General features: G+C 34.7%; 3 protein-coding genes across 3 annotated transcripts; 1 reads left to right on the top strand and 2 right to left on the bottom strand.

The window, feature by feature from the left end:
- Window positions 1–384: 384 nt before the first annotated feature.
- LOC128998533 (uncharacterized) lies at window positions 385–2436 on the bottom strand. Its single transcript, XM_054424708.1, has 2 exons — window positions 2011–2436; window positions 385–1419 (listed from the first exon to the last, which is right to left on the bottom strand). The coding sequence occupies exons 1-2, from the start codon at window positions 2434–2436 to the stop codon at window positions 385–387; spliced, it is 1461 nt and encodes a 486-aa protein (XP_054280683.1).
- Window positions 2437–40099: 37663 nt separating this feature from the next.
- On the bottom strand, window positions 40100–126141 carry LOC128983696 (cardioactive peptide). Its single transcript, XM_054403097.1, has 5 exons — window positions 126128–126141; window positions 70674–70780; window positions 59108–59177; window positions 57946–58106; window positions 40100–41396 (listed from the first exon to the last, which is right to left on the bottom strand). Exons 2-5 carry the CDS (start codon window positions 70773–70775, stop codon window positions 41316–41318), a joined length of 414 nt encoding a protein of 137 aa, XP_054259072.1. The 5' UTR covers window positions 70776–70780; window positions 126128–126141; the 3' UTR covers window positions 40100–41315.
- On the top strand, window positions 84708–86405 carry LOC128998522 (histidine-rich glycoprotein-like). Its single transcript, XM_054424697.1, has 3 exons — window positions 84708–84744; window positions 85035–85615; window positions 86400–86405. The coding sequence occupies exons 1-3, from the start codon at window positions 84708–84710 to the stop codon at window positions 86403–86405; spliced, it is 624 nt and encodes a 207-aa protein (XP_054280672.1).
- Window positions 126142–144179: the final 18038 nt, after the last annotated feature.

Genomic DNA, 144179 nt, shown 5'->3' with positions numbered 1-144179 from the left:
ATTCTTGCAACACACGTTTTGATTTTTCACCAGTAGCTGTAGTTATTGTCGTATTAGACAAAGGAAGTTCTTCAAATGGTTGAATTATTTTTTGATTCTCTTTGAAACATTGTTCGGAAATACATGTTATTGTAGAACCAGTAGCGATTAATGCTTTTGTTGGGAGATTATTGATTCTAATATCTATTTCAGGGCATTTAACTGGTTTGGATACAGGAAATTTATTATTTTCAGTGGGTTCATTTAATAAAAAATCTTGATCACACATTATATTATTTATCGAAAAATTGTTAGGGTTATTTAAAGAATTATTTTCGAGGATATTTGCTGTTGATATCGCTGTAGTTGTTATGATGTTGGTAGTTGATGGTCCTCGGCTTACATCTACAGCGACGGGTCGTTTCCCTGGCTGGTGTATGAGGGGTTGAAATTTGTTGGAGATCTTTGTTGTGTTGCTGTGTCATGTGGACTGTCTTGACTTATCATGGCACATACTTGTTTTTGCTCATTTGTAGGATATGGTTTGCTGTTATTGTAATAGTATTGATTAGGCCTTTGGTGGTATCGGTTTTGATCAGTGAGCGTATTGGTATAAGGATGCTGTCTGTGGTTTTGATTGTAGTTTTTGCGAGGATCATGTCTGAAACGGTTGTATGGCTGATATTGGTGTTCTCTAGGTTCTTGATGTTCTTGGTGTGGTGTCCGTATAGCATAAGATGATGTTTTTGGTTGATAGGCTCGATGGTTAATATCAGAGCTATATGGTGGAGTCTTGTTACGATGTAAAGGACTATTTGGTCGGTGATCCATATTATGGTAGTTCGCAGGTTTGCTCCTTTTGGGTCCATCTCGGATATCTTCTTTTTGCAGAAGTCTTTCGAATGCTCGAATTGTTGTCACGTTCTGTACTTGAATGCTATCTTGGATGAGTTGATCAAATCGTTCGCTTAACAGGATCACTATTTCCTCTTCAGTCATTTGTGGTGTAATAGACTGTAGCAATAGGACTCTCTCAGTAAAATATTCAGTTCTGTTGAGCGTTCCATTAGGTTTGTAATGTTCGGCTTCAATCTTGCTACGTACTCCTCTTTGTACTTCACGGCTCCAGTATTTCATGGTGAATTCTTCGGAGAATCTTTCCCAACTGTTAATGTCTGCCTTAACCAGTTGAAGCCATCTGGACGCTGGTCCTTCAAAACTGACGTCGAGCAGATCTTTCAGAATTTCAACAGGGTCGTTATTAGGATTTCTTTCTATCCTTTTAGCGTAGAACCGTTTAAGTTTTTGTAGATATTCATTTGGATTTATAGTTCTTCCATTGAATTTAGGGATTTGTCTTTCCATTGGGTCAGATCCCGAACATATGATTTGAATAGGATTGTCGTTCCGGATTGGTGAATGATGTTTCAGTTTTAGTGACTGTACTTCACTTTCACATTTGTTTAGAGTTTCAGTAATAGTTTTAATTTCGTTTTGTTGTTCTTGGATAAGATTATTTTGTATGTGTAATTTAGGAACAATTTCATTGTGGATGGATTGTGCATAATATTTAGCAATATTTTCACTGTCGGTTTTTGTTTGTAGCACTAATGCTTTCATATTTTGTTCTAACTTTTGTTCTTGTTGTTCCAAGTTATTAGTTACAAATGTCTGGATATTTATTTTTGATTCGTCAATTTGATTTGTGATTTGAAATTGAAATTCTTTGTTTTCTTGATTTTGGGACTGTTGGTTAACTTTTAGGACATTTAATTCCTGGCGAAATTCACTTTGTGTTGTTCTAATGTCATTTATTTGTTCTGTTAGAATTTTTTGACATGATTTTATCTCACGGTTTAGCTCTATTCGGGTCTGATCTAATTTTTGGTTTAGTTGTGTGTTGGTTTGATCAAGTTTAGTGTTAAACTGTTCTAGAAAATTAAATATTTTGTTCAAATCCGGTTGTTCAGTAGTTTGCGTAGCTTTAGCTTCAGGTGTTTGAGAAGTTGCGTGCGGGAGTGTTGGGATTACGTCATTGGGACGGTTTTCAATGGTCGGAGACTCGGTCTCTAACAGCTGGAAACTTGCTTCGGGCGTCTTCGTTAACCCTCGGATGATTCCGTGTGTCGATGTGGTTCTAATATCAGCTGACTGTGAATGTGTGCTTTGATTGGCTGCGGGTCTTTGGTGTACTTCAATAATCTCGGCCCGGTCCGTTGATTCTGATTGGTCGCTCTCGTTCCGGTTCAAATCTTCGACACTGGGTCCACTGGGATTGAAACGTTCCGAACCCGAACCGGTGTTAGATTCATCTTGGCCTTCTACATAGGTTAGGTTTTCCATTTCTTCTGTTGACAGATTTGACGATTCGTCTGATTCATGTTGTTGAAATGATAATGCAGGATAACGTCTCGGTTGTCTCAAATTATAGTGATTATCGTTATCGTTGTTAGCCATTTTGTTTACGACGGTGTAAGGGAACAGGGATATTATAGGACAAGTTGGGTATCGTTATAACAATAATGAGCTAGGCCTAAGCTTTACGACATGAAATAAATCTGTTTTACCTTATAGTAGCCTATTTATTTTTAGAATTACAAGTCGTTTAGTTAGTACCTAATATTGGTGGGACATAAGTTGTGGGAAATCGGGATTCTTAATCCTACCTAACTTCTTAAGAGTAGGCCTAACATACGTAAGTAGCCTATTAGCCTATTGGTATTTATTAGCCTATTTTAGATTGTCTCAACATACGATTATGAAATCTTTTGATTCAAGCCTATTACGTTGGGCGCCATTGAAATAAACCCTTAATATGGTTTATATTCTAATCTTATCTTAAACAATAATAATTTGAGGACAGAGGTTTTAAAGCATGAACTTCTTCATTTAATGGTACATAAGTTAAATGATTAATATAGGGTTACAAAAAATTGTTCAGGGGTGGGGATTCGTGCTGGCCGAATCAAAAGATTTCCAATTTAAATTTTCAATGAGTATGGTAAATTATAAATTTAATAATCTTTCAAAAAACAATAAATTAAATAGAAAGGATTTTGATTTTAATTAATGGAGGTAAATAGGGTCCAAATGGATGCTTGAGGAGTCTATAAGTTAGTCTGAGTTAATAAATGGAATGTTCTCACCAATCTTCTGTAATAATAATTTTCTTCTTAGTTTAAAGGCTTAAATTCTTCTTTCTTCGGTTAACTTAATTTGGATATTTTGCCAATACTTTACTTTATATTTTCATAATTTATTTCACAACTAATATAGTTTCTATGTGCTCTTCTTGAATAGCTAAACTGCACTCTCCTTTTCATTGTTGTAAATCATATCAAGTTATGGGGTTCACATAAATAAAAACATGGTTGTATTTTATTAATAATCTTGAACCCAGATGGATGGTGTTCTGATTGGAGGATTTGTTTTTGAATAATAATTTTTGAATAAGCCAATGAATACATTTTTGATTTTAAATTATATATATGTTGAGACAATATGGTTTTAATAATATTAAAAATGGACATGGATAAATATTGAAAATATAACAAGATTGAGTTTGAAAATAAAATAAGGACTATAATTATAAACATTGAATTTTGAGTCATTACAATATATAAATATATATACAAATATATATATATAAATATATATATATATATATATATATATATATATATATATATGAATTCGAACGTATGGTGTTTTTGGCCTCTAGGGACCTCAAAACGAAAAAGTAAATTGGTCCCGGGTCCAGGTCTTACCATGAGTACTACGGTAATAGCTTATTCCCTATATGGGAAATTCGCTAAAGCTAAGCAGTACACAGTGTTTCTTTGTTTCTAAAAACAATGAAATATCTGTTACTATGTTTTTTTAATGGTAAGTGTGAAAATGGAAAGGCAATGGACGATGGAACTGATTAAAAGAACTGGTTTGTATATTAAGTTGTTTGTTGATATTTGTATATGGTAGAATCAGAGATGCAATGAAACATATACTGTATTTGCTATTTAATTTTTTAGTCCTTGATGCTTTGATAATCATATTAGTTTTGTCTGCTGTCTTTAATGATAAATTATTTGTTTGAAATTTTTATAGTACCTATAGATATAGTTTCTTTAATATTTCAAAAGACTTTATTGATAAGACACAGCAATATTTCTAAAGTTTATAACAGCTGACTTAGTTTTGCTAATGATTTATTGTGAGTGAAAAAAACTGAAGATGAAAGGATTTGTGATGTAATATAAAGAAGAATTTAATATAAAGATATTTAAATTTAATAATTAGTATTTTTGCAACTTCAAAATTGAAATTTAAAATGTCAATAATAAATTAAAAGATGTGTAATTAAGGGAGATGAAAGTAAATCTGGTAAATCATGTATGTCAAAGTTTTACTCGAAGATTTGGTCAGTTTTTCTCATATCAGCCTACACAAGATTTAATTAATCAAAACCAAAATGGTGGTAACCACTACTTACCAGATTTAAAAGTCATAACTTAAACGTTTCTATTAAGACCATAAAAGTTGAATTTTGTTTCTAAAAGCGTTGGCGGATGTGTAACTATTATATGCAAGAGATAAAGATTAACATGTTTCTATTTTGTGTCCTCTTCCCGTTGCAAAGCACGGGTACAACAGCTAGTAATTAATATTTATTATTCTTAGTCTATGAACGATTCACTGTATTCAATTTTATGAACTCATAGCATGTTCTCAATTTTTGTACAAACTAGAATAGTGCTGCAATGTAAATGGGATTTGTATTCTGTTTTGTAGCATGCAAAATAAAATCAAATAAAATAAAATAAAATAAAAATAAATACTCGGAGAGAGCTTTGCCTGTTAATTAGTAGGCAGCACCACCAGCATACAATGCAACCAGCATAGCAATACTGGTGGCACTGCCTATGAATTGACAGGCAAAGCTCTCTCCTAGTAGGGCCTACTTAATACTGTTTAACACGCGTTGATCAATCTGTGTAATAGTAGTATGTTTTCTGATGTGTTTGCGAATACAGTAACAACAGACCAGGGTTGAGTGAAAATTTTGAAACGTACGTTTTAATGTCCCTGGTCTTTTACTTAGTAAATACTGTATTTGTAGTATATTATTATGTGTTTTAAAAATGTTTGGGACGGGGCAACATGTTACAAACATTTATTTGGTTTTAAGTAGGTTCTAGGTATTTTGTTCGTATTTTTAAAGTATCAAAATTCACGACCATCACGTGTCCCTAAGGTACATTTTTCAACTTTCACGCTGTTTTTAGACTAATTATTCATGCCGAAATTTAACTTACAAAAAAGGAGCATATAATAATTTTGTTTTCATTGAAAACTGACTACCTACCATGACAAAATAGGTCTGTCCCTCGATTTGACGTCCCGACCATAATTGCAAAATTTGCAACTTTGGAACACGACAGTGGCAATCCTGGCAGCGATAACATCAGTTGGTTTTAGTTTTAGAGACTGGTTCGGGATGTGAGTTAGTTTTATTGTGCCGGTTGTTTTGCAGTAACAAAAATGAAGTACAAGATTAATATAGGTAACTTTGTGCTTTTTGTAATTTTGGTGTGTCTACGACCGTACGTAGTCATGTAATAAAGTAGACAGGTGTTAATTTTTGTTGATATTATATTTTAATTGCTACGTTAACCTAGAAATCCACTTTGCCCCCTCAAACATGAGTTGCAAGGCTGCCACCAGAACAGAGCCAAATAATACGTGATTTCACGACCATGGCATCACAACCATCACAGGGTTTTTCACGACCAGATAGCTTTATCAATTGTACTGTGTTATGGTCGTGGAAATGAATTTTTAATATCATTGTAAATTGCACAGTTTAGTTTAATTGCAACACAATTGTTTCTTATAATAATAAAATTAATTGAAGGATGTAAAAAATTTAGATTTTAACTATTTTTACATAGACAGGTATCTTTATTGCCTCATATAGGTCAAAGGTTATAGTGGATAGGAGTTATGTGTAAAACTATAACATTTTGAAAATTAATTATGGTTTATTAAGTCTTGTGGGATATTATAATAATATGATAAGAGAAGTGGAAGGAAAACCTAAAAAAACAATATAGTGATACACTCGTTAATCGTTAATCACCAATTCTAGACCGTAACGCTTGTCCCTGACCACAACAATGATGATTTGGATCATAAAAAATTTAAAAATTGATATATCATATTCCAATGTTTTATACACACAAGAAGGATGCCTCTTTAAAGACATAAAGGTTTTTCATACCTATATCGGGAAGGTTTGTTCGGAGCTCTACAAACTTAAAGAGATTTTTTAAATTTTTTTCTTTTTTTTCTTTTAGAAATACCAAATATACCAAAAGCTTAGTGAGCTGTTTATTGCAAAATGGCCCTAAAACTAAATCTATTTACAGCAAAACATATTTATAAAAATACCATAAATTATTTTTAGTATTCATTTTTACGTTAGCTATGGTCGTGACAGAATTTTGTGTTTTTCCGTCAAAGACGCTGTATTAATAAAAAAAAAACACCAAAGAAATTGCGTTACCATAGGCATTTTATGAAACTTCAATTGGCAATGAAATAAAAAAAATCAAAAACGTTCCGAAAAAGAAAAAAAATTATTATAAAGTGCTTTTCTTGAAAACGTACGTTTTTAAATTTTCACTCGTAAATAATTTGAATCTGCACTCTTTGCTGATGCTGAGTTGGGAAATTTGTGTGGACTTTCTAGATTAAGGACAAAAAGTTACCACCCAATGTGCAAATGGCAGGGTGGCAGTGGGGGGTCTAGCACAGTCACAAGGGGGGGGGGGCAAACGGTGGGTATGGGGGTTTCGGGGTACCCCCTAAAAAAATTGTGCAAACTAAGTCTCCTAAATGGCAGTTTTATACCATTTCTTTGTCCAAAGTTAGTGTGACAAATTATTTTACACAATGTTTATGTACTACTGTACAGTGTACATGCAGTAACAATAATATATGTATGTATGCCCAAGGGGCGACAACTCAAGGCGGCCATATTGTACCACACCGCCTCCACGTGGGTGGAATCCTTATCCACAGTGCTTCTTGGAATAAGAAATGCTTTCCGTGTGGATCTGAACACCTCGTCTGCAGAAATGGTGTAACGCCTCCCCTGTGAGTATTTTATGCCAACAACCAAGCCGGCACCACTAGAGGATGCTACTCATTTTGTGTCTCTGTCTCGATTACGAGTCAAGATTTCCTCAATAAAACCAACAATTATCAAGAGACTATCGGCATCAACCGAAGCTTCATTTTTCGTTATTTGGACACATGTTTGCACGTTTTTCTGAGGGTGGATGCTATGATAAAATCTTTACAACATCCATACACTGGATCTCATCCAGTGATCAAGAAAGATGGTAAAACCTTCACAATAAAACTGAATGGTTCTAATGTTAAATTTTAACATTATTGCCACCAGGACTGATGTACGAATTATATGATAGGTTACGTATCTTTTTATTCCGTCTCCAGTCCTTAATATAGTCAAGGGTGACTAGTTTACACTGAAAACGTGCTTGGCTGACTATTGAAACACCGTTTATTATAATTTCTAACCTTATGTGTTACGTTTCTACAAGTTTGTGAGATATAATGTTTGTTGCTAAACTTGGTCACCACACGGCCGCTTCGCAAGGCACATTCTTTAGATGAAATCGGAGTATAGTAGTATAGAGGGTTGCTGAAAAGTAACTTGCACCCCCTTGAGCTTTTGAACCTTTTGAAATATTTGAAATCGGTTTTTCGGCAACATTCTTAGAAATGAGGGGCTAAAATAATTATGGTTAATTTTGAAAATTTTGCCCTTTGGGGTTAGTGGGGGTAGGGGGTAGCTCAACATTTTCAAACGGCAAGTAGTCGAGTTTGGTATCATTTTACAGGTCTTGACATAACTAAATCATTGACTTAAAGAAAACCAAAATCGGACCACTATAATCAAACACATATAACAAAATGGTGCCCTAAAACGTATATAATCCAAATAACCATGAGGGTGACTGAAAATTAACTTGCACCCCCTTAACTTTTTAACTATTTGAGATATTTGAAAGTGGTTTGCAGCAACCTATTTAGATATGAGGGGCAACAATAATGAATGGTAATTTTGAAAATTTTGCCCTCAGCAGTAGGGGGGGAGCTCAAAATTTTCAAATAGGAAGTATAGTCAAGTTACAGGTCTGGAAAAAACTAAACAATTTACATCAAGAAAATAGAAATCGGACCACTAATCACAAAATGACAGTTAAAAATTACTTTTAATAACCATTGTCTTCATCATTTTTAGCTGCCATTTTGTTACTAGTAGTCCGATTTCCATTTTCTTTATGTTAATTGTTTAGTTTTGTCAATACCTGTAAAAAGATACTATAATTGATCATACTTCCTATTAGAAAATGTTGAGCTACCCCCCACCCCTACTACCCCTAAGAGCCAAATTTTCAAAATTAACCATCATTATTGTAGCCCTTCATATCAAAACAGGTTGCCGCAAACCGATTTCAAATATCTCAAATAGCATGTTAAGGGGGGGTGCAAGTAAATTTTCAGCCACCCTCATGGTTATTTGAATTTGAAACGTTTTAGAGCGCCATTTTGTTATCTGTGGCCCAATTTTAGTTTTCTGTATGTCAATAGTTTAGTTTTGTCAAGACCTGTAAAATAATACCAAACTCTACTAACATTTTTTACCTTTTAAAATTTTACCTTTTATAATTTTTTTGCCTTTTAAAATTTTTGAGCTAACCCCTACCCAAGTAGCAAAAAATGAGAAAAAAATTGTTTTATATCAATTTTAAACTTATATTAAAACTGTTATTAATATGAGTATAGTTGAAAAACGGCAAATTTTTAAATAGTTCGAAAATAGTTTTTCAACAATATTGCAACAACTTTACAATTTTACAACAGTTTAAAAACTGTTATCACATAGGACCAACCATCCCATGGGGATATCCTATATAAAACAAGTAGTGGAGAACTACCGGTTTTACCTCACTTTAGGCGTTTTTTCCCATAAAAATAACATGGGGATCATTTTTTGGCCACCAAATCTAAAATCCTGATCTTTGCCTAAATATCCCTATAAAAATTGTCAAACCTTATTTCTTAGTTATTCCTCATAAATATATTCGATATTAAGCAAAAATAAAAAATTAACTAATCGTTTCATTTATTGACCCATGTATGTGTATATGTAGAGTAGTATAGGTTGTCGCCGCCGTTTTTTGTGGGTCGAGGTTTTTGGGCCAACTCCCCCCCCCTCCCCCCTCACCACTCCCCTCTGCCCCATGCACAATTGCTAGTACATCTACCATTCCCCTTTCCAGTTGATATATTATATTTCTATTTCAAAATCATGTATGTGCGTGGTTTGCACGCGAACTCGGCTCATGGCGCGGGCGTGCTCCCGGCTCATGGTTGTTTCTTGCCTCTAGTGGTGACGTGGTGAAAACGTCACTCACTTGGGCTTGCTCCTTGCTTTTTTTTTGTCTCTAGTGATCTAGTCTTGGATCTGTTGAAGTAATTTTTACAAATTTTTAATTTCTAGCTGAAAATTTTTAAAATTTCCAAAATTTTGAAATTTTCGAAAAGTCTATAAATAGAAATGACACAAATTTTTTTTGTTATATATAAAAATGAGGCCCACCTGTCAACACTGCTCCGTGTCGCTCTCCACCAAAAGTAATATGATTCGTCACTACAAGGTAATTCATCAAATGAAGGTGAAACTGTGCAAAGTTTGTAATTTAATCTGTGATAGTAACATTGCTCTAAAATCGCATATATTACAAAGTCACAAGAGTTGTAATTTCTGTAAAACGAATATTGTTGGACATTTCAAAAGACATGTTAATTCTTGCATGAAATGTCCATACACAATGATTAAATTTGTTGGTGAATCGATTAGAACTGACCTTGAAAATACTCTGAAGTCTTGTCCTCTACCGATAAAATGGACTTTAGTTAGGAGAATCAAATTTATAAAATATTCAATGGATCAAAATGGAAAATTAGTTAATGAGAAAGAATGTATTGCGGATTTTAGAAGCCTTACTACCTTAACTATTGAGAAGAGAGATTTAAAGCCTCAAATTGAAAATGCACTTTTAAAGATTGATGCTTCCATACACAAATATCAAGCCCAAGGCAGTGGATGGATATATGATCATACTAAATATTGGCAGTTGCATGTTTACAAGTATAAACCCCTAACTCCAAAGTCATATATCCCCACACCAAAAAGTATTCAATCAAAACATGCTGTTTTAAATTCTGACAATAGATGCTTTCTTTGGTCGATTTTAGCAGCTTTACATCCAAGGAATGCAAACAATGCTGAAAGGGTTTCTAATTATGTACCCTATGAAAGTCAGTTGAATATGACAAACATAAAGTATCCTGTGAAAATATCTGATATAGATAAATTTGAAACACAGAATGATATAAGTATTAATGTATTTGGGGTTGAATATGATAAATTTATATATCCATTAAGAACAACCAAACTAAATAGTAATATTCATGTAGATCTATTGTTATTACAAGAAGGTCGTAAATCACATTACTGTTTAATTCGTGATTTTGATAAGTTAATGTTCCACTCTACAAAAGATGACCATAAGAAGCATTTTTGTAAGTTGTGTTTGCAACATTTTTACACTAATGATATATTAGAACGTCATGCAACATATTGTAAAAACTTTGATGCCCAACGAGTGGAAATGTCTAAACAAGAAACATTACAATTTAAAAACTATAAATATCAACTTAAAGCCCCATTTGTGATTTATGCAGATTTTGAATGCTTTATGAACTCTAACAACCATACTCCATCTGGATTTGCATTTGTTGTAGTGAAAGAGTCTAAGATTATTTCTGAAGAGTTGTACAGTGGTGAACATGTTATGGATGTGTTTTTCAAAAGATTATTTGAGACTTATGATTATATTAAAAGTCAAATGACGATATATATTCCCCTGGTAATGACTCCAGAGCAAGAGGCGTCTTTCCAAAACTCAACACATTGTCATATTTGTGAAAAGCCCCTATATTTTGATAGGGTGAGAGATCATTGCCATTACTCTGGCCAATACCGCGGAGCTGCCCACAATGATTGTAATTTAAACTATAAAGTAACAAAGAAAATACCAGTATTCTTCCATAACTTGAAAAATTACGATGGACATTTAATAATGCAACACTTGGGAAAGTTTAATAAACGTAAATTAAATTGTATAGCTAAAGATATGGAAAAATATATATCATTCTCTGTTGATGATTTAGTATTTTTAGATTCATACAACTTTCTGTCCCTTCCATTATATAAATTGGCTTCCAATTTGAACACATTTAGATTCATACAAAATCCACTACTACAACGTAAAGGTGTATATCCCTATGAATATATGACGGGACCAAATAAGTTCGCAGAGTCTCTACCCCCAATTGAAACATTTTACAGTTCTATAACTAAAGAACATATCTCTCCCAATGAATAAGAACATGCTAAAAATGTATGGACCCATTTTAATATAAATAATTTACAAGAATATCATGATTTATATCTTAAAACAGATGTATTGCTACTGGCTGATGTGTTTGAGACATTTAGAGACCTGTGTTTAAAAGATTACAAACTTGACCCTGTACATATGTATTCACTTCCTGGACTTACATGGGAGGCCTGTCTTAGAATGACAGGAATAAAATTACAATTATTCAAAGATATTGACATGCATTTGTTCATAGAAAGTGCGATCAGAGGAGGAGTTAGTATGATTTCCACACGTTACGCTAAAGCCAATAATAAATATATGGGCGAACACTATGACCCCAATCAAGAGAGTGTCTATTTAATATATTTAGATTGTAACTCGCTATACTCCACAGCGATGTGCGAGCCGCTACCCATTGATGGATTTTGTTGGACGAATGAGATAGACTACAAATACAATCAAAATGACGAGTTTGGATACATTTTAGAAGTTGATTTAAAATATGATAAAAGCTTACATGATTTACATAATGACTATCCATTAGCACCAGAGAAAATGAATGGCAAATTAATACCTAATTTAAATGACAAAACTAAATATATTTTACATTACAAAGCATTACAAAAATATGAGGAATTGGGTTTGATTGTTACAAAATACCACAGAATTTTAAAATTTAGACAGTCTAAATGGCTTGCGCCCTATATTAATATTAATTATTAAATATTACATGCTATACATTTAAATAAATTAGTTGTAAAGTTTAATAAACCGATATATTTGGGAATGACCATTTTAGATATTAGTAAAGTAATAATGTATGATTTCCACTATAATTATATGTCAAAATTTAAGAATAAAAGATTTCTAATGACAGATACAGATTCATTAATGCATGCTATAGTTACAGAGGACTTTTACAAGGAAATAGAATGTGACTTACACTATTTTGATACCTCTGGATATAGTAAAGACCATTTCTTATACTCTGATAAAAATAAAAAAGTCACTGGAAAGTTTAAAGACGAATTAGATGGTCATATTATGTATGAATATTGTGGTTTAAGACCAAAGTTATATTCATACATTCCTCTAAAATGGTTATATGAAGAAGACAAGCAAGCTTCAGAGGTGAAGAAAGCTAAAGGAGCTGATGGTGCCACTGTTAAACATCTCCTCAGACATCAACATTATTTGAACTGTCTTGCAACTGGGCAAGATTACTATGAGAATGTGACAAGAATTAAATCTATAAATCATCATCTTCAAACCTTAACCATGAATAAAAAAGTACTATCCTTTGACGATGACAAGAGGTTTATTCTGGAAGATGAGATCAACACTCTTGCGTTTGGTCATTATAAAATTGATGTTCAAAATGTGTAGATATATAATAAATACAAATGTTAAAAAAAATCTTTCATTTATTTACCCTTACCATCCTCTTGATAGAATTGGTCAAACATAAATCTATATTTGCCATTATTCTTTGACCTTTCTTTGTCTATTACGAAAAAGCCGTATTTAGTTTTATCCCAACATTGATGGCAGAGATTTTTAAATTGGTCAAATGAAAAGTCATTACCAACATGATTGTGATATACATGTTTTAAATTTAAATCATCTTGTTTAAATAATATTAGGAAATTTACATTATCACGTAAATGTTTGTGTACTTTGCTGTAAGATTGACACAAGTAAAAACAGTTAATATTTTTATGTCGACCCATTGAGAAAAATTGTGTAATATTTGGACTATTTATGTCATCAAATACAACAACTGACTGTGATTTTACATCATTTGGTGTGATTTCACTGTCAGTAAACGTGTGTAATTTCACTTCATCACACAAACTAAATATTTCAATTATTTTTTTATATTTTTCTTGTTCTAAAGATTTAGATATTAAATATAAGTTTGTAAATTTTAATCATTCCTTTCTTACAATTAAGTTATAAATTACAACCGTCTTCCCACTTCCACTTGGACCACAAATAACACATCGAATATTGGTAGGAAATAGACCCAACTTCTTTCGTATATTTTCCTTAGTATGTACTATTTTTAATTTGTGTTTTTGTTGAATAAAAGACATTTTTTATATAATAAAAATGGTAAAATATGATAATAAGAAAACATGTAAAAAGGGCAAAGGTTTATTCCTAAAGCCTTACAGGGGTCGAGGGTTATTGAATACTCTTATAAATAACCTTCCATTTCCACTTCACATACCAACATATCAATACTGTGGACCTGGGACGAATGTACGTGAGAATTTAGCTAAAAATGTACCTCCAAAAAATAAACTAGACTCTTATTGTAAAGAGCGTGACATATTCTACATGAATAATCCCGATACTGCTGCTCGGAACAAAGCAGACATGAGATTAGCAGACTTAGCTTGGACTAGAGTTACAGCCAAGGACGCAAGTCTTGCTGAAAGAGCTGCTGCTTATGCCATGACAAATTTGATGAAGGCAAAAGCAAAGATGGGAATGGGATTAAAATTTAATAAAAAAGATGGACAACTACCAGCTGTTAGAGGCCGCAAAAGACGTGCCTCACTTCAGGGGGGTGTACCTAAAAAACGAGCTAAAAAATCTAACACCAAGAGTAAAAGAGTGCGGAATAGTTAATTTAGACAGTTCATCTGGCACACATTGGACAGCTTATCGTACAAATAAAGATATTGTAATTTATTTTTACCCATTTGGAATCCAACCTCCAAAAGAAGTAATTAAATATTTTGAGGGATATAAAATATTCTATACAACCGATCAAATACAAGATTTAAATAGTTCTATTTGTGGAATTTTATGTTTATCATTCATAAAAAATATTTCTTTATAAAAATGGATTCATTTACCATAACATTTTCGGGTACAGAGCCAGAGCTAAAGTCAGTGTTCTTTCCTCCCATTGAATTAAATGATGATTATGTAATTGGATTAGTAGATTTTCAAAGTTATAATTCTATATTTAATGTTAAAATACCTCTAAATACTTTAACATATTACAAAGTTGAGAAAATAACATTACCAAAAGGAGAGATCTAAGTTGCTGATTTAAACCAGTTATTAAATGGTAAACTTAAAGTTATAATAGATAAAAATGGAGAAGCCTTAATTAATACTAAATCCAAACTTTTATTCAAAGGGCTTATTCCAAAATTAAATCAACTTAAAGGCAAAAAATTAACCATAAGTGAAGGTGATGATGTTTTCTATTATGACCACAATGCTCCAGTTACAATAGAAATTTCTGAAGGAACATATGAGGTGCAATGAGGTGCAAATCAAATCAAACAACAAAACAGAATAGAAATAATGGGCGAACACTCCCATGTGCCCATGCGCCTAATGGATTATGGATTATGGCTAGCTAACATTGTAGAAATATTAGCTTGCAAAGGAAATTCAAAAGCAAGTCCCAGACTTTTTCCTTACAGCTAATAATAAAACTATGAAAGCTACACTACTTTCTAGCCACGTGTTTGATTTTACAAAACCATGTTTAGGGTCTGTTTTATTGGGATTTAAAGGTGTTTCTACTCCTGGTGTTCAGTTTGAATCTACAAATAAAATAAACATTAATAATGTAAATGTGATTAGAGTAAAATGTAATATTGCAAACGGGTCCTATTTAAATGGCAACAAATCACACACCATACATAGCTTTTATCCAGAAGCTCCTCCTGGCTACAAAATTATTGAAGTTCCAAGAAATATTATATATTTTCCTGTAAATAAGAGAAGTTTAGATGTTGTCAGTATTACATTTGCCGATCAGCACGACAAGGCAATTGACTTTAACGGAGAAGAAACTACAATTACTTGTCATATAAAAAAGATATGAGAATTTATAAGAATTTATCTATAAGTGTACAAAATGCTAGGTTCCTAAAATCAATAGGACTAAAGTTAAAATTTTCTATTAATAAAAATGGAAGATTTTCTAGACGTTACAGGGAAATCCCAATTCGACGATAGTGTGGTTAAAATTACAAATCACTCCTATGTTCCCCACAATACTTTAGCAATAAATAATTCTGATGAAATTCGAATATGTATTAATAATCAAGATTTGCTAACTCTCCCATGTAGGAGTTATCTGTATATTAAGGGAGAAATTGAAAATCATGATAAAGGTCATTTTATAAATAACGCATTTGCGTTCTTATTTGATGAAATTAGATACGAAGTCGCAGGTAAAGAAATAGACATTGTAAGAAACCCAGGAATTTCTAGTCTTATGAAAATATTGAGCTCTTACAATAAAACAACTAAATTGTCAAATGTAGCGTTTGATTCTGACACGAATTTAAAAGAGTTCCATAAAGGTGGCAAGTTTAGTACATGTTTACCATTAGAGCTGTTAATGGGTGTATTCGAGGATTTTAATAAGGTATTAGTAAATGTCAAACAAGAATTGGTGTTGAAAAGATCCAAAAATGATTTGAATTGTATATTAACAACCACTAGTGCTCCAGCCAGTGGCACTGCTGATTTGATTCCTAAAATTACACTTAACTCAATTCAATGGGTGATGCCACATGTGATACCATCAGATGGAGATAAGTTACAATTACAAAAGATGTTATTGCAAAATAAAAATTTGCAAATTGCATTTAGAAGCTTAGAGCTGCATGAACTTCCATCATATCCCAATACCACAAGACATACATGGTCAGTAAAGACGTCTTCAATATTGGAGAAGCCTAGGTATATTATATTTGGTTTCCAAACAGCTAGGGATAATAGTGCACGAAAAAGAACTGATAAATTTGATCACTGTAAATTAAAAAATCTCAAAGTATTTCTAAACTCTGAATATTATCCTTATAGTGATTTAAATCTCGACTTTGAAAATGGAGATGTCTCTAAAGCTTATGAGATGTTTATGAGGTTTAGAGAGACTTATTATAATACTATCCCAGATCCTATGATTAGTAGGGCTGAGTTTATGAAGAAATATCCACTAATTGTAATAGACTGTTCTAGACAGAATGAAACAGTAAAGGAAGGAATTGTTGATATTAAATTAGAGATTGAAACTGCAGAATCTGTACCAGCAAATACATCTGCATATTGTTTGATAATACATGATAAAGTGTTTGAGTACAATCCTTTGTCAAATGAGATAAATAAAATGTAAATAAAAGATGAAAAACATTCAACAAGAATTGATTGACTCTGCAAATCAAATACGAGAGAAATATAGAGCTTTAAAACGTGGCAAGTTTCTAGAGGCTGAAGAGAGGTTCCAAACATTCCAACCTTTAATAGAGCCATTACAAGAATTAAAGAAAATCACATCAGAGAGGCCTCGAATGGAGATACTCCCAATGACTCCATCTAGAATATCAATGATACCAAGAACCATTACAACCATTACAACCATCCACCCCACAGAAATTAGATTTTGGTCTTTTAGCATCAGACTATTTAGGAAATTACCTCAGTAAAAGTAGTATGACAGACACTACATATGGTATTAGACGAGAAGCAAATAAATTTTTTATTGGAAATAAGGAAGCTGATATTGCCAATGATAATGTTACAGTTGCAAATAAAACCTACAAGGGGACAAAAGGTTTATGGGAATTGTTAACGTTAAAAGAACCTGAGAACTATACTCAGGCTGATTTGCAAAATTATAAAGAGATTTTGGAAGCTACAAATGGACATTTAAAGAGTTACAAAGATGGTGCACCAATTTCAAGTAATAGACATACTAAATATCTTAATATAATTAAACCTCTATTTAAATCTGTTGGTGAAGGTTTGAGACAAGTGACTGGTAATAAAATAGACTATATTTATTGGGATGATCCTAATGAGCTTGTAGATAGGTTAAGACTTCTTTGGCTAAGTCGCCAAGCCGGTAACTCAGGAGTGGATAATGAAATAGATTCCATTATTGAGGAATTGAGAGAAAGTGGAATTATTTATTAAATAAAAATATGTTTATAGATAAATTTTATCGTTTATATAATCCATATAATAAGCCTGCAGAATTCAGGGCTAGTAGTGAACCTACTTTAAATTTACAAGATGATAGTTGGAATTGTTTAAACCGTAAAATTGGTAATGTTAAAGATGGGGAGTTTGTAGATGATGTATCAACTTTGGGACAGACATTAACTAGAAAAGGTGATGTCTTTTTACAAGGTAAAACTAAATATGAGTTTTTAGAATCTAAGAATAAAAAGTGGAATGCTAAAAAACAGAAAATTACTAATGTGGAAAAGGGTGAAAGTTTAGATGATGTGCCCACTTTACAACAGACTTTAATACGAACAGATGGTGGTACATTTGTACAAGACAATAAAAATTATGAATTTTTAGAATCAGAGAATGGTGTTTGGAATGCTAAGAAACGGAAAATTACTAATGTAGAAAAGGGTGAAAGTTTAAATGATGTGCCCACTTTACAACAGACTTTAATACGAAAAGAAGATGGTAAATTTGTACAAGATGATAATAATTATGAATTTTTAGAATCAGAGAATGGTGTTTGGAATGCTAAGAAACAGAAACTTAGCAATTTGATAGACGGTACAGATAGTAAAGATGCTGTGAATGTTTCACAAGTTCCAAAAATGGAAGTAGGCTATTGGAATTTTAATAATAAAAGGTTAGTACGTGTTAAACCAGCCATTGATGACACTGACTGTGTTACAAAAGAACAGACTATAACTTATAATAAAAAACTACATTGTTGGGATGCCAAAAATCAATTCATAAGAAATCTACCAGAAGGGGAACATTCGGATGATATTTGTCTAATGTCACAATCTATGCATTATGATGGATCAAAATTTGTAAATGGAGAAAAAAATTTTAATTTGATGGAATATAATCCTGATTTATTAGTTGCTGACCCCACATCTTTGAGCGGATTTAAGTATATAGATAATAGACCATATATACCAGAAAACTATGTATTTAAAAGAATGGAAGATAATCTATTGATTGGGGCTAATGGTGATGTATTTAGAGTTACAGGAAAGGATGATGTTATAAAAAATGAATAAAATTGCATACGAACTTCATAAGCCTGCAAGAAAGAATTTCATTAGAAGGTCTTTTAAAGTATTGGGTATAAATGAAACCATACAAATAGATTTAATTGATATGCAAAACTATGCTAGAGAAAATTCTGGCAATAAATATATTTTAACTTTAATAGATACATTTTCTAAAAAAGCTTATGCTGCTCCACTAAAGAATAAGACAGGGTTAGTGGTTACAGAAGCCATTAAAACCATTCTACCAAAGGGGGTTAAAAATATTCAATCTGACAATGGAAAAGAATTTTTTAATCAATATTTTAGCAAACTAATGAAAAACTTAAATATTAATCATTATCACACTTTTTCTACAACTAAGGCTGCAATTGTGGAGAGGTTTCAGAGAACTTTAAAGAATTGGTTATATAGGGAATTTAGTGCTCAGGGAAGTTATAAATGGTTGGATTTACTTCCAAAGTTAATTCGAAAATATAATAATAAAGTGCATATATCTATAGGAATGAAGCCTAACCAAGTGAGTATTAAGAATAGTAAATATGTGCATGAGAGGTTGCATGAAAGGACTTCTAAAGTAGTGCAAGTTAAAAAGCCAAGATATAAGGTAGGTGATAGTGTGAGGATTTCCAAGTATAAACATGTTTTTAGTAAAGGTTATACTCCGAATTGGACAGGGGAACTATTTACAATAGCAGAAGTTAAGAATACAAAGCCTGTGACTTATATCATGAAAGATGAAAATGGTAATATAATCAGAGGAGGATTCTATACAGAGGAGTTGTTAAAGACCAAGTATAAAGACATGTATTTAGTAGAAAAGGTAATTAGGAGGAAGGGTAATTTATTGTTTGTCAAATGGCTTGGGTTCCCAAGTAGCCAGAACTCATGGATTTCCACTAAGGATGTCCAAGGGAGCATGCCCGCGACCGGGAGCGCGCCCGCGCCATGAGCCGAGTTCGTGTGCAAACCACGCACATACATGATTTTGAAATAGAAATATAATATATCAACTGGAAAGGGGAATGGTAGATGTACTAGCAATTGTGCATGGGGCAGAGAGGAGTGGTGAGGGGGGGAGGGGGGGAGTTGGCCCAAAAACCTCGACCCACAAAAAACGGCGGCGACAAACTATACTACTAAAACACAAAATAATAAAGATTTTGCATGAAATTCATATTTATCAGTTGAGTATTTTGATTAAATAGTTAATAAAAACAAATTTTGATAAAAAAAAAACAAGAATAAAAATATATCTCCCCGACGGGTCTTGAACTGAGACCTTGCTTATGAACCCGATACCACCGATACCTTACCTCGCTGAGCTAACTGTGACTATTGTTATTAGATGTTTTTAATAGGTTATACAGGATCTGACTTGCACTGGTTGCAATACTTGAAATATTTGTGATGCTATGATTATGTTTAGGCATTAAGTTGTTGAATTGTTTTTCTGGGAATTGAAGAGGATACCGGTATTTGAATATAGATGAATTAATCTATATTTATAAAAGAGGAAGTTTGTATGTATCTATAAGTATAAAAGAGGATGTTTGTATATATATATATATATTTGGCAGTGATAAATTCAGACACCGCTGAACTGATCGCCACGAAACTTGGTACATATACGTGTAGAATTTCATGGAATAGGTTTATACACCATCAATTTCGTGATCCGTCTAATCGGCTCCGCCCCAGAATTATTATTCCCACACTCTACGATGCTAAACTTTACTACTTCCTACGTCGTGGACCTGTTTTAATCTCTTTCCATATCATTTTAGTATTTTAGATAAATTAATATAATTGCCACAAACATTCCCCAGACTCCGCACTGCTATCCTTTACTACTTCTTTCACCATTTCCTATGTCGTGGTCATGTTTCCTTCCCTTCTCATAGCATTTGAGGATTGCAGATACCGTAATCTAATCGTCATAAACAGTTCCCACACTCCGGACAGCTCGCCTTGACTACTTCCTTCACCACTTCCTACGTCACGGACCTGTTTTCCTCCCTTCCCATAACATTTTAGGATTGCAGATATCTTAATCTAATCGTCATAAACAGTTCCCACACTCCGAACTGCTCGCCTTTACTACTTCCTTCATCACTTTCTACGTCACGGACCTGTTTCCCTCCCTTCCCATAGCATTTTTGGATTGCAGATATCTTAATCTAATCGTCATAAACAGTTCCCACACTCCGGACTGCTCGCCTTTACTACTTCCGGGTGTATGCACTTGACCGAGGCTGTAATCCTCTTAATCACGGTCGGTTGACCTGTCATTTTTAGGGTGGTGTCGAACCGGCTGTACCGAAACTGCGGCTGTACCGAAACTGCCACGACGTTTTAAGATCATAATCCATACTGAAACTGCCACGGCAATTAGTGAGGATTATAAGGGTGTTTTTGAGAATGCTAGAAACACTGAAACTGCCACGACGGATTCCTCAGGAAGGGGAGGTTGGTTTGGCAACGTGCAGGGAGAAACGGGAATGAGAATATCCCTCACTCATCACAGTGACGATTTTGAAACACAACACTTTACTTTGCTCATAACTTAGTTAAATGCTTTTCATGTCGCTACTTAAAAGAGGCCATACTAACTTTGTACTTATTTAAAACAAGTATCAATAGAAAAAGACATTTAACTACCAATGAAGTCAGAAATAATTAAATAATATGTTCTAAAGGATTAAGATTGCAATGGAATGTAAAATGTTTCTTACTAAATGTATTATATTAATGCTCTTAACCCGTTATAGTGAATTACTGGCGTTAAAGAACTCGATAAACACATATTTTATCATTAGATTTGGAAGTTTTCAGTTTATAAATATACCAAGGTGTAGGTAGGGATCGTCAAAATTGCACAAGAAGAAACATAATCTAATGCAAATAATAGCACAACAGGATACGTGTCCTGAAGTATAAATAAAACACAATTGTGATAAATATGTTGATCATATTTGGCGAATTTATTGATTTCATCCTATAAGTTACTATTAATATTTTGCAAAAAAACACTTTTGACCTCGCCGTAGTAGTAAACCCTAGGTGTTTGTTAAATCTAATGTTATTTAAATGGGGAATAAATATGTCTTGTTTATGGACAATTTTAGTAAGAATCCAATAGAACAAATTGAAATTCACTTAGTGTGCAGGTTTGCTGCGGGCTGCGGTGGAGGTAATGTATTTAGAAATGAGCTGGGAATACCATGAAAACATGCTTTTCAGCAATGAGTTGGAAATACTGCGCGCACTGCGTTCCAATTGTCTTAGGAATTGGCGTCGAAGTATGAGATCCTTTGTGATGACTAGAATACACAGAATTGAGTTCGAGCCTGTGCAGATTTTGTTTAGTATGAAATACAAATAAAATACAAGACTAGGCCAAGAAATATACAGATACAATTATACTTGTATACATAAGGCGAATAATGTGCAGGTTTACATTAATAATACCAGATAAAAACTTCAAAATTGATAAGTATACATTTTAGATACGGTTGATAAAAAATAAATCCTAATTAGCCTAGGCTACTTGTAGTGATAATTCAGGGTCACCTAATTCTGCCAACCTAGAAACCGGGAATAGCACGTGAATTTTAAGTATCAGGAAAAAGTCCATGAGTTGTAATTGAATTTAGTAAGAAACCGGGAAATAAAAATGGTCAAATATTTGCCGTAAAATCCACCGAAAACACAGAGTTTACACGTTTTGCGTTATCGAAAAACGCCATTGCGAGAAACTACTGTAGAAATGACCACGAATATTGGCGCAATGTCGATAAATCATCACACACTAAGCCGCAAGTGCAAGATGATCATTAATTTTTCGTCGATCGCGAAAAATAGTTACGGGTGTTAAAATAATTGCCGGAGATGAATGCGAATGTTGCCGTAATTGTGAAATCATCACCGGTCATCATCATTGCTGTCGTAGTTTACCATCACAGTTATTTCTGCGTTTGATCGCTAGAAATTATCACGGATTTGGCCACGATCGTAACATACGATCACGGATGTTCGTTAAAGTTTCTTATGCCGATTTTTGATTTTTAGGCGTTTCCGTGATAGCAAGTAATATAGTCTAGTCAAGATATGAAAAAAAACCCTTAACCTTAAAAAAATTGCTCTAAAAGGTTTTTTGATGGTTTTCATTTCCAAAAAGTATGTTAAATTACATACTAAAAGTCTAATAAAATCGGAGTCTCGGAAATTGGGTTTTTTCAATATGGCGTCAAAAATTTGAAAAAATAATAAACCTTACTATTTTCCCTGTATATTTTCTTCTGAACCTCCAATTTAGAACGAATTTGGTATAAACCTTTGAAACTGTATTATCTATAAACTATTCATGATTTAAGATAAATAATGTACAGTAAACGTGTTGTATGGGGTTCAAAATAGGTAAAAATCTGTCTTAAGTTGTTAGTAGTAAATAACTTAATTCAATATTGGTCACTATAGGGAACAAAACTTTTTATCCCTAGTCTGTGCTATACCCCTGTTGTAAATCTTTAAAAATATATGCAATTTTGTATTTTTAATCATTAAATTATCTTAAGTGGTGGTGGGATAATTATAAAAAACTATGTAATTCTTATGGGAATTCTGAAAATTACCATATTTGAATTGTTTATTGGTATGCTTGGATAACAATTCATCAGCCTGTATCGTCTCCACAGATACAAACACACACATATTTGTCATAAGCGAATTCTGTGTTGAGTCAAGTAATAGAATTTATTTCAATACGTTTTTTACGCTCATTCAATTATTTTATTTTGTAATAGTTCACAAGTAGTTTCTAAAAAAAAATATATGTATAATGTTAACAGGTATATTTTAGTAATACTGTTGTTAATCAGCTGTTTTTAAACTCCACAGGATTCGCTTCCGCTCGTTCAATTGTAGTTGTAGTTTAGTAATAAAACACAAATAGTTAATTACAAAAATAATTACATGTATAATGTTTACAGGTTTATTTTGGCAATACTGCTGTTAATCAAATGTTTTTTTTTTACTTCGTATGATTCTAATCGTATTGTTGTTCATGTTTACAGTTATTTAGATCAAATTTAGTCTAGACAAGATATGAAATAAAACCCCTTAACCTTAAAAATTGCTTTAAAAGATTTTTTGATGGTTTACATTTCCAATAAGTATGTGAAATAATATACTAAAAGTCTAATAAAATCGGAGTCTCGGAAATCGGGTTTTTTTCAATATGGACAAAATTTCCAAATTTCTCTAAAATATTTCCATAGACAAGCAAGTTAACACTTTATTTAATCCCATAAGAATAACATGGTCATTTTAAATGTACACTTTTTATTTTCTCCGTAACCGTTAGGTATACAACAACGCTTCTGTAAACTAAATTATTTGTTTTTATGATCTCTTCAAAATGGTTTGGAAATAAATTGCTATTATACAATGAAAAATGTGAAAATCCCATTTTTACCCTGTAAAAAATAGGAGATCTCAATTTTTGCAATTTTTGCATACTCAATTTTTGGGCTTAACCTAGACACAAATCTTAAATATACACAAATCATAATACAAAAACTTTCTTCAGGGTTATATGTTTTTAGACCAGGGTCACTAATGTAACCTGGACATTCTAAAATAAAAATATTTTGTCTTATGGTCTGGCAATCTATGGAGGAACGCCCAAAAAATTTAGATACAGTTCTGAAACTCTAAAAATGCTATAAGAATCATACTATACTTAGACAAACGATAACTGTAAAAGACCAATTTTCAAAACTACACATTTTGACTATCTCATCAATAAATATGTACTATAACTAGTGGCCTGTAGGGGCCATAGCCCCTAATTTATACTACAATAAAAAAAACATATATAAAAAGACAAATATTCGAAATATGTTTTTAAAATTATCAATTTTATGTTACTTAAAATTTACAGTGTTTCTTTTTTAATATCTTGGTTTTCCTTCCGTTTGAGTCGTATAGTAGGTGCTTCTGATGTGTCAATGAAATACAATTGTAAAATAATGATTAAATCAATATCACAACATAACAAATCGAAACATGCACACGGTTTGGCCTGAGCCCGGAGAGTGACGAATTAGAGCTGAAATCATACTGCCAAACATTGCACATATTTTCTAGTTTAAAATTGAAAATTTGTTTTGTAATCTTACGAATTCTGTTACAGTTTCCATTTTGAGAACCAAATGTATGTAAAGGTTAAAATTATCATTAATTATTATGAAGGCAACTCCCCAGTTCGCGGTAGTAAGTCAGAAATATATCTATGAATTTGTCCCTGAATTTTAAAACAAAATTTGGAAATTAGAAAAAAGTCCATTCATATGAAACTAGAAATAAAATTTATATACATTTATCAATCTCAGCTTCTATGAAAAAACTAAAAAAAGGAAACCTTCATGGGATCAAAATTTTTGAATCATTTTCCTACCAAATTAAAAAGTAAAATAAACCATAATTATTTCATAAATCTAGTGAATTAACTGCTAAAAAAAGAGAAGAACTATTATTCATTAGAAGAGTTTTTTCCAATTAATGTAAAAAAATATTGTTGAGATGCTCTGCTGGAAAAAAATAAACAATAAAAACGACTCGATGACCCAAAGTGCCGCTCCAGAGATTCTTTCAAGATTTGTTCACTGCAACTACTCTACTGGCTGCAAGATTTTGCAATGCTCCTGCAACAAAGTATGGGTTACCTTGTACAACAGCTTGTGGACTTAACCAGCTTGGGGAACAATGTGACAGTTCGTAAAGTGATCATAACAGTGTACAACTTGATGAAAACTATGAATTATTATTTGTATAATGCTCTACTACTAACCACAAGAAAGTGTGACTATATTATACAATTCTAATATCATAAATGTGGCAGTTTGTTTGAAGTTCAATCACGCATTAACTACTGGTCAGATTGGGCTGAAATGTGGCTTTATGATAGCTCAGATTCCCGATTAATACAAGCCGATTCTTATCTAAAAAATCCTTTCGGGCTAAAAATGTATAGATATTTATTTAAGTAAATAAAATATGTATGTTGAATTTTAGCAAGCTTGTGATCTTTATTTTAAGACCTATTATTGGATTTTTAAGCAAAAATAGTCATAAATTAAAATACCCCCACTGCAGCAAACCTGCACCCTAAGCGAATTTTAATTTGCCTGATTGAATTTACACTAAAATATCACATTAAAAATATCACATTTTTATTCCCTATTTAAATAGCACTAGTTTAACTAGTACTTCAGTTTGCTGCGACAAGGAGGGTAAAAAAGTGTTTTTAGTAAAATTTTAAATAGTTAAGTATAAAACAAATGCATTTTCCAAATTTGATAAAAATATATTCATATACAGGCTAACTACAACCAGTTTTCTTATTCTCCGTAAGAATAACATAGGAATTTTAAATTTAAATTTTGTTGTAATTTTTTCCGTAACTAGGTATTAGGCCCATGACAACGCTTCAATGTACTAAATTGTTTTTTTTTTCTGAGCCCTAAAATGGTTTCGAAATAAATTGCAAAATTTTAGTTTTTTAGGGTCAAAAATGGGGAAAACCAATTTTTACCTTATAAAACCCCCCATAAACTCCTGTTCCCATGGTCCGATCATGCTAATTCGCGAACTCGTTCAAATAAATGTAGGTTTACATGTTTGTACCAAATTTAATCGAATTCGGATCATGTTTGCTTGAGTTATTGTGCTAACGGACACATTTGACCAAAATCTTGGACGCCATCTTGAATTTTGGACTTCCGAGACTCCGATTTTATTAGACTTTTTTTCCTGGAAAATACACATAATTCTAAGTCAAAATAACCAATAAAACAATTTAAAGCAATTTTTTTAGGGTTCTCGTATGGATTTACTCGACTAATAATCTTGGTCGTTTCTATGATCACAGAAAATTGTCACGGATGTTATGCCTGGTGGGAAATCAACACGAATTTGTTTCCCACTTTCTCATGTTTAATTAGAATGAAATGAGACTCGGTGTATGTTTTTGAATATTTATTTAGTAACATACCTCAATTATAAATTTTGTTTATTCACATATACAGGGCTGGGCAAAAGTATGGACATCACTAGTTAACTTTTTAATGGGTTACGCCAAGAAAACAAAACTCTGTACACGTCTCTATATCACGCAAGTGAACTTTTTGTTGTATTCAAATTTTGTTCTTAAACCAAAAATAGGTTATTTTGGTGGCCCCATCGAGTGACACCTCATATTAATAGGCCATTAGTCGAAGAAATATATATCGAAGAAAGAATATCGACAAAAGCTAGAGGACTCTACCTAAACTCAACCCACTACAGTGACTGAAGAATGGTACGCGTTAAAATCGTTTCAGTTACTGTTACTCGTTGTTATATATAATATGTGAAGCATTTTGCTCGACATCCTCCCCGATTTTTTTCTCTAGCAAAACCACTTATCAACACCACACTTTGTATAACAAAACGGTAGCCGTCTACTAACAACGCCGCGCCCTTTCTCTTCGTTTCAAATGTCTTATCCTCCATCGAAAGACTATCAACTAAGTATAACTAACAAACCAACACCCTTGTTACTAACTCTCTGAAGGATGGCACAAAACTGTTGAGAAATACCGAATTTGAAAAATATTACATGAGTCAAGCTAATAGGAGGGCATTCCACTGAGATTCCACGTGAACGCCCCTCTGCAGACCATGGTTGGGTACAGTATTTGTAGTTCTGCAACCTAGCGTCTTGGGCGAATAAAACTATTTATGAATATTACAGTTTTACAGTATTATATTAGTATTTGATCACCTCTCGTGTAATTAAAAGCGTCGAACAGATCATATAAAATGCAGTGTTATAAAAGTGGTAAATGAAACATAAAACTTGTTTCTCAGTGGTAAATAATTATTCATTAAAGCAAATATATTCTCAAGAGACGGAATAAATACTTATAAAGTAAATACTCTTAACAGTCGCAACACTAAAAACTTAAATTAACATAAAATAACTCTTAAAATATAAATACGAAAGGGCAAATCAATCACTTATTTTTCCAATCAACGTATTATTGTGAAAGAAAAGGTTAAGCCAGAAATGGGAATTTTGAGTCTCCCGTTTCTCCCCGTCTATCTGGGGAATCCGCCGTGGCAGTTTCAGTGTTTCTAGCCCTCTCAAAAACACCCTTATAATTCTCACTAATTGCCGTGGCAGTTTCAGTATGGAGCATGATCGTAAAACGTCGTGGCAGTTTCGGTGTCCCCGTCGAACCATGTCGAACTGATCATGCTGACCTGTTCGTGGCAAATTGTTAGCTCTATCACCGTCACTGTCAAAACTAAAAACGTATTGTTTGTAGGTTAAATTTTAATCTATATATTAATTTGAAACTGTTTTTCTTTGTCACAGCTATTTTGAGAGAACGGCTGGGCGTAGAAACTCGGTAGGGGTGTCTAAAGAAAGGTCTTGGTCTGTAGATGAGCCATCAAAAGAGAAACATGGTGAATTCTCTTGGGGCTCTGCCCCCGTGGCCTTTAAATTCCCATCCCATGTTATTCTTATGGAGGAAAACGGGGTGTTTGTCACAGATAATTTGAATGAACGGCTTGGCGTAGAAACTTGGTAGGGGTCTCTAAAGAAAGGTCTTGGTCTGTAGATGAGCCATCAAAAGAGGAAAGAGGTAAATACCTTTGGGGCTCTGCCCCAGAAGCCTTTAAAGTTGCCTCTTCAGATTTGTTTACATTACGACCATATGCATAGTTCTACACTACTTTCTAATGCAACAGCTGTTAATATTTAAATTGTGATTTACTGAATTTGTCAAAATGAAGTACAGTATTTGCAATGGATTTTTCTGATTTTAAAATTGATTTTCTTCTGCATCGTGTCATGTTTTGCAATATAATGTTCTATTACCAAATCAGTGGAAAATCCTAATATCACAGTAACTTTGGAAATTATTTCTTATGGAGTTAACTTAAATCTATTGTAAGTTATTGGTTGGTTTCTGCCGTTTTTACCACTTCTTGGAGATTGTACGTAGGTGATATTCTTTGGCATATTGCATCTGTAGACGAAACTTGGGTTGGTGTAATTATTACAATGGAAGAGTGAGAAATCCTGGACAATTTGATATAGGATAAAAAATAAAACTAAATTAACACTGTGCTACATTTCTTGAGCAATCATTGAAATAACCGATTTGCAAACAATGGAAACATAGAAAAAGTCATAGAACACAACCAAGTAGAAGAAATAGAAATAATGTTTTTTTTTTACACTAAAAACACAAAAAAAAACAAGATCAGCTTTTTGAAAAAGATAAGATATTTACAAAAGATTTTGAGTATATCTAATTGTTGTTGTATTTCCATAATCTTTGAGTCGCCTTTAATGGCAATTGCTCGAATTCGAGCAACAGGTACACTAGTTAAATTTAATTTAACTATCATAACCTAACCGAACTGACCAAACTTGCTGATGACGAAAAATCGAATGAAGATTTACTAATACAAAAATAGTTCTGTTCATAAAATAAAATTACAAATGCATAAAATTCAATTTTTAATTTTTTTAACTATAAAATTAAACTATCATAATCTAACCAAACCAACCAAACTTGCTGATAATAAAAAATCGAATAAAGGTTTCCTAATCGAAAATAGTTCTGATCATAAAATTATAAATTCTAACAAAAAATTTACAGTTAAGAAGTAATCGCATTCTAAGCGAAATCTTTGACAAAAAGTTAACGCCTCCGATGGGATTCCGAATTCTCGATTCCCCACCCCTCCTCCGGTGACCACTACCCTCGGACCATAAATCAGGGGATCAACCCAAACAAAGATTTGGTCCGTTGTCCGTCTCCCGCAGCTTATCACTCCCTACGTCGCGGACCTGTTTCCTTCCCTTCCCATAGCGTTTGAGGATTGTACCGTAATCTAATCGTCATAAACAGATCCCACACTCCACACTGCCACCCTTGACTACAATGTATCGAGTAATCTTCAGTATAATCTTTGCTCAATAGTAACAACTGATGTTTTTCCTTTTGTACTGTATTTTTGTTTTGCTAGTATACTGTGGATAGACAAGTTACAAGTCTTTTGTTTACGTTTTCCTTGTTATTTAATTCAGCCAAGATGGTTACTTAGCAACCCATAAGACTAATGTTAAAAAAATTTGACTTTCAGTTTCATTTTTCTACGTAATTATATTTTTGTTGGCAGTTCTAACTGCAGTAAACTCATTTTTAGGCCAGGAATAAACTATTTACAACATTTGAAGAAAATCGTCGGAGCCGTTTTCGAGATCTTGATGCAAGCATACATACATACATACATACATTAATAATTAAGCTAGCATAACCTAGCATTAATATAAGAGCAATAATAAAGAATCAGTTATCCTTTGTACTATATGTGTTTCATTGGTTGTCGTACGTATTTTAATTTAGTTTTAAGCACTTCATATACAATAAGACAATTAAACGTTACAGTACTTAAATTATAAATAGTCAAAGGCAAGACAACGTCTGCCGGGTTAAGCTAGTATATATATATTTGAACGTTATGGACTCCAAAACCGCTCGACAGGTTGTAATAAAACTTTCAGGCATTATTAAGCATTATTCAAGGATGGTTTGTGTGAAGTTTGGTGCAGATCCATGAAAAGGGCTCCGCCCCAGTGGCTCTTGAGTTTCCCATGTTAACCTTATGGAATTAAAGAATCTTAACAGCTGGTTCAACTAAACAATTTGATTCTGTGATGTTCAATAGCATTAAAAAGTTAATAGGTTTACCAACAGGGTGCAGCACTATTATTTTTTGAGCGGAGCGAGCGAAGCTCTTATACGTCGACTTTTGTGCATTTCGTAATACGCAAACTCCTCCTAAACGGCTGAATTAATCGTTTTCAAATTTTGCATGGTGATAAAGACCATATCGGTGAGTGCCAACATCTATATGGCGTTAAAAAAATCTCTCAGGAATCCGCCCCACTGGGTCTCAAAGTTTCAATGTAATCCTTATGGAAGCAGTATTTGACACATAAACAAAGACATATGATCAGCTGTTGACTTTTGAATGCAGTAAATACATAAATAGCTGATAGCATTATTCCACAGATATTAGAACATAAACGGTGGTATGGATCATAAATATAATCAAATGACGACACTAGCTTGATGTCCGTGACGTATGAAGTGGTGAAGGAAGTAGTAAAGGTGAGCTGTCTGGATCGTGGAAACTGTTTAAGACGATAAGATTTAGGTAGGTATCTGCATTCCTAAAATTCTATGGGAAGGGAGGAAAACGGGTCCGTGACGTAGGAAGTGGTGAAGGAAGTAGTCAAGGCGAGCTGCCCGGAGTGTGGGAGCTGTTTATGACGATTCGATTAAGGTATCTGCATTCCTAAAATTCTATGGGAAGGGAAGGAAACAGGTCCGCGAAGTAGGAAGTGGTGAAGGAAATAGTCAAGGCGAGCTGTCCGGAGTGTGGAAACTGTTTATGACTATTGTGGTTCGGATTCCACTATAAACTGTAGGTCCCTTAGTTGCCATTAGCTGTTTGGGCTATTAATTAACAGCTGTGTCTAAGGAATGTCGGCCTTAGTCACTAACAAGACTACAAGATCGCGCCACTCATCCTACACTCATCTCCATTCATACTTGGCTTAAAATACCTACATTGTATGGTCGCCATTTCATAAGAAAGTATTAAAGTAAAGTATTAAGGAATCTAAAATCCTAAAATGCTATGGGACGGGAGGAAAACAGGTCCGCGATGTTCGAAGTGGTGAAGGAAGTAGTCAAGGCGAGCTGTCCGGAGTGTGGGAACTGTTTATGATCAATAGATTAAGGTATTTGAATTCCAATAATGCTAAGAGAAGGGAGGTAAACAGGTCCGTGACGTAGGAAGTAATGAAGGAAGCAGTAAAGAAAAGTTTTTCGGAGTGTGGGAACTGTTTATGACGATTAGATTAAGGTATTTGCAATCCAATAATGCTAAGGAAAGTGAGGTAAACAGGTCCGTGACGTAGGAAGAGATGAAGGAAGTAGTAAAGGCGAGTTTTTCGGAGTGTGGGAACTGTTTACGACGATTAGATTATGGTATCTTGGTATCTACAATCTTAAAATTCTATGGGAAGAGAGGGAAACAGATCTGCGACGTAAGAAGAGGTGAAGGAAGTAGTAAGGTGAGCAATGTGGAGTTTGGGAACTGGAAACCGTTTGTAGCAGTTAGATTAATGTATCTGCACTGCTGAAATGCTATGAGAAGGGATAGAAGAATGCCCACGACATAGAAAATGGTGAAAGAAGTAGTAAAGGTTAGCAGTGCGGAGTGTGGGCAATGGTTGTGGCAATTAGATTAACGTATCTAAAATACTAAAATGCTATGGAAAGTGATGAAAAATAGGTCCACGATGTAGGAAGTGGCTTAGGAAGTAGTAAAGTATGAACATATTGTGAGAACCATCTGTGGCAGTTAGATTATGTATCTAATACTTCAATGCTATTTTAAGGGAAGGAAACAGGTCTATGACGTAGGAATTGGTGAAGGAAGTAGTAAGGCTTGCAGTGCAGAGTGTGGGAACTGTCTTTGGCAATAACATTAATGTATCTGCAATCCTAAAATGCTATGGGAAGAGAGGGAAACAGGTCCACGACGTAGGGGGTGGTGAAGGAAGTAGTCAAGGTGGGCAGTGTTGAGTGTGGGAATGGATTAATGTATTTGCAATGCTGAAATGCTATGGGAAGAGACTGTAGACTGCAGGTTAAAATGATATGAAGCACGAATCGTTACATATTTAGATACGTATTCAATCATTTACAATAGAAATTTACAACTGAGTTGACAACAGCTGAATTTTACTCCATAGAGGCTAAAAAACGAATTTTATCCCCTAAAGAGTAAAAATGCTACTTTAGACCCGCAACGCATGCATCAATGACGACTGTTTCTACTGCAGTATGACAAAGCAATATAATATAAACCCTTGATGACTCCGCTCAATTTTGTGGATGCATCTGTGAACGCCACCTAGTTTAAATTTATGACAACAGCTAATTTGCAACCAAAATGTGAGTGAGCATAGCGAACGAACTTCAACCTGGAGGCGAGTTAGCATAGCGATCGAGCTCCATAGTGACGAGAATATTTACCTTAATTCCAGGGAATACTTCTATTAAATGTCTAAGCCGTTTACCTTTGGTAGGTTGTAGCTTCACAACTATTCAAATTTGTTTTCGGAATAGTGTAAATTATATATGTCAAGTTTGGTGATGAAAGTAATCCCGTGAAAAGACTCGAATTGGCACAATCCCTGTCTAGCAGGCACTTCCGACGTTTTAGAGCCACAAAAAGAGCCCGTTTCTCCAAATTGTCATCCGATTCCGGAATCTCAACAAAATACATTAAGGCGTAAACGGCGTAGCAGGTGCACTGACAAACAAAGGAAAAGGCAAGCGAAGAACGCAAGCAAAAGGTATAAATAAACTCATCCTGAAAGAAATTTTCCAAAGATTCAATGGATGGTGAAACATCTATCAACAATGACATATAATCGGAAAATATACTATGAAGGAGATAGCTTGGTGGCGATAGCTACCATGACGTTCAAATAATGTAAGTACTGCGAAGCCTTAAAATGGAAAGAATATACACCGGGCATGTGCTGCAATGGTGGTAAGGTGTAGCTACTACCTTTAAAGCACCTACCTAAACCTTTATGCAGTCTAGTCATGGGCACCCCCCCTGAGCATACACACTTTATGGACCGGATGAAACATTATAATAGTTGCTTTAATATGACATCGATTGGAGCATAACAGTTTTTAGCTGAATTGTTCACTGAAGGCTGTTATTATAAATGTCAACCAATCTGAAAGTTTCCGTAGCGAAGCACGGGTATTCCGCTAGTTAACATTATAAATGTTATTATAATTACGAGGTGTTAGCCCGTCCTACGTACGGGAGTAGTCAGTTAAAACGGTGTAGGCCTATAAATCAGAACAGCTAGTTTACACGTATAAAGACAAATTTTATTGCAGCCTACAGTAGAAAGAGTAATTATCAATTGAGAAGTGTATAGACCTAGTCAATGAAATGATATCACCTTCCATCACATACCTACCTCTTCCATAATCAATATCACCACAATACAATTACTCATACTATACACAATTTCCAGTAGGTCTGAATTGAAACTCCCTAAAATAAAACGAAAACATCCAATAAAATTCACAGTTCAAGCATTCAAAAACATTGATTGTAAACAAAAAGCTGCCAAGATGAATTAAAACATGTAAAAATTGTGATTTTTCTACCCTTTCCAAAAAAAGTTGAGCAGTAAAATAATTTGCATATCTTTTTCCTTTAACTCGTGTACATAGCCTCGACTTGTACACATCGATGGTGTTACTTATCTCGGTGGTCTACTAATCTTACTTATTTTCTATAATCAATGACAAAATCAGAGTAAATAACCTCATAGTTCTTTAGGGCATTTTTATAACTAACCAGCTGTTAGTTAGAACAAATTATATTGCTCTAAAACAAATCGAAGATTACAAAGATTGCTTTAAAAAATAATTTGAACATCCTAGTATTTTACTATGTATATTAAATTAATCTGTCATCCTCTTACAGAAGAATTGAACGTATCAATGATAGCATTACACATAGTATAAATAAGTCAACCGTAAGTATGTCTTTAAAGTTTTATCCAAATGCTGACTGTTTACAGCTGTTATGTTAAGCAAATTATTTTATGCCAAAAGGTAGTTTAGAATCTTAGCGTCGGCTGCTAGACTTTTTAAAGATTAAAACTTGATTTTTAAAAAACTGGGACCCTAAACTAAAATTATGGCTTCGACATTCCCTAGTTCTCAAAATTATCTTTCTTTCAACACAAAAATCATGAAAATCCGTCGAGTGGTTGATTCAGAATCGTGAAATAAAAAAAACACTGTTTCGTTTTAATATTATAGATTGTTAATGATTAATTCATCTTCCCCCATTGTTCAACTACTAAAAATTTGCTCAAATAAGTTAAAGGAAATAATATAAAAAAATATTTGCATTATTATTGTTATTATATAAGCAGGTGTTCCACCACTGTATCTAGTATCGCAACTGTCACAATTAATTAACCTCATTGGTAACTTATGCATTATGAATTGACCCATTCAAGTAATTCATAATAACTAATACTAGTGTACCTGTTGCTCGAATTCGAGCAATTGCGAAGCATTACAGGCGACTCACGAAGATTATAGAAATACTCACGATCTACACAACAGTTAGATATTATTATTATTATTATTATTTCTTTGTCATGAGAGCCGAAGCCCCCTGACTACATACCCGGTACCTATCGTGAGACATACCTGGGCCCCATGATGTAGGCCGAAGCTTACGCATCAACCTTTAGCACATCATGGGCGGATGACTTAAGGTCATCAGGCTCGCCGGCTGCCGAAGCAGACCCTTCGGAAAGAGGGTTGCCCCTCAATCCTAACCAGGGATTCCGGCTACTTGTTTAAGCGTCACTCCACCTGGGTTCCACCAGGTACAAAGCCCTAGAGGACCATAATGGAGCGCCCCGACGCATTTAGTGCAAGCAACACTCGGGACCTATCTAATCCCTGACAGGCAGAACCCGCCATCATAGCCAGAAGGAAGGGGACCGTCAGCAACCCCAACCTCCCATTTACACAGTTAGATATAATCAAAATCTTTTGTAAATATCTTGTCTTTTCTCAAAAAGCTGATCTTGTTTTTTAGTGTTTCTACAAATTTTTACCTCTCATAGCCGCATTAGGTTGTCTATAACGATTTTAAATGAAAAAAAAACATTATTTCTTTTTTTCTACTTGGTTGTGTTCTATGACTTTTTCTATGTTTCCATTGTTTGCAAATCGGTTATTTCAATGATTGCTCAAGAAATGTAGCATATTGTTAATTTAGTTTTATTTTTAGCCCATATCAAATTGTCCAGGATTTTTCCATTGTAATAATTTCACCAACCCAAGTTTCGTCTACAGATGGAATACGCCAAAGAATATCACCTACGTACAATCTCCAAGAAGTGGTAAAAAAAGGCAGAAACCAAGCCATACAACAGATATAAGTTAACTACATAAGAAATAATTTTAAGAGTTACTGTGATATTAGAATTTTCCACTGATTTGGTAATAGAACATTATATTGCAAAACATGACACGATGCAGAATAAAATCGATTTTAAAATCAGAAAAACCCATTGCAAATACTGTACTTCATTTTGAAAAATTCAATAAATCACAATTTAAAAAAGCTGTTTCATTAAAAAGTAGTTTTGAATTATGCATATGGTAAAACAAATTTGAAGATGCAACTTTAAAGGCTTCTGGGGCAGAGCCCCAAGGGAATTTACATCGTTCCTCTTTTGATGGCTCATCTATAGACCAAGACCTTTCTTTAGAGACCCCTACCAAGTTTCTAGGCCCAGCCGTTCTCTCAAATTAGCTGGGACAAAAACCCAGTTTTTCCTCCATAAGAATAACATGGGATGGGAATTCAAAGGCCACTGGGGCAGAGCCCCAAGGGAATTTACCACGTTTCTCTTTTGATGGCTCATCAACAGACCAAGACCTTTCTTTAGACACCTCTACTGAGTTTCTACGCCAGGCCATTCTCTCAATTTTGCTATGACAAAGAAAAACAGTTTCAAATTAATATATAGATGAAATTATAAACAATTGTATTATATAAAAAAAAAACTTTATAAGAAGAATTAATAAACTACCATGCTTTACCTGTACAATAAACATAATTTTTTTCGTATTTTAATAGGTACTTTTCTGATTACTTCATTCCGTTTTCAATCAAACAATTTAAAACATTATAAGCTGTTATTTAAACATGATTGATAAAACCTATATTTATCTAGTATATATCCAAATTAAATGCAAGCGAGTTTAAAAAACGGCAAAACAGGGATACAACCCATTAATTTTAATCAAACATAAATAATCAAAGAAATTAAATTTATTTCAAAATTGTTCAAACTTGTATTTTAAGAACTACACTAACAATTGTTCAAAAGGGTTATAAGCAATTTAAATATTGTTAAGAAAATTTATTTAAAATTTGTTGAAACTTGTTTTTTAAGAACTGCACAAACATTTGTTAAATAGTATTGTAAACAATTTAAATATTGTTAGAAAATTGTTTTAAAATAGTTTATAACAAAACTAAGAATAAAACAGTTTTAAAATTGGTGTAAAATAGTTACAACTCATATTAAAACTTATTTTGTATACTGCAAAAACTGATTGTTAAACAATTTAAAGATTGTTAAGATTGTTGCAATCTTATATTAAAATTGTTGTAATATGAAATTTAAATCAACATGTTTTAAAATTGTTATACAACAATTGCAATACAGCTTTTAAAGATTTTTAGCAATTTTTTCGCTTATTCGGTAAGGGCAAAATTTTCAAAATTAGCTATCATTATTGTAGCCTTTTATAACTAAGAAGGTTGCCGCAAAATGATTTCAAATATTTTGAATAGTTGAAAACTTAAGAGGGGGTGCAAGTTACTTATCAGCCACCCTGTATAATATATGTGTCATAACATAACATTAGAGCATGTTTAAATTCTGAGTGCTTTTTTAGAACATGTTACTTCCCTCCTCTAATGCCCAAGTTGTGCACCTGCTCAGAGGACAACAATATTGGTTATGGTAATCTCCAAGATGGCTCCAACTATAATCAAAAAGTGTTACATTTTCAGTACATACTAAACCCCTAATAGTGCGGACTCCTATGAGCTAACTACTTATTAATGGGATATTCATAAAATAAATGGTGTACTTACCTGCCTTTATTTTATGTAATAGATAAAAGCAGAAGTTTGATTAAAGACACCTACCTAAAATAAACTTTTCAACTAATACAGCCACCAAATTACTAAAAGGTCAAGTTTATTTCTCTTTTCTCCCCCTATACATATATGGAGAAAGTATTGTTTTCGTCAAAATTTTCGAGATTGAGTTTTGAGTGGATATATTCGTTTTGAGTCCCCCTGCACCCAATAAGTGGGTTTCTAAGTTATGTCTGTGTGTTTCTGTATGGGTGGCAAGGACGGTCCCAGGGGGGGGGGGTCATGACCCCCCCCCCAAAATATTTGTTATATACATAAACTGTTTGTTATTGCAAATCGATCTACCAATTTGAAATTCATTGTAGTCTTTACACTTGTGGCGAATGAAAGGACTAATTACAAATTCTAACCTAAAACTCGGGATCGTTCGAGTCTGACTATTTTTCGTACGTTATGAAAAGTAGGGAAGATCGGCAGACGACAGACGAGTTCAGCGTTAGGAATTTATAATTACAGTAATGTAATTCAATGATTACTGTAGCAAATTTCAAAACTTTCAATATTAAATAGTATTTATATTTAGAGCACCTGATATCATATTTAAGAATACCACAACCCAATTTTCATATTGCTAGCCACAAAACAACAACAAAATGGTAGTATCTTAGACTTAGATGCGGAAGGGACGGATTTAATTACCCACACAACCACAAAAAGTTGCACAAAAACTGTATTCTCACATTGACCCCTTGTAAAATGCCACTGGCACTGGCGTAGAAAAAAATGAGAGCAATGAGAACCAATTCTTCAGGTGGTAGCAGTGACGGGACGCCGAGGGCAACGTTAGTTGGGTAGTGTACTTTGTGTAGGTTAACTGTTGCTTGCTGGGCAGGTATAATGCAGTCGTGTTGGGTGCAAGTTCTGAAACACATCTATATATATATGTAAAAGGCAAAGCCCTCACTGACTGACTGACTGACTGACTGACTCACTCACTCACTCATCACTAATTCTCCCACTTCCCACTTACCTAGGAGGCTGAAATTTGGTACACTGATTCTTTAGGCATTAAATAGGAAAACTAAGTGGTTTTTATTTTGATCGGACTCTCGGGCTCCACCCCAGTGGCTCTGGAGTTTCCCATGTTAACCTAATGAGTACCCATATTTAAATGGAATTAATGAATCATAACAGCTGTTTCAATTAAACAAGTTGGTTCTGTTCTATGATGTTCAATAGCATTTAAGTTACAAGGATTACCAACAGGGTGCAGCACTATTATTTTTTTTAAATATTTGACTACAGCTAATTTGAAACCAAAAGGTGAGTGAGCGTAGCGAACGAACTTCAACCCGGAGGCGAGGTAGCGTAGCGAACGAGCTAATCTGAAGGCAAGTGAGCGCAGCGAACGAGCTCCAACCATAAAGCTGAGTGAGCGTAGCGAACGAACTTCAACCAGGACGTGTGAGCGCAGCGAACGAGCTCCAATCTAAAGGTGAGTGAGCGTAGCGAACGAACTTCAACCAGGACGTGATTGAGCATGCGAACGAGCTAACATATGAAGTTAAACGGGGCAAAGCCCGCGGGTACAGCTAGTCTTAGATAAAATAAGTTCTCTGGTCCGAAATCTTGGTCTGATTTTGGACATTTTCTGTTTAGCATGCACATCGGCACCAGTTGAAAGGGTGTTTTCGTAAATCAATAATGCTTGAATGTGTTGTAATGTTGCGGTATTCCTTTGATATTAAACCACAAGTCTCAATAATGCAAAAACATAACATTATACAAGTTTATTTTTAGAAATTTCTTTGACCTTTAAATAAACTGAAAAGCTTGAAGACATTAAACTAGGTGCTCAAATTAGCTTAAAAACCACTCATTTTAGCACGTTATTTCCAAATTTTTTCCGGGGTCCCTTTGCTGGGGGGTATGGAATACCCCCCCGGCCCCCCGGTGACCCCCCCCCAAAATATATGTCTAGGACCGCCCTTGATGGGTGGATATGTACAGAGCTACAGCCCACACCTGTAGTCCCATTTTGATGAAATTTGGTATATAGGTACTACTATTCCATGGTATCTCTAAGTGTTTTTTTATTTATATTTGTAATGGTATTTTCCCCATAAAAAGCCATAAAATAACGGAAAAATCAAATTTTCTGAAAAAATTGCACGAACGATTTTGACAAAAATGTAGTATGTTAGTCAATGGTTATAGTCCTTTAAATTCAGAATAAAATGGTACAAATTCCATTTCCGTAAAAATTATGGTTCAAAAGTAATTGTAACTTATGTTATTTTCCCATAAAAAACCCATAAAATAATAAAAACTAATTTAAGGAAAAAAGTCGCTTTTGATTAAAATGAATGTGTTATGGTCCTTATAATTCTAAACTAAATAGTGCAACCACCCAATTGCTGTAACAATTTCGGTTCAAAAGTTATTGCAACTTTGGAAACTAAAGGTTGTTGACAAGCTAAGCTTATGGGAGAAAGTATATGTCAGATTTCTAATACCTTTTAAATTGATTTTAACAACAATATTTGCATTGAATTACTATTAGTTTAAACGTTTAATGTTACAAAATAGTAATTTTATGTGGAGGTATAGGTATAAGGAGGTGGGAAACACCTTTTTTTCTACATGAGATTTGTTGAATAATAAACATATTTCAAAATAATATATATTTTTCAGTTCATACATATGCTATACAGTTTTTAAGTTCACATAAATGAATCCTGGACAACATTTTGTAGTACCTTATGTTATTCTTGAAAATTTTATATGCTCTTACTTGTGTTAAAACTTATAGCAAAACAGTTTATACTTAGCAGCCTCAATCATTTAGCCCAGGCAAAATAGCCAAAAAAAGAGCTGTAGCTCCTAAAATTTGGGAGAGGGCTGGAAATCGTTTTAATCGGCTCTTGAGATCCTAAAAAGTTAAAAATGAGTTTGCGACGGATATTGAAGTGAGCTAAGTGTATGGGAGGCAAAAAACTAGGCCAATTTTGCTCATTTTTTTAGTTTTCGCTTATAACTCAAAACATTGCATCCCACAAAAAGTGTATCCATACTTTTCTAAAGAACATTAAATTCTGCGTCGAACGACGTTAAAATCATTAATACCGGTTCAGTTGTTCTGCTACAACAGGTCATCAAAGTTAAAGTAGTTCTAACATTCTCCTTGTCATCCTATTATTGATGATTACAGCGTGTTCCGCCAGATGGCAGAGTGTATGCTATATTTTGTTTGACAACCTGTTGTGGCAGAATGACTGAACCGATTTTAATGATTTTAACGTAATTCGACGCGGACTTTATTGTTCTTTAGACAAGTATCCGTACACTTTTTTGTGGGATGCATTGTTCTTCAGTTATAAGCGAAAAACTAAATATTTGAGCAAAATCGGCCTAGTTTTTTGCCTCCCATACACTTAGCTCACTTCAGAATCCTTCACAAACCCATTTTTAACTTATTTAGGATCTCCAGAGCAGATTAAAACGATTTCAAGTTTTTCCCCAATTTTTAGGAGCTACAAGTCTAGTTTGCCTGGGCTATAATTGCAACTGAATGAATAAATCTCTTTTTACCTACTAAATAATAATCCTTCACTTAGATACATCACAACATTTACCTGGTGAGTAAGTAAGTACCCTATTCACCCATATCCCAATTCCAGGAATAACATATTTATAGTGTAAACGTAATTCTTGAAACACAACTTTTCTCAAATTGGGATATGGTACATAATCATTTCTAATAGATTTTACATTATGGATTCAAAGTGGTACTACTTATGTATGGTTGATGGTAAGTTTTATTTACAGCTAAACACAACACTAAACAATAAACAAAAGTTTTTCATCTGATGGTGAAAACACCTTATGACTGGGTGTAGTCTATGGATCTTTTCTTGAGAGATGAGAGAGGGAAAGGCTTGACAGCGTATCTCTCTCGTTCAGCCTGTAATACAAACAAGAATAACAATCTGGGTTCACTTTTTTATAATTTTAGAGCATGATAAATTATTTATTTAATTTGTATCATACGCACAATTTATTTCAAACAGTTAGCTCCTCGAGCCTTATAAAATGACTTGAACATAGCATTTTTAATTTCACGATTGTCTTTTCCTTCCATTGTCTTGAGACAGTAGGTAGCAGAACTCTGTCTGAACGGTACAAATGTAGGCTAAGCTTCTTTTCAACTTCATGAACAATAACAAATTTAAGTATACAGGGTGTCCCGGAACTCTCTACCAATATTTTAGGGCATTGCTCCTGGGTAAGAAACATACCTAAATATCATATTTAAATTGTCCGGAAGTCCTTAGTTACTCACACAGCCGGCATTTTGTTTTTTTCAGTTATTAATTTTTTTCTAAAGAATGGTTTAACTTACGAAATTGAAACTTTGTACAAACATGTATGACAACTATACAAAGCTACCAAAAAATTATGACGATTTTTCCAATTCATAAAACAAAATGGCGGCCATTTAAAAAAATTTACAAAAATTTTACAAGAATGTTAATACAAATCTATTGACACTATTTTTAAGATTGGGCGAGTATTAACTGAGATATGGCAATTTTAGTGATACGTGACCTCTGAAGGTTAGTTGGAGCGCATGCTGAAAGCGTCGTCCAAACCTACCCTTTCAATTTCACTGCATTAATTGCTAAATAAAGTAAACAAAGAAAAGTATAAACAATAACAAAATATTTTGTTTTGAAACAACTGTTAAGTTAAAATAACATTCATTTGGAAAAAGAACTTGTCAACTGTCGAAGTAATTTACAAAAGTAAACACGCTAGTAACATAGTTTTAGCGAATTTCCCATATAGGGAATAAGCGATTACCGTAGTACTCATGGTAAGACCTGGATGCGGGACCGATTTTTTTTTTCGTTTTGAGGTCCCTAGAGGCCAAAAACACCATCCGTTCAAATTCATATATATATATATATATATTTATATATATATATATATGTGTCCGTCAGCACGATAACTCGAGCAAAAATGATCCGATTTGGATGAAATTTGGTACAAACGTGTAAACGTACGTTTATTCGAACGAGTTCGCGATCCAGCATGATCGGACCATGGGAACGGGGGTTTACAGGGGGTTTTATGGGGTAAAAATAGGTTTTTCCTATTTTTGACCCAAAAAACATAAAATTTAGCAATTTCTTTCCAAACCATTTTGTAGAGCTTAAAAAAACAAATAATTTAGTATATTGAAGCGTTATTATACGCCTAATAGTTACGGAGAAAATTCCAAAAAATTGTAAATTTAAATTCCCATGTTATTCTTATGGAGGGAGAATAAGTAAACTGTTGTAGTTTGCTTGTTTGTGAACATATTTTGATCAAATTTGGAAATTGTTTTTATTTCTCACTACCTATTCACATTTTACAAAAAAAAAAAGTTTTACCCTCCCTGATGCAGCAAACCTAAGTACTTGTTATACTAATTCTATTTAAATCAAGAATAAATGTTATATTTTTAAGTAGACATTTCAGTGTAAATCCAATCAGTCAAATGGAAATTCGCTTGGTCTGCAGGTTTGCTGCGGCGGGGGTATTTCTATGTTTTTTATGAATACCGGTATCCATTCTAATATCCGTGATAATTACCCACCCTCATTGAATATATGTACATCATCCTATATTCATTTATATAAACGATAAGATACAGTATTTAGTTGAAATAAAAGTGATATTTTACCTACATCAGCGCACCCAAACGTATCCACCCGTAAACACATGTCAAACCAATGTTTTAGATTTTACAAAAGGGTAGAAAGTGTATTTGCATTATCAACCTAGTTCAATGATAGCATTGTGTTTAATCTATCTGTTTCACTCTGGAAAAAACCCTCAGAGGTTGTGGTAGTAATTTAAAATTGTGATTCCTGATCATCCTTGATCTCCTTGCTTGATAACATCAATATTTTCAGGCCTAAACCAAACAAAGTTTAATTAGTCATCCATTTATTGAAAACAATTCTGCCGAGATGAATTAAAACGTGTAAAAACTGTTATTTTCCTAATCTTTCCTCAAAAGGTCAAACAGTAAAATAATTTGCATATGCTTTTCTTTGAAGGCTCATGGGCATAACTTCGATTTGTATACATAACATGGTCTTACTTATCTCCGTGGTCTACTTATCTCTACACTAATCTTACTTATTTCCTACAATCAATGACAAAATCATATATTAAAGATTCCAAAAAGTCATCCGAAGATTCCAATCTAAAGTTCTTAAGGCACATTCTCCAGGCACCATGGTTCGTTAATAACGAAGTGCTTCACAGGGACAGTCGATCCCCAACGGTCAAAGAAGAAATTTCAAGGTTAAGTGCCAAATACTTAATGAAATTAGGGTACCATACTAACTACCTTGCTTTAAATTTATTGGAAAACAGCAACTGCGTATATAGATTGGAAAAGATGCCATGTTTTGGACTTAAGTTATAGTTTACTCCTGTATTTAAATTTTATCATATTTGCTTAGTGTTCTATTTTTGTTGAACAGATTGTAAATTAAATAAAATGTAAAAAAGGGAGCAAGCACCTGTTCATCAACAAGTCTTGCCAAAAATTTGATCAATCATATAAAGATTTAAGAAATCTGTAGCTCATGTCCAACACATGAACAACACTTTTTAGTCTGGTAATACACTGACTATTGTCCAGCAGATTAACAGCAAGACTGTTCGGATGATATTCTAATTTTTCTTGGTACTTTTTGCTATGGTCTGTAATTTATTATTTCAATGATTTAATTTTGAAGTAATTCCTAATTGTAGTGTTGGATAGAAACCAAGGTGCGCCAATAATTCTTCTCGGCCTCTTAGCCTGAAATCGTTCAAGTATTTTGATGTTGGATTTGCTCGAGGCCCCCCTGTAGCGGGGGGCCGTTTGGTGAGGGGGTGCGGGGTTAAGGTATGGGATGGAGGAGGGAAATTCGGGTAATCAGGAGGGAATAAACAGGGTAATGCTAATAGGTTAGGAAAAGGTGTGTCTGGACCAAACTTAATTTCAGCGTGCTGAATCTGCTACCAATACAATTAGGAAGATTGCTGGGGACCAGAGGGACGGAGACCTTTTACCCAGATCAGAACAATTGCCTAGCCAGCTTTGATTTGAACTAATGGAACTAACTATTTAAATATAAACCTATCCTTCCACTATGAACTGAACTTGGGTAATTACTTACTAATTATTGATGAGCAAATGAGTGATATGCAATTGAATACTGAATGAGAAATAAGTATGAATTGATTTAAACTATTAAGTTACATTCTGGGAACATGTGGATTAGTATTCATGTTTCGAAAGGTTGGTGGCAGAGTGCCACCAACCGGCTAAGTTGTCAATTCCTACATTTCCATAGTCGGGTGAGCCAGAAGGGCTCCCCGCTAGTTACCTGACTTAGCCAGACATTTTCCCTACTTAATTTCTACATATTAACTAACTATGATAACTTATCCCAAACATCGAAGAGAAGTCCTGGATTTTACGGAGAGGTTTCCTGTGTAGAAGCCGGTTGTCCAAGAAGGAGGACAAGACTAGGAAAGGTGGGGATAGAGCATTGATGCAGTCGCGGCAGGCAACGAGATGAACATGCAGCCCGGCTTCGCGAACTGCACACACTATAAAAAATATAGCGTGCCGCTATGCGTCACAACCACCCCCCTTACGACGAAAGAAAAGAAAAGAACAGAACAGTTTTTTTTAAGGTTGGTGAAAGGGTTTGGTTTGGTGTGTGTTTTTTTTTTTTTGTGGGGAAGTTTGTCGTTCGGTTTGCTTCCAGATGTGGAAGGTTCTGACCAGCTTGGCTGTAATAGGCACCTCGGACCACCGGACTTTCCCGAACCAACCACGGCAGAGAGCGGGATCCACCCCCCCTGCGAAAAGAGGAAGGCATTGTGGGGACGACAGTTTGTTTCCCTAACCTAAAATTGGAATTGAATTGCTTTCTGTTGTGAAATAAAAAGGGACGGACAACTGCACGCACAAAAGATTTTTTTTTTTTTTTTTTTTTTTTTTTAATTAGGTTTTCTTCTTAAGGCATTGCTGGTGCACTGTGGGGGAATTTGAGATCAGCTGGTGTGTCTTCTGGTGATGCAGGTCTTGAGAGGTGCTGATGGTATGGGCTAAGTGTTGAGGCAGCAGGCTGAGTGTAGGCAAAGAGATGTTGTGTGCTGATGACTCATGCGGACAAGGCCGGAGCATCGCAGGCTGCGCCCAAGGTGTGTTGGCTGATGACTCATGCGGACAAGGCCGGAGCATCACTGGCTGCGCCCAAGGTGTGTTGGCTGATGACTCATGCGGACAAGGCCGGAGCATCGCTGACTGATGATGGGGGATGTCGAAGATAAATGTATCTTGTGGTCCAAAACAGATGTGCACGATATTTCATGATTGATTGGTATGCGGGAAAATTGTAGAGTTGTTAATTGAGTTTTGCTTTTTCATTTGATTTATTTATTATTTTTTGCTTGCTTTGATTGTGCAGTTGTCTGGTGTCTATTAAATAATGCTGGGGGAAATGAATATTTAATCAGATCGCAGATGATCGTAAAAAAATTATTTTCAAGGTGACTGTCGTTGTGGAAATGAAGAAGGGTTGGTCGCAAGGTGGAGGTCCGATCACTGACGGGTTGGCTCGGACTCAAAAGGTGAACCATGGGTTCGTTGGGGCCGAGCTACTCAAAACCAGACTGATGGAACTCGCGGGTACCGTTTTGGGGTCTGTGTGTTGAAGGAGTTTGGAAGGATAGTAACTGTTCTTTTTGAAACCTTTTTTTTTTTGTTGAAACTTTTTTTTTTTTTTTTTTTTTTTTTATAAAGAACGTTTCGCATGCAAATTATTACGTATGCAAATTATTACGCATGCAGAAAATTGCGCGTCGGAAAGCGCTAGAAAAAGGTGGGAATAGGTTTTCTTGGGATTCTGGAGATTGTTTCCTTATCAAGTATAAGTATTTCCTTAAGAGGCAAGATTTCCGGTTCGTTTGTTTTTTTGTAAAAAATAAAAGTACTGAGTTTCTTAACTAAACTGGTAACTATTTCTCCCCTAAATCTAACTAACTCTACCTTAGTGACTAATTAAGCTAAGAAGTATGAAAAGAAAATAAGGGAGGTAAAGGAAAGAATAGAAAGAGAGTTTGTCTCTAAACACTCGACTAGCTAGGTCGCCACAGAAGGTGCCATCACTGAGCCCTTTCCTACGGGGGTAAAATTAAGCAAAATAAAAAATAAAATTAAATCTCCCGTGGAAAGTAATCACAAAAAGGTGATTCAATCAAAAAAATTCTTTACTGAACTCAGTGAGGGTGCGAGAGACGAAGAGGGAGGGGTGAAAGATTTGGTCGACAACGCACGGAGGAAGACGTGTAGGGCAGCCCATCCTAAGGAAGGATACCCCGAGACTCACTTTCCCCCGGGCGTTGGCGGGGACAGCGACAGATTGAGAAGACTTAACCTAATATCACCTTAGCAGAGTGTTCTGATCTGGGTAAAGAGATTGATCTTGTTTTTTTTTCCTAAAATTGTGGCTGAAAAAATCGTTTTAGATGTGACACATGTGCGTTCCTAACAAATTTTCCGGTTGAGGGATTGATCAAACGTGCTGTGACGGGAGAAGAGAAAGCTTCAATTACACATGGCTTGGACCAGACAGGGAGTAATTTCTGATTGATGGCGTCGGAGGCCCTACTGAGGTGGTGTTCTCTGAACATTACCCAGTCGCCTATCTTGTAAGGGTTGGGTAATCTGTCCAGATCATATTTTTGTTGCCTGAGCTGCCTAGCCTTTGTGAGGTTCTCGACGGCTCTTCTCCACTCTTCATTGGAAGATTGTGGGGAAGCCTGATCGTCGATTAGCCTGTCCATATTCCAATGGAGTTCTAAGGGGTGTGAAATATTTCTTCCGAGGAACAAACGAGCTGGGGAAATTTTGGTGGAGTCATGCCGTGCGGAATTAAATGCCATCTGAAACCAATGTAGCTCCTGATCCCATCGTTTCTGGTGTTCGTGGTGAAAAATTCTGATCGCGATCTTTATCTGCTTGTTTACTCTTTCGGCGTGGGAAGGGTTGGGGTAATAGGGACTGGTGTAGATGTGTTGAATGCCTAGTCCCATGCAAAGGTTTTTGACTGTTACTGACTTGAAGGAGGAGACGTTGTCGGAAACTAGAAATTTTGGAGGACCAAAGATTGAGAAAACTTGCTTGGTTAGCACTGATGTGGTGGTTTCGGCCTTGGTATTCCTGACAGGGATCATGAGGCAAAACTTGGAAAAGGAATCAACTACGGTTAGGATGTACTGGTTTCGATTGAGAGAGAGTGGGAGAGGGCCAATATGGTCGATGAATATTTTCTCCCACGGTTGAGTTACTATTTCAGAAGAGAGTTTCCCCACCTTTGTGTTTGGTGCCTGTTTGCACCTTTGGCATTTGAACAAGCTCAAACTTTATCAGCGATGAAGGTTTTGAGGTCTGGTGCCCAGAAAAAGGGTTCGATGCGGGCAAGGGTCTTGCTGATGCCTAAATGGGCTGAAGTGGGAGACTCGTGGTAGTAGGCAAACAAAAGGTCGAAAAGTTTCCGGGGAACGACTACTCTGGCCTTGGTTTGATTTGGGAGCCGGTAAAGAAGGGTATGGTTTTCTACGGAGTAATTTGGGGGCTTGTTGGCTGACCTAATGATTTTCCTGAGGTCGGGATCATCGATTTGATGGCTGCTGATATCCTTGAAAACCTCAGGTAGGGAAAAAAGAGATAAAACAGGCGGTTGTTCAATGGGAGGAGTTGTTTCTGTTGGCTCGGTGTTCTCGAAAAGCCGGGAGAGACAATCTGCGATCACGTTGTCTTTTCCTCGAATGTGATAGATTTTGAATTTGAAGGAGTTGATGAAGGAGATCCAGCGTGCAATTTTGCCAATTTGACGAGGGTGGTTTAGAAGCCAAGTGAGGGCTGAGCAGTCCGAGTGAAGCTCGAACTCTCGGTGTTCCAGATACTGATGATACTTTTGCAAGGCGAAAACTATTGCAAGACATTCAAGTTGAAGCGTGGAGTAGTTGAGTTCATGTTTATTGAGAGCGCGGGATGCATAGGAAACTGGGAACAACTGATCACCATGAGGTTGGAGAAGGACAGCTCCAATTGAGGAACCGGAGGCATCGGTGTGCACGACGAATTGTTTACTGAAATCGGGCATACGGAGAATAGTGGAGGAGACCAAGGCCTTCTTTAAGGTTTCAAACGCTGTGACCTGGTCGGGACCGAAAATGAAGGGGACTCCCTTTTTCTTTAGGTGATTTAATGGTATGGTAATTGTGGCATAGTCCTTTATGAAACGGGCATAAAATGCTGTCATTCCAAGGAAGCGGGACAACTGCTTGATGTTTTTGGGGGTAGGGAATTCATCTATGGGACGTGTCCTATCGGGATGGATTGAAATGGTGTGATTTGAGAAGACATGACCAAGAAACTGAACTCTGTTTGACGCGACCGTAATTTTTTCCGGATTGACAGTGAGTCCTGAGTCGCGGAGACGTTGAATTACCGATTTGACCTTTTCGATGTGATCTTCAAAGGTTGTGTCGCTGTAAACGCACAAGTCATCAAAAAAATTGTAAATGTAATTGAATTTTATGTCGCCGAAAATTTTGTCGATCAAAGAGGTGAGAACCATACTACCTGACGCGAGTCCAAAAGGGAGGAAATTGAACTCATATTGAGCCCAAGGAACAACAAAAGACGTGAATTGCTTGGACTCCTCGGCCAGGGGAATTTGGTTGTATGCCGAGTTCAAATCAAGGAGTGTGAACCAACGAGCTTGGCCTAAATGCTGAAAGGCGCTTTCTATGGTGGGCATTGGCGTGGCGTCAAGTTCCAAAATGGAATTCAAATTTCTGTAGTCGACAACCATGCGAGTTTTCCCACCCTTTTTGGGAACTAGAAAGGCGGCGGAGGCGTATTGCGACGTGGAGGGTCTAATAACTCCTTTTTGTAGCAGTTCGTCGATGTGTTGCCGCATAAGTTGAAGCTTGGGAGGGGCGTACTGATACGGTTTGTTTCGCACAACTTTGGTTTCCTTGATGCGGATATGATACTTTAAGAGGTTTGTTCGCCCTAACTTGCTAGTGATGGTCTCAGGGAATTCTGAAAGCAACTGAGAGACAACTTGGCGTTGTTGGGGATTTAAATTTTCCCCCATATTGAAGGAAAGTTCTTTCTGCTCGGCGATTGGAGTGCAAATGAGTGAAAAGGCTGTCGGGGATCCAGGTGATCCATACGGAAAACTAAGAGAGTGAGTGCACATGTTGATTATTGCCTTGGTTTTTGTTAAGAAATCAGACCCTATCAAAATGGGAACTGGTAATTTATCAGTGACAAAAAATTGATACGTCCAAGAAAGGTGTTTTATTTTGAAATGAATCTTTGCTGCAAATCTGAAATTTATGGGTTCGCCGGCTGCGGATATTGCTGAAAACGTTGTCGGGTGTTTACTGACGACTGCGCTGGTATGTCGCTTTAGGAGCTGATAAGTTTCAGATGACAACAAACAAAACGAAGATCCGGTATCTATAAGGGCTTCCTTAACAATTCCCCTAAAATTTAGGGTGACGTAACAAAGCTTGTTTGGCGGAATGCTTGGGGAACCCTTAAGTTTGTTGACCAAATTTTGCCTTTGGGGCACCTGACATACAGACTGAACAAGGGGAAGCGCTGCGGTGCCTAACGGTGCTCCCCTTTGGAGTTTCCCTGAGTTTGAAATGTCGACGGCGACTCGCGGTTTGATACAAAACGTTGAGGTGGTTGATGTGACCTTGGAAATTGCTGATTGTTCTGGTGAAACGGGAAACGCGGAATGTGAGGTGGAAAAGTCTGTGGCTGAACATTTGAGAAACGTTGGGCGCTGTGGCCTGGAAAATTGTGGTTGCTTCGTCGATTTCGCCACTCCCCTGGTGGGTTTGATTGATAGCTCTGCCCGTGCTCAACACTGCGCTGTGGGAAACCCGGTCGCGAGACGGCCTGCCCCCGTTCCAGCGCGCGGACAGTCTGAACCCTGGGTACTAAGGCCCGGAGATCAGACAGACTACACGCAGCAGGAAAAGCAGCAAGAGCCGCCCGCGTCGGTGCATTCAAACCGTTCAGCACCGTATCGAGCACATCGCGTTCTGAGAAGTCAGAGACTAACAATGCTGAGGCGGCAGAAATGGCGTCGACAAATTCGGAAAGAGATTCTGAGGGTCGTTGAATCCTGTAGACCATGGAAGAAATTATCGCATGCCTGACTTGCGCAGGGAGAAAAAAATCCCTAACACGCGAGATGACCTGCTCCAGATTGATGTGATCGGCGATTCCCTTAAGCCAAAATGACCTTAACTGTTCCGCAGTGCGGGGAAGAATCGCTAGCAAAACATCTTCGTCGTCAAACAAATCCAATTTTGATATTTTGGAAGCTGCAATCAAAAACTCGGCCAATTCACGAGGCTCCGAACCAGTAGTGACTGGCAAGTCCCTTACGAGATCGTCTAAAACCCTGTTTTTGCTCTGAACTGGGCGAGGGGGGGAACGACTCTTGGTCATGGCAGAAAAAACCTGTTGACCGACTGCGATCGCAGTTTGCTGAACCAACTGGGTCCAATTCGCTTGAAGAGAATTTGCGCTGTCGGTGCTCTGGGTCGCGGCGCCGCTTGTGCCACTAGAGCCGGCGTCGTTTACCTCCTGATTCGTGCCGGGAGACTGAGTGGTGGTCAGGACCTGAGGAGATTTGTCGTCAGTTTGATTTGGAGCAATGGTCGTTGGACAGGTCAGGTCCGGCCTGGCATTGATGGGCAAGGGCTCGGTTCCGCCGTTCAATTGCAATGTTTTCAAAAATTCGCTTAACAAGGTCCTATTCACTGACAAGGTCGCTGAGGGTGCAATCCCCAAAACATGACACTGATTTGTCGCATCCTGCGCATTGAGAGTGCATACCCAGGAAGTGCCTGTTGGCAACTCCTCGGGAGAATATATTCTAGAAGGCATGTCGCCTAAACAACAAAGAAGCTTACAAAACAAATAAATATTTCTCTAAACACTAAACACCTACCGCCTACGGTTACCCCTTCACTTTCTCACTCGAAATTCAAAATTGAACAAGGGGGAACCCCAGGCAACGCTACCGACACAAGAAATGAGGAATCGCAAAAAAAAATAACTAAGCCAAAAAAAAAAATTAGCCTATGACTCAATCGCAGCTAGGTAATTCTCTGGAGCACACAAAAGTTTTTTTTTGTTTGTGACAAATTGCAAGTGCTTGCAATGAGGGATCAATCATTCTTGCGTGAGAGTTGGAGAAAGAGAGTTTTCTATTGATGGAATCAACGTCGCAAATGCGTCGCTATTTAAATGAATGTCATCACGACGCATTGACCTTCCATAATAGGCATGAAAATATTGCATGTGATTCAATTCGTCGGGGATGTCTATTACCTTAGTAAACTCTGAACGTAAAGTCAGCAAAAATTTGTTTATTTGATGCAGACGGTTGATTGCTGAAAAAGAATTCCTTATCCTTGGATAATGCGGTAACGTCGTAAACACAACTACCATCCCAGGATAATTCCGACGTAATAATCTCAGAAAAGACAAAAAGGAGTTCTTAAAAACTGTAATTCCAACATTTGCTAAAAAATCATTATTACCTAAGAAAAACAACAGTGGCATGTGTGGCTGTATCGCAGTACTATTTAACTTAACAAAACTCTTGAGTTCGGATATTTTTGCTCCAGAAATGCCCTTGACTAAGATTGGCTGTAATCTTCCAGTTGAGTGACGATTGGTTTGACAAAAATTGTAAAATCGAGTGGCATAAGAGTCACCGATTACCTGAATATTTAACGAAGATTTTTCTTGGTTCATGACCAATTCTTAAATTCACCTAACCTAATTGCAACTCGGTGAAACCCAAAACTGCTCAACCGACTACGAATACGAATAGAAGTGTAGATTCGTCGAACTAACAAAGGCGATTGCTTAAAAAAAAACCCACTTAACAAAATACAATTGTACATAAACTGGCACAAAACCCTCCTAAATGTAGGCCTACACATAATTCAAAACTCTACTCAAAATGTTGTATTGGACACAAAACAAAATTATTTAATGAAATTGCAAATTGCATTCAAATATCTAATTTCCTTGCTTCGAAGTAAAATATATTTGTCGAAGGCTAAGTCACAAATTTCCAGCTAAAATGGGTAACCAAATTGTTATGAGTATACACACTAACTAAAATTACTGTATTGCTAGCAGAAAACCAGATATTGCTGTTGGCTCTACTTGACAGCGCTTACTGTAAATGGCGTGGATTCCGGCCTAATTCGAGTGTCCGCCCAGACAAAAACTGAGTTCTGGCAATAATAAAAACAAACTAGATAAATGAAATGGTAACCATAAGGTTCCTGGTAACCTAAACTACTATTGCAGAACTTAAAAAACTAGCCTACTAATCATTAACAAATTTTAATAACCAAAAAACTGTCTACTGTAAAAGGTAAAGTAGGCCTAGCCTAGTAATTTTTCCCAACAGATTTGCTCTACTGAAAATTTGGACAAAAATGACTAACTAAGGCTTACTAGGGATGACCAATAGTGTGACAAAATAAGTAATAAAGACAATTCATATGACACAATACATTTGACAAGAATAAATAAGGCACAGGTGATAAATAACAACAGTAAATTACACTGGAAAAAATTGGTGACAAATAGGCTATTGCATGAAAAATGATTTATTTAATAAGACATAGAACACATATAACACTGACTCTACACTAGTTCACAAGGTGCTGATTTTAATTTAAAATAATCTGGTCATTAAGCCAACAAAAACACCTTGTGTTGGGCAAAGTACCACTTTAATTTAACAAAATTGGGCTGTAGGTCGTTTTAATACCCTACCTTGTACCTTACACCCACTAAATATTACAGACCAGCTAATGCCTCTTGCTAGGCTTAACTTTAAAATCGAAATTCACAACACTTGTTCACTAAATCCACTGTCCACTGCCTAGGCTCGAAAGGTGGTAAGATCTCCTGTAACATAAAAACAGACAAAACACACACAGCCCTACCTATGTCACACTAATCTTGGTTGGTCAACCTAGCCTAACCAATTTACACTTCCCTACCAATTTACTAACCAAAAACAGCTTAACCACTAGACTACCTATCCGTGTCGGTTAAGTCAGGGAAAAATGCACTTTACTTTTTGCCAGGAGAAAAAAAAATATCCCCAGAATGTACACTTAACTTCTTTTACCTAAAAATGAAACTGAAATTGCCTAGGTTAAGTACCCTGATCTAGGCCAAAGCCTGCTACCATATGTAGGGTGTGCGTGTACCATATGTGCGTGCTGGGCCCATAACCCAGAGGTCCGTGGATCGTAACCACGCTCTGCTACCATATGTAGCGGGGGGCCGTTTGGTGAGGGGGTGCGGGGTTAAGGTATGGGATGGAGGAGGGAAATTCGGGTAATCAGGAGGGAATAAACAGGGTAATGCTAATAGGTTAGGAAAAGGTGTGTCTGGACCAAACTTAATTTCAGCGTGCTGAATCTGCTACCAATACAATTAGGAAGATTGCTGGGGACCAGAGGGACGGAGACCTTTTACCCAGATCAGAACACTTGCCTAGCCAGCTTTGATTTGAACTAATGGAACTAACTATTTAAATATAAACCTATCCTTCCACTATGAACTGAACTTGGGTAATTACTTACTAATTATTGATGAGCAAATGAGTGATATGCAATTGAATACTGAATGAGAAATAAGTATGAATTGATTTAAACTATTAAGTTACATTCTGGGAACATGTGGATTAGTATTCATGTTTCGAAAGGTTGGTGGCAGAGTGCCACCAACCGGCTAAGTTGTCAATTCCTACATTTCCATAGTCGGGTGAGCCAGAAGGGCTCCCCGCTAGTTACCTGACTTAGCCAGACATTTTCCCTACTTAATTTCTACATATTAACTAACTATGATAACTTATCCCAAACATCGAAGAGAAGTCCTGGATTTTACGGAGAGGTTTCCTGTGTAGAAGCCGGTTGTCCAAGAAGGAGGACAAGACTAGGAAAGGTGGGGATAGAGCATTGATGCAGTCGCGGCAGGCAACGAGATGAACATGCAGCCCGGCTTCGCGAACTGCACACACTATAAAAAATATAGCGTGCCGCTATGCGTCACACCCCAAAGTTGAATGCTGTATGTCCGAATTGGTTTGATCATAGCTTTAAATAGTAAATACCCCCGCCGCAGCAAACCTGCAGACTAAGCGAATTTCCATTTGCCTGATTTGATTTTTAATTAATTCTATTCAAATAACATTAGGTTTAACGAGTACCTAGGTTTACTGCCAATCACGACGGTAACGAAGTGTGTTTTTTAGTAAAATATTAATAGTTTAGTATAAAATAAATAGTTTTGCTAGGTTTGATCCAAATATATCCATAAACAAGCAAACTACAACAGTTTACATATTCTCCAGAAGAATAACATGGGAATTTTTCGTTTACAATTTTCTCCGTAACCAATAATCATACAGAAACACTTCAATATACTAAATTATTTGTTTTTGTAAGCTCTTCAAAATGGTATAGAGAAAATTTGGGAAATTTTAAGTTTTGAGGGCCAAAAACGAGGAAAACCAATTTTTACCCCATAAAACCCCGTTCCTATGCTGGATCATGCTGTTTCACGAACTCTTTCAAATAAACGTAGGTTTAGAGGTTTGTACCAAATTTAATTGAAATCGGATCATTTTTGCTCGAATTATCGTGCTAACGGACACACACACATATATATTTATAAATTTATTTATTAATATATATATATATATACTAGCTGTAACCCGCGGGCTTTGCCCCGTTTAACTTCTTAATTTTCAAGATTATCTCGTTCGCATGGCTCAATCACGTCCTGGTTGAAGTTTGTTCGCTACGCTCACTCACCTTTAGGTTGGAGCTCGTTCGCTGCGCTCACTTGCCTTCAGGTTAGCTCGTTCGCTACGCTAACTCGCCTCCAGGTTGAAGTTCGTTCGCTACGCTCACTCACCTTTTGGTTGCAAATTAGCTGTTGTCATAAATGTAAAAGAAATAATAGTGCTGCACCCTGTTGGTAATTTTTGTAACTTTAATGCTATTGAACATCACAGAACAGAACCAACTTGTTTAATTGAAACAGCTGTTAAGATTCAATAATTTCATTTCTCATAAGGTTAACATGGGAAACTCCAGAGCCACTGGGGCGGAGCCCGAAAGGATTTTTGAAATAAGAATATGCCTATATGTTAATCGGGAATGTGAGCTATCATCATGCCAAATTTCAGCCCAATCCGACCAGTATTTTTCGCGTTCACTTGTCACAAACATACATCCATACATCCATACATCCAAACTTTCTCATTTATAATATTAGTAGGATATATATATATATATATATACACATATGAATTTGAATTTGAACGGATGGTGTTTTTGGCTTCTAAATGAAAAAGTAAATTGGTAAATTATTGGGTCCAATTCTTACCAGGAGACCTACGGTAATAGCTTATTACCTATATGGGAAATTCGCTAAAAATAAATTAGAACATCTAGTATTTTACAATTTTATATTTGAATAATCTGTCATCCCTTTGCCGAGTAAATTGGACGTATCAATGATTGTAGCACTACACATAGTATATACGTCCGTGAACGCGATAACTTGAGTAATTTTTGGCCGATTTTGATGAAATTTGTTTTAGGTGTAAGGCGGAATAATCTTAAATGAGCTCACGAACCAACATGCTCGGACCAAGGAAACGGGGTTTTATGGGGTAAAAAATGGGTTTTCTCATTTTTAACCCTCAAAACACAAAATTTCCCTAAACAAGTTTAAGAGCACAAAAATTTAAGAGCTTCAAAAACTAATAATTTAGTGATCAAAGTGTTTTTGTACGGTTATTAGTAACGGAGAAAATAAAAAAAAAACATAAATATAAAATCCCCATGTTATTCTTATTGAGAATATTTTAAAATGTCGTAGTTTGCTTGCTTATGAATATATTTTGATTAAACTTGGTAAATTAATTTATTTTATACTAAGCTATTATTTTTACTAAAAAACACACTTTGTTGTTTCCCTGTAGCAGCAAACCTAGGTACTCGTCAAACCTATTGATATCTAAACAATTCAGGCGGATGGAAATTTACTTAGTCGGCAGGTTTGCTGTGGCGAGTGTATTTATCCAAATGCTGAAATTGTTTTACAAACGCTGAATGTTTACAGCTGTTACGTTAAGCAAAAATGTTATACCAAAAGCTAGTATAGAATATTAGCGTCGGCTGCTAGACTTTGAAAAAATTTAAACTTAATTTCATCGGTGTAGTTATTAATTTAAATTTTAAATTATGGCTAGGCATATTTTTGGAGGTCATAAGAGAGGTTGTTGTACCTTTGGGCCTAAGTACGAGAAACTTTTCACCTTCCAAACTCAAGCCTCACTCTTGGAAAGTGAAGCTAGAGACTTGTACCATAGATGAAGTAATCATGTACTATGGCTCATGTACGATAAGAGCCATAGTACCATGCAGCACGTCATGATCCTGCAAACAGTGTCTACTGTTGTCATCCCTGCCACAGCTCTAAATTGAGAGACGTGTTCAAATCTTTTGAGCCCATAAATGCAAGAATTGTAGAATTTTGTAGTTTTTACATTCGATGAATCTCTTATCCAGAGATACTGTTTCCATAAGCAGGGAGTTAATAAGAAAACACCGAGAGAACAAGTGACTGCATGAGGCGTAGCTTCGCAGATTTTGGCAGCAGACTTCTGAATCTATACAGCCACACGCTCTCAGCCCTCCTAACTTGCGCTGCAAAGCATGTGTGAAATGGTCAGAGAAGGTGAGGCTGCTATCAAGCACAACGCCAAGAGTCTTTGACTTGTCACACAAAGTCACAAAGTCAAATACTCCCCGTTGAACACTCACTCCTCACTGGCTCTCGCTGAGGGACAACACCATGTCACGTGGTGCCGTATGCATCATAGTACACTTTGCCAAAAGGTTTTTAGTTTCTACCCATTTGCCCCTGACCACCATAGGATCTTTTCTAGATCAGAGCTTATGGAATCGAGTGATGGTCACATCTGGGATGGCTCATAAGACAAGTGCAGCTGTGAATCATCGGCATACAAATGAGCTGTACAATGTTGCACACAGCTAGAAAGGTCTGCCGTAAATTGAATAGAACAGGCCCAAGACAGCTGTCTTGAGGAATTCCTTGGTTTTAACAAGTTGGGTTGATGTTTCACTCTTTAAATGTGTCACTTGCAGCCTGGAGTCTAAGTATGACCTTATCCATTTCAAAATATCATCGTCAAAGTCATACTTGTTTATTGTACTACCTAAAAGTTGTTTGTAACCGTTGCATGTATACTGCACTACTATGGTTGTTACTGTACCTGTTGGTTGTGCCGACGCAGCAGTTCTACCCTAGCCTCCTGGATGGCCTCCCACAGTTTAGCCTCTGACAGTATCTGGCGACTCAGCTCCTCCACCGCCGGCTCACTGTTGAGGTCCACCAGGGTTGCCATGGACTCGTCAGCTCGTTTGCGACCACACCCTGCAACCACCACACAACAAACTTTTAGGAACAACTATACTAAGTTATTATAATAGAAATTTATTTAAAAATATCATTTATGGTTTTGGCATTCGTTTCAAATGCTTTAGGATGTACACAAGTAACATTTACTGGCACAAACATAATCAAAGTTTATTAAAGAGATAAACTAAAATAATTTATTTTTATTCTGAACAACTTGAACATCTGGAACTAGTCCAGTTTAGCAGGGAGTTTACTGTACATGCGGACTCATTGTTTTACAATGCATCTGAAAACAATTAAAGCGTAAGTGACTAAACATTATCGAATATATCACTTAACAAAACTTTCAGGCATGTATAATTTTTACATTCGGTTTGTTCACAAAACAGTAGCCTATATTTTTTATGTAAAAAATAATATTTTGTATTCCATGTTTTTTAGCATTATTTAAGACATATAATAAAATATGTGTACAGGGATACAGGTTCTTAAAATTGGTTTGTTTAAACTTAAATTAAATATGTTAACTTAAACTGTTAGGAGTTTTAGATCCAATGGAAACAAAAGCAGCTTCTTCAAAGCAGTAGAAGTTTAATGTGAGATAAATATCTAAAAAAAATAAATTCCCTTTACCAGCATAATGTCTCTTAAGTTTACAAGAAAAAATGTAGAAACGATAAAAGAAAATAGAGTAACACCCTACCTGACTCGACACCCGGTACCTAACTCGACAGTCTGTGTAACTCGCTGTCAACAGCTGAATAGTGCAAGCAAAATAGCAATTATTTCAAACATTTAGTTTTAATTGTTGAACATTCGACATGTCTTTGGAGATTGTTTACACGATATGTGAAAATAATCATGTAACTAATGAATTTATGTGTAAACACTAGTCGTGTATATATTCATTTATTAAAACCCGTTAAACATTTTAATGTGTTGGATAACTCGACAACCTTAGGATCCACAAATTGTCGAGTTAGTGAGGTGTTACTGTATACTTAATACCATCTCACCTGTAAATGCATTGCAGAAAGGCTTCTTTTTCTTGGGATCAAATATGGCTGCTAAATCTCCATCATAAACCTGAAAAGCCAAACAATCAATTAGCACTAGAAACAAAATAATGTGTTGTTTGGAATATCTTGTAAAGTAAGGTACTGTTACCCGAGAAATTCAGTAGGTAGTGTAGTTATACCGAATTTATGGCGAGACTAACATATAGGAATATGTGTACTAGTACTGTATTGCTGATTATTGACGTACTTTGCCACTCTTTGTCCCGATATAGCAGTCCCAATGCTCAGATGTAATCTGTCGATACTCTTGGGATGCAAGTTCAGTTGATATCATACATAACAATCAAGTAAAGTTGTGCACCTCTCATATATGTGTGTTACTGTTACTGTTATGTGTAAAATCTAAAATGGGCCAACAACATTTTTGCTTTAGCAAATTTCCCTATAGGGAAGTAGCTATTACCGTAGGTGACATGGTATGACCCAGGCCCGGGACCGATTTACTTTTTCATTTTGATGGCCCCAGAGGCCAAAAACACCATTCGTTCAAATTTTTATATATGTGTGTGTGCGATAACTTGAGTAATTTTTGTCAGATTTTGATAAAATTTGGTTTAAAGGTGTAAGGTGGGATAAAATTGAATGAGTTCGCGAACCAGCATGATCGGACCATGGGAACGGAGTTTTACGGGGGGTTTTATGGGGTAAAATTGGTTTTTCTCATTTTTGACCCTCAAAACACCAAATTTCCCAAATTTCTCTCTAGACCTTCTTAAAGAGCTTAAAAAACAAATAATTTAGTATATCAAAGTGTTTTTGTACGGTTATTGGTAAAGGAGAAAATTAAAAAAATTGTTCATTTAAAACTCCCATGTTATTCTTATGGAGAAAATTATAAAATGTTGTAGTTGGCTTGTTTATGGATATATTTTGATCAAACTTGGCAAATTTATTTATTTTATACTAAGCTATCAATATTTTACAAAAAAACACACTTTATTAGTTTCCTTGTAGCAGCAAACCTAGGTACTCGTTAAACATTGTTATTTAAACAGACTAGCTGTTACCCACGGGCTTCACCCCGTTTGACATCATAAGTATTAATAAAAACTAGATAACCTGTTGCTCGAAATCGAGCAAAACTGAAACTTGTATAAAAAAATAAACAAAAAACATAAACAGAAAGACCTTAATCAAAGAGTCACTCTAAAATAATTTATATGACTGATTATATAAATATAAAAATATTATGATGTAAAAAAATATAAAAGCAATCTACAATATTTAAATTTACATTAACTCTCATAGTTATCTCTTATGTATAGTAGGCGGGTGCACTCTCTGAGCACGTAGATGTCAACCACACACTGTATAGTGAGCTTTTGACCTAATGTAGCTCAATTCCTCTCTTGACGCCAACCATCACTACTCTTATTCTAGCATTGTTAAATTATTTCTTTGATATGTTCTGTTTTAGGCGTATTTAAATTAGGGGCCCCAACCCAAGTCTCCGGTTGGGAACATAAGAGGGTAAGCAAGTGGATCTAACGACAGATCTAAAATGGATACGCGTTTAACATAATTAGTGTTGGAAAAAACTATACGATTTATTTGGCCAGGTGATGCTTTGTTTTCCGCTTTAAAAATTACTGCGAAATCTACACAGGTAGTACCATTGTAGCGAGGGAAGACACTTCTTCTGTCTCTTATTATGCACATAAGAATCTCACTTGACTCCTCGGAGCTCTCGTCCCTACATAATGTCTGCCACAGTCTTCAAAGATTTGCAAATGGGTTGGCATTGTGACCCTATTTCCCGCATATTTTTCCATTGCATTTTTTTTTATTGTTCTTAGTTCTCCTTTGGGTTCTAGTGACATTGTCGTACTTACTTATATATCTGTGCGTATTCAGGATCATCACCTTCTTGAGGAATTAGAGGACCCACTCGGTGGTAAAACGTGTCACGGATCTTACAATTAATTGTAGATCCCCTGTGGAAATTTCTCATCTGAATGAGCTTTGGAGCTGACGATGGTAAAGGCAGAACTGAATTGACGAACTCTCTCCAAATAATTTCTGGATAACAGTCCTATTTTCAGATTGGGAGTTTCCAATAAGAACCCGAAGTTTATTGTGGTGAATTGCACAAATGAGGTAATCGAACCTTTTATTTATGGCAACAAAGAGAACAAACTTAACTGTCTCGGCCAGTCTTTTCTTGCTTAAACATATGTAAGCCACTACAATGTAAACATTTAACGTTCATTTGTCCGAGATTGGACTATCACAACGGTGGTACTACCACTATGTGTACCCATCAAATGTTCAATTGACAGGTTGATGCAAGCGGTCATGTTCGCGTTCCCTCCAGCCACTCACAGTTCTTCGTCGTACTGGCGGCATTTGATTTTAAATTGAAATTAAATAAGAAATTTAACCAAAAACAGAAAACACTATAAAGGAATTGGAATTTTGATACACATTGTAAATTGCATGATCATATGGTAATGTAACGGGTAACTGCCCTGTGAATAATCACTTTTAAACATTCACTTCATCGCATCGAAATGTAACTACATGATAATCAGTAAAATACGATGTAAGGTAAATCGATTTAACCATAGACAAAAAGAATTATATTTATCAAATATTTATTCTTAAACACTTTGTTGTCTAGTATTGATAGGAAACTCTTCATTATGAACCAGACTTAGTTAACAGATTGAAACAAAATATAAATTCCAGCTTTGCTCTGGAAGTTTTAAGTCCTGCAGTCTGTGGTTAGCCTTAAAAACTATTTCAAAGTACGTCCATATGTCATTTGTAAACAAAGGGAAATGAGTTTGATCAAATGTCAACAGATAGCACCACATTCCAAACTTTAGCCCTTAAGTGTACTTAAGTGGTGCCCTTTCTAAATATTCTGAGACGTATTTGCACATCTACGTGAAAATACCTTTAATCTGACACCTCAAACTTTAAAATCCATCAAGCCGTTATTGAGTTATGACAGTGAAAAGAAAACTGCATGCGTATTAATACACAGGGTGAATAAAAAGTCAAGACCCCCCCCTCTAATATTTTTCCAAGTAAATATACAGAGATATCCTTTTGGTGGTCAAGCAATCTTAGCAGGAAGTTTCATTTTACCATTTTGAAATTTTTGAGTGTCCCCCCAAAAGGGGTGGTTTGGGGGGCAACTCAAATATTTTAAATGTAAACCCCCTTCAAATGACACCTCATGTTAAAGAATTTACAAAAACTTAAAGAATGGTGAAAACTAGAGGTCGCTATCTCTTCTCTATCCAGAATGGTAGCCCGTCAAATGTTGTAAGAAATCAATGGAAAAATTGTTAATATTGGCTGCCATTTTGGATAGAGAAGAGATAGCGAGCTCTGGTTTTCACCATTCTTTAAGTTTTTGTAAACACTTCAAAACAAAGTGTCACTAAATGGGGGCTTACATTTAAAATTGTTGAGTGTCCCCCTAAAAGGGGGGATTCGGGGGACAACTAAAAATGTTTCAATAGAAACCCCTATCAAGTAATACCTCATTTTGAAGTGTTTACAAAAACTTAAAGAATGGTGAAAACCAGAGCTCGCTATCTCTTCTCTATCCAAAATGGCAGCCAATATTAACAATTTTACCATTGATTTTCCACAACATTTGACGGGCTACCATTTTGGATAGAGAAGAGATAGCGACCTCTAGTTTTCACCACTCTCTAAGTTTTTGTAAACTCTTCAAAATGAGGTGTCACTTGAAGGGGGTTTACATTTAAAATATTTGAGTTGCCCCCCAAATCCCCCCTTTATCTCTGTATATTTACTTGGAAAAATATTAGAGGGGGGGGGGTCTTGACTTTTTATTCACCCTGTATATATATTGATTGCTTAAGTTAGCCTGAAATAAACAAAATACAGTAAAAGAAACAAATAATCACACCTGATTTTAATAAGGCAATAAATTGAAAGAATAACAAACAAACAAGTACAGCTGAGGTATTTTTAACATTAGGTATATGGAAAGTTCCCTTTAGAAAGGAATTAGCCTACGACCTTAAAGGGCAATTTAAGAAATAATGGATAGTTTTGCGCAAGGTTTCTCGTCATGACGAACATTTTAAGTATATGGTTTATGGGGGTGTGACTTGTAGTTTTCTCAAAAGTTCATGGATACTTTTGGCTTTATATATAGCCTAGCAGAGTACCCGTCCTTCGTACGGGGTTGGCTTATAAGTGTAAAATGCTTATTGCAGTTATACTCCAACTTAGCGTTTGCAATGGGGGATGACACAGTTTGATAAAATTTGCTTCTTTAAATTTACGGTATTTATTATAGCCATAATGTTCTACCACTTGACCTACACAATATAGAAAAATAAACTATTAATAATTCCAAAAATATCAAAACTTTTTCATGCAATTAAAAACATAAACATAACTGTAAACAATCCTACTTTGACAGTTCTCATTGCCTATCACAGTTTTTTGTTGCTGCTTAGTTCAAATTAGGTGTTTTCATAAATGCAAAAAAATAATAGTGCTGCACCCTGTTGGTAAATCTTATAACTTTTTAATACTTTTGCATATTATAGAACCAACTTTTTTAGTTGAAACAGCTGACTAAATTCTTTAATTCCCTTGAAATATGAATACTCGTAAGGTTAACATGGGAAACTACAGAGCCACTGGGGCGGAGCCCGAAAGGATTTTTGAGATAAGAATATGCCTATATGTTAATCGGGAATATGAGCTATCATTATGCCAAATTTCAGCCCAATATGTCCAGTAGTTAAAGCGTGATTGACCTTCAAACAAACAAACAAACAAATAAACAAACAAACAAATAAACAAACAAACACACAAACTTTCACATTTATAATATTAGTAAGATTTAATTGAAAATCAATTCAGACAAATGGAAATTCGCTTAGTCGGCAGGTTTATTGCGGCAAGGGTATTTTAATAAGTCACACAACGACATTCATAAAACGCAAGAATATCAATACATTTTAAACCAATTTATGTAGCTTATAGCATACTTACATTTGTGTTATTGTTAATTTGAAATGTAAGAACATTTTAATTAGGTAATTTTCATGAGATAAATTTGCATTTACTTGTTTCCTTTTACTTTATTTGAATACTATACTGAAGAACTAAATTTTTGGATAGTGTCAATATGTACAACAACAAAACCAATATCAAACTAATTGAACAATCTCAGCTTACAAGATTCTAAAGGTTCTGTCCCCTAATTTCAGCCAACCACAGCTTTCACACCAATATTAGTCTACCCGAACATTATATATACTTCGGAAATAGGCTGTAATATGTTAATGGTCTGAAGGGGAAATATTTACTCGACACAACTTCAATATTAAAAATATGATACTTAACACTAATGTGCGGATTTTATTTAAGTTGTAGCCCTGAAAAGGACTTGGTTGCATGAGGTATCAATTGCAAACTTGGTTCACAATTTTGATTTACAACAAAGGTTCATCATCATTCCCAAATCCGTCCAAGATTCAAGAACTACAATCAATATAATCCATATTATTCGCAGATTTTTACAACATATTTTTTAATGATATGTTTAAAATAAATATACTGTATTTCTATCTATAATTTCTATAACCTATAATAACCTATAATCTATAATAATAATCTATAACCTACATATACCTATATAAGAGTGTTTCAATGAATGCACTTATCGATGAAAGTTAAATACTTACATTTAAGAAACTTTCCGACATGAAACTTAACAGTACCTACAGAAACTAGAAGGTACTGTGGCCAGTAGTTAATTATAAGTTTGTTTCTTGTTGATAAACGCAAGGTTTTATGTTCTGAACTCTCAAAAAGACTTTATTGCACACTGAAGTGTGGTCACTAGTACGCAACAAACTACATTGAAACTCGTTGCAAAGTTTTGTAACCATCTCTTTAGAACTTCTGGTGGGGTTTGCATGTCCTTCAAAAGTGTTAAGTATTGATGGTACAATGACACACTTTCAAATACAACAATTAAAAGAGTTCGGATTATTTTTAATTTTTAGTCAAATTACAGTAGTTCATAATCATAATGTGCCAATCACCTTTTCGTATAATGTTTAGACTCGTGCAAGAAAACTGCACTATACCTCAAATATTACAAGCAATCTGTGATAAGTACTATTATTCTTATTATTAGCTCTATAAGCAAATAGTATTCATAAAATACCTTGAAATAGATATTAATCTGCATATGCCTATTACACTATAAACTATAAAAATACAATCGACATAATACCTAATACAAAATGTGTTTTCTCTTTAATATCCCTTTTCCCCGTCTTACTTATGATTATGATCTTGTTCGGGAATCAGTGGTAATTGAATAGGCAATTTCCTACCAAGCCCAAGCCTTCAACGGTCCAGGTGTTATCCAGGACATCATATACCCTTGAATCGTAGTCCTTGAATTGTAATTTAACATCTGATTACCTTTAGTTGAATTTTTAACCACAGTCAAATGTAAATAAGAGACGGAATCGGAGACTGAATTGTAAATAGGCTACTTTTATTGATAGTGGTAGTTTGATTGAGTACGTAAATAACTCATTATCAAATGACCGTTTACTTTTGAAACAACTGATTATTTTCAAATGAGCACAACGTACTGCTGACGTCATCGAATCCAGCTGATTTTTACTCTCCAGGAAGTCAACATGTTTTTCGTCATACTGCAGCAAAAACAGCCATTTTAGCGAATTTCCCTATAGGGAAGTAACTTGAACGTAGGTCTCATGAAAGACCTATGCCAAACGCAATAGCTTAAGTAATTTTTTACCGATTTCGATTAAATTTGGCTTGAAGGTGTAAGTCGGGATAAACTTGAATGAGTTCCCGAACCAGCATGTGGAACGGGGTGTCATGGGGTCACTGTCATGGTCATGATTAGGTGTTTTATGGGGTAAAAATTGGGTTTTCTCATTTTTTACACTCAAACAAAAAATTCCCAATTTCTCTCTAGACCATTTTAAAGAGCTTATAAAACAAATAGTTTAGTATTTGAACATTTTTGTATAATTATTAGTTACGGAGAAAATTAAAAAAATCGTAATTTTAAAATTCTTATGTTATTCTTAAGGAGAATATTTTTTATTGTTGTAGTTTCCTTGTTTGTGGATATATTTTGATAAAACTTGGCAAATTTTGTTATTTTTTACTAGGCTATTAATATTTTACTAAAAATACACTTTGTTAGCATCCCTGTAGCAGCAAAAGTACTAGTTAACCTTATGTAATTTAAATAGACTAGACTGAAAATCAAGTCAGGCAAATGGAAATTCGCTTAGTCTGCATGTTTGCTGCTGCGGGGGTATATATAATACATGCATTGCGAGTCTAAAGTAGCTTTTAAACCTTTATAACCCCAAGGGAGCATAAGTCAGATGCTGTAAACTTTGATTGTAAGCAATCGCATATGTATTTAAATTATGTATCGATTGATTTAATTTGCTGTAGCTTGTCTTGTCAATAGTTGTCTTGTCTTGTCAATAGTTCGACATAGTATAATGTACACTAACACAATCGAAATGTACGTAAATATTGAGTTATTAAACAGCTGCTTGTTTGCATTATCAAAATAGGAAACAAGTTGGAAGTAGTTTTTAGAGGTTATCTTTAAATGAGTATTTTTGTGTTCTAACTAAGTTTGTTAAATGATGTTGCAGTAAAAATAACTAGGTGGCGTTTGCAGAGGCATCCACAAAATTGAGCGGAGTCATCAAGGGTTCATATTATATTGTTTTTGTCATACTAAAGTAAAAACAGTAGTTTTGAATGCATGCGTTGCGGGTCTAAAGTAGCATTTTTAATATTTAGGGAGTAAAAATGGTTTTTAGCCTCTATGGAGTAAAAATCAGCTGTTGTCAACTCAGTTGTAAATTTCGATTTGTAAACAATTGCATGTATCGAAAATTCAATATGTATCGATTCCTGCTTCGTAATCATTTTAACATACAGTCTACAGTCTCTTCCCGTAGCATTTTAGCATCGCAGGTACATTAATCCATTCCCAAACTCAACACTGCTCACCTTTACTACTTCCTTCACCACACCCTACGTCGTGGACCTGTTTCCCTCTCTTCCCATAGCATTTTAGGATTGCAGATACATTAATGTATTTGCCAAAGACAGTTCCCACACCCGGCACTGCTAGCCTTACTACCTTCTTCACCATTTACTACGTCGTAGACCTGTTTCCTTCCTTTCTCGTAGCATTTTAGTATTGAAGATACATTAATCTAACTGCCACAGACGGATCTCACACTATGCTGATGCTCATATTTTACTACTTCCTAAGCCACTTCCTACGTCGTGGACCTGTATTCATCACTTTCCATAGCATTTTAGTATTTTAGATACGTTACTCTAATTGCCACAAACATTCCCACACTCCGTACTGCTAGACTTTACTACTTCTTTCACCATTTCCTATGTCGTGGGCATGCTTCTATTCCTTCTCATAGTATTTCAGCATTGCAGATACAATAAAACTGCTACAAACGGTTTCCAGTTACCATACTCCACATTGCTCACCTTACTACTTCCTTCGCCACTTCCTACATCGCGGACCTGTTTCCCTCCCTTTCCGTAGCATTTAAGGATTGCAGATACCTTAATCTAATCGTCATAAACAGTTCCCACACTCCGGACAGCTTGCCTTGACTACTTTTTTCACCACTTCCTACGTCGCGGACCTGTTTTCCTTTCTTCCCAAGCATTTTAGGATTGCGGATACCTTAATCTAATTGTCACAAACAGTTCCCACAGTCCGGACTGCTTGCCTTTACTACTTCCTTTGCCACTTTCTACGTCGCGGACCTGTTTTCCTCCCTTCCCATAGAATTTTAGGAATGCAGATACCTTGATCTAATCGTCATAAACAGTTTCCACACTCCAGACTGCTCGCCTTTACTACTTCCTTCACCAATTCCTACGTCGCGGACCTGTTTTCCTCCCTTCCCATAGAATTTTAGGAATGCAGATACCTTAATCTAATCGTCATAAACAGTTACAGTACCACACTCCAGACTGCTCACCTTTACTACTTCCTTCACCAATTCCTACGTCGCGGACCTGTTTTCCTCCCTTCCCATAGAATTTTAGGAATGCAGATACCTTAATCTAATCGTCATAAACAGTTACAGTACCACACTCCAGACTGCTCACCTTTACTACTTCCTTCACCACTTCCTACGTCGCGGACCTGTTTTCCTCCCTTCCCATAGACTTTTAGGAATGCAGATAACTTAATCTAATCGCCATAAACAGTTTACACACTCCAGACTGCTCGCCTTTACTACTTTCTTCACCACTTCCTACGTCGTGGACCTGTTTTCCTCCCTTCCCATAGAATTTTAGGAATGCAGATACCTTAATCTAATCGTCATAAACAGTTTCCACACTCTAGACTGCTCGCCTTTACTTCTTTCTTCACCACTTCATACGTCACGAACCTCAAGCTAGTGTCGTCATTTGATTAAATTTATGATCCATACCGTTTCTGTTCTAATATATGTGGAATAATGCTTTCAGCTATTTCTTTATCTACTGCATTCAAAAGTCAACAGCTGATCATATGTCGTTTTTATGTGTCAAATATTGATTCCATAAGGATTACATTGAAACTTTGAGACCCAGGGGGGCGGATTCCTGAGAGACTTTTTTAACGCCATATAGATGTTGGCACTCACCGATATGGTCTTTATCACCATGCAAAATTTGAAAACGATTGATTCAGCCGTCTAGGAGGAGTTTGCGTATTACGAAATGCATAAGAGTCGACGTATAAGAGCTTCGCTCGCTCCGCTCAAAAATATAGTTCAACTCACGAGCAAAAAGTGTCTTTCCAACCCTTGCTCATTTTCATGTGAAACTCGAGCTCGGATCGAAAATAGCCACTTTGCGGCCCGAGTTCATGTCAAATTGCTGATACCATATAAATGCCTACACGCAATTAAGGTAAAACATTGAACTTTGAACACAAGATATTGTTCAAACGAATTAAACCTACCTACAGACGATTTTAAACTTTATTTCTATATTGAGCAGTCTCGCCGTATCGGTAACAAGTTTCAATAAACCTAAGGCGTATGCGTTTAAATTTCTTATGTAATTCAGGATAATCTGATCAACAGTATATATTTATTGAAAAACTTAAGGACTGCAGAATGAAAACCACAACGTTTTAAAAATGTTTACATTTCACCACACAGACAACTGATAGTGGTTCGCTGACCGCTGACCCGCTGGCCGCACTAATACCCCGATTTACGAGTCTGATTGTTTATACAAAAGTAGTTCACGACCCTTTACGACGTACCAACCCTCTGCTTTCACCATTCTTTCCTTTTCTTTTTAAGTTCGAGTTTTCTTTAGATAAGAAGATAGCCAAATCTCGTAGACGAGTGGTTATGTAAGACAAAATCAACAAATAATTTAACCGTGCACATCGTTTCAAAATTTAAGATTAAGAGCTATACTTATATTGGTTGTCTAAGGTTGGGAACTGGACTGATAATAAAATTTAATCCTCGCAAGATAATGACACCTGAGTTTAACGGAGAATTACTGCTACATCAACCTTACAGTGCTTACAGTAAGTAGTCCTTAGACATACTCGTAAATAAAAGCAACCATTCGTGTTTCACGGTTGCGCCGGAATCATTAATATCCTTTGCCATAGTTGTAATTAGACAAACAAATAAAAATGGGTGAACGTATAACGATTTAAAATTAATACTGCCCTACCACTGCAGTACAAAAAATGGATCTTGTGTATTTTCTTTCTGTGTTTCAAATTAAACGTAGAAGAGTGTCATATCATAAACTGACATGCATTCTTATTATAATCGCTTTTATCCTTCTGCTGTTAATTATTTTATTAGAAATTTAACATGCCTTTTAAATAAGTACACTACGTATTTTAACCCATCAATAGTTTATAATGTATACATTTGTAGCGAATAAAGCTCTAGCCTATCTCCCGAGTGGAAACTGTTGTTGCACGTGGTTGTGATTATAACTTCAAACAAAATAGAAAATACGCCATTTCTAAAGTTTTTGAACATGCATTAAATAGTTAGCCCCTTCATTTGACCGAGTCCGACTCAGCGAGTCGTCCTTTAAATTCAGAAATACAGTAAAAGTTATATAATGTCACAATAATTGTGAAAAAAGAAAGATTTAGTAAGGTTATGAAGCGATGTGATTGAATGCACAATTTATTTTTATTCTTGACAGGTAAACTTCACAATTTATTATTAATAACGCTGTATTACTTTGTTGTAGGCTACATGTTCTGTCTGTATATTGTGAAACTTTCTTGAGGTAGGGCTAGGCAATGTACATTAAATACAGTTTAAATATTAGCAAGTTGATGAACATGCTTTGTAAGCTGATGATAAGCTATCGAAAAATAAACGAGACAACGGCAATAACCCACGATGTAGTACATAAATTCATAATTATTGAGGAAACCACTACGTTAAAAGTTCGTTACCCTTTTCTGGATAATGACGTCATCGGCCAGAGCGGGTTGTGAATTGGAGATAAGTACGACAGCAGCCACCACGCAGCTCAAAACCACTACTTGGGGGTACATTCTTCCTGCAACATGCAAGCAATACATCAGAACCACTACAAAAGAGTTAGTTTTCCTGCAACACAACACAATTATAAAATAACTCAGAATCACCATAAACGAGTTGGAGTTTCTTGCAACGCAGGCTAATTATCCATCAGGAACAACAAGGGGGTTCATTTCTCCTAGAAGTCTAGCAAACAGAAACAATACGTATAATAACCACAGCAACAATGTTAGATTTTCCTTTAGCAAACTAACAATACAGTACAAAAGAACTGAATGAGAGTTTGTTATTTTTGCAACACAAGCAAACTATACAGAATTCAATACAGAGTCGTATTGACAGACTTTTTTAAAGATGGCAAGTCTATGGTCATAAAGCAAGAAAATAACACTAATGTACGGGCTAAAATTTGTTTAAAGTACTATTACTTTTCACGATGAGTGAAGATGAGTGAAATGGATAATGATTAATATTGTTCGTAGTCTCCTGTATATTGTCGGGTCAGGTAAAATCTTGTACGTTACACGTTACGCAAGAGCGTGTTTACATCACTTAGGTAAATTATGCAACTCGCTTCCGCTCGATGCACAACCTTCACCTGCGTGATGTAAAAACGCTCTTACTACACTTGTAAGGTAAATAGCTATAATAGTTTTACCAACAGGGCGCAGCACTATTATTTTTTTTTTATTTATGACAACAGCTAATTTGCAAACAAAAGGTGAGTGAGCGTAACGAACGAACTTCAACCTGGAGGCGAGTTAGCGTAGCGAACGAGCTAACTGAAGGCAAGTGAGTGCAGCGAACGAGCTCCAACCTAAAGGTGAGTAAGCGTAGCAAACGAAGTTCAACCAGGACGTGATTGAGCCATGCGAACGAGCTCATCTTGAAAATGAACGAGCATTGACATAAAACCACATTAGGGCAGGACGACGTCTGTCGGGCCAGCTAGTAGTAAATAATAATGGATAAAGTATATTTATACACACGTTCTTTAAACTAATCGTCAAATTTAAGTTAGTTTAATCTGTGAACTTTTCGTGTCAAAAGCACAACACTTCAAAATATTAATAAGCAAAGTAATATTTCTTCCGTTTAAGGATGTTTTAAAACTCTATTCGCCGGCTGAGGAAGCCGCTTTTTATTGCTTTAGAATGAATGGATTACCCATATTAAAAAGCTCATATTAATCGTTTCTCTCAACAACCAATAAACAATATTACGGGCGACGTTGTCAAAGAATGCCTAAAGAAGGCGTTTTATGTAGTATCTAATATACCTATGTACTTGTATTTTCTCTTTTGTGAAATACATCCTTCATTGAATACTGCACTAAGAATCAGATTCGTAGTATCAGGATGACTTAAATCTCAGTGTTACATATTTGAATGTAGTTCAAAATAAAGATTTTGAATTTCTTAAGACCGAGTCGTTTAATACAGATGTAATAAGGATAGGTACCGTAGTCCTGTCATCAAAATTGAACATACTCTTATAATGATAGAATTCGTGTCGGATATTTTACGGCATTATTCCTGGGTAAGAAACATATCCAAATAAATATCATATTTAAATTGTCTGGAAGTCCTTAGTTACTCACAAAGCCGCCATTTCTTTCACTTATTAACTGTTTTATAAGAAGTGGTAAAAGATATGAAATTGAAACGTTGCACAAGTTCTCGACCACCTGAAAAGTAGGCAGCATTTGTATTTTTTATCACTACAGTCCATATTATAACTATCAGCAAAGATATTTGATATTACTTCTTTGCGACACTCACAAATTAATTCTACTTTCGGAAAAAAAACTACACGAATAGTCCATTTTTACATATTTTATACAATAACTTGTTTATTATTAGAGATACGACCTCGGACCTGATAATCACTATAGTATTCCATACTTTTAGGATTACAACGACGTTTTAACCGATGTTCTATCTTTTACCGTTTTCGAAATATCAGCGTTTAAACGCATAGCGCAACCCGCCATGTTTGCCCCCTCCCCCCACCATATCAACCACTTTTGAAATAGGCGAAATACGTAATTTTGATCACCACAGTCCATATTACAATAATCAGCAATAACATTGCGTACTACTTTCATGCATGCTCAAACCCCCTCAGCTCCTGGACTACCACAACAATGCAACAGTCTCAGTTTGCTTTGAAAGTTATTTTTAAGCGATTTTAGATTATTTAAAACAATAATAAAACATTACATAACCCTAAAAGTTTATTTTTTTTATCTATTATCTATCATTAGGATGGCTTAAAAATGGAACACCTTTTTACTGTCTTGCAAAGAAAACACCCAAACTTTTCATTTCTTATGGGAGTTAAATATGGGTTTTCTATTCCGAGTCCGTTTGGCTCTACTACCCGACCGATTTTCATGATTGAGGTCTCAAATTGAAGGTATGCACGCACAGATTTTACATCAAGCATTGGCATATACTTATCTCCCGTATTACTCGGCAGAAAAATATAAATTTGATTTTTTTTTGAATTCTTACTTAAATTAGATCTATTTCACCAGATATAATCCAATATACAGAATGGTCATAAATTATTGTACACATTTGAAGATAAAATAAATAAATAACCAAGCAACCTAGAAACATGGGAATTGTTTCATTAAATAGCAAATTTAAAACAGTTTTATACAGTAACTGCAAAAAAATTATAAAAATGTCAGCAATTATGAAAAGTAATTACAAAAAGACTTTAAAAATCACCTAAACTGTTATTGTAAGTTATGTTCTTCTGAGGGTATGACCCTTAAGACTATATTTTGGACACTTTACAGTCGTTCGAATCGTCTATACCACCATTTTATAGAATTTCTACACAGAGAATTACGGTTATACTCTAAACGAAGCCTTCTTTGAACAGTTATTACAGATTTGCTTTCATGAAACCAAAGACGTTGCTTTTTATTGCACTCGGTTCAAGGTTTGATTCACCAAATGTCATACACAGCTGGAGTAGAAATAAAAGGTCTATTGTTGGTTTTGTTATACTAACTATGCCATGCTATCCATGCTGACTAGGCCACAACACAAGTCATAAATAAAAAAAACTTACATTCACTGTTTGAGTGATTTTTACAAATTTTTCATAACCACTTTTTACAATTACTGTACTGACATTTATATAATTATTGTTTTGCAGTTTCTGTATAAAACTGTTTTAAATTTGCTATTCAATCAAACAATTCCCATGTTTCTAAGTTGCTTGGTTATTTGTTTATATAATCTTAAAATGTCCCTGTAAAAAATCCCTGTATTTTAGTCTAAGAACCTTCCGTGAAATACCGGCTTTCATTTAAGCTATTATTTATTTAAATTGGACGAGTTTTAAGCAAACACAAGGTGAACAACCAACATAAAAATTATTTTTATAAGGTTTTTCTATGATTAAAAATCAATAGCTCCAGTATTGTTTTTCTTTTTCTTATGTTTTATACACTTAAAATAATAAGTAAATTATAGGCTTTGATTTGAGCTATTGATCGTTTGAATCAGTTAAGTTCAAGATACTGTATTACTCTTAATCAAAAATCACCTATTTGATTATTTTTTGGATATGTCATTTATTTCAACCCTGCAGAGCAGTATAGGTCGTCTAGTAGTATACTATAAACATCACAACACCTTACCTTCCCTGTAGCAGCAAACCTAAGCACTTGTTACTCCATACTAGTTCTATACTCTAATATAAGCAATGTTAGCTTGTATGTATGTTTGCTTGCTTGCACAAAGATATCGAAAACCGCTCCGACGATTTTCTTCAAATGTTGTAAAAATAGTTTATTCCTGGCCTAGAAACGAAAAATCTAATTACGTAGAAAAATGAAACTGAAAGTCACATTTTTTTAACAGTTGTCTTATGGGTTGCTAAGTAACCATCTTGGCTGAATTAAATAACAAGGAAAAAGTAAACAAAAGACTTGTAAGTAGTCCATCCACAGTATACTAGCAAATTACAAAATACAGTAAAAAAGGAAAAACATCAGTTGTTACTATTGAGCAAAGATTATACTGAAGATTACTCGATACATTGTAGCAGGACTTTTTTTTTACTAAGTAAAGACTAGCAGTGTGGAGTGTGGAAACTGTACATGACGAATAGATTAAGGTATCTGCAATCTTAAAATGCAATGGGAAGGGAGGAAAAAAGGTCCGCGAAGTAGGAAGTGGTGAAGGAAGTAGTAAAGGCGAGCTGTCCGGAGTGTGGGAACTGTTAATGAGGATTAGATTAAGGTATCTACAATCCTAAAATGCTATGAGAAGGGAGTGAAACAGGTCCGCGACGTAGGAAGTGGTAAAGGAAGTAGTAAAGGCGAGCTGTCCGGAGTGTGGGAATTGTTAATGAGGATTACATTAGGATACCGTACCTACAATCCTAAAATGCTATGGGAAGGGAGGAAAACAGGTCCGCTATGTAGGAAGTGGTGAAGGAAGTAGTAAAGGCGAGCAGTCTGGAGTGTGGGACTGGGGATTATATTAAGGTATCTACAATCCTAAAATGCTATGAGAAGGGAGGTAAACAGGTCCATGACGTAGGAAATGTTGAAGGAAGTAGTCAAGCAGGGTATTTCCTATTTTATTCTAATTTTCCATTTAGCGAATATGCTATTACTGTATGTATCATGGTGTGACCTCGACCCGGGGCCAATTTACTTTTCCGTTTTGATGTCCCTAGAGGTTAAAAACACCATCCATTCACATTCATAGACATATAGAAACATCTCTTGAATTTGTAAAATAAAAATAAAAATAAGAGAACGAACTGGTACTTATTTTTATTTATTAGCGTTTGTGTTTTGTGTTCGTTAGTTAGCACGATAAGTCTGGTAAAAATCATTCGATTAATAGATTGTTATGGAATTCTGTACAAACGTGTAATCCTATGTTAAACAATTCAAACGAGTTAACGAATTAAGATGATGGGACTATGGGAACATTGGGGTCTCGATGGGATTTTATGGAGTAAAGATTGGTTTTCCCATTTTTGAACCTAAAAAAAACTAAAATTTCTCCCCTGTTTTTCAATTTTCAAACTATTTTGTAGAGCTCACATAAAAAGATAAATATTGTATACTAGCAGAGTGCCCGTCCTTCGTATGGGGTTGGCGTAAAAGTATAAAATGCTTATTGAAGTTATACTCGTGCTTTGCGTTTGCAAAGGGAGAGGACACATTTTGAGAAAATTTGGTTCTTTAAATTTTACGGTATGCTACATAACACATCTACCATAGCCATAATATTCTACCACTGTAACTAAACAATAGAAAACATTAAATAATCAAACATTGAAATAATATCACGAAATTATTTAAAAATTAAAAACATAAACATATAACTGTAAACAATCCTACTTTGGTGGTTCTCATTGTGTATCACAGCTTCAAATTAGCTGTTGTCATAACTATTGCAAAAAATAATAGTGCTGCACCCTGTTGGTAAACCTTGTAACTTTTTAATGCTATAGAACATCATAGAACTGAATTTAGTTGAGTTTGAAACAGCTGACAATCTCATGAATACTCATAAGGTTAACATGGGAAACTCCAGAGCCACTGGGGCAGAGCCCCCGAAAGGATTTTTGAGATAAGAATATGTCTATGTTAATTGGGAATGTCAATGTGAGCTATCGTCATACCAAATTTCAACCCAATCTGACCAGTAGTTAATGCGTGATTGAACTTAAAACGAACAAACAAACAAACAAACATACATACAAACAAACAAACAAACTTTCACAATCATAATATTAGTATGATTGAAGCGTTGTCTGATGGTTACGAAGAAAATTCCAAAAACCTATAAATATAATTTTTTTGTTTTAATTTATCGATAAAAAACACGCGTAGCAGCATTGTTTCTTGAGGCAGCAAACATAAGTACTAATTTATGTTTTATGATGGAGTAATATAGTTTTTGAACTTAACTAAATCAATCGATCAATATATCAAAAGAAAGCCTTAATTTCTAGGACTATTTTAAGACAAAGGCATATTAAACACCTAAAATGAAAACGGAGTTATGTATCATTGATTGAAGATACGTCCTAGAATCTATAATATTAAAAGGAAACAGTGTTTTTTTATTTCACGATTCTGAATCAACCACTCGACGGATTTTCATGATTTTTGTGTTGAAAGAAAGATAATTTTGAGAACTAGGGAATGTCGAAGCCATAAATTTAGTTTAGGGTCCCAGTTTTTTAGAAATTAAGTTTTAATTTTTAAAAAGTCTAGCAGCCGACGCTAAGATTCTAAACTAGCTTTTGGCATAAAATAATTAGCTTAACATAACAGCTGTAAACATTCAGCTTTTGTGTCACAAATTCAGCATTTGGATAAAAATGTAAAGACATACTTAGGGTTGACTTATTTATACTATGTGTAATGCTAATCATTGATACGTTTTACATCCAGGGCATTCTCCGCGCCAAGAAGCTCGACCTTGACCGGGATGCGGTGTAGGTCATAAAGTATCCAAATGCCATAAACGGTGAGAGCCCTGAGGGCTTAGGTAACATGTTGGCCTGACTTGAAGTAATGTGACAAACAATTCCAGGTCTGTGTCCAACAGAGTAGAGGGGGTTTTTTAGTGAGTAGTCTGCGATAGATTCAGGAGTCTCACACTACAGGCTGGCTACCTGTGTGCGTAAAAGCATTTTCCCTCCTCTCCCTTAAAAAAAAAAAAAAAAAAAAAAAAAAAAATCATTGATACGTTCAATTCTTCTGTAAGAGGATGACAGATTAATTAAATATACATAGTAAAATACTAGGATGCTCAAATTATTTTTTAAAGCAATCTTCGATTTGTATTAGAGCAATATAATTTGTTTTAACTAACAGCTAGTTAAATATAAACTATGGAACTATGAGGTTATTTTATTTACTCTTATTTTGTCATTGATTATAGGAAATAAGTAAGATTAGTAGAGATAATTAGACCACAGTTTTAACCAAAATTAATTAAACCACAGTACAAATCGAGGCTCTGTACACGAGTCTTAATAAAAAAGGATAAATGCAAATTATTTTACTGCTCCACTTTTCAAGGAAAGATTAGAAAAATAACAATGTTTACATGTTTTAATTCTTCATGGTAGCTTTTTGTTTACAATTAATGTTTGTCTGCTTTAACTTTGTTTGGATTAGGCCCGGAAATATTGATGTCATAAAAAGAAGATCAAGAATAATCAGGAATCACGATTTTAAATTACCACCACAACCTCAGCCGGGTTTTATACAAAGATTAACAGATGGATGACATAGATTGAACACAACGTCAACATTGACCTAGGATACTGCAATTAGACAAACCATCCTTTTATGAAATCCTGTTCAGTTGTGGTTACGTTTGGGGGTGCCTATATCAGCGCCCCTAAACGTGAAAATATCATTTTTATTTCAACTGTGAATATATTGTAGTTCAAATTAACTAATATGGGAAATTACGATGTACATTTATTCAATGAGGGTGGGTAATTATCAACGATATAACTGATAACGGCATGGATAATAAACATTGACAATTACGTCATTAGCTTTACTAGCGTGTTTACTTTTTATATTCCTGCTACATGTGACCAGTTCTTTTTTTCAAATGAATGTTATTTGAACCAAACAGATGTTTCAAAGCAAACTGGTATTGTTTTTACTTTTCTTTGTTTACACTTATTTATTTAGCAATTAATGCAGTGAAATTGATGTAAAGGATAGGTGTGACGATTAGTTTTGATGTTAGGACACCAAAGTTAAGTTATGTGAATTGTGAATTTGATTGGATATTATCGTTTTATTTTAGGTCGTTTCTATTCAGACCTACTGGAAATAGTGTATAGTAGTTGTATTGTGGTGATAATAATTATGGAAGAGGCAGGTATGCTATGGAAGGTGATATCGTTGACTAGGTCTATACACTTCTCGATTGACTATTACTCTCTCTACTGTTGTAGGCTACTTATAATCAGTGTGCGTCTGTGCGAATCGGCTGCAAATCTCACTTCGACGCTTTTCACATCGTAAAAATTGCATAATTGCTGTTTTATTGTACAATTATCGGATTTAAAATGCATATCGTATAGGCCTATGATGGAATAAAAACATATTTGTTCACACAACATTTGTATAAAAGATGAATTTTCACATTTAAACTGCAAGAAACTTTGTCTTTATATGTGTAAACTAGCTGATCTGAATTGTACACGGTTTTAACTGACTACTGAATTCCCGTACGTAGGACGGGCTAGCACCTCGTAATTATAATAATTATTGATTCGTGATTCAGCAGCGTGCTTTAGGTACTTACGATCTTAATAATCAATAGCTCAATTAATTGAATACAGCTTTTATTTAAATAAAAGCTGATATTTAACTGAAGGATCTTAGGTCAAAACATATAAGATAATGTAATTATAACTGATGAAATACATCTTAAATTGAATTAAAAATTAAAAAAATATCAAATTTATGTTTTTTTTGTCGAGTAATACAATAAATAAATGAATGATGATGCTTGATGGCTAATCTCTGTGTGCATACCGTCAATATAAGACCAAAATTATGAAAATCGGTCGGGCAGAAAAGCCGAACCTACTAGGAAAGGAAAAATGAACATGTTTTATATTTTGTAAGTTTGTACCCTTTTTTGAAAAAAATCAACCAAATTAAACTAAAGATAGCTTATAAAAGGAGTTGGTGTACAGCCAAGTATACGCCGTCACCACACATACCACACGTTGTGTATTGAGTATGTGTGTGTGGTGAGTGTAGGTAGACGATGATTGACATAGAGATTCAATGCCAGCTATTCGTCTATCGCTGTGCCGCCACATCGACCATGGAGATTGTATGTCAACGTCGCGTTTAATACATAAATCATCTTTAAGAAGCTGACAGCAGCCAATATTGGTGGTGCTTTGTTTTTGTATTTTGTATTAGGCATAGGATTAGACATGCAGGGCCTTTTGTAAAACGCAAAACGCAACCCAAACTACAAGAATAGAGTCACTGTTTATGGACAAAACAAGGTGAAGTTCGCATCCCTGCTTCCTTTACTTCATTCCCGATCAGTTGATATGCATTGATGTCTGCACTATATTAGTATTATTATTCATAGGACTAAACATTGTGTTTAACCACAGACAAGGGAAACAAACTTTTATTTCCTTAGTCAATGGTTTAACAGAAAACCATGTAGGCATCAATGTGTAGATCAGCCAATCCAGTAAAGGATCACGTCAGCCAACTAACGAACTAGTTTTGCCCCTAAACCAAGTCTATTTAAATTTAAAATGTAGGCCTATACTTGATTCATGAAAAATACCCTGTACAACCATATTCCTGAACTGTTTAGTTTGTGAATTCAAAATAAAAGTTATACTAGAACCAATACTGACATTATAACTCCCAATTATTTACGAACACCCTAATTATTGCTACAAAGGCTTCAGCTAAAAGATTGTACAAGTTATGTTTGATTTAATACATAATATGGTATAATATTACATCCTCATATAATTCTGTAAGACAAAAATGTTACCAGAAAATTGTGGACTTCTGGTAAGTCACAGAAAAATGGGAGGGGTTTTAAATTAAAGGTCTTGCCCCAGGAACTTGGGAAAAATAGCATAATTCCCATAAAGTTACCAGCAAATTATATATAACGTACAATGTTCTCAATAAGAAGCTGTTGTTTTTTTTTTTAACTTCAATACAGCTGATAGTGATGTATCAGCCAGTGGGCAACATTATGTTTAGTATTTAGAAGTATGACTTAACCCCTCTACTTTTAAGGTTGCCGGATTGATCCTGAGAAAAGTCGGTACAGTAGCTTAGTTTTAATCAAGACATATTCTAGCCGATCTTTATGAAACTTTGTATTTTAAGGTAGTAGACCCATATTTAGAAAACATAAGTTAGTCCAGTTTTAAATTTAAATTGGTGCTTATTTTTTTACAACTTTAACTAAAAATAAAAACGAAAAACTTACGAATAAGTGTTAGTACCTAACACTTTTATTTAGCTCTAGCAGAGTATCCGTCCTTCGTAAGGGGTTTGCGTATAAGTGTTCTCAAATCGACTTTATTTTCCAATATCACAAAGCTGGCCTGAGAAAATTGAATACTCATATATGCTTAATTATTCAGTAAAACCAAAACCACGTGGCAGATTTTATTTGTTTAGATGGACATTAATTAATGAAACTACGTAGATTCTATAGCCATTGTATGTATAAATAAATTTAGGCTCTATACCCTGGTTTATGGATGGATATTTATATAAACAGTAGGAAAACTATCAGACTTTTACATAATTTGAATAATTTTGATAGTTTTTGTTTACAATTTTAAAATACCTGCATGTTTTTGGATTACGGCTAAGGTCATAAAATATAGATGTTTTTTCTTCCAAGGAAAGAACTTTGTGGACATTGTTTTACAAATTTAAGGTAATAGTTTTTGTACCAATTGATTTTTTATACAATTTCATTATCATACGTTTACTTTTTAGACTTCAAATTGCATAAATCCTGATGATTCTTACTCAACGACAGCTGCTATATTTTTACGAGTTTAACTCTTATTGCAGTTAAACTCTTTAGTCCATTTAAACAAATAAAATGTGCCACGTGGTTTTTGGTTTTACTGAATAATTAAGCATATGAGTATTCAATTTTCTCAGGCCAGCTTTGTGATATTGGAAAATAAAGTCGATTTGAGAGTTCTGCTTGTTTACATTGAAATGCCATAGCACATGTAAACAGTGCGAGTGTTCTCATTGCAGCCATGGAGATCAATCAATATTTACTTTTAAATTCCTCACCTCAGAACTTTGAAAGCCAAAGGGGCAAAGCCCTCGGTTGGCATTGAAGCGTAAATCAACAGCTAAACAGATCCTTGGTATAGTAGCTATATTTTTGTAAAATTTTAGCCCAGTCGGTGTTGTAGTTGTTACGCGAATGAGTAGCACACACACAGGCCGAAACCATTACATTTTTATAAAATAAGTATAGATTACCATTTCTTATAAAACAAAACCGAGATCAAAATGAACAAATACTGAAAATAGCTGAAATATCACGATTTTTAGTTGTAAAATAAGGCAATATGAACCCCATGGTTTATTTTGACTTATTTCATAAGTAAAGTCGTGATATTTCAGCTATTTGTTATTCGATCTTTTTGAACTTTGGTTTGTCTGAGAGAAAATTATAATGCTTTATAAAAGTGTTCTTGGTTTTTTTCCTAAATTTACACTGTTTTTATCAATTTGAATTATGAAATAAAATAAACCGCTAGTTTGAAGTCTGAAATTGGACCAAATTATTTATTTTTCAGGATATGTTTCTTCTCCCTTATACATACCATGTTTCATAACGATCGGTTGGAAAAGTTAAAAATATAAAATACCCCCGCCGCAGCAAACCTGCAGACTAAGCAAATTTCCATTTGCCTGATTGGATTTACACTAAAATGCCCCCTTAAATATATCACATTTATTCCCTATTTAAATAGAATTAGTTTAACGAGTACTTAGGTTTGCTGCAACAGGGAGGGTAAAAAAGTGTTTTTGTTGTAAAATGTTTACAGTTTAGTAAGAAATTAATGTATTTTCCAAATTCGATCAAAATATGTTCATAAACAAGCAAACTAAACAGTTGATTTATTCTCCATAAGAATAACATGGGAATTTTAAATTTACAATTTTTTAGAATTTTCTCCGTAACCATTAGGCGCACAATAATGCTTCAATATACTGAATTATTTGTTTTTTTAAGCTCTACAAAATGGTATAGAAAGAAATTGTGAAATTTTGTGTTTTTAGGGTCGAAAATGGGAAAAGCCAATTTTTACCCCATAAAACCCCCCATAAACCCCCGTTTCCATAGTCCGATCATGCTGGTTTGCGAACTCGTTCGAATAAATGTAGGTTTACACGTTTATACCAAATTTCATCAAAATCGGATCATTTTTGCTCGAGTTATCTTGCTAACGGACACACACACACACACCCACACACACACATATATATATATGTATATCTATATATGAATTTGAACGGATGGTGTTTTTGGCTTCTAGGGACATCAAAACGAAAAATTAAATCGGTCCCGGGTCCAGGTCTTACCATGAGTACTACGGTAATAGCTTATTCCCTATATGGGAAATTCGCTTAAAGTGTTTATGTGACAAAATTGCCGAATATCTAACTAAGTGGTGGTTAACAACGCGGTTTTAGGAAAAGATTTCTTGATTTTTCTTTATTTTGACCTATAAAACCATTTACCGGAGTTTACTTGTTTACTTACGGGTCACCCTGTATAATATGTCTAGAGGATCTTATTTCATTTATGATTTGCATGTAAATGTTACATATTTGAATCTCTATAGTATATTATTTCATTCGACGTCGATCAGTAACATCGTGGTCAAAGTATCTTGTCATTTAAGAAAACAGGAATGATTTGCCTGACTGAGGCAATGGAAGTGTATTAGAAAAGAATCCGGATTTAAAGAGCAATTTGTATGATAATGAAAGTTTAGGGTTGACTTACAACGTTAAATTAACACCTTATTTGAAAAAAAAATACCTTTTATAACACAAACTGTTAAACCTGAGTATTAAAGGTTAGACACTTGGACTTACTTCAAAAAGTTCAGGTCATACACAAACAAAGTTTTCAATAGGGTAATATGTACCATTATTTAGAAATTATTTTATATAAATCTTTTCACAAATCTATATAAATAAAATTATTATATTGTAAAGCTGTTACCCACAGGCTTCACCCCGTTTGACTTCATAGGTATTAACCTTGACTATGTATTAATAAAACTATTAATTGGTTAAGTTGGGCAAATACGTACAGCTGAGGTATTTTTAACATTAGATACATGGAATGATCCCTTTAGAAAGGAATTACGAGGGCCCTTAGAGGGCAATTTATGAAATAATGGATAGTTTAGAGCAAGGTGTCTCGTCACGACGAACATTTTAAGTATATGGTTTATGGGGGTGTGACTTTTAGTTTTCTCAAAAGTTCATGGGTACTTTGAGTTTATATACAGTATATGGTTTTTTTAATATTTGGTAATTTGTATACGCTTTTCCTTACGTGATATTACTAAACGACTTCCCAAAAGATCTGATTAGCCTAGGCCTACTATGTTTGGTTTGTGTGGAGCAATACATCGAATTAAAAAGTAACGTAGCTTAGATTCGCAATAATCCTTACTGTTTATACTGTTCGATGAAATGGTGACCATACATAGTAGGTATTTTAAGCAAAGTATGAATGGAGATGAGTGTAGGACGACCTTTGATCACATCAATTCACATCAACATCTTCATAAAGAATGTTTTACGGCAAATCTAAAAAAGTACAATATTTTAAATCGGTATAGTCAATTACAAGTTTACTTATCATACATGTGCTGTTAAACTCATTGTTGTTGATTGAATGAGTAGATAAATAAAATCAAAACAAATTAATAAAATTTTACACAACCTTGTCAGGTGCGTTTTGAAGGTGGTAGGGGGTAGCGTAGTAGCGCAGGGGGTAGGTGGTGATGAATACTTGGTGGTTTACTTCTAGATTTGGGTACGTAAAGGCCCGCCTTCAATCCCCGAGATAACCAAACATATTTTACTAATTTAGACCGTTTTACCCAAAAGTGTTTGAGTTTATATGAAAAAGAACTCCACTGGTGTAAACAATAACAATAACATAAAACTTGATAACTTAATTAACTTCGACTTAATAACATAAGTTTGTAGTTGGTTAGGTAGGTAGTGGTATTATAGGAGTATTTTTCTCTTGAGAATGAACACGCAAACATGTCACAATAAAATCTTTGAGGTATTATTATGGTTGAAAATATTAACTGTTCACACAATAAACACAGAGTCAAGTAGATGGGCTATGGGTGGAGTGTTGGTGGTACAACTGTCAGCTACAGGTGCTACTGGTCGTTACGATTTGTAAACAAGGTTATTTTTTGGTAAATCTACCAAGCAAATCTTTCACGTATCCGATTAACAGCGTGAAGGATACAAGTTGTTTTGGTTAATTTATTTATACTGTAGTACAGAAGATGGTCTTATGCATTACCTGATGTGTCTTATGCACTAAATGGTCAATATCACCACCCGAGCCTCAAGTAGATGTAAATGCCCTTTCACACATTGCAATACCATGTGTCAATCAAGCCATCTAATGGACATGTCTAATGGATGGTGATTGATGTAGGTCTAGCCTACACGGTAAAGCTCAGCTCAAGTAGCCGCACCTACTTACCTTCACCACGACGCTACCACCTACCACCTTCACCACTACGCTACCGCCTACCACCTTCACCACTACGCTACCACCTGCCACCTTCACCACTACGCGACCACCTACCACCTTCACCACTACGCTACCACCTACCACCTTCACCACGACGCTACCACCTACCAACCTTCACCACTACGCTACCACCTACCACCTTCACCACTACGCTACCACCTACCACCTACCACCTTCACCACTACGCTACCACCTACCACCCTCACCACTACGCTACCACCTACCACCTTCACCACGACGCTACCACCTACCACCTTCACCACCACGCTACCACCTACCACCTTCACCACTACGCTACCACCTACCACCTTCACCACGACGCTACCACCTACCACCTTCACCACTACGCTACCACCTACCACCTTCACCACTACGCTACCACCTACCACCTTCACCACGACGCTACCACCTACCACCTTCACCACTACGCTACCCCCTACCACCTTCACCACGACGCTACCACCTACCACCTTCCCATATGTGTAGTTGAAAAAGCTGACAAAATTCTTTTGTTTCTAATAAAAATATGAATACTCATAAGTTTAACTTAACACTGGAAACTCCAAAGCCAATGGGGTGGAGCCCGAAAAGGATTTTTGAGATAAGAATGCGTCTATATGTTAATCGGGAATGTGAAGTATCATCTCACCGAATTTTAGCCCAATCTGACCAGTATTTTTAGCGTTTATTTGTCACAAACATCCATCCATCCATCCATACGTTCTCACTTATAATAGGATATTTCACCAGATGTTTAACTGCAGTATTTATGATTATTGTTATTATGTAGGCCGAGTTATGTGCGTCGTGACGCCTTAGTACATTTACAAATTATTATCAAACAGAAACAATGAAACTGGAACTTCTTAACTGTTTTGAATTTTAATTTAAACATTACACTTTATTATAAGGAATTAATTTTATTGAATGCTTTAATTTTTTAATTGACTAATTAAAAAAATGATCATTCCACGAAAATCAAACCTCAATCGAGACATAACATTGGATCATTAATTGATTTTAGTGGGGGAGCTAAAGTACAAAAACCTTAAGAAATCTGCAAATTGTGATAAGAGTATGCCCTTTGGTGGGAATGTAGTTTAAGGTTAGGCAATGAAAATGAGATAGGGAGGCACCGACCAAAGATGCTATAATCCAAAACGGCGGCGATTTTTCAAAATGGCTGCCCGTATTTTGGGTTTTATACATTTTCTTATGATATACATCATACAAAATGGTGTTTCTGATAAATTTTTACGTTTTTAGGTATAAGCTAAGTAAGTAAGTTCAGTAATAAGGTAGTAAACGTAAATTTTTCACAGAAAATTTATATCAACAAATAAAAAACACGCTATATTTTATAAGCTGCAGAATATTTCTACCAACACCATTTTTAGCTAATAGGGAAGTAGCTATTACCGTAGGTGGCATGGTAAGACCTAGGCCCGGGACCGATTTACTTTTTCATTTTAATGTCCCCAGAGGCCAAAAACACCATTAGATCAAATTTTTATGTATGTATATATTTCTGTGTGTGTGTCCGTAAACGCGTTAAATTGAGTATTTTTCGTAGGAACGGGGTTTTACGGGGGTTTTATGGGGTTAAAATTGGTTTCTTTAATTATTTACCCTCTAAACACAACATTTCCCAATTTTTGTCCAGACCTTTTTAAAGAGCTTATAAAAACAAATAATTTAGTATATAAAAGTGTTTTTGTACAATTATTGGTTACGGAGAAAATTCAAAAAATTGTTATTTTAAAATTCCCATGTTATTCTAATGGAGAATGTTGTAAAATTTTTTAGTTTGCTTGTTTATGTAAAACATTTTGATCGAACTTGGAAAATTTATTTATTATATACTAAGTTATTCATATTTTACTAAAAAACACACTTTTTTACCCTCCCTGTAGCAGCAAGCCTAGGTACTCATAAGACCTAATGCTAATTAAATACATTTAATTGAAAATTAACTCATACAAATGGAAATTCGCTTAGTCTGCAGGTTTGCTGCGGCGGGGGTATTTCTGATTCATTTCATTCCACACAGATTTTCATTGAAACCATTTATATCTATATCAATATCGGCAGGTAAACCATTTATATCATCAAAGTTCGGAAGTTTTTGACAAGCGTTACACATCCGGTGCTACAAGCATTTATATTTTTATTATTTGCAGAACAAAGCAAACTATCATTATCTGTCTTTTGGCACACTATAAAATGGTCCGATCAACAGCTTTTGGTTAATATCCACCCAAGTCACTTTGAGGAACTATTATAAGTGTAACGGCTTCGCCATTTTTAGAGACCAATCTTCATTCACTCGAATCAAAAAAAAATAAAACCCCCAGAACTGGCACCGTGTTAGGCCCGGTGTGACGGCCAAATTTGTACAGGTTTTCCTAATAAAACTACACTCAGAACGTGAGCGACACATAATAATAAACACAACAATGACCTGTAGAATCAGCTGTTTGGCAATATTTGTTTATTTAACATTGCCAACCTGGTTGAGAAAAATAATTCAAAGTGTCATAGTTTTGTTGACATTTTTATCCTATCATATTTTTATAGAAAAAATCTCAAGGAAGAAGAAGAAACTCTCTTTACAGTGATTTCACATTATTTTTATTTTCCTTATGTCTCAAAATAGATGTAGGCAAGGGTGAAAAACACGTTGTAAATAAAACGTTGTAGGTGAATAACTTAACTCTTAAATAAACAGCTTTTTGGAGAATTGGCTGAAAACGAGTACATTTTCAGCCTTAGATTATAGAGATGATATAATTGTAATGTATTACAAACTTGGTATTAACTTAAAGGCCGGAATCTCTAGATTAAGATTATACTAATATTTAATAGTGTGAAGCTGGGTTTTCCTAGACGCGGAGTCGGCCAGCGGAGAGCGGACAACGGAGAGCGGAATTGAAATTAACATGGCATTCCGCTCCGCTGCTAGGAAAACAGTAACATTAAATTACCTAAGACAAGCTGAGTCCGCTCTCCGTTGTCCGCTCTCCGCTGGCCGACTCCGCGTCTAGGAAAACCCAGCTTTAATGCCATTTTCAAGCTTTTATTAGTGAATAACTAAGTAAACAAAGAATACGGGCAGCCATTTTGAAAAATAGCCGCCATTTTTGATCATAACAACTTTAGGCAATGCCTCCACATCTTATTTTAGTTGTCGGACCATAACCTACATTCATACCAAAAGGGGTTTTCTTATCACAATTTGCAGTTTTGATATACGTAGCTCCCCCACTATTTGGACTCTTGTTGATAAGTGATATTTTTGCACATGTAACATCACAAAACTCAGCAGATTTTTCAATATGATCCATATTGATTGCGACAAAAGTTCGCTGAAATTACCCACTGTATTTGTAAAAATAAGAAAAGATTAAAGACAAAGTTAGCATAATATTTTATGTGCGTTATTCTGACGAAACTCCCAACAATTCTATACCCCTATAATCTAACACTTTTCCATTCATTTTGGAATAATACGTCTCCAGCATCGTAGCTTTGACTATTAATACAACAACTAGACATTCCATCCCCGTCAATGATCGTAATCTTAGCATCGAGCTAATCTTTTTAAGAAAACCACAGTAAGTTATTTAAAATTACCCAAATTATTTTACAGTTAAAGATCAGTGTATTGTATGTCAAAGTAAACAGACAGTGTATGGCCGATTGTGTAGGCCTACCGGTCCTGCATATCTATACCGCCAACGGTGAATGCAGCTTTTCAAGCAAGGGTCAGACAGACACAATGTCCTGTGAATATTGTAGCAACTTAGCTGGTCTCGCCCCTCGGTTTGTATACTCTATAGCTACACGTTTTTATTAGCTTTGCATCTACCATAGGATGGCCTATGGCATCGCAGACTTGTTATCATAACTTAAACTTTAATTAAAAAGGTTATCAACAGAGTAGTTGACTATAAATCCTATATTAATTAAAGCACGTCCCGTTTCCCCAACAAATTAAAATTTTCCTCTGATTTACTAAAGGGGAAATACGTATTGCACAATTGAAAAGTATATGTAGCAAACAAATTATTGTAGCAGATTATCAACATATTGTTTGAAATACAATATCGCCATTTATCGTGGTACTATTGACTAAACGAATTGGCTTCTTTAGTTCTGAACGAAAAAATATGTGGAAAGTGATTATGGTATGGTAAATCACATCAAATCAACTTCATTTGAGGACATAAACATCTACGTAACAACGTCAAAAGTTCTTAAGCTAGAAATTTATTCTGTAAAATTAGAAATATACTACTGTATTACCCAAAACCTTGTAATAGTACGTCTTAATTCACAATCATAATTTAATGTTTTTATTTTTATTTGCAGGTTTGTAAAAATATCCTTGACGCGGTAATATTGTTTTTCAGCAAAAACTCCTTTACTGCTCACCCAATCGCTCAGTATCTTGTTCAACCTTAAAAGGCTCGGGGAGTGTATTGTAAAGTTTGACTCCTTTGTACCCTAAATGTGTAATTTTTCTAAGAAACTGGTCGTGTTCAAGGGGTTGGATGGTGTTTTGGCAAGAAGTGTGTATTGTGTTTTTTGGGTTGTGGTCAGAAACTATCTATGTTGTGTGTACCAATTGTAGGCAATTGAGTATGAAGATAAGCTTGCACGTACTGTCACAAGGTACATTGAAGACGGCTCTAATAGTTGTCTTTTGTAGCTGGAACACAAATTTTGTTCTGACACTTTCACAGCTCCAGATGGCAACAAGGTACAAGGTACAATACGACGAAAAACTAGTCCATAATATGAATTCAGGGTTACTTGAGATTTAGTGAACTCTGAAATATTTCTCATGATGAATATTCTTGAACTTATTTTTTCACGGATGTGCTCAATGTGGTAATGAAATTTAAGGTTGTTATCTAGGATAAGATATTTGGCAGTGCTGCAAGATGTTAGCTCCTCGTCACCAAGAAGAACAGACAGGGAAGCTGCACTTCCCGAGCTATTAATATGAAATTTGATCATGTTGGATTTTTTGATGGTCAACAGAAGTTTATTATTTTCAAACAACTGAAAACTTTGTTTCTAATGCTAAAGGATTCCAGATGAGCTGCATCTCTGACGATACACAAATTGAAGTTTCGTCAGCGTACAGGAAAAGATCTATTAACTGTTCCTTGTCCCTACTACCCCAGGCCTAGCATCTAGTGCTAGTGACAGTACAAAAATCACAGATATAGGGGTTAGGTTATGGAAAATGGAAATAGATACAAGACTTTTATTTCATTTCGGTGTTCATTTATTTTATGTAGTTTATTTATTTATTCTATACCTGAGATTTTGACCCTTTGTCACTAACACTAGATGGCCTTGGGTAGTAGGAACAAGGAACATACTTCTGTACCAGACTGTATTTTAAACTGCGGCCTCGTGTCAGGGCCAGGTCCAAATTCACCAACATTTTTTGGGTCGTTTCTAATGTCCAAATTCACCAACTTTCTACCTTTAGCAGGTACGATATTTCTCCCGGCGGGCGGGGAAGGAATTCCCTCAGAATAGTTTGCCATCGCCTGCTCCGTCTCGTCTCGGCGAGAGTGTACTGTGACCTAACCTAACTTAACCTAACCTAACCAAACCTAACCAAACCTAACCTAACCTAAAGCTGCCTGAAACAATCACAGCTTAAACAGTACTATTAGGGCTAAGCAGTACACTCTCGCCGAGACGAGACGGAGCAGGCGAGGGCAAACTATTCGGAATTCCTTCCCCGCCCGCCGGGAGAAATATCGTACCTGCTCCAGGTAGAAAGTTGGTGAATTTGGACATTAGAAACGACCCCAAAAATGTTGGTGAATTTGGACGTAGCCCGTGTCAGAGACCCTCGCTCGCGTCGCTAATGAGGGTCAACCCCTTGGCAAAACCCGTTAGACTGGAAATTAAAATCTGACCGTGTCAGAGAACCAATGCGAGCGTCAAGGTTGGTTTCAATACAGAATATGGCAAATCATTAATGAAATTAAGGAATAAAAGTGTTCCGAGGATTGAGCCCTGTGGTTCGCCTATAAATACATCCAACGAGGCAGACGCGTAGCACTTATGAGGTTAACTTGGATGTCTATATAGGGAATTTGGTCGGATTGTGTTCGGGAAGGATGACACAAAGCATGAGGAAAGCCACGTACTCCCGAGGAAGTGAATTTTATCCAAAAGAATAAAATGGTCGATGTACCGTATCAAAATCATTGAGGAGATCACAGTTTATGGCTAGTGCAGATTATCCAGAGCTAAGACACCAGCTGCACAAGAAGAAAACAACGTCATTGACAGTGTCAGAAGATTTTATTTTTTAAACCTCAATCTGTTTTGGTGATAAGATGTCTTTCCCCTCTAGGAATGCCAGCAGTCGACCTAAGGACATTTGCTCCAAGACTCCAAGGAAAGGTGAAAATTAAAGAAATTAGCCTTTAATTAACACTCATAAATTTACTTCCAGTTTTGTGAATGGTCTGACAATAGCATATTTTAAAGAAGAAGAAAAACAACCCTTCTAAAAAGGAGTAGTTATTACGGAAAGCTAATAGCGCTGAAACTATATCCAATATCTCTTTGAGGAGTTGAGATGAGAATTAGCCTGAACCACAAGATGACTTGGATTTGAGAGAAATAATTACTTGCTTCACCTCGTTCTCTAAGACGGGAGACAAAAATAAAGGGGTTGCGTGCACAGTAGTGAGAACGCTGAGATCTTGAAATCATTAACGTCTCGAGTCCAGTCTACTCCGGTGTTCAACAGGAAGTTATTAAACATGTTAAGATGTGTGAAGATCTCTTAACTACTATTACAGTACTATTGACCTGAAGTGCAAATAAAACTCATTATAAGTTGACCTAAAGGTAGGTTTTAATAAATTCTGAAGTCAAGTAAGATTTGTAACATGCAAATAGAAAATGTAAATAGTAAACAAAGAACAACTGTTCGTCAACAAAGAAATTCATAATTTAAACTAGGTGGACAATCCAGTTGTCTGCTTACAATATTGGGCGGAGCTAGCCTATTAGCATTTTTTATAAACTTGTTAAAACTTTTTTTTTATTCAATGCTTCATCCGTTTCTCGTAAATGAGATTTATACTTGCAGTATACAATGCCACTGGTATATTTGGCTAACATAAATGGAATGTCTACTTGCAGGAACCAAAGTCTATGATTCATCTGGTTCTCATAAATTAAATGTTTACTTGCAGTATTCAATGTTAATGATATATTTGGTTCACATAAATAGAATGCCCATTGCAATATCCAAAGTCAATGTTATGTCTGCTTCACTTAAATGAAATGCCTAAAACAGGTTCTAAAGTTAATTGTACGTCTGGTTCACGTAAACTAATTGTTTACTTGCAGTACCCTAAATAAATGTTCCATTTGGTTCAGATAAATAAGATGCTTATTTGCAGTATCCAAAGTCAATGGTAGGCTTACATCTGTTTCACTGAAATAGAATGTATATTTGCAGTATTCAAAGTCAATGATACGTCAGGGTCACGTAAACAAATTGTTTACTTGGAGTACCCAAACTCAATTGTATGTAGGCCTGTATTTGATCAAATAAATGGAATGGCTGATTGGAGTATCTAAAGTCAATAGTGCATCAGCCTAATGCCGGCGACCCTAATTATTGTATATTCTTTTTGTAGTAAATTATGCTCAATTATATTAATACGATTGTTCTTCCTTTTTTCTCTGTATGGTATTTGTAATGACCTACTACTTTAGATGATTCATTGACTAACATATTTTGCGACTCTTGTCTACCTTTTTATTGTTTTTTTTTTATCACAAAATGTTCATTTTTTGAACATTCAGCAAATCCGCCCTAGAACGAGACGTAGTCTTTAAGATAGCGAGGTCTTCGCCGTATACGCTGTGAATGAGTTTTGGAAGGCACTGAACTAGGGTCGCCGGAAGACTGCCCCCCGGAAAACTACCCCCCCAGGTCGCCAGGTTCCTACGTCATATTGACGTCAGAGACTGGGGGGGGGGGTAGTTTTCCAGTCACGGACACTAAAATTTAGTTGTCAAACAGTTCTAATCTAACCTAACCTAACCAACCAAACTTGCTGTAACATTTCAAAAATCTGTTTTATATTCACCATACGCATTTTCTATTATCCAACGGAATTACTCGAATTAAAATTAAAATTACATGGCATGATTTGTCTAGGGGGGGTAGTATTCCAGTCGCGGACACGGCTTCCATATTGGTTAGTTAGCAGATTTTGTGACGTCACGTTTCACCTGGGGGGGGTAGTTTTCCGGGGGATAGTTTTCCGCATCCCCACTGAACTAGAGTCTTCGTGAGAACTGTTTGTATGTTCACCCGTTTCATTTGTGTCACTTAATGTCCCACTAGAATCGTTTTCCTCTTGCTCGTGATCAAAATGAAGCCTCCGGTTCTCGAATAACTTTTTCAATCACTTGTGGCAAAGTAAGTGAATGCAGCAATTAGCAGCTGTCTGTACTTTAATCAGTGCTATGAAGCCTACTTTGTCGGGCGACTGTAGGAAAAATAATGTTTAATTCATTTTAGAGATACGCTACCTTCTCAGGGGGTGGCATACTAGGTGTCATTACCACAAACCTGAACTCAAACGGGCAACTGAGTAAAAAAATGGCAGCCATTCAAAAAATATTCAATTTGTAAATTTTGAATCTTTGAACAACTCCCATTTTGACTCAGTTGACAGTTTGATTTCAGGTTTGTGGTATCGTATTCTTCTAATAAAAACCTTTATTTTATATGAGTATCAGTCCATGCCTACGTTTAGGATTTTCTTCTTACTTCTAGCGGGCAACCCAACAAGAAATCTTTCAATGCCTGCCATTTTTGTCTCGTTTGTTCGTTTAAGTTCAGGTTTGTGGCATTGTATTTTACTAACAAATCCCTTTAATTTGATGTTCATATCAACCTATGCTTAGGTCCCATTTTTATTTTGACTCTTAGCGGGCCGCCCCTTTGAGAAGGTAGCGTTTCACTAAATCATGAATTAAACTTATTTTTGTGTCTATTGACTTTGTTCTAAGATAGCTCTATCTTTATTATTTTTAGAAATATTTAACTGTCTCCTATTAGAAGTAAAAATTCCCTGAATGGTACATTAAACTTGAAGTAAGGGTTGGATTTTATGATTTTTACCTTGTATTTCATGTTTTTGAGACAGGCTATCCTTTTAAAATGTAACGACGCGACGTATGTGCAATGTGCATGTCATGCTATTTTTCTCTGGTGACTGACTAAAACTGTCTCACGGTACGTATAGATAAATTCATGTCATATCATTCATATCCCTCTCATGTTTCATTCATGATTGGCGTAAATCGCAACTACTGCAACGCCATTCAGAGGATACACTGTAGTTATACAATTCCATAATATAGTAACCCCGCCGTAGCAAACCTGTAAGCAAATTTCCATCATAGTTGAAATTCCAATAAAATGTTCTCTTAGACATGTCAGATTTATTTCCTGCTAAATAAAATTAGGTTTGACGAGTATTTTGCTGCTACGGGAAATTTGATAAGGTTTTATTTTAGTTAAGAATTAATACCTTCGTATAAAATATATGAATTTGCTAAGTTTTATCAAAATATATCCATAAACAAGCAAACTACAACGGTTTACTTACTACTACATAAGAATAACATGGGAGTTGTAAATGTGCATATTTTTAAGCTTTCTCATTAACCGTACAAAAACAAGTCAAATAAAAAATTATTCGTTTCTCTTTAGCTCTATAGAATGGTCTGAAGAGCCAAAAATGTAAACAGCCAATTTTTATCCCATAAACACTCCATAAAACCCTGTTCCTATTTTGGAGTCCAACCAGTCCTTAGTCTAATCGTGCTGGTTCACGAACTCGTTTGAAAAAATTTCACGTTTGAGCCAAAATTTGGTCTATCATTACTCGAATTATCGTGCTAACTGTGTATACAGGGTGGCTGAAAAGTAACTTACAACCCCCCCCCCCACCCTAACTTTTCAACTATTTGTCATTTGAGATATTTGAAATCTGTTTGTGGCAACCTTGTTATGTATGAGGGGCTACAATACTTATGGTCAATTATGAACATTTTGCCCTTAGGTGTAGTGGGGATAGGGGTAGCTCAATATTTTCAAATGACAAGTATAGTCGAGTTTGGTATCATTTTACAGGTCTTGACGAAACATAAAAATTGACATAAAGAAAACCAAATTCGGCCCACTAATAACAAAATGGAACCCTAAAACTGTTTTTTTTTTTTTGCAACTGGAGGGATCGAAACGAACAAGTAAATTAGTTCCGGGTTCATGAGACATACTTTGATAGCATATCCTCTATATGGGAAATTGTAAATTTACATATTATTTGTGAACTATTTTCTTTTAATTTTACTTGCTTTTTAACCGTCTGCATACTATGTAGTGATCTACAAGTAACAATAACAAAATATTTTTAAGTGTAACATTACAAGTTTTTAACATTCATACCATGTACATTGTACATGTAGAACGTTTAGATTTTCAATATCGCGGGAGCTTGTATCGTGTTGTCGGAAGTGGGTAGAACGCCGGGAGCTAACCTCTCGTTGTATACACCGTGTAATCCGCGTAGTACACAACCCGACCTGTCACTTTGATTATCTTCATATATAACAGATAAATGTTATGTTAAACCCATTAATTTAAGGAATTATATAGTTTATATTAGTGGTCATTTAAATTTTAGTGTAATTAGAAAAGTAGTGGCGAACTAGCAAAGAGACGCCACTTGGGGCGTTTTTTCCCATAAGAATAACATGGGGATCATTTTTTGGCCACCAAAACCAAAAATCCTGATCTTTGCCTAAATATCCCTATAAAATTGTTAAACCTTATTTCTTACTTATTCCCCATAAATATATTCGATATGAAGCTAAAAAAGCTATTTCTTATATTTATTTACCCTTACAAGTGTAAATGTAGAGTAGTGGCAATATGATGGTATGACATCACTTTAGGCACGTTTTCCCCATAAGAATAACATGGTGAGCTTTTTTTGACCACTTTTTTAAAAATCCAGCTCTCGGCCTATACAAGCCTAAATAAATGTTCAATACCATTGTATAACACTATTAAAATTTCAAATCCACATCCATTCACAGGTATATTCTCAAAATCGAGCGAGGTTTGTACGCGAACTCGTGCGCGCTCCCGGCTCATGGCGCGCTCCCTTGGACATCCTTAGTGGAAATCCATGAGTTCTGGCTACTTGGGAATCCAAGCCATTTGACATACAATAAATCACCCTTCCTCCTAATTACCTTTTCTATCAAATACATGTCTTTATACTTGGTCTTTAACAACTCCTCTGTATAGAAGCCTCCCCTGGTTATATTGCCATTTTCATCTTTCAAGATATAAGTCACATGCTTTGTATTCTTTACTTCTGCTATTGTAAATTGTCCCCCTGTCCAATTCGGAGTATAACCTTTACTAAAAACATGTTTATACTTGGAAATCCTCACACTATCACCTACCTTATATCTTGGCTTTTTAACTTGCACTACTTTAGAAGTAAACCTCTCATGCACATATTTACTGTTCTTAATACTCACTTGGTTAGGCTTCATTCCTATAGATCTATGCACTTTATTATTATATTTTCGAATTAACTTTGGAAGTAAATCCAACCATTTATAACTCCCCTGGGCACTAAATTCCCTATATAACCAATTCTTTAAAGTTCTTTGAAACCTCTCCACAATTGCAGCCTTAGTTGTAGAAAACGTGTGATAGTGATTAATATTTAATTGTTTCATTAGTTTGCTAAAATATTGATTAAAAAATTCTTTTCCATTGTCAGATTGAATGTTTTTAACCCCCTTTGGTAGAATGGTTTTAACGGCTTCTGTAACCACCAATCCCGTCTTATTCTCTAGTGGAGCAGCATAAGCTTTTTTAGAAAATGTATCTATTAAAGTTAAAATATATTTATTGCCAGAATTCTCTCTAGCATAGTTTTGCATATCAATTAAATCTATTTGTACAGTTTCGTTTATACCTAATACTTTAAAAGACCTTCTAATGAAATTCTTTCTTGCAGGCTTATGAAGTTCGTATGCAATTTCATTCATTTTTTATAACATCACTCTTTCCTTGTACTGTAAATATATTACCATTAGCCCCAATCAATAGATTATCTTCCATTCTTTTAAATACATAGTTTTCTGCTATATATGGTCTATTATCTATATACTTATATCCGCTCAAAGATGTAGGGTCGGCAACTAATAAATCAGGATTGTATTCCATCAAATTAAATTTTCTTCCTGCATATACAAATTTTGATCCATCATAATACATAGCTTGTGACATTAAGCAAATATCATCTAAATATTCCCCCATTGGTAGATTTCTTATATATTGTTTTTTGGCATCCCAACATTTTTCTTTTTTATCAAAAGTTATAGTCTGTTCTTTTGTAACACAGTCAGTGTCATCAATGGCAGGTTTAACATATACTAACCTTTTTTTATTAAAATCCCAATAGCCTGCTTCCCTTTTTGGAACTTGTGAAACATTCACAGCATCTTTACTATCTGTACCTTCCATCAAATCGCTAAGTTTCTGTTTCTTAGCATTCTAAACACCATTCTCTGATTCTAAAAATTCATAATTATTATCGTCTTGTACAAATTTACCATCTTCTTTTCGTATTAAAGTCTGTTGTAAAGTGGGCACATCATTTGAACTTTCACCCTTTTCCACATTAGTAATTTTCCGTTTCTTAGCATTCCAAACACCATTCTCTGATTCTAAAAATTCATTATTATTATTGTCTTGTACAAATGAACCACCGTCTTTACGTATTAAAGTCTGTTGTAAAGTGGGCACATCATCTAAACTTTCACCCTTTTCCACATTAGTAATTTTCTGTTTTTTAGCATTCCAATTTTTATTCTTAGATTCTAAAAACTCATATTTAGTTTTACCTTGTAAAAAGACATCACCTTTTCTAGTTAATGTCTGTCCCAAAGTTGATACATCATCTACAAACTCCCCATCTTTAACATTGCCAATTTTACGGTTTAAACAATTCCAACTATCGTCTTTTAAATTTAAAGTAGGTTCACTACTAGCCCTGGGTTCTGCAGGCTTATTATATGGATTGTATAAACGATAAAATTTATCTATAAACATATTTTTATTTAATAAATAATACCACTTTCTCTCAATTCCTCAATAATGGAATCTATTTCATTATCCACTCCTGAGTTACCAGCTTGGCGACTTAGCCAAAGAAGTCTTAACCTATCTACAAGCTCATTAGGATCATCCCAATAAATATAGTCTATTTTATTACCAGTCACTTGTCTCAAACCTTCACCAACAGATTTAAAAAGAGGTTTAATTATATTAAGATATTTAGTATGTCTATTACTTGAAATTGGTGCACCATCTTTGTAACTCTTTAAATGTCCATTTGTAGCTTCCAAAATGTATTTATAATTTTGCAAATCAACCTGAGTATAATCCTCAGGTTCTTTTAAAGTTAACAACTGCCACAAACCTTTTGTCCCCTTGTAGGTTTTATTTGCAACTGTAACATCATCATTGTCCCAAAGATGATGATCATTGTCCCTGAGTTTTCATACTTTGGCCCAAAGATTTACAATGACCTCCCCTTGGACCTAAAACAGCTGGGGGTCCTGGCTTTTAAAAGAAACTAAAAAAAACGTATTAATATTGTAAAATAGTTATATATATATATATTTTATATTTTTATTTTAACACACGATTGTATAATATTGTATTGTATTTTTAGTTAGTTTTGACCTGAGTTACTCTGTAAAACAGTTAATATTTGTACTGAGAGACGCTCGGAAATAAAGGCATTTTTATTTATTTATTATCTCCTTTTGGTAATGTTTTTTTCTCTACTTTGTAATATGTTAAAGTATTTAGAGGTTTTTTAACATTAAATATAGAATTATAACTTTGAAAATCTACTAATCCAATTACATAATCATCATTTAATTCTATGGGAGGAAAGAACACTGACTTAAGCTCTGGCTCTGTACCCGAAAATGTTATAGTAAATGAATCCATTTTTATAAAGAATATAAAAATGATAAACATAAAATTCCACAAATAGAACTATTTAAATCTTGTATTTGATCGGTTGTATAGTAGATTTTATATCCCTCAAAATATTTAATTACTTCTTTTGGAGGTTGGATTCCAAATGGGTCAAAATAAATTACAATATCTTTATTTTTACGATATGCTGTCCAATGTGTGCCAGATGAACTGTCTAAATTAACTATTCCGCACTCTTTTACTCTTGGTGTTAGATTTTTTAGCTCGTTTTTTAGGTACACCCCCCTGAAGTGAGGCACGTCTTTTGCGGCCTCTAACAGCTGGTAGTTGTCCATCTTTTTTATTAAATTTTAATCCCATTCCCATTTTTGCTTTTGCCTTCATCAGATTTGTCACGGCATAAGCAGCAGCTCTTTCAGCAAGACTTGCGTCCTTGGCCGTTACTCTAGTCCAAGCTAAGTCTGCTAATCTCATGTCTGCTTTGTTCCGAGCAGCGGTATCGGGATTATTCATGTAGAATATTTCATGCTCTTTACAATAAGAGTCTAGTTTATTTTTTGGAGGTACATTTTTAGCTAAATTCTCACGAATATTCGTTCCAGGTCCACAGTACCGATATGATGGTATGTGAAGTGGGAATGGAAGGTTATTTATAAGAGTATTCAATAACCCTCGACCCCTGTAAGGCTTTAGGAATAAACCTTTGCCCTTTTTACATGTTTTCTTATTAAAATTTTTTACCATTTTTATTATATAAAAAATGTCTTTTATTCAACAAAAACACAAATTTAAAATAGTACATACTAAGGAAAATATACCAAAGAAGTTGGGTCTATTTCCTACCAATATTCGATGTGTTATTTGCGGTCCAAGTGGAAGTGGGAAGACGGTTGTAATTTATAACTTAATTGTAAGAAAGGAAGGATTAAAATTTACAAACTTATATTTATTATCTAAATCTTTAGAACAAGAAAAATATAAAAAAATAATTGAAATGTTTAGTTTGTGTGATGAAGTGAAATTGCACACGTTTACTGACTGTGAAATCACACCAAATGATGTAAAATCACAGTCAGTTGTTGTATTTGATGACATAAATAGTCCAAATATTACACAATTTTTCTCAATGGGTCGACATAAAAATATTAACTGTTTTTACTTGTGTCAATCTTACAGCAAAGTACACAAACATTTACGTGATAATGTAAATTTCCTAATATTATTTAAACAAGATGATTTAAATTTAAAACATGTATATCACAATCATGTTGGAAATGACTTTTCATTTGACCAGTTTAAAAATCTCTGTCATCAATGTTGGGATAAAACTAAATATGGCTTTTTTGTAATAGACAAAGAAAGGTCAAAGAATAATGGCAAATATAGATTTATTTTTGATCAATTCTATCAAGAGGGTGGTAAGGGTAAATAAATAAAAGACTGGAGTTTTTTAACATTTGCATTTATTTTGCATCATTGAATATATCTACACATACAATTTATTTATTATCCTATTTATGTTTGATCAATTTTATAGTGACCAAGCGCAAGCGTATTGATGCCATCTTCTAGAATAAACCTCTTGCCATCGTCAAAGGATAATACTTTCTTGTTCATGGTTAAGGTCTGAAGATGATGATTTGTAGATTTAATTCTTGTCACATTCTCATAGTAATCTTGCCCAGTTGCAAGACAGTACAAATAATGATGATGTCTAAGGAGATGTTTAACTGTGGCACCATCAGCTCCTTTAGCTTTCTTCACCTCTAAAGCTTGCTTGTCTTCTTCATATAACCATTTTAGAGGAATGTAAGAATATAACTTTGGTCTTAAACCACAATATTCATACATAATATGACCATCTAATTCGTCTTTAAACTTGCCTGTGACTTTTTTATTTTTATCAGAGTATAAGAAATGGTCTTTACTATATCCAGAGGTATCAAAATAGTGCAAGTCACATTCTATTTCCTTGTAAAAGTCCTCTGTAACTATAGAATACATTAAAGAATCAGTGTCTGTCATTAGAAATCTTTTGTTCTTAAATTTTGACATATAATTATAGCGGAAATCGTACATTATTACTTTACTTATATCCAAAATTGTCATGCCTAAATATATTGGTTTATTAAACTTAACAACTGATTTATTTAAATGTATAGCTACTCTATACATTATTAACTTTATTTAATGCTCTATTTAGTATTTAGTACTCATTTTACTTTATTTAATGTATGTATGTACTATTTATTTAAATGGTCGGCTACTGCTTTGCATCATTGTATTGTTCCTATACTGGTTTTGTTTTTTGAATACTGTATCTCGTTTTGTCAACTTGCTCAGATAGTTTTTTATTTATAGTTGTTACTTATAGTTTGTTATTCATAGTTAGTTATTTATAGTTTGTTATTTATAGTTGTTATTTATCTTTTTATGTCTTGTATTGAAGTTTTGTTTTCCAGTTTTTTTTCACTACTCTTGTACTGACCTGTGATTTTTCTTCTGCTTCTGATGTAAGATTATTGTATTTACATGTAAAAATGGTGCATCCGTTAATAAATAAATAAATAAATAAATAAATAAATATAGCATGTAAATTGTTATCGAATTTTTTGCTACAATCAAACCTTGGATTAGTGACATATTTTGTTAATAGTGACTCATCCTTGAGATAAATGTCACGAAACTTTCGTTGATTCATAATTGTTCGACCAAAGAGACTATTATTTAACAATTTGTAAAAGTCTTTTTCAAAATCATTTTTAGCCCATTTGCGTTTTTCAATATTGAAATTAATATAGGGCGCAAGCCATTTAGACTGTCTAAATTTTAAAATTCTGTGGTATTTTGCAATCAAACCGAATTCCTCATATTTTTGTAATGCTTTATAATGTAAAATATATTTAATTTTGTCATTTAAATTTGGTATTAATTTGCCATTCATTTTCTCAGGTGCTAATGGATAGTCATTATGTAAATCATGTAAGCTTTTATCATATTTTAAATCAACTTCTAAAATGTATCCAAACTCATCATTTTGATTATATTTGTAGTCTATCTCATTCATCCAACAAAATCCATCCATGGGTAGCGGCTCGCACATCGCTGTGGAGTATAGCGAGTTACAATCTAAATATATTAAATAGACACTCTCTTGATTGGGGTCATAGTGTTCGCCCATATATTTATTATTGGCTTTAGCGTAACGTGTGGAAATCATACTGACTCCTCCTCTAATCGCACTTTCTATAAACAAATGCATGTTAATATCTTTAAACAATATTGTAATTTTATACCAGTCATTCTAAGACAGGCCTCCCATGTTAGTCCAGGGAGTGAATACATATGTACAGGGTCAAGTTTGTAATCCTTTAAACACAGGTATCTAAATGTCTCAAATACATCAGCCAGTAGCAATACATCTGTTTTAAGATATAAATCATGATATTCTTGTAAATTATTTATATTAAAATGGATCCAGACATTTTTAGCATGTTCATATTCATTGGGAGAGATATGTTCTTTAGTTAGAGTACTGCAAAATGCTTCTTTTGGAGGTAGAGACTCTGCAAACTTATCTGGTCCCGTCATATATTCATAGGGATATACACCTTTACGTTGTAGTTGTGGATTTTGTATGAATCTAAATGTGTTTAAATTGGAAGCCAATTTATATAATGGAAGGGACAGAAAGTTGTATGAATCTAAAAATACTAAATCATCAACAGAGAATGATATATATTTTCCCATATCTTTAGCTATGCAATTTAATTTACGTTTATTAAACTTTCCCAAGTGTTGCATTATTAAATGTCCATCGTATTTTTTTCAAGTTATGGATGAATATTGGTATTTTCTTTGTTACTTTATAGTTTAAATTACAATCATTGTGGGCAGCTCCATGGTATCGACCAGATGAATGACAGTGATCACGTACCCTATCAAAATATAAGGGCTTTTCGCAAATGTGACAGTGTGTTGAATTTTGGAAAGATACCTCTTGCTCAGGAGTCATTACTAGGGGAATATACATTGACATTTGACTTTTAATGAAGTCATAAGTCTCAAACAACCTTTTGAAAAACACATCCATAACATTTTCGCCACTATATAACTCTTCAGAAATAATCTTAGACTCTTTCACTACTACGAATGCAAATCCAGATGGAGTATGGTTGTTTGAGTTTATAAAGCATTCAAAATCTGCATAAATCACAAATGGGGCTTTAAGTTGATATTTATAATTTTTAAATTGTAATGTATCTTGTTTAGACATTTCCACTCGTTGGGCATCAAAGTTTTTACAATATGTTGTGTGACGTTCTAATATATCATTAGTGTAAAAATGTTGCAAACACAACTTGCAAAAATGCTTCGTATGGTCATATTTTGTAGACCGCAGCATTAACTTACCAAAATCACGAATTAAACAATAATGTGATTTACGACCTTCTTGTAATAATAATAAATCGATGTGAGTATTACTATTCAGTTTGGTTGTTCTTAATGGATATACACATTTCTGGTCTTTAACTCCAAATACATTAACACTTATATTATTTTGTGTTTCAAATTTATCTATATCAGATATTTTTACGGGATATTTTATATTTGTCATATTTAACTGACTTTCATAGGGTACATAATTAGAGACTCTATTAGCATGTTCATTAGAGTTCCTTGGATATAAAGCTGCTAATATTGACCAAAGGAAACATTTATTATCAGCATTTTTTATATTTAAAACTGCATGGTTCGATTTAATACTCTCTGGTGTGGGGATATATGACTTTGGAGTTAAGGGCTTATACTTATAAACATGCAACTGCCAATATTTAGTATGGTCATATATCCATCCACTGCCTTGGGCTTGATATTTGTGTATGGAAGCGTCAATCTTTAAAAGTGCATTTTCAATTTGAGACTTTAAATCTCTCTTCTCAATAGTTAAGGTAGTAAGGCTTCTAAAATCTGCAATACATTCTTTTTCATTAACTAATTTTCCATTTAGATCCATTGAATGTTTTATAAATTTGATTCTCCTAACTAAAGTCCATTTTATTGGCAGAGGACAAGACTTCAGAGTACTTTCAAGGTCAGCTCTAATCGATTCATCAACAAATGTTATCATTGTGTATGGACATTTTATGCAAGAATTGGTGTGTCTTTTAAAATGTCCAACAACATTTCTTTTACAAAAATTACAACTCTTGTGTCTTTGTAATATATGCGACTTTAGAGCCACATTATTATCACAGATTAAATCACAAACCTTGCACAGTTTCACCTTCATTTGATGTATTACCTTGTAGTGGCGAATCAGGTTACTTTTGGTGGAGAGCGACACGGAGCAGTGTTGACAGGTGGGCCTCATGGTCCAGAATGAAATATCACCCGAATGTCACTTCTATTTATAGACTTTTCGAAAATTTCAAAATTTTTTAACCAGAAATTGTGAAATTTTAAAAATTTTAAACAATTTAACTAGAAATTATTTCAACGGGAGGTCACCCACCCAAATCAAGAGCTACCACTAGAGACGAGAAGACCGACCATGAGTCGAGAGCGAGAAGCCTGACCATAGGTCGGGAGCACGACCGGGAGCGCGCCATGAGCCGGGAGTGCGCACGAGTTCGCGTACAAACCTCGCTCGATTTTGAGAATATACCTGTGAATGGATATGGATTTGAAATTTTAATAGTGTTATACAATGGTATTGAACAATGGTACAATGGTGGTACAATGGTATTATATATTTTATATATTAAATATATTTTATATATTTTATATATTTTATATTTTATATAGGCTTGTATAGGCCGAGAGCTGGATTTTTAAAAAAGTTGTCAAAAAAAGCTCACCATGTTATTCTTATGGGGAAAACGTGCCTAAAGTGATGTCATACCATCATATTGCCACTACTCTACATTTACACTTGTAAGGGTAAATAAATATAAGAAATAGCTTTTTTAGCTTCATATCGAATATATTTATGGGGAATAAGTAAGAAATAAGGTTTAACAATTTTATAGGGATATTTAGGCAAAGATCAGGATTTTTGGTTTTGGTGGCCAAAAAATGATCCCCATGTTATTCTTATGGGAAAAAACGCCCCAAGTGGCGTCTCTTTGCTAGTTCGCCACTACTTAGAAAGATACCATACTTGTGCTTCCGAACGGGAAGATGGCGCAGAAAAGAATAACGTCGAAAAGGATCTGCAGTATAAAATAGTTATAATCCATATTTCACTTTAAACACAACACTTCTTTACCGCTCTGTTTGGTTAAACTATTTTCTTTCAATTCAAGGAAGTGGCTTAAATTTCCTAGACAACCTAGTACTGTACGTTTAAAATACACCCGTCACAGCAAACCTGCAGACTAAGCGAATTTCGATTTACCTGGCTAGATTTCTACTAAAGTATTCCCTAAAAACTGTTAGAATTTTTTCGATGAAAATAACATTAATTTTTATTCGAGTACCTAGGTTTGCTGCTACAGGGAAGGTATTGAGTTTTTTTATTGAAATGTTGATTGCTTGGTATGAAATAAACAAAATTGCCAAATTTGGTTAAAATATATCCATAAACAAGCAAACTACAACAGTTTACAATATTCTCCATAAGAATAACATGGGAATTTTAAAATTACAATTTTTTTAATTTCCTCAGTTATCAATAACCGTACAAAACATTTGCATATACTATATCATTTGTTTTTTAAGCTCTATTAAAAGGTCTAGAGAGAAATTGGAAAACTTTGTGGTTTGAGGGTCGAGAAAACCCATTTTTACCCCATTAAACCCCTCGTAAAACCTCGTTCACATGGTCCGATCATGCTGATTCGCGAACTCATTCAAATTTATCCTGCCTCTTTAAACCAAATTTCATCAAAATCGGACAATAATTACTCAAGTTATCGCGTTCACGGACGTATATACCTTGCGTACTGCTACAATCATTGATACGTTCATTTACTCGGCAAAGGGATGACAGATTATTTAAATATGAAATAATTGTAAAATACTAGATGTTCTAGCAGTTTCTAAGTTATCGCGTTCACGGTTTTATATAAATAAATAAATAAATATATGAAAATTTGACCGAATGGTGTCTTTGGCCTCTGGGGACATCAAAATGAAAAAGTAAATCGGTCCCGGGTCTAGATCTTACCGTGTCACATATGGTAATAGCTACACGGTCCATATAGGGAAATTCACTAAAAACCCTTTGCAAAACTTATGACAGCTGGCCTGACCATATCACTGGATCGAATATCACGCGGGTTGTACCAAAAGAAAGGTTATAGGTCCTATATGTGCAGGTTTTATTTGCATTTTGTAAATATATATCTATGTTAATAGGGTCAAAAATGGAAATTCATTTTTTCTTATGGAGATTTAACGTGGGGCTAATTCTATATATTAACAGACAAGCATGTTTATTGAAAACCTTTTTTCTTAGTTCCTGTGCATCGCAGGGAAAATGTATGCATACTATAAAAGATATTTGCATCTAGATGTGCAGTCTCTATATAAATTAGAATAGGTTCAAAAATCTGCTAAACAATATTTAAAATTAAACAAAAAACTACATGGGCCTTATGGGTAGCCATGTTTGATGAAATAATAACAAAATATAAACAAAAAATCATAACAAATGGAAGAAATTCCAATCACATGTTTTATTTACTGCGTGGGGTGGAATAGAGGAGTTTGCACAATCTATATGAATAAAATTAAAGTTTTGTCTCTACATTGCTCAGAATTATATATATTTAGGTTATTTTTACGTTTTAGCAGAGACGAGTCTTATCTCTCTGTCTGTCTGTCTGCCTGTCTGTCTGTCTGTCTGTCTGTCTATCTGTCTTTCTGTCTGTCTGTAACACTCAAGATGGCATTTTACGCTATCTTCTCCAGGAAAACGAGAGTATCTATCAAGATCCAAGTCATTTTAATGTATTCACTGGATTTTCGAGAGTGTCCTTAGCCATTAAAAAAGATATAAAAAAAATAAAATAAAATATATATAGTCAATAGTTAAATCGTCTATAGTACTTCATTTCATATGGTAAGTCGTCATTTCTACAGCATTTCGGGTCCTCTTCAGTCTTGGCAAATATAAATTGTAATGATAAAATTTGATGACATTAACAAAGATTTCAAAAAGACTAATTTTATATGTACTTTGTTATGCTTAAAGCGTAGCAAATTCTCTAATTAAGTTCTGTATTTTTGTGTGTATGTCTGTTGGTAACGCATTAATGTCCTTATCTATATAATTAATACGCTACATGAAACTTTGTCGGTTGAACTCCTCTGCCATTTCTTAACCGATTTTATCCATTGACGTCTCATTGGAAAGAGCGTGTCGAGTAGATTTGCAAACTGACTTTACATTTTTGAAAAAGTCCCTTGGGCTCTACCCCAGTGGCTGTTAAAGTTCCCATGTTATCCTTATGAAGAACATAATTGTTTACATTTTGATCAGCTGTATAATTCAATTGCTATTATTCATTTTTAGATTCAAAGTCTTTTAAACTCATAGGAAATTATGATGACTTTTATTTGTTTTTAAATAACTACTTTACTTCTTTGCAATTGCTCGATTTCGAGCAACGTGTTTACTAGTTTCTCATTGTTTCACGGAAATGACAAGAGCACCTTGACAATGAAAATGTCAACCCGAATAAAGTGTTAAATTGTGAGGTTGAGGTAGTACTTTAAATACTTTTAACCATTGTGGAAAGTAACTTTCAACTATAGGCCTACCTTAGGGCTATGACTCATAGATCTATAAAGCATTTTTTAGTTTAATCATTGGATTTAACATATGGACCTACACGATCCGGGTGACATTTAATTGCGAAGCATTTTTTTGGCTTGAACTGTCAGATACTGTATTTGCGAAGGTTTATATATAATAGTTTTGCATGCATATCTGAAAATATGCAAACCAACTCCTGTTCTTAATATAAGAAGGTTTCAACTGACTACGATAAGATCCCCGTGCGTAGAACGGGCACACAGCTAGTACAAAATAAATGTTCCAAATAAAGACGCAGGAGAGAGGAATTATGTAAAGGAGAAATAAACATTACCTTTTTCAAGAGTATTAAGTGTATTTGATAGAAATAAACATATCTATACATGCTAAATATATGCTATGAATGTGAGAAAACATTTGGGTACATATCCATCCCTGATATCTGGTAACAACGGGAAAAAATCGGAAAAACCACTTCAGCGTCATAGTGAACAGTTACACACTTCTACAACTAACATCGCTCTCCATATCGATCCTTAGCAAAGACCTACCAGCGTCGGATGTCTATCAAGGGTTGATTGTAAACTACAAACATTACATGATTCTCTACTGAGGAATGTGAAGTGCAAGGAAGGTAAATATGAAAGTCGGACGTTATAATCGCACGAAACACAGTGCCGCGAGCGAGGTTAGTTAATCAGGTTACCGGCTGTTAACTCCGACTCTTGAATACTAATCATCACTTTAATCAAGGTATGTTTGACTTTTTTGTTTTATTTGTTTTTCTAGAGTTAATCCTAAAAATCATCATACTCGTGGCCTTCTCTGTAGATTGTTTGAGCGATTCAAGTTTTAATATTACGTATGGTAATTTCAACATTTTACGTTTACTAGAATGCAGAATCTCTATTTGCAAAGCGTTGTTTATTATTATCAATGGAATTTATGGTTATAATTTGTAATCATAACTGTATTATATTTGTAATTGCAATATATAAAAAGATTGCGACGTTCATCCTACACTCATCTCCATTCATACTTGGCTTAAAATACCTACTTTGTATGGTCACCATTACAATGAAAATTATTAAAGTATTAATCCTAGTATGGCTACGGCAAAAAGGAAAAAGTTTGTTTAAAAAAAAACCCAGTACCTTAAATGTGTTCTGAAATATTCAGAATGTAAGTAGTACTTACATGTACGACAAATAGTTCATTGTAAATTTCCACAGTGCTTCACACTTATTTTATTTGAGCGAATTTCCCATATATATTGTGAATGAGCTATTGCCGTTGGTCTCATGGTAAGACCTAGCTAGCACCAGGACCGATTTTCTTTTTTGTTTTGATCACTCCAGAGGCCAAACCACTATCTGTCGAAATGCATATAATTATATAGCAATATAACTAGAGCAAAAATGATCCGATGTTGATGAAATTTGATAAAAAAACGTTTAAGCCTACGACTAACGAGTTCGCGAACCAGCATGATTGTACTAATGGAAACGGAGTTTACGGAGAAAATAGGATTTTCCCAATGTTGTCGACCTTCAAAACATAAAGCTTTACAATTTCGTTCTATACCTATTTTTAAAGTTTAAACACATTTTTTTTATATTCAAGCGTTTTTGTACGCTAAATGGTTACCGGTACAGAGAAAAGTCTTAAAAGCCTCGAATTTAAAATTCCCGTATTGTTCTTATACGAAATACGTAAAGTGTAGTAATTTTCTTGTTTATTGCTATACTAGCTGTGTACCCGTTCTACGCACGGGGATCTTATAGTATCAGTTGAAACCTTCTTATATAAAGAACAGTAGTTGGTTTGCATATTTTCAGATATGCTGGCAAACTATTTATTATACATAACTTCATTTTATGTCGTTTGTTGTTGTTCCGGATCGGTATGACAATCAATAAAAGGCTAAATTACCTGTGTCCGCCCGCCGGTCGATCCTAATGTATCCTATTACAGGAGATGCATTTCGGCGAAATTAAATCGCCATCATCAGTCCTAATATAAGGTCTTGAGCTTCCCCATTAGGTGCATCTTGGAGTTTTTGAAACACATACACGAACTGTACACTTATACACATAACGAATAAAACATAAATACACGGTAGGCCTACTTTTATTTTTACTATGGACGGACAAGTAGACGCGCGTCGGTCGTGTGCCGAGTCTTGACTGAAAACGCTCATTAAAAAAAATGTAAGTTTCCCAGCAATATACAACACTGATTCAAGGTCTATTTCCCGGTTATCAAAACTCAAGAACAATTTTATGCACAAAGAATCTCTATTTTCATTTACTGTTACCCTACAAATTATTGCACTTGCGATTAATTAAATCCGTTATGTAAGGAAAAACGTTTTTAATCTTAATTGGTTTGGATTTCCTTTCAAAACGTGATCGGAAATGGTTGCGGTATTTGTAAACAACATTCAATGTAAACATATCAGTGACAGCTAGAAGAAATAATCTTGATTTGAACAGCTGTTCGTTATTTCATAGAAGAATATGTGCTAAACATTGGGAGAAAACTTTACAAAAATCGCACAAAATTGGATTTTTAAACGTCCGTCATTTTATTTACAAAGTGGTGACGCCATATTTTAATGGCTAAAGACAATCTCGCCAATCCAGTGAATGCATTAAAATGATTTGGAACTTGATAGGTACTCTCGTTTTTCAGGAGTAGGCCGCGTAAAATACACCGAGTGTTTATTAAAGTCTTTAAAAAATCCTGCTGGTTTGCTACATCGTGGCTATTTATTTATAATATGTCACAATTAGAAGCTGAATTTATTGATGCTCAGTAAGACTAGCAGTAAAACCGACAACGTCGTCATGTATAATGCATTTGTATGGTTTTATGGGGAAATCTGTAATGATGAGTCATTTTATGGAAATTATTACGCTTTTTAATGGCTCCCTGAAAAGGATCTAGCCTTATGACGGCATTGGCTTCTATTACTTCGTGAACATTAATTTGTTTTAACCTGTAGCTACTTTGGCGGAATGATTTTGGTAATTTAGTTGTTTCAAATTAATAACTCGATTTAACCACAGAACACTAAGCCTTGTGCCAACTTCTTTCCATTAGTATTTCCAATATTTCCAATCAAATCCCATAACAAATTATTAAATATAAAGTATTTTATTGCTTTTTCCCAACAAAATTGTATTATTGGTGCATTCTTGCCTGGATAACATTTTTACTAGCTGGCCCGACAGACGTCGTCCTGTCCTAATCTGATTTTATGTAAAATGCTCATTTCAAGATCAATGTTCATTGTTGTTCATTGAAGTCAATGTTCATTTTCAAGATGAGCTCGTTCGCATGGCTCAATCACGTACTGGTTGAAGTTCGTTCGCTACGCTCACTCACTTTTTAGTTGCAAATTAGCTGTTGTCATAATAATAAATAATAGTGCTGCACCCTGTTGGTAAACCTATTCACTTATTAATGCTATTGAACATCACAGAATCAAATTGTTTAGTTGAACCAGCTGTTAAGATTATTTAATTCCATTTAAATATGAGTACTCATAAGGTTAACATGGGAAACTCCAGCGCCACTGGGGCGGAGCCCTTTTGACGGATCTGCACCAAACTTCATACAAACCATCCTTGAATAATGCTTAATAATGCCTGAAAGTTTCATTACAATCTGTCGGGCGGTTTTGGAGTCCATAAAGGTCAAACAAACATACATTGGATTTTATATACAGGGTTAGGCAAAAGTCTAAAACCCCCCTGTTAACTTTATAACGCGTTGCAGTAGGAAAACCAAACTCGGCACATATTTACAACATAAGAAATCGCACTTTTTCATCAAAGTTACAACTTTGCCCTAGCCCCCAAAATGGGGTATTTTGGGGGCAGCCCCAAATTTTCAAATGTAAACATCTATCATGTGACCCATCATTTTAAAGGGTTTATCAAGAGAAATTGAATGGTGCAAACCAGAGGTCAATATCGCACCCCTAATCAAAATGGCAGCCAATAATTATTTCAGATGAGCAAGCGAGATAAAGTCTGGAAACTCCCAGTTAACTTTAAAACTTTAATATATTAATACTGACCAAAAGGTGAATTCTCTTTTTTTATAAAGGTATGCTGAGTTTAGTTTTACTGCTATAACCTGTTAAAAAGTTAATAAGGGATATTTAAAAATGACTGCCATTTTGATTAGGGTTGCGATATTGACCTCTAGTTTGTGCCATTTAATTTTTCTTGAGATACCCTTTAAGAGGGGTCACATGATAGGTGTTTACTTTTGAAAATTTCGGGCTGCCCCCAAAATACCCCACATTGGGGGCCGGATAGAAGTTCTAGCTTTAATGAAAAAGTGCATTTTTTTATGTTGTAAACATTTGCCGAGTTTGGCTTTCCCATTGCCACACGTTATAAAGTTAACTGGGGGTGTCCAGACTTTATCTTGCTTGCTCATCTTGAATTAAAATGGCTGCCATTCTGATTAGGGGTGCGATATTGACCTCTGGTTTGCACCATTCAATTTCTCTTGATAAACCCTTTAAAATGAAGGGTCACATGATAGATGTTTACGTTAGAAAATTTGGGGCTGCCCCCAAAATACCCCATTTTGGGGGCTGGGGCAAAGCTGTAACTTTGATGAAAAAGTGCAATTCCTTATGTTGTAAATATGTGCCGAGTTTGGCTTTCCTACTGCAACGCGTTAAAAAGTTAAGTGGGGGGTTTCAGACTTTTGCCTAACCCTGTATATAGATTTAATATGCATTCATGTTTTAAGTAAGTAGGCGGGCAGCTGATTTTGCGGCCCTAGGGATGTAAAAACCTGCTGGGTCCCCAAATTACGATGACAGCTGGCATGGCCAGCAAAACGTAACTTTCAGCCACCAATTGACGTATGTTAAACAGCTAAAAACATCATAGTGTGGTGAAAAATATATTTTGTCACTACTTAATTTCTGAATAGTTCGAAAACAAAAACAGTTTAGTATGTAACGAATGTCACGCATTCAAATAAAATATAAAAATTTTCCAATGTTATAATATTTGTGTATTATAACGTAAACTCATACATTTTAACAAATTATAATTTCAGTAAAGTCTTTTAGTAAATTTTTCATAAAGGAAAAAGATATTACCTTAGGGCTTATGGTAATACCTAGACCCGGGACCGATTTACCTTTTTTTCATTTTGATTTCGGTGGAGGTCAAAGACACTACAGTATTCATTCAAATTTTTATATTTATTAAAATATCATTGAACAAGGACAGATGGGCCCAGTTTCGAATCATTAAAATCTTTTGATTTTCTAAGGACCGAACCGGCGACCTAATAGCCCAACGGTACGGATTTGCTGTTTACCGCACTTGTTATAACACCAGAGCATTGGTGCCAGATAATTAATTTAGAAATAAGAAGTTAATTTGCCTTAATATCGTCTTGTGACTCTTAAACACCTTCTCTAAGGTCGGAAGACGATTGTTTCGAAGACTATGTCGCCTTCTTAAGATCCTAGTCAAGAACATCAATCATCACTCTTGGGGTCGTCAAAACATTAATACGCACACACGAACATTTGTATACAAACATAAAATAAATCATTTGACTACTAATGTAGCCACAGGTATTGAATTCGTCTGGTCCATAGTAGTCTAGTGTCATTTTACATGTATTTTTATGTTATATTGTAATAAGATTGAATTAAGAATGTATCAAAGTCAAGTATTTTTTAAACTTTGTATTAAATTTTTAGTTGTCTTAATTGCTAAATATATGTTTGTTGTGTTTACCAAATATTTTACAGTTATGATTTAACAGGTCTTTGTATTTTTAGAAACATAGAGTGTTCAGGAAATTAGCTGAAATAAAATCCACTTAGTTTGCAGGTTTAGTCTTCTCACACCTAATTTACAGTAATCGAAAGCGTCCAACTTTTTCTTCTAAACAAAGTGTCCAAGTTTTCATCATGGCAGGAAGAGCGGCAGGTGCGGCTAAACCCGCTGCTTTAAAAGCTGCTAAATGACGGAGCGTAAATATTGGGAGTTTAGTTATAGTTTACTTCTCATTTTACCCACCTTAAATCGAACACCAAAACTCATTTTGTGTGAAGTCCGATTCTTGTCAGGAGATAGAGACAAAATTAGGAAGTAATAATAGTTTTAACATTTTTTTGGCGATGAAAAGAATGGTTTTATTAATTTTTCACCAATGAAACATTTGTAATAAACATTGTGATTTTAAAGTACATCATAGCTTTCAAAAGTGTGATTAATCTTCTGTAGTGATATTATAAAGAGGAGGCGGTCTGTCCGTCTAAACGTTGCCGTATCATCCTCGGATCTTATCCTGAGTTTTATAAGAATTATTTTTTGTATATATTTTTGTGGAAACTGTAATAAAAAATGATTTTTTTAAGCTCTACAAAATGGTCTGGAAAGATATTGTGAAATTTTATGTTTTTAGAGTCCGAAATGGGAAAACCCAATTTTTACCCCAATAAATCCCCATTCCCATTGTCCGATCATGCTGGTTCGAGAACTCGTTTGAATAAACGTAGGTTTACACGTTTATACCAAATTTCATCAAAATCGGGTATATATATGGATTTGAACGTACGGTGATTTTGGTCTCTGCCGACCTCAAAATGAAAAAGTAAATCGGTCCCTGGTCAAGGTATTACCATGAGACTTACGGAATAGCTTATTCCCTATATGGGAAATTCGCTAAAAAAGAACAATGTTGTAAAGTGATTCTTTTAAATCCTAAGTACTTAACTGAAAATGTTAGTTTTAAAAACTATCGTTAAATTTCTTAACTTATTTGATAAAAAATATAATCAGGAGCCGGTCTGAAAGAATAGGTACTGTAGTCCCTATAAAAGCGTTTGATACGGTAAATATTTTACTTTATTAAATTGTGATACCAATTTTTTTTTATTTGTTACTTTGTTAATAAGTTATCGAGAATTATCTGCCGAAGATGCTATTTATCTATTAGACCAAAAATGTGAATTAAGAAGAGTAGTTGTTTTTAAACTAATCACTTCATCACTAATGCACCAATTACTAAACTCTTTAGGATATTTATTGGATTATGTCATTCAAGAAATCTACGCAGAACCATCCATAGCCATTCATAGACTTTCATACAGGAGTCAGTATGTGGCAATTAAAACCCTGTTGAGAGGCAGGTGACATGCGTTGAAAGCCTTCCACTGAGTGACAAACTCTCATTGCAATCAAAATATAAAACACCCTCTCAAGCTCTCATATGAAGCGTGGTATAGGCGAATAGGCCTAATTACAAAATGACGACCAACCCCGCCGCAGCAAACATTCCGACTATGCGAATTTCCTTTGCCTGGTTTGATTTTCAATTAAATCTATTTCAATAACATTAGGTTTAACTACTACCAAGGTTTGCTGCTACAGGGAGGGTAATAAAGTGTGGTTTAGTAAATTATTAATAGCTAAGTATCAAATAAAAAATTCCAAGTTTTATCAAAGTGTATCCACAAACAAGCAAACCACAACAGTTGACTTATTCTTAATAAAACATAACATGGGAATTTTAAGTTTACAATTTTTTGAATTTTCCCCTTGACCAATAACCATACAAATACACTTCAATGAACAAAATTATCTTCTTTAAGCTCTCATAATGGTATATATATGTGTTTTAATTTATATTTGTTTTTAAGCTCTTCAAAATAGAAAATTTGATGTTTTGAGGGTCAAAATGAGAAAATCTAATTTTTACCCCATAAAACACCGTTCCTATGAACTCGTTCGAATAAACGTAGGTCTACACGTTTGTTCCAAATTTAATCGAACTCGGATCATTTTTGCTCAAGTTATCGTGCTATATGGTGTTGTTGGCTTCTGGGGGCATAAAAAAAAGAAAAGGAAATCGGTCCCGGGTCCAGGTCTTACTATAACAATTAAGTTAATAGCTGATTCTCTATATGGGAAATTCGCTAAAATTACGACCCCCACATGTTAAGATGCATTTTGTTTGTAATTCAAGTGCAATTATACACTTTTTTTTAAATGTACACATAAAAATGCCTCTACAATGACGATGACTTTATACATATTATGCAAGATGACCACGGTGCACGACGAACCTTATGCTCCTGTGTTACTTTGTTGGTTATTTTATGTTGCACTAAAACGACTCCTTTTAGCGAATTTCCCATATAGGGAATAAGCTATTACCGTAGTACTCTTGGTAAGACCTGGACCCGGGACCGATTTATTTTTTCGTTTTGAGGTCCCTAGAGGCCAAAAACACCATGCTTTCAAATTCATATATATAAAAAGGCTGTGATACACAATGAGAACTGTTTAAATTAGCTGTTATGCAAAAACAAAATAATTGAGCGGAGCGAGCGAAGCTCTTATACGTCGACTCTTATGCATTTCGTAATACGCAAACTCCTCCTAGACGGCTGAATCAATCGTTTTCAAATTTTGCATGGTGATAAAGACCATATCGGTGAGTGCCAACATCTATATGGCGTTAAAAAAGTCTCTCAGGAATCCGCCCCCCTGGGTCTCAAAGTTTCAATGTAATCCTTATGGAATCAATATTTGACACATAAACAACGACATATGATCAGCTGTTGACTTTTGAATGCAGTAGATAAAGAAATAGCTGAAAGCATTATTCCACATATATTAGAACAGAAACGGTATGGATCATAAATTTAATCAAATGACGACACTAGCTTGAGGTTCGTGATGTATGAAGTGGTGAAGAAAGAAGTAAAGGCGAGCAGTCTAGAGTGTGGAAACTGTTTATGACGATTAGATTAAGGTATCTGCATTCCTAAAATTCTATGGGAAGGGAGGAAAACAGGTCCACGACGTAGGAAGTGGTGAAGGAAGTAGTAAAGGCGAGCAGTCTGGAGTGTGTAAACTGTTTATGGCGATTAGATTAAGGTATCTGCATTCCTAAAAGTCTATGGGAAGGGAGGAAAACAGGTCCGCGACGTAGGAAGTGGTGAAGGAAGTAGTAAAGGTGAGCAGTCTGGAGTGTGGTAACTGTTTATGACGATTAGATTAAGGTATCTGCATTCCTAAAATTCTATGGGAAGGGAGGAAAACAGGTCCGCGACGTAGGAATTGGTGAAGGAAGTAGTAAAGGCGAGCAGTCTGGAGTGTGGAAACTGTTTATGACGATTAGATCAAGGTATCTGCATTCCTAAAATTCTATGGGAAGGGAGGAAAACAGGTCCGCGACGTAGGAAGTGGTGAAGGAAGTAGTAAAGGCGAGCATTCTGGAGTGTGGACACTGTTTATGACGATTAGATTAAGGTATCTGCATTCCTAAAATTCTATGGGAAGGGAGGAAAACAGGTCCGCGACGTAGAAAGTGGCAAAGGAAGTAGTAAAGGCAAGCAGTCCGGACTGTGGGAACTGTTTGTGACAATTAGATTAAGGTATCCGCAATCCTAAAATGCTTGGGAAGAAAGGAAAACAGGTCCGCGACGTAGGAAGTGGTGAAAAAAGTAGTCAAGGCAAGCTGTCCGGAGTGTGGGAACTGTTTATGACGATTAGATTAAGGTATCTGCAATCCTTAAATGCTACGGAAAGGGAGGGAAACAGGTCCGCGATGTAGGAAGTGGTGAAGGAAGTAGTAAGGTGAGCAATGTGAAGTATGGTAACTGGAAACCGTTTGTAGCAGTTTTATTGTATCTGCAATGCTGAAATACTATGAGAAGGAATAGAAGCATGCCCACGACATAGGAAATGGTGAAAGAAGTAGTAAAGTCTAGCAGTACGGAGTGTGGGAATGTTTGTGGCAATTAGAGTAACGTATCTAAAATACTAAAATGCTATGGAAAGTGATGAATACAGGTCCACGACGTAGGAAGTGGCTTAGGAAGTAGTAAAATATGAGCATCAGCATAGTGTGAGATCCGTCTGTGGCAGTTAGATTAATGTATCTTCAATACTAAAATGCTACGAGAAAGGAAGGAAACAGGTCTACGACGTAGTAAATGGTGAAGAAAGTAGTAAGCCTAGCAGTGCCGAGTGTGGGAACTGTCTTTGGCAAATACATTAATGTATCTGCAATCCTAAAATGCTATGGGAAGAGAGGGAAACAGGTCCACGACGTAGGGTGTGGTGAAGGAAGTAGTAAAGGTGAGCAGTGTTGAGTTTGGGAATGGATTAATGTACCTGCGATGCTAAAATGCTACGGGAAGAGACTGTAGACTTTATGTTAAAATGATTACGAAGCAGGAATCGATACATATTGAATTTTCGATACATGCAATTGTTTACAATCTAAATTTACAACTGAGTTGACAACAGCTGATTTTTACTCCATAGAGGCTAAAAACCCATTTTTACTCCCTAAATATTAAAAATGCTACTTTAGACCCGCAACGCATGCATTCAAAACTACTGTTTTTACTTTAGTATGACAAAAACAATATAATATGAACCCTTGATGACTCCGCTCAATTTTGTGGATGCCTCTGCAAACGCCACCTAGTAATAGTGCTGCACCTTGTCGGGAAACCTTATAACTTGTTAATGCTATTGCATATTATAGAACCAACTTTTAAAGTTGAAACAGCTGACTAAATTCTTTAATTCCCTTTAAATATGAATACTCATAAGGTTAACATGGGGAACTACAGAGGCACTGGGGCGGAGCCCGAAATGGTTTTTGAGATAAGAATATGCCTAAATGTTAATAGGGAATGTGAGCTATCATCATGCAAAATTTCAGCCAAATCCGTCCAGTAGTTTATGCGTGATTGAGCAACACACAAACATACACACAAACTCACAAACTTTCAGATTTATAATATTAGTAAGATTAATCCAGATGTTAAAATATGTGTTCACGTTTTTTAGGTACTAGGTGAACCCGTGCGAATTCGCACGAATAATGAATTACGATATTATAGCAACGTCGTCAGAAGTTGCGTCGTTGTATCGACGTTGGTCTTGAGCTCGATCGTTTGGCTATATGCATTCTAAGTTCTTTTTGCTGTTCATTAGGAGTATTTTAAAGAAAGGAGCTCATCGTGCTGAAAACATGCGCGTATGGATTAATATCAACCAAATGCTTAGTCAAAATGTGCATGAGTTCAGTGCTGCAAGAGCCATTAGCTTTGTTTAGCATTTTTTTTCTTGAACAGCGGTTTCGACGTCGTAGATATAAATTTGGGCATATGTGGAAGCTCCCCTTCTGACGGTTGTAAGGTGCCAATTAAGTGATAATTTGTGTCGTGCACCTTATACATGAAAGGCCCTCCAACGTCATGTTCTTCAATTTTAGCTCGAGTGCTGACCATTGCGAGCACAGAGTTGTACGGTCCAATGTTTTCTTTGTAGTTTCTGCTCAAATGATTTGCTCCATTTAGTAGGCCTAGGCTCTGGATATAATAGCTTTCTCGGTATGGTGATTGGTAGATTCACTTTTCCTTTATGGCAGCAGGATGAAAATCCTTCGCCTCATCCAATTTGCTCTAAATAAAAGTGTAACACTATTCACCGACACAGAAATCAGGAGATTAAAACCCATCAACGCCAAAGCACCACAACTCAAGGGTCTACCGAAATTGCATAAATATCAAATTCCCATTCGCCCTCTAGTGAATTACATGCCAGCACCCAGCTACCAAGTCGCTAAAAGCCTAGAAAGGATAATTAAGCATCAAATTATTTTACCTAACAGTCATAGCCTAATTAACAGTATTGATTTAATTCACAAAACTAGTACCACTGAAATCAAACCTAGATATACACTGGCATCGCTGGACATAGTTAACTTATACACAAATGTACCCGTGGCATATACAATTAATATCCTAGAAGACAATCTAAAGAGCAATTCTAATCTTAGTGAGGAAGCCATTAATGAACTCATCGCATTAACAAAAATAGTAACCCAACAGAACTACTTCACTTTTAACAATGAATATTATATACAAAACGATGGACTAGCAATGGGATCGCCACTTTCAGGAATCCTAGCTGAAATATATCTGAACAGTTTCGAAAACAATAACATATGGACTGATAACAACCGCTACAAAGATAAGATTGTATTTTACCACCGTTATGTTGATGACATCGCAATCCTGTATGATGGCAACGTAAGACAACTAGAGATATTTACTAAGTATATAAATAAAATAAACCCTAGCCTACAGTTTACCATAGAATTGGAAAGCAACGACAGGTTAAACTTTCTCGATATAACATTATTTAAAACAGAAAACTCATTTGAATTTGATATTTATAGAAAACCTACGCTAACCAACACGACCATACATGAAACTTCACACCATCCTACAAAACAAAAAATGGCAGCATATAACAGTTTTGTTCACCGGTTGCTCACCGTCCCATTAAGCCAAGATAATTTTAACAAAGAACTAAACACGATCAAATACATTGCCCAAAGAAATGGGTTTAAAACCGCCATGATTGATAAACTTATAAAAAAACAATTAAAGAAAAAATCCAATGATAACAGATTAGATAGCCCAATTGAAAAAAAAATTTTGTAACATCAGAGTATGGTACAAGTCTACCTAATATACTGAAAAACGAATTAAAAAAGAAAAACATTGGGATAGCGTTTAGGACTTCCAACAAACTGCAACGATTACTAAATCAATCGTCCAGTAATAATCTGGAAACAGAGGAAAAAACTGGAGTTTACAGATTATCTTGTGATGATTGCAATAGTTTTTATATAGGACAAACCCCACAAACCGGCCGTGCTTTCAAAACCAGATTCAAAGAACACCTTCCAAAAGCAAAAAATCATTTAAAATCCAATTATGCAGCCCATCTGATTAATGCAAATCATAACTATACAAATTTCGAAACAAACATGACACCCCTACATTTTTGCACAAAAGGAAGCTTCATGAACGCCATAGAAGAATACGAGATATACAAAGCAACAAAAAGCCATAGTTATGATCTATTAAACGACAAACTAAATTTTCAGTCAAATGCATTGTATGATACTGTAATAGCTAACCAGGAACAGCTGACCGGCAAGGGACAAAGTTCACGACACCAACCTTCACCGATGACAAACCTGTCTAAGTGCGCGCACGCGGTTCGTAGGCCTACTCGTATGTATGTTTGTAAAAATTATATTTATTTGACGACCTCTGATGAGTGATAAGTGTTCTTGAAGACCTGATGATGAAGCTATTAATGCTTCGAAACGCGTAGTCTCGACAGACAGCAATTTGGATTACTTTGGCAGATCCAGGTAACATTATACCTTTTATAATCTAAAAACAGTAATCCTGAGACAAGAAACAACATAAAACTTTTCTCCTGTCGTGTCCTATAGGTAACATTTCTATGCCGGGTTTCTAATTATTTTTAAAAACATGCAAACTGTTTACATTTCAAACCCAAACAAAACAGCTGGGATTTATTATTTTTAAACTAATGTATTGACATCTGTTTCAGAATATAATAACATTCAAATCAATCACAATGTTATCTTATGGAAGGAATTTTGAGGGCAGCCCACGCCCTTAAAAATATATTTCCAAAATCTAAAGCCAGTTTGCACACATCTACACACCTAGACGAACATTTTGGTATATAATATGTGCGGTTAAATCTTAAAACAAAAAGCCTTATTGTTCACAATGTTTCATGTCACGTATTAAATATATAGATAGTTAATTAGCACGAGTGTTAGTGTTCCTGGTGACATTAGATCAATTACCATATTGGTAATTATTCCGTATAGGTGCCTCCAAACGAATTATTATATAGTAAAGGTAGACGGTTAGTGCACTTATACAGCATCAAATATGATAATATGAACATTTCAGTACATCCTTTGTTTGCTCATACTAGCAGAATGAGTGTCACAATATTCTATTGCATAACATAACTAAGATTTATTTAGATTCAATTTGCATCTTTGTAAAGATACAGTTGGTATTATGGTATTACTTAGTAACAGAACTCATAATACATTGACCTAACAAATATTCTCAAGTTTTACTGACCTTATTTCTGTACTTGGGAAACAGAAATCAGATAATTTGTCTTTGTATTCAACATTAATACTTAATATTGAGCAGTCTATTTTTAAACTAGTTAATGTAGCACCTGTTGGCATTCCACTTTTCTAAATTAAAACATTAGTATCAACTAGTATAACTTATGTTACCTACACATCAAGGCGATGAGGATTGTGAAGCGATTAATGAAATTGCATGATACACTCTGTTGCGTAACACAAAAATCCATGTGAATGGGAATAACAAAATACCAATGAAAAAAACGAATAATTAATTGCAACTTTAGGTCTTGTGAGAACCCGTTCTTCATACATTCAGTTGCTTGTGGTGTTGTCAAGGGTGCGTTTTTTAGTGAAAATAATATGTCTGTGTAAAAACAAAACAATCAACACAAAAATCGTATTTTACCATTCAAAACTTTAAACCTTTACATTTTAACGTTAATGTTTACAAGCTGTTACCCACGGGCTTCACCCCGTTTGACTAAGTAAGTCGGCCTATCTGTTGGCTCGGTTACAAAGTAGGCTTATTTATTTGACATAAATCAGTAATTTTCTGTGCAATCTGTCGATGCCTCAATTATAATAAGCCAATATGCATATTAAAACTGGTTACAATTTGAACTCAGGTATCCATGACTTTACCAGTTCTTTAGTTCAAAGCATTTACCGTCGATTAATAAAACAGAAAACTGTTACAATTTAGAAACTCAAACTGTAAACTGCTCACACCTACTTTTAGATGTCTTAGGTTGAATTTAAACAACTGTGTATCAAAACACACAAATTGATTTCAGATCAACCGTTGGTCCTAAAATGATGAAATAAAATTATTTCCCACTAAATCGAACCAGAGGGTTACAATTTCAAATCTCGGATGTATCAAATACAAACATATATCATTTTTATACATAATTTTAAAACCCTATTAAAAAGACAATTTTTGATTAAAATAGAACATAATTATCTTTAGCAGTTTCAAAATGGTGGCCACTTTTTTTTAAAAAAAAGCTAGATTTTTACAGAATAGCCTGTATTTTTCTTGAAATTGCAGAATACCCTTATTCAAATATCACAATCCTTATGAGCTAATCTTTATTCTGGTATCCGATATTATGATATTTCTTTAAAACAAAAAAATTCAAACAAATTTGATTTTTCTAATATTTACATAGCTAAAACTAAAAACAAATCAAATAGCACCATATGTCAAACAGCACATCATTTTATAGGTCTTCTATTCCAAAAACCTTAAGAACATAAACCATACCCAAATCTCTTTTATTTTTTGAGTTATCAACAAATAACATGCTTTCCCCATATAAAACGAATATTAATTCAATTCTTAACACAGGTCACGATGATAGCGCTCTATTTGGCAACAATCGGACAGCTGATTTGAACATATCATGTGATATCTTAGATGACTAAGAGAAAAAAATCAGCTGATATTTAATGTACCTAGGAGAAGAAATCAGGCGCTTTCTAAGATATCACCTGATTTTTTTAATCAGCCGTCCAATTGTTGCTAAATTGTCTGAAATCAATTTGAGACGCCTTACGTCAACCACCCTGTAGAAATTGATGGACAGGTGGCTGCAGCCAGCCAATTTTTATTCCCTATTTTACTTAATGTTCTGGAATTGAATAAATTGTAAAATAGATTAAGATAAAACAGTGCAAGTTTAACTTAAAATACCCCCGCCGCAGCAAACCTGCCGACTAAGCGAATTTCCATTTGTCTTAATTGATTTTCAATTAAATTAAATATATTTTAATAACATTAGGTTTAACGAGTACCTAGAAGTTTAACTTAAAATAGAAATAGATAAATATTTAGCCAGTCAAAAATCATACTATAGAAGATAATAAGTAGCAGTTGTATCTGAGTAAAAACTATTACAATTTCTGGTAGTAATCTATGATTACAAATCAGCAAAACGTATAAACATTAAATCTCTTGAATTTGCACACATACATTCCGTTCTTTGTTGACATCTAACTTTAAGGTCTAGTCCAAACACATGCTAAGTAGTAAAGAATTGCAACCAAACTTGCAAACGTAGAGAAGAGTGATTTTCCTTTTTTACAAATATCGTATCGAGTTTTATTTGTCAAAATCACATCACCATTGTTTTGTTTCGTCTTCAAATGAAAAATGCCAGTCTCCTCTACGTTGCACTTTTTTGTTTTTAAATTAGTTACATTTAAGAAAACCAATTTAATTGAATTGCTAAAGTAATAAAGAAATATTATTTTGACAAAAGAAATAAAAAACCTATATATTTGCAAAAACATACCATCCCACGAAAGGTAAAATCCATTAAAATACCCGTATTAGTTAAATATGTTTGTACATTATTTAGGCCTGCTTTCGGGATATTCATTCATCTCTTACACGGGCGTAATCTCAGAAATTCATCACCTGGAATAAAGCATGTGTTAAGGACCCAAAGAGAATGTTGTTTTAGTGCCGCTTAACTGTATATACAGTTTTTACTTTTCTGTTATTTTTTACTGATGAGTCACCAGTTTTTAAATACCACCACCGCAGCAAGCCTGCAGACTAAGTAAATTTCCATCCTCATTGGATTCCCACCTAAATATTTAATTTAAAATACAAATTTATTTCTTATTCAATACCATTAGATTAAACGAGTACTTAGGTTTGCTGCCACAGGAAAGTTAATAAGGTATGTTCTCTAGTAAAACATTAATAGCTTACCATGAAATAAACCAATTATTCAAATATGATCAAAAACCTATTCTCTAAAACGAGCTATGTCTGTTGTCTGTCTTTCTGCAATACTGTTGAACATCTTGAAAACCAGGGGAAGGATTTTGACCAAATTTTGGAATTAGGTACTTATAGCCCTAAAACCGTGATTGGTGACAGCCACTACCTCAGGAAAATTCGTAATTCACTACATAGCTAATTTAAAATTTAATATTGACCTTATGGGTTGCCAAGTAACTATGTTTATTGAACAAAATAACAAGGAAAAAGTAACCAAAAGAATTGTCACTACTCACACGTGTTTATGACAAGCCATCCACAGTACCTATACTAACAAATTACAAAATTCGGTAAAAAAGGAAAAACGTCGCTTGTAACTATTGAGCAAAGATTATGATTACACTGAAGATTACTCGATATAGGGGAAAATAATTCTGATCAAATACTGATTATTTCACTTAGCCCTCTCCCACCAAAACATAATCCCTGAAGTAATGAGGCATTCCAAGTAAACTAATTACATCTGGGGGTTTTAATTGGCATAAAACTATTACCGTATGCTAATTCCCAATAAAAAAAACAACAGAATCTCAATTTCTTTAGAAACAGTATCGAAAAAGAAAAATCTTTGTCACGAGGCATTTTGAAACGAATACAATTTCTTTTGTATCATATTTATATCTGCTGTATTTAGTGAGAGTAAATGTGGAACAACGGGTTTCAATGACTAGAGGAGAGAAACATTCTGTGCGAGTAGCATTTAAAACTCAAGCAAGATAAAAATGAATCGTATTTTTGTTAAATTGCATGCTTTTACATTTCAGAGTTGTTATTATTTCAGCTATCAAATGTCTGTCTATGGTTTGTAATACAATTCTTTTTCGTAAAATATAAAATGTTTGTTTAAAATATTGTTTTATTTTAACTATTTAACCCAATTAACTACAACCGAGCAAGCCTCGGTCCCCCGGTACTATATACATAAACAAGTAAACTGCAACAGTTTACTTATTCTCCATAAGAATTACTGGGAATTTTAAATTCGCAATTTTTACTTTCTTCCAACATGTAGTTATTTATATATATTCATAAATATCTTGTATTTGTTAGGATAGAAAGAGAAACTAGTTGTCTAAACAAATGAATCTAAAAAGTGTACTTAGTTTTCAATTATGTATATATATATATGCATTTGAAGGATGGTGTATTTCTCATCTCGGGGGACATCAAAACGAATGCTTTCGGAAACATAACTTATTAAATTTTAAAGGTAAGGTTGCTAAGTGCATAATGTAAATAATTGACTTTTCAACAATTAAGCCATATTGCGGATCGTATTTGGATAGACTTACCGGCGGACGGCGCGTGGATGTAACAAGAAACTGCCCGTGGTGTCGCGGTGCTTTATAGCCTTGCTTGCCCGCCCACATCTCCCAGGCGCCTCCCCGAACCACCAACTGTACACCGTTACGAACTTCCTGATTTCTGAAAGACCCTTCTTACCCTCTTATCATCAAGGAAAAACCAACGAGAATCTATTAGTCATCAAAATATAAACCGACAAGAACTAACATGTCATAAATTACAATCGTTAAGAGCCTTCTCGTAATAGTCTTAACACCATCAGGAACCTCTTCGACATTAACTACTAGCCTTTACTCATCATTAACGTAAAACCATTAACAAACCTCTCGTCATCAACCTTAAAAACATCCAGAAACTTCATCATCATCATTAACGATAAACCAACAAATCCCTCCTTGCCATCAAGTTAAAACCTTCAGGAACCTTCTTGTCATAAATTATAAACCAACAAATATCTCCTTGTTATCAATTTAAAACCCTTCAAACCTTCTCTTCAATAACTATAAACCATTAAATCCCTCCTATTAACTTTTCAGAAACCTCCTCACTGATGGCTATAAAAAATAAAATAGCTCTTGTAATCAATAAAAAAAGGGTGAGGTTCATAAGGTCCAAATTTCACAAAGTCCAATGGTTAGAATATTAATAAACAGAGCGTTTCGCAAGGTCCAAATTTCACAAGGTCCAACGGTTAAAATATTAATAAACAGAGCGTTTCACAAGGTCCAAATTTCACAAAGTCCAACGTTAAAATATCAAATGAACATAGCGTTTCACAAGGCCCAAATTTCATAAGGTCCAAAACTATGACATTCAAGGGCGAGGTTCATAAGGTCCAAATTTCACAAAGTCCAATCGTTAAAATATTAATAAACATAGCTTTTCACAAGGTCCAAATTTCACAAGGTCCAACGGTTAAATTATTAATAAACAGAGCGTTTCACAAGGTCCAAATTTCACTAAGTCCAACGTTAAAATATTAAATGAACAGAGCGTTTCACAAGGTCCAAATTTCATAAGGTCCAAAACTATGACATTCAAACAATCGCCGTTTCACAATGTCCAAATTTCACAAAGTCCAATGTTAAAATATCAAATAAACATAGCGTTTCACAAGGTCTGTAGAGACTTCTGGCCCAGACTGTACCGTTGGACCTTGTGAAACTCTCTGTTTATTTGATATTTTAACGTTGGACTTTGTGAAATTTGGACATTATGAAACAGTGGTTATTTGAATGTTATAGTTTTGCACTTTATGTAATTCGGACCTTGTGAAACGCTCTGTTTATTTGATTTTTTAACATTGGACTTTGTGAAATTTGGACATTGTGAAACGGTGATTATTTGAATGTTAAAGTTTTGGACTTTATGAAATTTGGACCTTGTGAAACGCTCTGTTTATTTAATATTTTAACCGTTGGACTTTGTGAAATTTGGACTTTATGAAACGCTCCCACATTCAAATAATCACCGTTTCACAATGTCCAAATTTCACAAAGTCTAATGTTAAAATATAAAATAAACATAGCGTTTCACAAGGTCCAAATTTCACAAGGTCCAAATTTCACAAGGTCCAACGGTACAGTCTCGGCCAGAAGTCGCTGCAGAGGTTGCCATGGTTCGGTATGTAGGCACTACACGACCTAGTGTTGTTGCCACGCGTCACAAAACATCATTGTGGGTCCGTAGATACGTTGTAAAGAGAGTAAAGTAGTGGTATTCACCCCCTCCGCAGCAAACCTGCAGACTAATCGATTTTCCATTTCCCTTATTTAATTTTCACTAGAATATCTCCTTAAAATTATCACATTTATTCCCCATTTAAATAGCATTAGTTTAACAAAAGTACCGTACTTAGGTTTGCTGCAACAGGGAGTAATCAGTAATCAGTAGTTGAGCGCCGGCGGACGGTGCCTGCTATCTGACCGTGGCAACCCTGTAGAGACTTCTGGCCCAGACTGTACCGCTGGACCTTGTGAAACGCTCTGTTTATTTGATATTTTAACGTTGGAATTTGTGAAATTTGGACATTATGAAACAGTGATTATTTGAATGTTATAGTTTTGGACTTAATGAAATTTGGACCTTGTCAAACGCTCTGTTTATTTAATATTTTAACCGTTGGACTTTGTGAAATTTGGACTTTATGAAACGCTCCCAAAAAAAACCTTAAGGGGCCACGTCCTTAGTAACGATAAACTATCAAATACTTTCTTGTCATTAACTAAGAACCATCGGGTACCTCCTCTTATGTAATTCTAAACCATTAAATAGCTCCTGCCATTATCTTAAAACACCAAGAACCATCTCTTATATAAATCTAGACCTTTACATATTTCCTTGTCTTCAACATAAAAACCTTGGGAACCTCCCCGTCATTAACTATAAAAAAAACCTGTATCAGGTGTTTTTATTAACTGCAGCTACAAAAAAGGTATTGATCATAACGTGGGCACTTTCAAGGGCTGTAGAGCGGAAGCTGTATTTTTCAGCCTTGTGACCTACTACAATCTTACAATACAACATAAGGGTGCGCTTTACCTCAGCTCGGAAATCTCAGCTCGGGCTTCAGTAGCGCTGCGAGAAGCGCTTGCAGACGTTTCCAAGATTACTGTTTTAGAACTAACAAATAATGATAGCTACGCACTCAAACGGCTTATAGTATTACAAAGACCAATCTATAGTTCTGCGTTTTTTAAATGTTCAAAAAACGTTTTTTTATAAGTTAAGGCTAGTTAAAAAGACCCTTTTTTATTGTACTACAACTCAAGTTTATAAGGTGTGTATTTAAAATAATTGAAATATAGAAACAAAGAACTATAGAAAATTTTATCCTCTTTAATATGAGACCTTAGCTTTGATTCTACCTTCAATGTAGCAGGTGAAAACAGAAATTTTGCAAACCCTTGCATTCGGTTGCGCGTCAAGGGTAAAGCGCACCCAATACCCCCGCCGCAGCAAACCTGCTGACTAAGCGAATTTCCATTTACCTGATTGGATTTACACTAAAATGTCTCCTTAAAAATATCACATTTATTCCCTATTTAAATAACATTAGTTTAACGAGTACTTAGGTTTGCTGCAACAGGGAGGGTAAAACGGTGTTTTTTTGTAAAATGTTAGTTGTAAAATGTTAGGTAGTTTCTGTACTACCTTTGGTAGTATGGAATGAATGCATTTCCAAATTTGATCAAAATATGTTCATAAACAAGCAAACTACAACAGTTTTTACTTATTCTCCATAAGAATAACATGGGAATTTTAAATTTACAGGTTTTTGGAATTTTCTCCGTAACCATTAGGCGCATAATAACGCTTCAATATACTAAATTATTTGCTTTTTTAAGCTCTACAAAATGGTTTGAAAAGAAATTGCTATATTTTAAGTTTTTAGGGTCAAAAATGTGAAAAACTAATTTTTACCGCATAAAACCCCCCATAAACCCCTGTTCCCATAGTCTGATCATGCTGGTTCGCGAACTCGTTCGAATAAACGTAGGTTTACACGTTTGTACCAAATTTCATCAAAATCGGATGATTTTTGCTCAAGTTATCACGCTAACGGACACATATATACATCTTACTAATACTAGGCGTACGCTCATTCTTCCCATATTGAGACGAAACAAAGATAGTGAACAAGTGGAATAAGGCTGCGGTAAGGCGACCAGAATACACGGTAGTACCATTTGGGTAGTACTCTAGTTGTTGGTGAACAGAGGAATTACTGGATATAGCAGGCATGTTTCCACAATGATGCTTAAACAGTGTCTTGCAGAGCATGAGATCATTTTGAGAATTCCAGAGGTCTTGGTGCAGATGCGGTGAATGTCTGGCTCAAACTCTTATGAAGAGTCCAATATCCGGAGAATTTTGCTAAATGCTAAATTTTTTCAACTTACTTTTCGTGGGATTCACCATAGTCTTAGCTGAGACATTATTAAGAGCCTTCAGCAAAGACTCATAGTCATAGAGGGAAGCAACTTTCCAAAAAAGTTTTATATTGTCAGCAAACTTAAGAGAAGGTATCTTGATAACTCTTTTTTTGATGTCATTAAAGAAAATGTAGAACCGAAAATATTTTAATTTCTTGATAAATAGGCAAAAAAACTCCATATTCACCCCATAAAACCACATGAAAGCCAGTTCACATGATCTAATCAAGACAGTTAGTAAAACCGTAAAACTCAAAATGTTAAAGGAATGTTTATTGTATTAAACCAAATTAATAGAATTATCAAGATCCCTTGTCAACTCCTCCTTATACATAGTCGCATAAAGACTTTGGTAAATGGTACATTTACATAATATGAATGTGTATTGGATTGGCAATTTTACATATTTTACATAATTTATTGTTTGAATAAGGGTTATAGAGATATAACCCTTATTCAAACAATAAATTATGTAAAATAGTATTTTTTTCTACACTCTATTAAAAAGTTTCTGTTTGTATGTGTAGGTAGTTAGGAGGTTTTCAGAGTAAGTTAACAAATACAAAAACACTCAGGTTTGCACCACAGCTCTCTGAAAGCCTGTTATCATGATCTGACCAGGATGCTTTCACTTTTCTTTTCATGCTGAATAAAATTTATGGGTTAAAATGTCATGGGATATAATTTTTACCTATAGCCTCTGTGACTCTTCATAGGGGAATAAAAGATGCCATAAACTCCTTGTTTTGATATATAAGCTATTTTTACCATGTGCACTAAGCCCATCGAATTTTGAAGGTTTCAGAATCTGAAATGGCAAAGAAATCATATATTACGCTATACAACCCCCTGTAAAAAGCATGTTTTCGTAGTCTTACCAGAATTACTTGTTACACTCATCATAATGTTCACTCTCTTACCATATAATCATAAAACCACAGGACGGATTGGGCTGAAATTTGGCATGATGATAGCTTACATTCCCGATTAACATATAGGCATATTCTTATCTCAAAAATCCTTTCGGGCTCCGCCCCAGTGGCTCTGTGATTCCCCATGTTAACCTTATGAGTATTCATATTTAAAGGGAATTAAGGGTGTTTGGCCAAAAATGTGATGTCTTATTTTTTGTTATTGTTCAATTGTACTAAAAATTAGAGATACAAATATATAAGAAAAAATTATTTATTTTGAATACTAAGCGAGATATGGAGCTTGAAAGTAGTAAATTTTTAATCTTTGGTACCAGTTCACAAGGAGAACACTATCACCGGGGCTCTAGAATACAACGATAAACCCATTCTTTCAATGTTAAAGGATGTTAATAATTACGTGATGTTAAAGTATTCTAAAGCCCCGGTGTTAGTGTACAAACTCTTCGTACACTGAACCAACATAAAACTGAACCAACTTGTTTAATTGAAACAACTGTTAAGATTAATTAATTCTTTAAAATATGAAAAATCATAAGGTTAACATGGTAAACTCCAGAGCCACTAGGGCGAAGCCCGAAAGCCCGATCAGAATAAAAACTACTTAGTTTTCCTACTTTATGACCAAAGAATCGGTGTACAGAATTTCAGCCTCCTAGGTATAAATGGGAAGTGGGAGAATTAGTGATGAGTGAGTGAGTTAGTGAGTCAGTGAGGGCTTTGCCTTTTATATATTTAGATTGTGTGGGTATAAAACAAAAGATAAAAATATTAAGGTATTGCCTTACCCTTTATTGTTTTAAATACTGTGATAAATGTTTTTATGTTGACATATTTAACATTGGTGAATTTAAACGTCGTTGAGTGCACAAGTGTGCTGCGATTGGGGTTTGGTTTAATATATTTGGACTTATTCAAAAGTAAAATAGATTTCTGTGCTGCACTCTGTAGAAACATTGTGGCACTATTTCAAATCATGACTAATACAGAATGTTGTGATTATTCAAACCTACAAATCAAGTTGGTGAAAGTAAACCTCTGCTTTTAAATTATATTTATTTGTAGTTCAAAAAGTCTGACATTTGCCCACTTAAAACCCTCTGCGGCGGATCCCTTTTGACGGATCTGCACCAAACTTCACACAAACCATCCTTGAATAATGCTTAATAATATCTGAAAGTTCCATTGCAATCTGTCGAGCGGCTTAGGAGTACATAGGGTATATACATACATACATACATACATACATACTTCCTCTTTTATAAATATAAAAAACATTTCGAATCAGCTGCCTAAAATGCAAAAATATTAAGCATTAGTTGCTGTGTAGCAATGAATTTCTATTGAGTGGAAAAGATGAAACACTGGCGCTCACCGAAAAGACTTAATATTAATTTGGAAAAATAAATGACAATGTCCTTTATTTACAAGTAAGTTGAATAATATCTTTTAGCAAATAGGTACCGCTGTAATATAAGGTTGCATGATCAAAGGTTCTTAAACTGCTTATTTTTTGTCAATTATAAAATTAAACGGGATCCTTCTTCATGTTTCGTCACAAACTTAACTAGGTGGCGTTCGCAGAGGCATCCACAAAATTGAGCGGAGTCATCAAGGGGTTCATATTATATTGTTTTTGTCATACTGCAGTAAAAACAGTCGTTTTTAATGCATGCGTTGCGGGTCTTAAGTAGCATTTTTACTCTTTAGGGAGTATAATCGTTTTTAGCCTATATGGAATAAAATTAGTTTTTAGCCTCTGTGGAGTAAAAATCAGCTGTTGTCAACTTAGTTGTAAATTTTGATTGTAAACAAAACGATTGCATGTATCGAAAATATGTATCGATTCGTGCTTCATAATCATTTTAACCTCCAGTTTTAAGTAAAAACAACATTTTTTGTGGATATAAATAATAGGGTAATTAGTTTGGCTACACATTGTTTTGTAGTGAAGGGAAGTAAAAACACAGACATGTCATTTTAGGCCTTTTCGGAAGCCTGCATTTACATTTCAAGTTTAAAACCTCTGGGATAGTCATTAGCTTTTTCCCAAATAGGGCGCTACAGTTCCAGCTAGTGATAATCTAGAAATCAACCCTTACAGTTTCGGATTCTACCATTTTGGCTTATTCAGTAACTGCATAAGAGAACTTCATGTGCTGGTGATTATATAAGCAAAAGTACAAAATATATGGCATTCTCTCTAATCTGAGACTTTCATCTATATAAATAAAATTAGAGTTTTGTCTGCACATTGCTCAGAATGATATATTTTTAGGTTATTTTTACGTTTTATACATTAAAGAAGCAGAAACGAGTCTTATCTCTATTTCTGTCTGTCTGTCTGTCTTTCTGTCTGTCTGTAACACTCAAGATTTCATTTTACGCTAACTTCTCCAGGAAAACGAGAGTACCTATCAAGATTCAAGTAATTTTGATGTATTCACTGGATTGGCGAGAGTGTCTTTAGCCATTAAAATATGGCCTCACTACTTTGTAAATAAAATTACGGACGTTCAAAAATGCAGTTTTGTGTGATTTTTGTCAAGTTTTCGTCCAATTTTTATCACGTAATCATCTATGAAATAACGAACAGCTGTTCGTATCAAGATTATTTTTTCTAGCTGTCTCTGATATGTATACAAATGTTGTTTACAAATACCGCAACCATTTTCGATCACGTTTTGAAAGCAAATCCCAACCAAGTGAGATTAAAAACGCTTTTCTTACATAACGGATTTAATTAATCGTAAGTGCAACAATATAGTGTAATAGTGTAACCGTAATTGAAATTAAATAACTAAGCATCATCCAGGTCAGGAACCAGAGATTCTTTGTGTATGAAATTGTTCTTGAGTTTTGATAACCAGAAAGAAGACCTTGAATCAGTGTTGTATACGGCTGGGAAACTTAAATTTAATAATAATCGTCGCCAATAGCTTAGAAACAAGGTGTCCACTCAATGACGGTGCTTCAATGGCGGTTGTGTGAAGTGTAAAGTAAAAAATCTCAACTGTAGTGGGTGATTGTAACAGAGGTTTACGGATGATGCTATACTCGCTTTTCCAATGTGTCACTTTCTGTTCCTACCATTGGCTATCTATACTATAATATACAAATCTAATGGTGTCTGTCTGTATGTGTGTTACTAATAGGTGTAAAAACTACTGAACCAACTGGGCTTAAATTTTACAAATATATAGCTACCATACCAAGGACCATTATAGGACTATTCACATTTCGATACTGACCGTAGGCTTTGCCCCTTTGGCTTAAAAAAGATCTGAGGTGAACATTTTAAAAGTAAATATTGATTGGTCTCCATGGCTGCGATGAGAACACTAACAATGTTTGTTTACATTTGCTTTGACATTAAAATGTAAACAAGAACTGCTAAACTGCATAATTCACAATTTCAGACAGCTGATACAAAGAAATTAAATATATTTTCCATAACTATGAGGTAGGTTTATTTTAATCTAACCTTTTATCATGGATTATTTATTCTAAAACTATGTCAATGATTATAGAAAAAAAGGTTCTATAACCGTTGCTGTATCAACTCCAGCTCTGCTTCGGATTTTTTAAAGCGTTTAAGTTACATGAAAATAATGTTATTGATATGTTTTCAGGGAAACAGTATGAAAATTACAATGTATAATTGTTTTGTATGAATTTGGAGGCTACTTTAAATAAATTCTAACTGCTTAACATGTGTTAGATTAACTTAACATTGCACATCACATTGTTGTTTATATGGGGTGAGGTTCATTTGTCCGAGTTTTCAACTGTCCGAGTTTCTTAAAAATTACAAAATATTTGAAAAATCATTTGTCCGAGTTTTCAACTGTCCGAGTATGGTTTAAATAATAATAATATTTCGTTAAATCAACTGTCCGAGTTTTCATTTGTCCGAGTTTTTAAATTATTTAAAAAAATATCAAAATATCATTTGTCCGAGTTTTCAACTGTCCGAGTAGGGGCAACATCAAAATGTGACAATGCGCGCCGAGACTAGCGTGTCTAACGCGCCTGTTCAGAAGTCGATGTGAACCCCTTCTGTGAAGGAGTCCGGCATTGTGCGAGCCGCGAGAGGCCCTCACGTCGACTTAAGAAAATTATATTATTTTTATTATAAGACTAATTTTACAATTTTTAATTATAAAATCAAACTGTCATCACCAAACACAACCAACCAAACTTGCTGATAATATAATAATTGCGGGGGTATTTTATATTATCAGCAAGTTTGGTTGGTTGTGTTAGGTGATGAGAGTTTAATTTTAGAATTAAAAATTGTAAAATTAGTCTTATATAAAAATAAAATAATTTTTCTTAATTCGACGTGAGGGGCTCTCGCGGCTCGCACAATGCCTGACTCCTTCACAGAAGGGGTTCACATCGACTTCTGAACAGGCGCTTTAGACACGCTAGTCTCGGCGCGCAGTGTCGCATTTTGATGTTGCCCCTACTCGGACAGTTGAAAACTCGGACAAATGATATTTTGATATTTCTTTAAATAATTTAAAAACTCGGACAAATGAAAACTCGGACAGTTGATTTATCTAATTATTATTAGTTATTTATCAAAACTCGGACAGTTGAAAACTCGGACAAATGATTTTTCAAATATTTTGTAATTTGTAACAAACTCGGACAGTTGAAAACTCGGACAAATGATGTGATCCCTTTATATGTATATTTGGGATCACATCATTTGTCCGAGTTTTCAACTGTCCGAGTTTGTTAAAAATTACAAAATATTAGAAAAATCAATTGTCCGAGTTTTGATAAATAACTAATAATAATTAATTAGATAAATCAAATGTCCGAGTTTTCATTTGTCCGAGTTTATTAAATTATTTAAAAAAATATCGAAATATCAAGTGTTGTAGTTTTCAACTGTCCGAGTATGGTTTAAATAATAATAATATTTGGTTAAATCAACTGTCCGAGTTTTCATTTGTCCGAGTTTTTAAATTATTTAAAAAAATATCGAAATATCAACTGTCCGAGTTTTCAACTGTCCGAGTAGGGTCAACATCGAATGTGGCACTGTGCACCGAGACTAGCGTGTCTAAGGCGCCTCGTCAGAAGCCGATGTAAACCTCTTCTGCGAAGGAGTCAGGCATTGTGCGAGCCGCGAGAGCCCCTCACGTCGACTTAAGAAAAATTATATTATTTTCATTATAAGACTAATTTTACAATTTTTTATTATAAAATTAAACTGTCATCACCTAACACAACCAACCAAACTTGCTGATTATAACAAATACCCCCGCCGCAGCAAACCTGCGGACGAAGCGAATTTCAACTTGTCTTATTACATATTTACTAAAATATTTTCATAAAGAAGCGAGTGCTTAGGTTTGCTGCTACGAAGAAGGTAAACAGTGTTTTTGACCGGACAATGGGAACGGAGGTTTATGGGGTAAAAATGGGGATTTCCCATTTTCGACCCTAAAACATAACATTTTGGAATATATTTCACAACCATTTTGTAGAACTAAAAAAAGAAATAATTTAGTATATTGAAGCATTGTTGTATGCCTAGTGGTTACGGAGAAAATAAAAAAACGCAAATTTAAAATTAAAAATGTTATTTTTATGGAGGATATAAAAATTGTTTTAGCTTTCTTTTTTATGGATATTTCTTGATCAAATTTTGAAATCTTATTTATTTCATCCTATTTAATACTATTTACGTATGGTCAAAAACACTGTTTACCTTCCCCGTAACAGCAAACCTAAGCACTCGGTTATATATGGAAATATTTTAGTAAATATGTAATCAGACAAGTTGAAATTCGCTTCGTCTGCAGGTTTGCTGCGGCGGGGGTCTTTTTTATTATCAGCAAGTTTGGTTGGTTGTGTTAGGTGATGACAGTTTAATTTTATAATAAAAAAATTGTAAAATTAGTCTTATAATGAAAATAATATAATTTTTCTTAAGTCGACGTGAGGGGCTCTCGCGGCTCGCACAACGCCTGACTCCTTCGCAGAAGGGGAGACGGTCAGAGGGTCCCAGCCTCAAAATCTACCTAAAAATCCTTTGCCTGCTTTGGTGAGCGTTGCCACAGGGTCCCGGGCCGACCCCTCATTAATCCTGGGACCCTTAGACCGCAGTCACCTGGAAAGGATTAGGTTCGGATTTGATAAACGTTGACAAGGGGCAGCGTATTTCTATCTTTCACGATCAACTTAGTAAATTTAGTCACTATTTATTTAACAAAGAATTGTCACTTAAAATTTTAAAACGTTCCATATCTGTTGTTTGCACTCGTTATGTTCTCATTACTCCCTAATTCTGCCATGCCGAATTCAATACAATTATTTTCAATACAGAAAAATGCACCAAAAAGGCCCAATACGTAGAGGCGCTTTTTGAAAGGTTTTTAAATGCATATGTGTATTGTGATATATTCATTTAAAGATCTAATCACCCCAATCATTTTGGTGCTAATAAAAATAAATTTTCTCTAACAGTATTTACAGGGTGGGCCAAAACGTTTATAAAAGGACTTTGAAGTCAAATGCCGTATACTGAACGAAACAGCGCCAAATTTATTATGAAGCATATTTTTAGCTACTCTTTAAGACAACTTGCAGTAAGGGAATTTTGTGATAATTTTTAATTTTGAAAAATCTCCAATTTTAAGATTAAAAAGGGGTTGAACACTCTACATTCTCAAATACCAAGGTATGACAAATTTTATAGTTAAAGGCCTTTAAAAAAATATTTTTATTCAAGTAGTCTTTGTAATATTAACTACTACCTAATTTACTTTTTAGTATAAATGCGTGTATAATATATCTACCCTATGTAAGCTAGCTAAGTTGTAGGCCTACCTATAAATTAGGCTATAGCAATTATAACTTTTAACACATCTTTTAAATATAATTAACTATACGAATATTGAAAAATAACTTAATTATTTCTCTTGATTGTATTCAAACAATAAATCCGGTAGCCTTAATGTTTATTCAGGAAAATGCCATCAATAGCTAGTACTGGGAAAGGTGATGGAAATGCCTTTTGTAGAATGTTGTTTGGTCCGTTTATAACAAAGTATTCGACTTATTGTTGAATTCAAGCTAATTCAGAAACATAGGTCAGCACTTGGAAAGGTAAATGGAATATGAGTGAACAATGCAAAAACAAGCTCCGTTCGAATTTCTTAGATTCCAGTAATTAGGTGACAAGTCATTCGGCGTTCCATTTTTAGGCATATGATCGTGTTTAACCTCAAAATATAGAATTGTTCTATTCATTTGCCAGAAAGAAATAGAGCTACAAAACTATGTTGATTTAACTATATTTAAAGAATTCAATAAATATATCTGTCTATCTATTCTATATGTATAATATGTGAGGCAGTTTTTTGTGAACACTACTCCTCCCTCATCTATGCCTGTGGACCAATTTCAACGTTTGAGGGGTCAAAGGATTCGTCTCAATTTGTAGTTTTGCAATAAGGGTTTAGAATTGTAAAATTCTTACCCTTAAGGGCGCAAGGCGCACTCAAAGATTGCGTTCGTTGCAGAATTGGAATAACGCACGTGGAATTAGGGCCTATTGTCGCTAAGGTAAAGTTAATTTTTCTTATTCTGGAGAAGTAAATACACACATTTCAATAAGATAAAATGAAAATTGTTATCCAAATCTTATAAATGAGTTATCAAAAGTATTTCAATAAATAAATCTTCCTACAGTCACCCGACAAATTTGGCTTCCTTGTACTATTTATAGTACTGAAAGCTGCTAATTGCTGTATATATATACTTTTCCTACAGTTACCTTACAATGTACATGTTCTCTCACTGATTTGAGAAAGCAAAGTGGCCAATTCGCTCATCAGTGAGACAATGTTAACATTGTCTCACTCTAATTACTTTGTCTCACTCCAGATTTGCATTCAGAAACTAAGAACATAAACGCAAAATAGTGCTAGATAAAGATAATTATACACCACATAATATAAATAAATCTTTATCCAGCACTATTTTGCGATTATGTTATTAGTTTCTAAATGCACAATGTTAAAATGGGCTAAAAATAATGTTATAAAAAGTTCTCATAACTTTAGAATGGGTCAAGATTTTTTAAAACGAATTGCAGCATCGTATTCAGCATAAAAAAGTAGTTTAAAACGATGAGTTACAGCCCTACCTTTACATTTGAAAAAAAACTTTGTATCCAATATGGCGGATCCAAGATGGCGGCCAAAAATTTATACCCAGTCAAAATGAAGTACTTACTACTCTACAATGATCTGACGTGGTCCGGAGTTGATATCTTAAGAAACGTAGAAAAAAGTAGGGGGGGGACTCATTTAAAACTCACCCTGTAGAACACGTAACTATTAAACAAATAACGTGCGAAATTAAATTTTATTATTTTATAAACCATAATGTTTACAGTAACGTGGTAAGCAATTCATTGATTCATTACTTAAGAGAGCTAAGCCCACCTAAATGTGTATTTTAAGCTGAAAATGAATGCACTGTGAGTGCAAAATGAAGTAAGATGTTCTGTGAATTTTTTTTTAAGCGAATTTAGCTATAAGGTAGTAGGTGACACATTAAATCCTACATCCGGGGCCGATATACTTTTAACGGTGTCCGTGAACACGAGAACTTGGGTAATTTTGGTCCGATTATGATGGCATTTGGCTTGAAGGTGTAAGGTGGGATGAACGGGCGTGAGTTAAAAACAATTTCCATGAAATAAAAAAAAACACTTTATTGCCCTCCCTGTAGCAGCTAATCTAGGTACTTGTTGTATAATGTACTAAAGGTAACGGAGAAAGCTTGAAAATAAAAAAGACGACATTTGAAATATCTTTGTTATTGTTGTGGAGATGTAGTTTACATGTTTCTCTATGTTGATAATATTTGGTTAGTTGATTTATTTCATCCTATACAATAAACGTTCGTTAAAAACACATTTTACCTTCGTAGCAGCAAAACTAAACACTCTTTAAAACTAACTTTATTTACGCTATTATTTTGCCCGTGCCGAGGGTAGAATATAAACATAAATTCCACAAGGATGTATATTTCTAGTTTTACTGTTTGATGTATTTTATGTGTTCGTGGTAATATTAATTTAACTTAGCTGGTGATTACACTATGTAAATAACTTTCTAATATATTATATGATTAACAGCTTTGCCAAATAACTTTAAACAGTATAAACTCTCGTATAATGTTAATTCCTAAACATTCTAGTTTTTTAAGACATGCAGCAGTTTAGAACTTCACATGTAGGCCCTACATACTTCACATATAGTTAAATTGTTTTAATATAGTTTTGCAAGTGTCATCAAAACGGGTTGACATTGATAATTATTATTCATATCCTTATACCGTTAAAAATAAATAGAATTTCCTTCAAATTTTTATCATTTGTTTATAAACAGTAGCCTATATCAGTAGTTTTTTTCTCTGTTTTCATGTCAATTACTGTAAATAGTTGTATTTTTTAGTTTTACTGTTTGACGTCTTTTTATGATTATTAAGTGGTACTAATAATCTACCCAAACTTATGTAATCATTATATATTTTTTAATAAATTAGGCTATTATTTTTCACGACTTTATTATTGTACTCTATATGATCTAAACGTTTAATACATAACAGTGTTTACACGAACATTAGTATTTTAGATAGATACATAGATACAAATCTAAATAAATATTTCATTAACAATCAGCAAGCAAAGCCCTCGGACGATATCGAAGCATGAACAGTCCTAAACAGATCCGAGGTATGGTAACTTTATTTTTGTTAGTTTTTACGTACTTGATTAGCATACCCACAGCAGACCCCTTTAGATCTTTGTATGATATTATTGTGTAGATATAGTACAGTGTGTCAGTTGTTACATTGATCTTTTATTTATAGTTGATTGTTTATTTTTCTCTTTTGCATTTTTCCATATGTTTAATACATTTTCATTGTAAGATAGAGTTAAATCTCAATGAAGTTATTAATTATGATATTTCAACAAGGCTGATTAAAATGCATAAACCAGAGATATATTCCTTGAAACTAGTAGTACATCGAGTTTTACCTCCACAGTAAATTGTGCATATAATAAAGGTTGTAATGCAACTGAAATGCAAAATAATTTATTTCCAACAGTAACCCAACAGTAACATGTGGGGTATTTCAGTGACTTGCGCGTTAATCCTCTCTTGGCTGGCGTTGCCAGAGAGTCCCATCGCTAATGAGGGGTAACCCTGGGACCCTGTGACCGAACTCGCTCAAATATTTTACGACCGACCCTTGTCTGGGTAACCCTGGGACCCTCTGACCTACAACCTCGCAGAAGAGGTTTACATCGGCTTCTGACGAGGCGCCTTAGACACGCTAGTCTCGGAGCACAGTGCCACATTCGATGTTGACCCTACTCGGACAGTTGAAAACTCGGACAGTTGATATTTCGATATTTTTTAAAATAATTTAAAAACTCGGACAAATGAAAACTCGGACAAATGAAAACTCGGACAGTTGATTTAACCAAATATTATTATTATTTAAACCATACTCGGACAGTTGAAAACTCGAACACTTGATATTTCGATATTTTTTAAAATAATTTAATAAACTCGGACAAATGAAAACTCGGACATTTGATTTATCTAATTATTATTAGTTATTTATCAAAACTCGGACAAATGAAAACTCGGACAATTGATTTTTCTAATATTTTGTAATTTTTAACAAACTCGGACAAATGATGTGATCCCTTTAAGAAGCTGTATGTATCACCATGTATACACATCAACTTTATTCGCTTTAGAACACGTGTTTCTGTTTTTAGCGAATTTCCCATATAGGGAATAAGCTATTACTGTAGTACTCATGGTAAGACCTGGACCCGGGACCGATTTAATTTTTCATTTTGAGGTCCCTAGAGGCCAAAAACACCATCCGTTCAAATGCATATACATATCGCGTTAACTTATTCGAGTTAGCGCGATAACTCGAGCAAAAATTATCCGGTTTTGATGAAATTTGGTACAAACGTGTAAACCTATGTTTATTTGAACGAGTTCGCGATCCAGCATAATCGGACCATGGGAACGGGAGTTTATGGGGGATGGGGTAAAAATAGGGTTGTCCCATTTTTGAACCTGAATACAAAAACTTTGCAATTTCTTTCTAAACTGTTTTGTAGAGCTTAAAAAAAGAAATAATTTAGTATATTGAAGCGCTGTTGTATGTCTAACGGTCACGGAGAAAATTCAAAAATAGTGTAATTTAAAATTCCCACGTTATTCTTACGGAGAAAATGAAAATTGTTGTAGTTTACTTGTTTATGGATATATATTGATAAAATTTAGCAAATTTATTTATTTCATCCTATTCGTTTGGCGTATGGTCAAAAAACACTTTTTACTACAGCTCAAGCATTTTCCACTTATTCGGTAACTGTAGAAGTAAGATTTTTAAAAAATATTGTGCATTCATAGTAGCTATATTACGTATAAGTTTCAAAATGGCCTTATGGCCTGTTAAATATTTACTAGTGTATGTTGCTCGATTTCGAGCAATTTCAAAGTATTGCAGAAGTTATTTCAAAACTAAAAACAGTTATACTGTACTTACAATGAGCTTAAAAGAGTCAACTCAAAGATTACCGGTGTGTAACTCATGGAAATACTCACGATGTACTCGTTCGTATATAACAGTTCAAAGGTAAGGTTGTCCATGTTTATCTTCGTTATTGATCATGTAGCCATGGCACCACCATTGACTAAGGAGTCCCCAGCAATGAGCTTACAAATTTAAGTCATTTTTTAATAAAGATAAAATTTGTTCTCATTACCTTAAGGACTTACTGTACAGTGTACAACCTGTCACAATTTTATTTGTTCAATTGGTGTTCTTTTGGTTAGTTGCAATAACGTTAATTATATTTACCTGAGTAAAAGGTCTGATGTTGTTCAGTTGGTTTTTTTGTTTTCCTTAACCAAAAATAATAATTAAATCCTTCAATGAAAATGTTAGTAAGGGTTTCTTGAATATAGTCAAAGGCTATTCTTCTAAAATCACTTGACTTTTATGGAAACATAGATTAAATGTCCTTGACGTACCAGATTTATTAGCCTTAGAGGGCTCTGTAATGATCACAAAGTTAAGTGCACGTTTCCTACTAAAGATTATAGCACTTCGGCTAACATCCTCGTTCGTCTTTTGTATGAATCTTCATCTTGTAGGTGTTTATATAGGCTGATAACGATAAAACATCCTTAAAATTATTATCTCTATTTCTTCTACTTGGTGGAGTTCAATGACTTTTTATGTTTCCATAGTTTGCAAATCAGTTCTTTCAACGATTGTCAAGAAATACAGTACTGTGTCAATTCAATGTTCTTATTTGGATAATATATCAAATTTTCCAGTCTTTCTTACTTTTTCCATGATTGTAATATGTACGCAAACAGACTTTTTATGTTTCCATAGTTTGCAAATCAGTTCTTTCAACGATTGTCAAGAAATACAGCACTGTGTCAATTCAATGTTCTTATTTGGATAATATATCAAATTGTCCAGTCTTTCTTACTTTTTCCATGATTGTAATATGTACGCAAACCGAAATTCAAAGAGTAAATATTTAATTTCAAACAGTCAGTAAAATTTAATTTTTGTAGGACGCATTACCTTGAATTGCAACTTAAATATTAATAGCAATAAAATTCTCCAGCCGATCATAATGTAAACAATTAATTATTTTCTTCATAAGGATAACACGGGAACTATAAAATCCACTGGGACAGAGTCCATGGGACTTAATAAAAGAATTAAGGTCAGTTTGCGTAAAATCTACGTGACATGCTCTTTCCAATGAGACGTCAATGGTCAAAATCGGTTAAGAAATGGCGGAGGAGTTCAAAGGACAAATTTTGTGTTGGCGTATTACTATAAAAGATTACTGTGCTTACCAAGTATCAATTACAATTGACAATTTTAACATAATTCAAGATATACTACAAAATCAAATGTTAGACTAATTACATTGACTAATTAATTTTACTTCAAGGCTATGTCCGATAGACCGGTAAAGTTGCTGTTTGTTCTAAAATCATCGAACATGATATCGATTTAGTCAGTGGAAAACATTTTATGGCGACTTGACATTTTTGTTTTTAAGGTTGATTATT

The sequence above is a fragment of the Macrosteles quadrilineatus genome, unplaced genomic scaffold, assembly GCF_028750875.1.
Source record: "Macrosteles quadrilineatus isolate MER2022 unplaced genomic scaffold, UCM_ALF_1.0 Scaffold_1__1_contigs__length_201487025, whole genome shotgun sequence".
In the NCBI taxonomy this organism is placed as follows: domain Eukaryota; kingdom Metazoa; phylum Arthropoda; class Insecta; order Hemiptera; family Cicadellidae; genus Macrosteles; species Macrosteles quadrilineatus.
Note: the sequence above shows the minus strand (reverse complement) of the source record. Positions and strands in the feature narration are given on the sequence as shown.

Bases quoted from the DNA above. Each gene is read 5' to 3' on its own strand.
- LOC128998533 (XM_054424708.1), bottom strand. From the start codon at position 2,436: ATGGCTAACAACGATAACGATAATCACTATAATTTGAGACAACCGAGA. The intron at 1,420-2,010 runs GTAATCCCAACA...AGTGAAGTACAG, and splicing joins TTGAAAACCGTCCCAATGAC to TCACTAAAACTGAAACATCA.
- LOC128983696 (XM_054403097.1), bottom strand. From the start codon at position 70,775: ATGTACCCCCAAGTAGTGGTTTTGAGCTGCGTGGTGGCTGCTGTCGTA. The intron at 59,178-70,673 runs GTAACGAACTTT...TTGGCTTTTCAG, and splicing joins ACGTCATTATCCAGAAAAGG to GTTTATGATGGAGATTTAGC. The intron at 58,107-59,107 runs GTGAGATGGTAT...TGGTGGTTGCAG, and splicing joins TTTCTGCAATGCATTTACAG to GGTGTGGTCGCAAACGAGCT.
- LOC128998522 (XM_054424697.1), top strand. From the start codon at position 84,708: ATGGGTGGAGTGTTGGTGGTACAACTGTCAGCTACAG. The intron at 84,745-85,034 runs GTGCTACTGGTC...TGATTGATGTAG, and splicing joins GGTACAACTGTCAGCTACAG to GTCTAGCCTACACGGTAAAG.